The 144,179-nt window shown below is 38.9% G+C and overlaps 1 protein-coding gene and 1 long non-coding RNA gene across 5 annotated transcripts; both read left to right on the top strand.

Annotated features, from left to right (window-relative positions):
* Nucleotides 1-41,375: 41,375 nt before the first annotated feature.
* On the top strand, nt 41,376-56,592 carry ETAA1 (ETAA1 activator of ATR kinase). Of its 4 annotated transcripts, none has more exons than XM_049857085.1 (6): nt 41,376-41,736; nt 42,920-43,048; nt 43,322-43,398; nt 45,956-46,068; nt 46,314-48,373; nt 53,078-56,592. In XM_049857085.1, exons 1-6 carry the CDS (start codon nt 41,514-41,516, stop codon nt 53,194-53,196), a joined length of 2,721 nt encoding a protein of 906 aa, XP_049713042.1. In that variant the 5' UTR covers nt 41,376-41,513; the 3' UTR covers nt 53,197-56,592. The 4 variants fall into 4 exon arrangements, with proteins under 4 accessions (XP_049713042.1, XP_049713043.1, XP_049713045.1 ...); XM_049857086.1 differs by having other exon boundaries at nt 41,647-41,736; nt 41,971-43,048; XM_049857088.1 differs by lacking the exons at nt 41,376-41,736; nt 42,920-43,048 and adding an exon at nt 43,523-43,596 and having other exon boundaries at nt 43,335-43,398.
* A 29,223-nt stretch (nt 56,593-85,815) lies between these two features.
* LOC126060729 (uncharacterized) lies at nt 85,816-113,199 on the top strand. Its single transcript, XR_007513642.1, has 4 exons — nt 85,816-85,950; nt 105,886-105,953; nt 107,165-107,219; nt 113,175-113,199. It is a non-coding gene; the product is annotated as an uncharacterized LOC126060729 (long non-coding RNA).
* The last annotated feature ends 30,980 nt before the right edge of the window (nt 113,200-144,179 follow it).

The following is a 144,179-nucleotide window of genomic DNA, read 5'->3' as shown; positions in this document are numbered from 1 at the left end:
AAAAAAAATTATATACCTGGCCAAAAAAAGAAAAGAAAAAATCTTTTGTCATTATACTCATAGCAGACAAAATACAATTTAGGGCAGAAAAATTATTTTGCAGCAAAGAAGGTCATTATATGTTGAAAGCATCAACTACTTACAAAAAAGATGGAAAAACTTGTATGCACCTAACAACATAGCCTCAATGGAGTAAAACTCAATTGAAATTTCTGGTTAAGATGGTGGCTTAGGTAGATTCACAAGAAAAGACCCTACAACAAATACTTGAGAAACAAAGTGAAACAGATACAAATAACAATCTCACATCCCTAAACATCAATCACGAGTTTAAAGAATTGGACTGAGCACCAATTAGAAGAAAAGATAGAATGAAAAAACAAGAATGTGGAGATTCACAGATCATCTGAGCCTGGTCTGCCAGCCAGTGTGGCATGGCTATTCTGGGACAGCAACAAGCAGTATCCCAAGGTAAGGAGCTCAGGAAAGCAACTTCACAGAAGATACAGCCAGAGGCAGGGATACTGAGTAGACAAAATGAAGCCACTTGCTCATGCACAGAGCCCCTTGCCCTCTCCTCTTCTGACAGCAATATGCGCCCTGTGCAGAGGGTCTGCCTCTCCCATTTGGGTAGCAACACCTTCCTGTGACCACAAAAAATGATCCATCCTGCTCTCTGGAGGCCACACAAACTGCTTGTGCCAAGCCAGAAGGTCCACACTGTCCCTCAAGAGCTATGAGGTGGTCCTGACCACCCAACACGTGGTGCTTCACATCAGCAAAAGACCTGCTCTTGCACCTCATGGAATCCTCCAAGGAAAGATATACACACCTAATGACAGAGAACCCTGGATAGGTGTATGATCCACCACACCACAAATGAGAGGAAATCACACCCAGTCAGCCAACAGCACAGTCATACATACAGCAATATCACAACAGCAATTAAAATAATACAAAGAAAGGTAAGCAATCGAAAGAGAAAAGGAAGAAGCTAAGTTATTGATTTATCAAGACAAACAAAAATAAGTAAAAATAATAAATACACAATCAGTAAAGAAATACATAACAAAATGAAGTAAAACCTCAATATCTCAAATACAGCAGTCATTACAAATCATACAAAGAGACAGGAAAAGATAGCTCAAATAAATGAACAAAATAAAGAGACAGAAAAGCTCTCTAAGGAATAACAGAACTACCTGACAAAGACTTCAAAAAATTAGTTTTAAGGCTCCTCAAAGAGATCAAGGAAAACATGGAAAGAGTCTAGAAAAATGCAGGAAAACAATACAAAATAAATAAATGCTGACATAATGGCAAACTCAATTTAAAAATTGAACCCTTGGAGTAACAAAATCTAGAAATTCAGAAGTTAAACAATACAATAACAGAAATAAACAACTCAATGAAAGGATACAGGAGTAGAATTGAAACAATGGAAGAAAGAATCAGCGAAACAGAGGAAAAAAAACTTGATTTTAATTTTTATGAGGAAAGAAGAGAGAAAAGATTGAAGAAAAGTAAAAAAAAAAAAAAAAAAAACTATGGGTTACATGGGACACCAATAAAAGGAATAATATATTCATATTAGGAATCTCAGGAGAGAAAAAAAAAAAGAGAGAGAGAGAATTTTTCAAGAAATAACGGCAGAAATCTTCCTGAATATTATGAAAGACGAGAAGATTTATATCCAAGAAGTTTAATGAACCCCATATAGGAGAAATCCCAAGAGAAAGTCACCAAGACACATCATAATCAAATTTCCCAGATCCAAAGACAAAGAAAGAATTTTGAGAATGGCTAGTGAAAAGTGAAACATCACCTACAAAGGGGTTCCAAAAAGATATATGATGATTTCTCAGCAGAAACTATACAGGCAAAAGGATGACATTGATGTACAAAGCCCTGAAAGCAAATAAACAAACAAAAAAAACTCTCAACCAAAAATTATGTATCCTGCAATATCATCTTTCAAAAATTAGGGCAAAAATTAGGACATTCTCCAAAAAGCAGAATTTAAGGGAATTTATCCCCCAGAATAGCCCTGAAAGAAATATTAAAGGGAATCCTTCAGATAGAAAGCCAACAGCATCAGAAAACAACCTGAGATAGACACGTGACAGCACCAACCAGATATCAAGCCAAGTAAAGATAATCACAACAGTAAAATAAAGTTACAAAATTGATAACAGGGTACCTGAGATACAAGGTTGTAATTGATGACAACAGCTAAACAAAAGGGGATATGAACATTGTAGGCGTAGAACTTCCACACGTAAGAAAGTTAAGATGATTTAAAGATTAAAAAAGGTTGTTTTAAATGTAGGATGTTAAACCTAAACCTTACGTAACCACAAAGAAAATGAATAAATCTTCACCAAAATGAAGAAATAAACACTCGGTAAACATAAAAATAACTATAATAAATGAAAGTAAAAGAAAATCCATATAGAAAAAGAATTCAGCACAGAAAGTAAAAAACAAAAAACCCACTAACACACACACAAAAAAGTATAACAAAATGCTGCAATAAATTCTTCCCTATTGATAATAACACTGAATATAAATGGATTAAATGCTCCAGTCAGAGACAGAGAGTTCCACAATGGATAAAAAAAAATATGACACATCAATATATTGTCTATGAGAGATGCACGTCAGGCACAAAGACATAAATAGGTTAAAAATCAAAGGATGGGGGGGAAAACATACCAAGCAAACTGTAACCAAGAGAGAGCAGGAGATGCAATATTAATATCTGACAAAATGGACTTTAAGTTAAAATCTATAATAAGAGACAAAGGACATTATATAATTGTCATGGTTTGAATAATGTCCCCCCAAAAATGTGTGCATCAATTTGGCTAGGCCATGATTCCCAGCATTGTGTGGTTGTCCTCCATTTGTGATTGTAATTTTATGTTAAAGAGGATTAGGGCAGGACTGTAACACCCTTACCAGGTCATATCCCTGATTCAATGTAAAGGGAGTTTCCCTGCGATGTGGCCTGCACCACCTCTTATCTCTCAAGAGATAAAAGGAAAGGGAAGCTAGCAGAGAGTGCGGACCTCATACCACCAAGAAAGCAGCAATGGGAGCTACAGCGCGTCCTTTGGACCTGAGGTTCCTGCACTGAGGTGCTCTCGGACCAAGGGAAGATGGATGACAAGGACCTTCCTCCAGAGCAGACAGAGAGAGAAAGCTTCCCCGGGAGCTGGTGCCCTGAATTCACACTTCTAGCCTACTGGACTATGAGAGAATAAACTTCTCTTTGTTAAAGCCATCCACTTGTGGTATTTCTGTTGTAGCAGCACTAGAAGACTAAGACAATAATAATGAAAGGGACAATTCACCAAGAAGACATAACAATTATAAATATTCATGCACTCAATGCCAGATCTCCAAAATTTATACAGCAAACCCTAACAGAATTAAAGAGAGAAATGGATAGATCTGCAATAACAGTAGGAGATTTCAAAACATCACTTTCAACTAGAGATAGAACAACTAGAAAGAAAATCAATAAAGATATGGAAGACCTGAATAACACTGTTAAATAACTGGACCTAACAGACATGTATAGAACACATCACCCAACAGCAGCACAATACACTTTTTTTTTCCAATTCACATGGGACATTCTCAAGAACAGACCATATTCTAGGTCATAAAGCTAAAATCAATAAATTTAAAAATATTGAAATCATACAAAGAATTTTCTCTGACCGTAATGGTATGAAGCTAGAAATTAATAACAGGAAAAATAAGGAAAAAGATAAATACATTATGGAAACTAAACAGTTAAAATAATTACTGGGTCACAAAAGAAATCAAAAGTGAAATTAAAAAAATACTTAGAATCAGGGAACCAATACGGCTCCATAGACAGATGCATCATGCTGAACCTCTTCCCCAAAGACCCGAAAAACTAAGTAAAACAGATAAAAATGTCAATCCTGGAATCCCAAGCATCAAATGAAGGGATAAAGAATTAGATCAAACAGTAATTGGAAGAAGAAACTGACAGAAAACAGAGGACAAGAAGAGAAATGGAGTGGAGGTCCCCTGACAACACAGCACAGCATTACCATTTTGGAACACAGCCAGCAACAACCCCGGACTGGGAGTGTGGGAAGCAACTTCACAAAGCTCCCAACAGGAGACAGAGCACCTAGTAACCAGAGAAACATACTTTCCCACCCCTCACCCCCCTGCCCTGTACAACACATCTACCCCTTCCCAGTAGGCCATGCTGTGTCACTCAGCTAGAGAGCTAAAGACCTGCCCCTGCCCCAGGTCTACCCTGCCCCCATCGGCACCAGTTTTTTCCTGTTTCTTTTTCCTTCTCACCTAGCCCAATATGCAACCTCCCATCCTTCCCACTGGGCCATACCACACCACCGTGGCTAGAGATCCACCGGCCTATCACTGCCCCAGGTCTGCCTTGCCCCCACCCACTGGTTCCTGCAATGCCATTTTTTTTTAATTTTATATATTTTTTCGTTTTCCTTTTCTTACTTTACTTTCTCCCTCTTGCTTAGCCCCATATGCCACCTCTCCCTCTTCCCAAAGGGCCAATGCCATGCCACTTGGCTAGAGATCCATCAGCCCACAGTCACCCTGGGTCTACCACATCCCCACTTACCAGTTCCCATTATACCTTTTTTTTTCCCCCTTTCTTCTTTACTTTTTCCTTCCAACCTAGTCCCATACGCCACTTACCCTTCACCACCTCCCCCCTTCTTCCTAGGCCATGCCGCACCACCATGGCTAGAAAGCCATGGGCCCGACACCAACCTGGATCTGCCCTGCCTCCACTCTCCAGCTTCTATTGCATTGCCATCTTTTTTCTTTATCTTCTTTCTTTTCTTTCTCCCTCCCACCTAGCCCTGTAAGCCACCTCCCCTCCCTTCCAGCTGGCCCTCGGGTCCACCTACCCCTGATTGCCACCCCCCACAGTGCCACCAATTTTTTAAAATTAATTTATTTTCATGTTTTTAATTTTTTTCTTTTCTTTTTTCTTTTCTTGTTCATCCTTTTCTTTCTTCCTCTTACCTAGCCTCATATGCCATCTCCTTCACTTGCCACTGGACCCCAATACACTGCTGTGGTTACAAAGTCACTGACTCACCGCCACCCCAGGTTCACCACGTCCCCGCCTGCAAAGTCCTGTCATGTCACCATTTTTTTCTACTTTCTTGTATTTTCACCTCCCACCTAGACCCATAAGCCACCTTCCCTCCCTTCCCACCAGCCCTTGGCCCTCCACCTCCACTAACCAGCCCTCACTGGGCAGTCAGTTTTTCTTTATTTGTTTTTATTTTTTAATTTTTCTCCCTCTCTTTCTTTTAGTTTTCCCTTCCACCTACCCCTGTACACGACCTTCTCCCCCTTTCCACTGGACCCTGCCACACCATCACAACTAGAGAGGCACCAGAACAGCAGCCCAATGCTGCCCTAGGTCTGCCTGGCTCCCCACCCATGGACTCCACCATGCTGCCAAATTTTTTCTTTCTTTTTTTTCTCACTCTGACTTAGCCCAGCACATCTCCTCCCCTCCCTTCTCACCAGGCTCCTGCCCCACCCTTCCCCCACTGGCTGACCTCCACCATGCTGCCATTTTTCTCTTTTTCTTTTTCTATTTCTTCTCTTATCTTTCTCCACCCCACATAGCCCTGTACACCTTCCCCCTTCGCACTGGACCCTGCCAGGCCACCAATCTCAACGTCTCAAGCACTCAGGCGCACTGCAGCACTAGGCCCACACTACCCCTCCCCTCCAGCCTATCAACCAGCTGCAGGACAGTGGATTGCAAGTCCATACCACTTCCTGTTTGACACCCCTCCCTATCTGGCAAGGGGCTGTGAATGCTCCCAAACAAGTGGTCCATCAGTAGACAGACAGTGCCAGCCCAGACCACCCTCAGCCAACTCACTGAACCAGTGTACAGCAAAGCAGGCTCATGCTGCCTGCTGCTGCCTTGCCTTTCTGAACAAGGAGGTGAGAGTTATCATGCCACAGATGAATAAGCAGCAAAGCATACCTAGCGTGCCTGCTCTAACAAATCAAAAAAATAAATAAAAAAACAGGATGAAACAAATGAACATACAATCAACAACAACAACAAAAAACCTTAATGTCTCAGAGACAGCTCCAATATCAAAACATATTAAAAAAAAAGTAAGACAAGGTGGCTGCAGAAAGTGACCAAATTAAAGATTCAGATGACCTTCTGGTAGAAGGAAAGGCAGTGGAAGCACCTGATATGGAATTTAAAAGACTAATAATATTTAGGCCTTCCCAAGAGTTTAGGAAAGAGATCAAGGAAAACACTGACAAAGCCAAAGAAAAAAATGATAAAATCAAGGAAAACACAGACAAAGCAGTAGAAGAACTCACAAAAATAATGTAAGAACAAAACATCAAAATAAATTAAAAAAATTAGAAGTCATACAAATACAAACAAACAAACAAAAAAAAAAAACAGCAACTAGAAATCCAAAAAATAAACAGCACAATTTCAGAAATTGACAACTCAATAGCAGGTCTTCTGAGCAAATTTGTGACAATGGAAGACAGAATCAGGGATACTGAAGACGAATCCATAGATGCCACTCTGAGCAAAAATCAGAGAAAAGAATGAAGAAAACTTAAGAGCTATGTGGACACAATCAAGAGCAAATATTTGCTCGTGATTGGAGTTCCACAAAAAACGGAGAAAATGGAAAACACAGAGAAGATTGTTGAGATTTGCCAGCAGAAAACTTCCCAAATATCAAGAAAGACAAAAAACTGATCATCCAAGAAGTTCAATGAACCCAATATAGGATAGACCCCAAAAGAAAGTCACCAAGACATATCATAATCACACTTGCCAAAACCAAAGACAAAGAAGGAATTGTAAGAGCAACTTGAGAAAAACAAAAAGTCACTTTCAAAGAGGAAATAGCAAGACTAAGCTTTGATTTCTTGGCAGAAACTGTGCAGGTAAGAAGGCAATGAATTAACATATGTAAAACCATGAAAGAAAAAAAATCTGCCAACCAAGAATAATATATTCTGAAAAACTCTCAAATATGGTGATAAACTTAGAACATTTCCAGATACAGAGAAATTTAGGGAATTCATAGAAACCAAACCAAATTTACAAGAAATATTAAAGGGAGTCCTTTGATCAGAGAACAAACAACATCAGACAACAATTGGAGTCTGGGATATAGGACAGCATCAGTCAGATAACAACTTAGATAAAAACCAAAAAAACAAACCTGTTACCGTTATGTCAATTCCTACTCATAGTGACCCATAGGACAGAGTAGAACTGCCCCATAGGGTTTCCAAGGAGTGATTGATGGATTCAAAATGCCAACCTTTTGGTTAACAGCCAAGCCCTTAACCACTGCGACACCAGGGCTCCAACCTAGGTAAAGAACTTTCAATAATAAATCATAGATAAGACTTGACACAGGGAAATAGAGACGTCAATCTGTACATGACAAAAACATCAAAACAATAAAAGGGGGAATAAATGGTGTAGATATAGAGTTTTCAAATGGAGAGGGAGTCAATGTGATATCAAGTAATAATAGACTGGTTCAAACTTAGGAAGGTAAGGGTAAACTTCAAGGTAACCAATAAGAAAGTTAACAAACCTACTCGTCAGAATAAAAAAGAAGAAAAACATAAAGAGGCAGTAAACACAAAACCTGTAACAAAAGAAAGGAAAAGAAAATCCACAAGCAAAAGAAACTCGGCATGGGAAAGTAAGAAAAACAAAGAAAACTTCAGCACCACAAAAAAAAAAAAAAAGCACAATAATATGAGAGCAGTAAATCCATTCCTATCTATAATCACACTGAAGGTAAATGATTTAGACACACCTGTAAAGAGACAGAATGGCAGAATGGATTAAAAAAAAAAAGAACACAAACCATCAATATGCTGTGTACAAGAGACTTACTTTGGATGCAAAGACGTAAATATAGTAAAAATTAAAAGATTAAAAAAAAATTTTTAATCAAGCAAATAGTAACCAAAAAAGGGCAGGAGTGGAAATGCTAACCTCAGATAAAACAGACTTTAAGGCAAAATCAACCAGAAAAGAGAGGAAGACATTATATAATGATTAAAGGGACAATCCACCAAGAAGATATAACATTACTAAATATGTACACACCTAGGGACAGGGCTCCAAAATACATAAAACTAACTCTAACAGCAATGAAAAGAGAAATAGACAGCTCCACAATAATAGTAGGAGATTTCAACACACCACTCTCAGTAAAGGACAGAACATCTAGACAGAAACTCAACAAAGATACTGAAGATCTAAAGGCCAAGATCAATCAACTTGACCTCATAGACATATATAGAACATCTCCCTGACAGCATCAGAGTACACATTCTTTTCCAACACACGTGGAACATTTTCCAGAATAGACCACATATTAGGCAAAAAAAACAACCCTCAAAAAAATTCAAAATATCGAAATAATACTAAGCATACTTTCTTATCACAATGCCATAAAAGTAGAAATCAATAACAGGAAGATTGGGAAAAAATCAATTACATGTAAACTGAATATCACTTTGCTTAAAAATAACTGGATAATAGAAGACATCAAAGAGGGAATAAAAAAAAATTTCCTAGAATCAAATGAGAATGAAAATACATCATACCAAAACATTTGGGATGCAGCAAAGGCAGTGATCAGAGATCAATTTGTATCAATGAACACACAAATCAAAAAAGAAGGAGACAAAAATCAAAACTTTAGCCCTACAACTCAAGCAACTAGAAAAAGAACAGAAAAAGGAGCCCATGGGCACCAGAAGAAAGGAAATAATAAAGATTAGAACAGAAATAAATGAAATAGAAAACAGAAAGACAGTAGAAAAAAATCAACAAGGCCAAAAGTTCGTTCTTTGAAATGATCAACAAAATGGACAAACCATTGGCCAAACTGTTTTGCTTTTAAACAGAAGAGGAAGCAAATAACCCCAAAAAGAAATGAGATGAGGGACATTATACATTTTTCATTAGATTTTGCATGTAAAACTGCACCTACTAATTAAAGAATGCAATCTTCTCAAGCCACAAAGGAAATTACAAAAATTCACCATTTACTAGAACACAACACAAATCTCAACAAATATCAAAGAATTGTCTTTATTCAGACCACAATCTCTAAGCAAATGCAATAAAATTAGAAGTCAAAGACAAAAAGATAACTCTATACATTTGGAAATAATGTAACACATATCAAAGAAATTCATGAATTTTAATTCTGACAATGGTAGTTTCAGAATATTTATAATTGTAACAACAGTGAAAATTTTACATGTCCAAACTTGTGGGAGAGAGCTAACAGAATACTCAGAGGAAACTACGTAATTATAAATGCATATGCTTATTTAGAAAAACAGTGAAAACCAACTCAACTGTCCCTTACACATTAGAAAGAGAACAAGAATACAAAGTTTCGTGTCCTAAATGAAAAATAAACATATAAACAGAACTTAATGAAATGTTTTTAAAAAGAAAAAAAAGGGTCAATAAAAGCAAAAGCTGGTTTGAAACCAAATAATAATAATAATAAACTAACTAGACAAACTACTAGCCAAAATGAGGAAGAAAATAAAAGGGAAAGGCAAACAAATACAACTAAAAGCAGGAGGAATGGACATACTTTCAGAAACAGTAGAAAGAAAAAACTTTAATCAAAAGAGAACACTATAGCCAATTTGGAGCCCTGGTGGAAAAAACAAAACCAATCCCAGTGCCCTCCAGTCGATTCCGACTCATAGCGACCCTAACGCAGTGGTTAAAGCCCAGCTGCTAATTAACTAAAAAGGTCGGCAATTTGAATCCACCAGCTGCTCCTGGGAAACCCTAGGAGGAAGTTCTGCTCTGTCCTACAGGGTCACTAGGAGTCAGAACTGACTGGACAGCAATGAGTTTTTATAGCCATTAAATTTAAAATGTAAGATTAAATGGGCAATCTGTTAAAAAATATTTAACTTACCTGATCTGTCTCCAAAAAACTTCCCATAAAAAAAAAAAAAACCCAAGAGATGCTTAACCATTACAGCACAGATATTGAATCTCTAATTAAAATCTATATACCTCACTCTCAAAAAACAGAAGAAAAAAATTCAAATTCCTTTCATAAAAAAAAAAAAACTTTCATAAGGGAATAAAAATATCTGGAATCACAGACTGTTAGAAACGGATGAATCTTAGACAGCACCTGATCCAACCCTCTCCTATGGATGAAGGAATTGAAGCTCTGAGAGATAAAAATTGCAATAATAATAGCCACCACTCACATTAATAGAGCTATCACTGTGCATCAGGTAGTATGCATTATTCTATGCATTATCTTATTTAATACTTTAAAAAAAAGAATACTGTTGCCATTGGGCCGATTCCAATTCATAGTAACTCTGTAGAACAGTCCCATAGCGTCTCCAAGGAGTGACTGATGGATTCGAACTGCTGATCTTTTGACCTCTAAAGCACTGCACCAAAACCCTATAAAAGAAACACTAACATTTTTATTTTCCATATGAGGAAATTAAGGCCGGTAAATTTTCAATAGTTTAACAAGTGTCACTTGGCTAGTGAGGGACAACTGGATTTGACAAAGGTCACTTGGCTAGTGAGGGACAATTGGATTCAAACTCAGGTTCGACTGTCTGCTATGCACACAGCAAAGACACTGTAGATACTCAGTTGTCCCTGGCACTCCCCCTCCCCCACTCTCTACCCTCTCCACACACACACCTCCAGCAAGGGTGCCTTTCACCTACCAAAGGATCCCCTCAAGGACAAATTATTGGGAAATATTTGCTGTTGTTAGTTGCCTTCAAGTTGATTCTGACTCTAATCAGCCCCAAGTGTGCAGAGCGTAACTTATCTACAGGGTTATCAAGGCTGTGACCTTTCATATGCAGATCACCAACCTTATTCCTGACTCACTTCTGGGTGGGTTTGAACTGCCAGCCTTTTGGTTTGTAGTCCAGCGCTTAATCATTTGTGCCAGCCTGGGACCCCTTGGGAAATATTAGGGATTATAATATCAGCACCCCCCAGTTTGTTTTACTATGGGGGCTTGTGTGTTACCATGATGCTGGGAGCTACGCCACCGGTATTCAAATACCAGTAGGGTCACCCATGGCTGGCAGCTGAGCTTCCGGACTAGTTCTGAAAAGAATTAGCCAGTGAGCCAAAGCATGACCTTGAGTATATCCCACCTGAATTTAGATACCATTTCAAGAATAGATTGGATGCATTGAACACTAATGATGAGTTGTGAAATGACGTCAAGAACATCACACATGAAGAAAGCGAGAGGTTATTAAAAAGACAGGAGAGAAAGAAAAGACCTAAATGGATGTCAGAAGAGACTCTGAAACTTACTCTTAAATATCAAGTAGCTAAGGCAAAAGGAAAAAATAAAGTAAAAGAGCTGAACAGATTTCAAAGGGAGGCTCAAGAAGACAAAGTAAACTATTAAGATGACACATGCAGAGACCTGGAGATAAAAAATCAAAAGGAAATAACACCCGCAGCATTTCTCAAGCTGAAAGAACTGAAGAAAAAAATTCAAGCCTCGAGCTGCAATACTGAAGGACTCTACAGGGAAAATATTAAACAATGCAGGAAGCATCAAAAAAAAGATGGAATACACAGAGTCACTAAACCAAAAAGAGTTGGTAGACATTCAACCATTTCAGGAGGTAACATGATCAGGAACTGATGGCACTGAAGGAAGAAGTCCAAGCTGCACTGAAGGCACTGGTGAAAATCAAGACTCCAGGAACTGACGAAATACCAATTGAGATGTTTCAACAAACCGATGCAGCGCTGGAAGTGCTCACTCGTCTACGCCAAGAAATTTGGAAGATAGCTACCTGGCCAACCAAATGAAAGACATCCATATTTATGCCTATTCCCAAGAAAGTTTATCCAACTGAATGCAGAAATTATTGAATGATATCATTAATATCACATGTAAGCAAAATTTTGCTAAAGATCATTCAAAAATGGCTGCAGCAGCGTATTGACAGGGAACTGCCTGAAATTCAAGCCAGATTTAGAAGAGGAAATGGAATGAGGGGTATCATTGCTGATGTCAGATGGATCCTGGCTGAAAGCAGAGAATGCCAGGAAGATATTTATTTGTGCTTTATTGACTATGCAAAGGCACTTGACTGTGTGGATCATACCAAATTACGGATAATATTGTGAAGAATGGGAATTCCAGAACAATTAATTGTGCTCATGAGGAATCTGTAGATAGATCAAAAGGCAGTCGTTCGAGCAGAACAAGGGAATACTGCATGGTTTAAAGTCAGGAAAGGTGTTCATCAAGGTTGTATCCTTTCACCATACCTATTCAATCTGTATGCTGAGCAAATAATCCCAGAAGGTGGGCTATATGAAGAAGAACGGGGCATCAGCATTGGAGGAAGACTCATCAACAGTCTGCGTTAGGCAGATGACACAACTGTGCTTGCTGAAAGTGAAGAGGACTTGAAGCACTTACTAATGATGATCAAAGACCACAGCCTTCAGTATGGATTACACCTCAACATAAAGAAAACAGAAATTCTCACAACTGGACCAATGAGCAACATCATGATAAACAGAGAAATGATTGAAGTTGTCAAGGATTTCATTTTACTTGGATCCACAATCAACACCCATGGAAGCAGCAGTCAAGAAATCAAAAGACTCATTCCTTTGGGTAAATCTGCTGCAAAAGACCTCTTTAAAGTGTTGAAAAGCAAAGATGTCACCTTGAAGACTAAGGTGCAGTGCACCTGACTCAAGCCACGTGTTTTCAATTGCCTCATATACATGCGAACGCCGGACAATGAATAAAGAAGACTGAAGAAGAATTGGTGACTTTAAATTGTGGTGTTGGCAAAGAATATTGAATATACCATGCACTACCAAAAGAACAAACAAATCTGTCTTGGAAGAAGTACAACCAGAATGCTCATTAGAAGCAAGGGTGGCAAGACATGTTATCAGGAGGATTCAGTCCCTGGAGAAGGACATCATGCTTGGTAAAGTAGAAGGTCAGCAAAAAAGAAGACCCTCAGTGAGACGGATTGACACAGTGGCTGCAAAAATGGGTTCAAGCATAGCAACAATTGTGAGGATGGCGCAGGACAGGGCAGTGTTTCTGTCGCTATGAGTCGGACTCAACTGGACGGCACCTAACCGCAATAACAACAACAACATCAGCATACCTTAAAGAAGTTGCTACATATGAATTCTCTATAAAACTATTTTCCTTGCAAAAAGAAATCTCACCTTTGCAAGGCAGCTCTGATGACAGAACAAGTGAGGCTGGTGAAGAATAGGTCAACTTCATCAGATTCTTCCCCATGGACAGCATAGCTATAGTGAAGTAAGTTTATTCAGCTCCTTCTTAACTGGTAGCTTCTCCTTCCTTTTAGACTTTCCTGTTGTAGGCAGAATAATGGTCCCTCAAAGATGTCCACACCCTAATCCCCGGAATGTGTTAGGTTACATGGGAAGGGGGAATCCAAGTTGCCAAGGGAATGAAGTTTGCTAATCAGCTGACCTTAAAATAGGGAGATTATGGTGGATAATCCAGGGGGGCTAATGTTATTACAAGGGCCCTTATAAATGAAAGAAGAAGGCAGAAAAAGAACCAGAAGATGGCAACAAGAGACAAATTTTGTCTAATGCTGCTGGCTTTGAAGATGGGGGAAGGCGCCACAAGCCGAGAAATGCAGGTGGCCTCTAGAAGCTGGAAAAAAAGGAAGGAAACAGATTCTCCTGTGTGCCTCCAGAAAGAACGCAGTCCTGCCCACACTGATTTTAGGCCAGTGAGACCCTTTTGGACTTCGGTGGAGTATACTCCTGAGTCTCATTTCACCACCGATTATTTTTGTTTTTACTCTGCCTATATCATGTCTCCCCAATCTCAGGCTTTCACTGGCCAGGATCCCTGGATTCTGTCTGTGGGAAAAATAATTAAAAAAAGAAAAAAAATGATAATATATGTTGATGATTTACTATGCTAGGAACGCAAAAACCTGGTAAATACTTTTTAACATGGTAAAAATTTCTTAAAGGCAGATTTAAAAAAAAAAGAATGAGCTTTATGCATTTGCAGAAACACTGGTGGCACAGTGGTTAAGAGCTTGGATGCTAACCATAAAGGTCATCAGTTCGAATCTACCAGGCGCTCCTTGGAAATCTCATGGGGCAGTTCTACTCTGTCCTACAGAGTCGCTATAATTCGGAATCGAATCAACAGCAGCGGGTTTGGTTTTTTGGGTTTTATACATTTGCAAGCCTTTCTTCTCTCTGTTGTATTTCACTAACTTGTGAGCATTGATTATAACACGCACAGACACAACACCACACACATCTGAACCAAAGTCCCTCTTTTAAAATGCCAGCATACCCAGAGAAGAGTGTTTTATGTGACGTTAACCACTGACGACTCTCTCTGGGTCCCTTCAATACTGTTATTGTTGTTGTTAACTGCTGTCAAGTGGGCCCCCCACTCATGGAGACCTTATGCACAACTGAAAAATATGTTGCCCGGTCCTGTGCCATCTCCATGGTGAGCTGCAGGTCAGACAGACTATTGTCATCCATAGAGTTTTCATTGGCTGCTTTTCTAAAGTAGATCTTCAGGCCTTTCCTCCTTGTCCATCTTAGTCTGGAAGCTTTGTCGAAAGGTGTTTAGCATCATAGAAACACACAAGCTTCCACTGACAGAGAGGTGCTGGCTTTACATGAGATGCACTGGCCAGAAATCGAATCCATGTCTTCTCACATGGAAAACGAGAATTCTACCACTGAACCATCACTGCCTTCACTCAGTGTCCTTTATTAGGGTTTAAAAACATATAATATAACAAAATGGACTTTGTTCCCCATCAATAAAAGTGCCGTAAGTTTTAGGGCAAGAAATAAAAATGGCCAGAGTAAGAAAATGCTAGTTGGTATACCAAGATTAGTTGTCATAGCCCAACAGGTTTCCAGACCCACCAGCTGTCAGATCCACATCATGCCCAAGTCTTACAAAGTCACATTTTAACACAAATACAGGATATTAAAATTATATATATACATATATATATTTAGTTTGCAGGTAAGATATTCGTGCTTTCCGCTATGAGCTGCAATTTTAATTAAAGCTGGCATATTTCTACTGCTGTGATTTAAAAGATTAACTAAGTTGGACAAGGTCTCAGATCTTTAACTACACCCAGCCTGTTTGCAATTTTTGGCACACTGCTTTTTAGGTGTGTTATGAAGGTGACAATGTGCCAGTCATCCAAGCTGTCAAATGCCTGCTATAATCTGTTCAGAGCCAAACTCATTTGCACTTGGATGAACACCTCCCAAGAAGCAATCACTTAAATACCTACAGTTTCAGGTACCGCTCATGGCTTGTAAAATGAATTTTACAACAAGCCCAGAATGATTTTTTTCTAAGTGCTGAAATAATTCCCTAGAATAAACCAAGATAAAGAATCCTGGGCATTATTCTTACTAACATTACAGTGTTATCAAACATTCACAGAATAAAATATTGGGTTTGGACAGGCACACAATGCTATATTTTAGGACATTCTTCTGAAACAACTCAATCAACATTATTTTGAAACACAATATTAAAAAATTTCTCCTCCATCTAGTAGCAAGGACAGTTTCACACACTTCTAGTGAGAGTCTAAATTTAGTACAAATTTCTGACACATAGCAGGGATATGCAGCAATATATTTTAATTTTTGTATACTTTGATTCACTAATCCCAGAGGGAGGGCCAAACTAGGAAAAGAAAAGGGGTGAGGGTGGTGAAATATCCTTCTAGGCAAAGGCAACCTCATATGAAAAGAGTGAAGTGAGAGAAAGCATGAAGATTTTTTCTAGAACTGTTAGTACAGAACTAGTAAAATCAGCGGATGTCAGGTTGATTCAGGCTCATGGTGACCCCGTTTGTGTCAGAGGAGAACTGTGCTCCATGAGGTTTTTAATTGGTGATTTTTGGAAGTAGATCACCAGGCCTTTCTTCCGAGGTGCCCCCGGGTGCACTCAAACTTCCAGACTTTTAGTTATGAGTGGAGTGCATTAACCCTTTTTACCACCCAGGGACCCCAACAAAGAAGGATGGGGGAAGGTAAAGAAAACAAAATGATAGAAACTGTTCAGAAAAGGCCATTTTTAGAGGGTATGGTTAGCAAATATAACAACTCAGGCCTGCCTACAAAGCACCTGCGGTAATTTTTTCAAAACCCATGGGTTGGGGGGAGCAAACCAAAACAGCAGAATAGAGAAAGAATCTACCATGTATTCACCACACCATAAAAGCTGGTATGATAGAGTGCTTGAGTGTGGCAGTACCATGAGATAACATAACAAAGACAAATCATAATTTATAGGAAGAAATGGTTCCATGAACATTCAAAACCAACATCACAAACCTTTGAATCCCGAGAGTTTTCTCTTTTAAAAAAAAAAAAAAAAAAACTTAACCAGACTGAAAATAGTAACATTAAACACTGAGACAGATGTGTTATTTCTGGGAGGTCTCATAGTAACTTTTGATCTGCTGCTTTAGTTCCACAAGGAGGAAATGGTGTGATGTAACCATTGTCAGAATCAGCAAGCTTCGTTTTGACATCATTTGAAGCAAAATTTGTAGAACAAGAACAAAAGGCAACAGCGACACAGTACTTCCTTTGAAAGCAGATTAAATTGTAGCCACAATAATAATTCTGATGGTATGAGTTATCAATATATACAGTTTCAGGAATGCTGTTTAAAAGTAAATTTCCTGACTTTGCCAGTTACACTGAGGTATCTAACAGTATACAGCCTTGTTTTTAGAAACGCAACTAAAATATTTAGAGTTAAAACGGTACTATGCCCCAAATTCCTCTCAAATGGTTTAGAAAGATTGATACTATTATATATATATTATTGTTGTTGTGTGCCAGCGAGTTGATTCCGACTCACAGTGACCTTAAAAGACAAAGTAGAATTGCCTCATAGGGTTTCCCAGGCTGTAAACTTTATGGGTGCAGGTCGCCAGGTCCTTTCTTCCACAGAGTGGCTGATTAATTTGAACCACTGACCTTTTGGTTAGCAGACAAGCTCTTAACCATTGCACCACTAGGCCTCCTTATTTTATATATGTAGATATACATATGTAAAAGGTCTCTGACTGGCACAGTTCGTCCTCAACTACTAAACGAATGGCTGGTGGTTTGAAACCACCTACAGGTACCTTGGAAGAAAGGCCTGGCAATCTGATTCCCAAAGATCACTGCCACTGAAAACCCCACAGAGTGCAGTTCTGCCCTGAAATACAGGAACCTGAGTCTGAATCAACTCTTCGCCGTGAATCTGAATAGATGCTTCAACAGCTGAGGTTTTGGGGTTTTTTTTTTTTGCTTTGTTTTGTTTTTCTCTTTCTACATTTTCCTTTTTGATAGAAGAAGTTTTTACAAGTAACAATTGTTAAATATTATGACTGATTTAGACTCTAAGGGATGTGTCAACAGCTCCTAAGCCATTACTATACAATAGCTTAAGGGATTCAATTAAATGTACTTGTAATATTGAATACTAAAAGAACTGATGAAAAAAATTAGTTGAGAATAATTGGTGTGTTCTGGAACTCTGAATAAGACTACATAATAAAACACAAATATCCTTTCCCTTATACAGTCATTCTATAATAAATGTTCTTTTTGTTAGGTGCTGTCGGGTCGGTTCTGACTCATAGCGACCCTTTGTACAAAAGAATGAAACACTGCGCAGTCTTGCACCATCCTCACAATCGTTGCTATGTTTGAGCCCATTGTTACAGCCACTGTGTCAATTCATCTCGTTGAGGGCCTTCCTCTTTTTCACTGACCCTCTACTAAGCATGATGTCCTTCTCCAGGAACTGGTCTCTCCTGATAACATGCCCTAAGTATGTGAGACCAAGTCTCACCATCCTCCATTCTAAGGAGCATTCTGGCTGTACTTCTTCCAAGTCAGATTTGTTCATTCCCTGGCAGTCCATAGTTTATTCAATATTCTTCACCAACACCATAATTCAAAGGCAGCAATTCTCCCTTATCCATCCTTATCCGTTGTCCAGCTTTTGCATGCATATGAGGCAAATGAAAATACCACGGCTTCAATCAGGCACACCTTAGTCCTCAGAGTGACGTCTTTGTTTTTTAACACTTTAAAAGTGGTCTTTTGCAGCAGATTTGCCGACCACAATACATTGATTGATTTTGGACTGCTGCTTCCATGGGTGTTGATTGTGAATCCAAGTAAAATGAAAATAAATACCCAATCATAATTAAAACTTTATGTAAAAAGATACAAACTTATCCTTGGCTAAAGACAAAAGAAGATATTTTCCACTTGGGGAAATGTCTCCTATTTTATAACACCAGTAGGGATAAATTGCTCAAGCTCCACACTGAGAATCTTAATCAAGAAGCCTATCACAGACAGAGGGTCCCTTTAGATTTTCCACTGGAAAAATACACACTAATATACATTAAGCTGACGAATGCATGTGTTCTTTAAAATTAAATGAGTGTGACTATTGTTATTTTTTAAGAGAAATGAGATAATCCAATATGGGACCAGGTAAAAATACAATTGAATTCTCAGAGGATGAGCACATATTTTGTCTAGGATGGTTCTGAAAAAAACCCCTGAGTGGACATACAGTTCCAAGTTATATACAGTTTTCTTCTGGCAGTCGCCTAACACTTATGACACCCCTCACCATCTGTACCAACTCCAGCCCATCTCAACAGTTCTGATCCTCAGACTTAACCTTCTTCATCCTCACGTCTTTCCTCGGGAGATGAGTGGCCTGGTCAAAGTTAAGGATGTCCATTCCAAACATCACTTAGGTTTTTTTTTTTTTAAAACTGAAAAAGTAACTGTTTCTTTGTTTATGGAGCATTAAAAATGAACCTCCAGTCAAAATGTCTGTATCACAAAAAGGTAAACATGGCACAATTAATACATGCCTCTAATTTTGCTCCCTTCCACTAAAATGGTAATAAAGTGATTTTTATTTTTAAAGACATAAATCCCCAACTTTGGGTAGAGCAGGAGAGGCTACAACTTCAAGAGGATTTGGGACAATGGAAAGCAGGGGGATGGATGGGTGATAACTAACTTAGACGACCATAGAAAGATGACTCCTAAGCTGACAAAAGGCAAAGTCTGAATCTATCCATAGAATCCCCCAAAGGCTCAGGTGTCTGAAGGACCCAGTGCTTCCAGAAATGTGGAGTCAACATAAAAAAAGGTGGTTAACAGCAATTTAAGAAGGAATTAGAGACCAGATCGCTTTCCCTACTTAGTGAAGCTGGGCAATTTCTCCCCCATCATCAGGCAGAAATTGTTATTTTTAGCCGCTGTCTAGTCGGCCCCTGACTCATGGCAACCCCATGCACAACAGAATAAAACATTGTGCAGTCCTGCACCATCCCCATGATGGGTTGCAAACCTGACATTTTTGATCCATAGGGTTTTCACTAGCTGATTCTTGGCAGTAAAGCACCAGGTCTTTTTTCCCAGTCCTTCTTAGTCTGGAAGCTCCACTGAAACTTCTTCAGCCTCCTAGCAAAATGCAAACCTCCGCTGATAGACAGGTGGCAGCCGTGCCTGACATGTGTTGGCTGGGAATCAAACCCAGGTCTCCCACGTGGGAGGTGAGAATTCTACCACTGAACCAGGCCAAAGACCAGCAGTTTATTCCCTGGACATGTATCTTAGTCTGACACTCTGAAATATAAGTGGGCTACCGTGATTTACCAGGCAGGCAGGAAGGAAACCTCAAAATACAAGTAGAAATACAAACAAATAAACAAAAAAGAGCAGTTTGCAAGAAACAAAAATCATGCAGGGGAAGAAAGCTTGTAAGAAAAAAAAAAAAAACTTCAATAACAAGACAAAAGGACCATTCAGAAAACAAAAGAAAGATCCCGAAAATTCAAATATCTCTAGTGTGGGAGCATAAATTTCAAAAAAAAAAAAGCTCCATAGAAATATTAGAAAATAAAATTTAGGAAATCTCTCAGAAAGAAAAGAAAAATATAAAAGGTACAGAAAACAAAAATAAGAAAGCGTCTGCGTTTGCTTAAGATGATTTCTTACATTCATTAAGAAATAAATGCACATGTTTTAGAAAGTCAAATTATAGTAAAACGCTTATAACAAAAAAAGTACCAGTTCCCCTACCAGCTTTTTCCTACTCCCTGCTTGGGTCCCAGGGGCAAGCACTTTGATTCTCTCAGCCGTTCCTTGTGGCATTTTTCTAGCTTAAAAATACATATATTTCTTAAGTAATATGTGCATTTTGCAGTGCATTTTGCAGTATTTAAACATATCAATTTTGGACTTTATCTAATTACTTCTTATTCAGGTAGTTGAGCATTGAACCCTTGTACCCACATTCTCTCTACTTTCCCTTCTCCATTATCCCAGTGCAATTATGTTGGTTTTGTAGGTTAAATTAACGTTCAGTTATGATGTCAACATAAATATGATGACATTTGCACTATGGTTACGTTTCCTTTTTTATTTATATTTCTCCTGAAGCTAATTACTGTCACCTCTTTTTTATTGAGGTGTAATTTACACACCATAAAATGCACCCATAATAAGTATATCTACCACTTGTCTATTAGTTTGTCATAATGTCATGGCTTGCTTGTTGCTCTGATGTAGAAGTTATGCCACCAATATTTCAAATACCAGCAGGGTCACCCATCGCAGACAGGTTTCAGTGGAGCTTCCAGGCTAAGTCAGACTAGGAAGAAAGGCCTGGTGATCTATGTCTGAAAATTAGCCAATGAAAACCTCACAGATCACTACACAAACATTATCTCACACCCTTGCTTTGGACAAGTCGTCAGGCGGTATCCCTTGCCAGAGGACGACATCATGTCTGGTGAAGTAGAGGGCCAACAAGGGCATGAGAGACCCTCGCTAGATGAGATGGTTTGGCACGGTAGCTGCACATAACAATGGACTTGGGTATACCGGTGATTTGAGGGGATGACACAGGACTGGGCAAGTTTCATTCTGTTGTGCATAAGGTTGCCATGAGTTGGAATTGATTTGATGGCAGCCAACAGCATGAGGGGGTAATTCAATGATTTTCAATAAATGTATAGGGTTGTATAACCATCACCACAGTCTAGTTTTGGAACATTTCATTACTCCCCAAAACTCCCTTGTGCCTGTTTGCAGCCAATCACTGCTCCCTCTCCCAGTGCCAGACAACCACTCTTCTGTTTCTGCTCCATAAATTTTCCTTTTCTGGAAACTTTACATAAGTGGAATTATGCAATATGTAGTCCTTTGTGTCTGGCTTTTTTCACTTAGCATAATATTTTAAGACTTATCTATGTTGTAGCATGTATCTGCACTTTGTTCCTTTTTATCGATAAATAGTATTCTATTTTGTCGCTATACAACACTTTGCTAATCCATTCACCAGCTGACAGATATACAGATTGTTTCCACATTGTGGCTATTATGAACATATGTGCACAAGCCTTTGTACAGACTTATGTTTTCACTTATCTGGGGTAGATAACTAGGCATGGAATTGTTGTACAGTAAATTTCTGTTTAACTTTTTCAAACACTGCCAACTAGTTTTCCGAAGTAGCTGTCTCAGTTTACATTCCTACAAGAATATATGAAGTTTCCAGTTACTTCACCTTCTTGCTTTCACTTGATATTGTCAGTCTTTTAGTTTAAAGCCATTCTAGTGGGTTTATTACAGTGTCTAATTTTAATATATATTTCCCTAAAGACTAATTATGGAGTCACCATGAGTCGGAACCAACTCCGTGGCAACTAACAACATGGACTAATGATTTTAAACATCTTTTCAGGGGCTTATTAGCCATTAGTATAATCTTCTTTCATGAAATATCTGTGCAAATTTGTTGCCCACTGCATTCTTTTTTTTTTTATTATTATTATTGCTGTCATAAAAAGTTTTTATGTTTTATAAAAAGTTACCACAATTTTAGCATATTAAAACAATACGCATTTATGATTTCACAGGTTCTGTAGGTCAGAAGTCTGGGTGGGCTCAGCTGGGTCTCCTGCTTAGAGCCTCATGTGGCTGAACTCAAGGTATCGGAGAGGCCGTGTTCCTTACTGAAGGATCAGGAGGAGAATCTTCTTTCAAGTTCATTCAGGTGTTGTGATTTTAGGAATGAGTTCTTCTGGCTGTCATCAGGGGCCAGTCTTTGCTCCTAGAGGCTACTCGCTTCCTTCTCAGGCTGTTCCATCCAGCAACAGCAGGTCAAGTCCCTTTCAGACATTAAATCTCCCTGAGATCTTTTGTCTCATCTCTCTGACTCTAGCTTTTAAGGGCTAGTGTGATTAGACTGAGACTACCCAGATGATTCAGGATAATCCCATTACTGTCAAGTTAATTCCAACTCTTAACAACCCTATAGGACAGAGCAGAACTGCCCCCATAGGGTTTCCAAGGCTGTAATCTTTAAGGAAGCAGACTGCCACATCTTTCTTCCTCGGAGTGGCTAATGGGTTCGACCACTAACCTTTCAGTTAGCAGACAAGTGCTGAACCACTGTGCCCCTAGGGCTCCTTATAATAAGGATAGTCTCCTTATTTTAAGGTTCATAACCTTAATCATGCCAGCAAAGTTCTTTCTGCTATGTAACATAACATGTTCAGAGTACAGGGGGTTCAAGTATGAGTATCTTTGGGAGGCCATTCTGCCTACCACACTCAATTTTTTAATTGGGTTGTCTTCTTCTTAATGAGTTGTAAAAGTACTTTAGATATTCTGGATACAAGTCCCTTATCAGATATGTCAGAGGTTCTCAAACATTTTCTGGAAAGGAACTGATAGTAAAGGGTTTACAATTGCAGCTACATACAATCTTTACGTTGCATATTCATTTTTTAACAACCCTTTAAAGCCAAAAAATAATTCTAAGCTCATAAGCCTTATCAAAAAAGGTTTCAGGCTAAATTTGGCTCAAGGCCATTGTTTGTTGAACACGGAAATATATGATTTGCGAATATTTTCTCCAAGTCGGTGGTGTGTCTTTTTTACTTTTTTTACTAGTGTCTTTTGAAAAGTGTGACAGACAGACTTCAAGGTGGCCCTCATAATCCCGACATTATAGGACTCATGCTTCTGTGTAATTCTATCCCTTGAGTGTGGTTGGATCTGTGACTTGCTTCCAACTAATAAGATGCAGCAAAGTTGGTTATATATTAAGAGTGTACCTTTCATCTTGCTAGAGTCTCTTTCTCTTCTGCTAGACTCTCTCTCCCCTTTCTGGCTTTGAAGAAGTAAGCTGCTGTGATTTCTACAGCCACAAGAAACCGAACTCTGCCAACAACTATGCAAGTGAGAAAGTGTATCTTGCCCTAATGGAGCCTCTGAGATGACCTCAGCCCTGGCCAACACCTTAAATGCAGCCTTGTAAGACCCTGCACATAGGGCCCAGCTAAGAGGTACCCTGGCTTCAAATTCACTGATATTGTGTATTGTTTGAAGCCAGTAATTTTGTGGTAATTTGTTACATAGCATGAAAAATGAATACAAAGAGCGAAAGTTTTTTATTCATGTCCATTTTATTGATTTCTCTACTCTTAGATATCATAGCTAAGAAATTTTTACCTAAACCAAGGTCACAAATATTTTCTCCTGTGTGTTCTTCTAGAAGTTTTACAGTTTTATTCTTACGTTTAGATCTATTGTCTATTTTCTAGCTGATTTATGATGCGAGGTAAGAGTCTAAGCTAGTTTTTTTACATATGGATATCAAATTGTCCCAGCATCATCCATGGAAAAATTCTCTTTCTCCCATTGAACTTCTTTGGTGCCTTTGCTGAAATCAATTAACCATAAATTAAGGGTTTATTTCTCGACTCTAAATTCTATTTCATGGATCCATATGTCTTTCTTTACACAAACACGCCTCTGTCTTGATTACTATAGCTTTATTGTAAGTTTTATGTTTGGGTATTCCAAGTCATCCAATTTTGTTTTTCTTTTTCAAAATTGTATTGGCTATTCTAGATCTTTTGGGTTTCCATATATGTTTAAGAGCAGTTTGTCAATAGGAACTAACAGGTGATTGATAGGGACTGTATCAAATCTATAGATCTGTTAATGGAGAATTACCATGACCTTGAGTCTTTCACTCTCAGAGCTTAAAAGGTCTCTTCATTATTTAGATCTTCTTTAATTTCTCTCAGCAATGTTTTGTAGTTTTCTATGAATCACAAGAGCCTATTTGGGCATAGGCTTTTCTTTGTGGGAAGATTTTTAACTAGTAATTCAATTCACTTACTAGTAAGTCTATTCAGACTTCCTATTTCTTGAGTTAGTTTCAGTAGTTTGTATCTTTTGAGGGATTTATGTTTCATCTAAGTTTTCTAATTTGTTCACATAAAGTTGTTAATAATATTTCCTTCTAATTCTTTTAATTTCTAAGGGTTGGTAATGATGTCTCCTCTTTCCCTCTTGACTTCCTGATTTTTTTTTTTTTTTTTTTTGTCTCCTCTCTCTTTTTGGTCCATCTAGATCAGGGGTCAGCAGAGTCTCTATAGCTTAGCAGGTACTTCATGTTGTCCAGATGTTTTGCCCAAGCACCTTGAGCCAGTAAGGCTTACACCTTGCTCGTAGATCTGTTTGTGCATTGCAGAACAACTCCAAAGTTCCAGCACTTTGAATCTCTGTCCCTGCTTTTACTTTCTGTCACATAAGTCAGGTCTCCTCTGGGCATGTGTGTGGCCTTTCAGTCAGCCAGTGACAGGTGAAGTCCTTACCAAGTTCTTCTACACCTCTGTAATTTTTAGGACCTTCCTGTTACTTCCTGGCTAGTTTGTGGGTCTTCCACTCATCCTAACCAGGAGTATAACCTCAGGTTTACTTTTTAGGGTACTTGGCTTCAATGTTCGTTTGTTTGTTTGTTGGTTTTTTTCCCCAACTTATGTTGCTACTGTTACTGACAATACTGCTGGGGGTGAGTGTTTTGTTCTCCACTTCAAATTAAGCCAGGCCCCTACAGCCACAAAGCTGCTGATTTCATGGCCAGCCCCTCCCTGGTAGAAACAGAACCGTGCCAACTGAGCTGAAGCACTGGATGGGGGCAATAATGCCTGTCATGGATTGAACCGTGTCCCCCAAAAACATGTGTATCAATTTGGCGAGGTGATAATTCCCAGTATTATGTGTTTGTCCACCATTTTGTCATCTGATATAATTTTCCTATGTGTTGTAAATCCTAACTCTATGATGTTAATGATGTGGGAGAGGCAGTGGTTATGTTAATGAGGTAGGACTCAGTCTACAAGATTGGATTATGTATTGATCCAATCTCTTTTGAGATACAAAAAGAGAGAAGCAAGCAGAGAGATAGGCGGACCTCAAACCACCAAGAAAGCAGTGCTGGGAACAGAGTGTGTCCTAGTCCAGGGGAAGATGGATTAGAAGGACTTTTCTCTAGAGTCAAAGAAAGCTTTCCCCTGGAGCTGACACCCTGAATTTGGACACCTAGGCTACTAGACTGTGAAAAAATTAATTTCTCTTAGTTAAAGCCATCCACTTGTGATATTTCTGTTATAGCAGTACTGGATAACTAAGACAATGCCACAGATTTCCAATGCACTTCAACTTTTTATTTTTTAATTAGTAAATGCATCTAATTTGTCGTTTGCCTTTGTTCAATTTCCAGAGCCGTGAAGTGGTTGTTTTTGAAAAATCTGTCATGTTTTATACTTATTTATATTTCTTTTTGAGAGGATTTGCCCGCCTCTTGACTTTGCCATAATTCAAAACCCCTGCACTGGCTCTCTGGCCCTTAAGGTGCTGTCTGTGTTCATTTTCTTAGTTTCTCTTATATTTATTTTCTGAGCACTTACCTGTAGCCTGTCAGAAAAAAATTTCACCAAGTCAACATAAGCAGGATATCTCTGTTGCAGTGTTTGATTTTTGGAGATTTCTCTACTGGAAACTTCCTCTTTTATCTGAACTAGAAATTACTTGCACAGCTAATATCTTAAGAGGTTATTTTACCTGTGTTTTATTGACTGCACAAAAGTATTGAACTACACAAAGGATCATAAAAAATTATGGATAACATTGAGAAGAATGGGATTTCCAGAACATTTAACAGTAATTGTGCTCATGCAGAACCTGTGTATAGACCAAGAGGCAGTCATTCGAACAGAACAAGCAGATACTGTGTGCATTATAAGCAGGAAAGGTATACATCAGGGTTTTATCCTTTCACCATACTTATTCAATCAGTATGCTGAGCAAATAACATGAGAAGCTGGACCAGATAAAGAAGACCGGGGCATTAGGACTGGTGGAAGACTCACTAAAACCTGCAATATGCAGATGACATAACCTAGCTTGCTGAAAGCGAAGAGCACTTGAAACATTTTTTGATGAAGATCAGAGACTACAGCCTTCAGTATGGATTACACCTTAACATAAAGAAAACTAAAATCCTCACAACTGGACCAATAAGCAATATCATGACAAAGGAGAAAAGGATGAAGTTGTCAAGCCTTGATTTGTAGCATTCACCAATTTCCATGGTGTGAATACTCCCATCATGGCTGATTTTAAGCTACCAAAGTGATAGGATATCATTGAGCGTGGAGCTGGGAAGAGATATGCTAGATTAAGAGTCTAAGCATCCATACAACCACATCTCCGAGAGATCTACACATATGCACGTACATGTGTAAAGGGGAAAAATAGAAGAGAACCTCTTCATGGATTGAATTGTGTCCCTCAAAAATATGTGTCAACTTGGTTAGGTCATGATTCCCAGTATTGTGTGGTTGCCCTCCATTTTGTAATATTCCTATGTGTTAAATCATAATCTCTGCCTGTGGTTAAAAAGGATCAGGGTGGGGTATAACACCCTCTCTCAGGTCGCATCACTGATCCAATGTAACGGGAGTTTCCCTGGACCACCTTTTATCTTAACAAGAATAAAAGGAAAGGGAAACAAGCACAGAGTTGGGGACCTCATACCACCAAGAAAGCAGTGCCAGGAGCAGAGCACGTCCTTTGGATGAGGGATCCTGTGTGGAGAAGTTCCTACTCCAGGGAAAGATTGATGAGAAGGACCTTTCTCCAGAGCCAACAAAGAAAAGAAAGCCTTTCCTTCGAGCTGACGTCCTAAATTTGGACATCTAGCCTACCAGACTGTGAGAAAATAAATTTCTTTTCGTTAAAGCCATCTACTAGTGATATTTCTGTTATAACAGCACTAGATAACTAAGACAAAACTTGTAAACACAGCTCCAGTAACTAAAATATTGGCTTGTGTCCTTTGACCCCTGTACTTACCTTCGCTGAATTTCAGCATTTAATCATCATTTTAAATAACGATTGCCTCAGCCCTAACATCCTGGGAAGGCCTAATTCTGAGAGTCCTGAGTCCATTTCAGATCAACTATCTCCATGCCAAGCCTGAAAAGTGTGTCTTCACTCAGAAGATATCCAGTGGATCCCTACAAAAACGGTGCGGTGACTCCATGTGTGTCAAAGTAGAACTGTACTCTCTACAGTTTTCAATGGCTGGTTTTCAGAACTAGATCTCCAGGCCTTTCCTCTGACAAAAAAAGAGATGGCCCCTCAAAAATTTCAAGATTATCTAGTGCTCCCTGGGATGTGAGGTCAACTACATTCAGTCAACAATGGATTTTGTAAGCCAGTGTATGGTGTTCTGAGATTATTACAAATAGTTCAACCAAACCAAGAACCCACTCATTCCTACTCATAGTGACTCTAAAGGACAGAGTAGAACTGCCCCAGCAGGTTTCCAAGGCTATAATCTGTATGGAAGCAGACCGCCACATCCTTCTGGTGGCTGGTGGGTTCCAGACTGCCAAACTTTGAATTAGCAGCTTAGCACTTAACCACTGTGCCTCCAGTTCTCCTTAAAACAACTCAACAATGTGAAAAAAATCATAGAAATAAAATTTGGAAAACCTTCTGCATTGACATTGAAAAGTACTATAGAGATAACAAAAAAAAAGATGGTATTCTAAATTTATTATTAATGTATTAACACTTAACTATTTTTAGCCAGAATGCTCCTCAGAATTGAGGATGGTGAGACTTTGTCTCATGTACTTTGGCCATGTCATCAGGAGGGACCAGTCCCTGGAGAAGGACATCATGCTTGATAAAGTAGAGGGTCAGCTTAAGAGCGGAAGACCCTCAATGAGATGGATTTTGACACAGTAGCTAGCTATAATGATAGTCTCAAGAACAGCAACAATTGTGAGGATGGCACAGGACCAGGCTGTGTTTCGCTCTGCTGTATATAGGGTCGCTATGAGTTGGAACAGACTCGGCAGCACCTAAGAACAGCAATATTCTTAAAGCATGTGTAAATTAAAGACCTTCTTCTTGCAAATGTATCAATCAAAATCTAAGCTTAAAAAGATATAAACACAAATGAACTATTTTTAAAATCTTAATATTTTATAATCTCTTTCCCTGTAGGTAAACAATGTCTTAAGAAAAACAATTTATCAAATTAATGGCAAGTGTCTCCCCAATTTTAAACTACGCTCTGTGTTGCTGTTGTTTTTGCTGGGTGCCATTGGGTCAGTTTTCAACTCATAGCATCCGCATGTGACAGAGCAGAACTGCCCCACAGGCTTTTCTAGGCTGTGACCTTTCGGAAGCAGATTGCCAGGTCTTTCTCCCTTGAGACTCTGGTGAGTTGAAGCTGCCAACCTTTGGGTTAGCAGCCCAGAGAGCCGTATAGCCTTAATTAAATGCATATCTTCAAATGTATGCCAGGTTTTTTTTGTTTGTTTGTTTGTTTAATACCAAAGCAAAAAACAATCTACAAGATATAAAATAGTAATGTTTTTGGTCTTTCCTAATAGGAAAAGTGCATTTTTTTTTTTTCTGGCCTTAAAATAAGCTAATTAGTGGTTTTCTTAAAAGGGTAAAATGGAAAAAAAAAAAAAGAAATCCACAAAATATCAGCCTAAACAGAAAACCTGTTTCTCTCTGTAACATAGCCTGGAGCAGTAAAACAGCCAGGTGAGCACACTGGTGTGGGAGTGCCAGGTGCACACGTGCGTGTGTGCAAGTGTGGGTGGGTGTGTGTGTAATGTATGTGTCAGATCTTTCTTCTTCCTGGAAGATTCTTCATTCCTGCTGATATTGGTTTAATTCTTATTAATATCATTTTAATTTTTTAAGCATACATGCAGTTAAGGAATTAATTCTGTTGAGTATATACCTTAAGCACAAGGGATGGCTCATAATGATATTAGGTGGCAATCTTTTTTTTTTACCCTTTATTTATTTTTCCTTTTTTTTTTATTGTGCTTTAAGTGAGTTTACAGTTCACATCAGTTTCTCACACAAAAACTTATACTCACGTGGTTCTGTGACCTTAGTTGCTCTCTCTATAATGCGACAGCATACTCCTCTTCTCCACTCTTTATTTCCTGTGTCCATTCAACAGCTTCTGTCCCCCTCTGCCTTCTCATCTTGCCTCCAGACAGCAACTGCCCACGTAGTCTCACGTGTCTACTTGTGCTAAGAAGCACACTCCTCACCAGTATCATTTTATGTCTTATAGTGGGTTTTTTTAGTCCAGTCTATGTCTGAAGAGTTGGCTTCGGGAATGGTTTTAGTTTTGGGCTAACAGAGAATTTGGGGGCAATGTTCTCTGGGGTCCCTCCAGTCTCAGTCAGACCGTTACGTCTGTTTTTCTTACTAGAATTTGAGTTCTGCACCCCACTTTTCTCCCACTCCATCAGGGAGGTTGCAATCTTGTAAGCACTTAGAGACTAAATAATAAAACTATGCTTAAGTCACAAAATAAATATCACCATAAAAATTTTTAAACTCACTACCCTGGCACATTACTTTTAATCTTTTTGCTTTTGATACACTCATATTGGGCTGGAATAAATATCAGTACTGTATTTCTTTAGGAATATGGTCTTCATGAAAAATTAAAGTTGAAGATTTTACTCTAGACCTCTTGCTGAGTAGGAACTCATATTTTAGTTTTATGTCTTGGCATCCATGAGGAAAAAAAAACCTATATATGAGGCTATTTGAAATATTCCAGTTTTAAAAACAATTGGCTAATAAGCATGATTACAAACCTTCTTAACTGTCTGCATCATATACTAAGAACCCAGCATACAACGCTGGTTCTGCCATCTAGGACAGGGGTTGGTAAATTACTGCCCTGAGGCCAAGTGTAGCCCTTGAGCTGATTTTGTATGAGTCTTGAGCAAAGATGGTTTTTAAAAGGCTGTTAAAAAAAAAAAAAAAAGTCAAAGAGAACTATGCAACAGAGATTGTGTGACTCACAAAGCTTAAAATATTTCCCTAGCCTTTTACAGAAGTTTGCCAACCCCCAATGCAGGAAGGAGGTCACAAAATTGTCAGGGAAACGAGATTTGAGAGCCCTGGTGGTACAATGGTTAAGCGCTTGGCTGCTAACCTAAAGGCTGGTGATTGGAACCCACCCAGTGGCTCCGCAGGAGACACACTTGGTGATCTGCTTCTATGAAGATTGCAGCTGAGAAAACCCAATGGGGCAAGTCTACTCTGTCATATAGAATCAATATGAGTCAAAAATCGACTGGCCAGTACCTATGAACAGCAACGAATAATTAGCAGTAGTGAGAAACATGAGGGTATATAATCAAGGACTGAAGGTAAGGCGGGAGCTCTGAGAAAAGGAGCATTAATTATTCAGGCTGAAATTTTTAGGGACAGTCCCTGTAGAGTCATCTTAGAAAGGATCGCCTCTGGAACTCTCAGGTGCTTGTAATTGCCTGGGGATCTTGTCACCAGGCTGATTCTGACTCGGCAGCTCTGGGTCAGGCCCCAAGCTCTTACACATAAAAAAAATAAATAGTACACGTTAAATGGCAAACACTTTGAGGACAGGGAGGGTTTGAAAATGTGAAGAGAAGCAGGTACCAGGGCCTGCCTGTTGATGCATTTAGCAACCATAACGGGCTTAGAAAAATAGCTCAACAGCAGAATAAATGTACCTGTGTTTTCCTTAACCTCTTGCCAATGACATGACAACCCCAAGGCTCAGTTTTCCCCAACACTGTTACCCAGATTATTGATACTAGACCAAAGCCAAAAGAGTCCTCTACACTCGTGTGAAATGCACCAATCATTTTTCCCCAGTAATCTGAAAGACAGGAAAAGCCCTGTTGAAAGGAAAATTTTCTTAGGCTGGGAACTGCACAGTGTTTGTTTTATAATAGAAGTTGCAATTTAACTAACTTTTTTCCTATCTATTCTTTCACAACTTATTCAAATCGATTTAAATGTTATTGAAAATTTTAATATGTTTTAAGTGCTGTGATTTCACTCCTAAACCATCCAAAGCCATTTTCAGCTCTGGCCTGAGAATTCTGTGTGAAATTAACTGTTCACCAAAGGAAGCATTTACATCTGGGGCACTTCAAGCATTCCTAGGCATGCATTTGGCAGTGCTAACCTTAACACTATCAAAAGTTGTAAAAATTTTAAGAACTCTTTATTTTTACTGCAAAATAAAGACATGTGTGGTCATCTCAGGCACAGCTTTGAAGCATTTTAAGTTAGAATTATGGTGACAGAGTGAATAAAATGGATCCTGCTGCTTTAAGAAGTGTCAAGGACAAGCTTTAAGATCAGGCCCTCTTCCTGGTATTCCTAAAAGCAAAAACACATACATGACGACTAAATTCCATTATGGGGAGGCAAAAGAAAGCTATTAGCTCTGAATAAGACATTTTGGGGCTGTTCAAAAAAAAAATTTTTTTTTTCCTTATAAAGCAGTAGAGGAAAATGTCTTTTCAAATGACCTCTATGACACTCATAGTGATTATTCCTGGGTAGATACAGGTCAGATAGGAGTTGGTGTCTGAAATGATTAGTGGGGTTGAATTCAGTTAGCATGATTGCTAAGTGGTGCCTGCAGGAAGCATGGTGCGCAAAAATATGCCCCACTCCAGAATCAGGTAACCTGCTCTGCTTCTCCTACCAACATCCACAGACGGAAGTCCCAAGAGTAACTTAGGATCTCCTTCTAAGGTTGTTGCTGGTTGCTGTCAAGTCAATTTTGACTCATAGTGACCCCACTGACACAGTAGAACTGCTCCACAGGGTTTTCTAGGCTGCAGTCTTTAAGGGATCAGATTGCCAGGTCTTTCTCCACAGAGCCACTGGGTGCGTTTGAATTGCCAGCCTTTTGATCAGCAGTCAAGAGCTTAACCATTATGCAACCAGGGTTCTCTTTCTCAGCAGCCTCCCCATGTCCCAGCCACAGTAAATTTTCCCAGGCTTTCTTTTCCTTGGAAACCCTGCAGCTGCTAACCGAGAGGTCAGCAGCTCAAATCCACCAGGCGCTCCTTGGAAACTCTATGGGGCAGTTCTACTCTGTCCTACAGGGTCGCTATGAGTCGGAATTGACTCGACGGCACTGGGTTTTTTTTTTTTTTTTTCCTTTAATATTTACAGCTTGGCTTCATTTTTAAGCCCATAACCTACGGTATAGGACTCTCCAGGTCCAATTCTAACCTTAACAACTGAACTGAGAGACTTAAAGCTGATGAAAAGGATTTGAAAAATAGGCAAGACAGGCAAATGGTAAAGGAACTGACATTACTTAACCAGAGAAAGGGAGTGGAAACAGAGGTGACAGTTGGTGGTGGGCTGTAGCCTGCTCATACCAGCTCACCAGAGTTGATTTGTAAATGTTTAGGAATTCCATGAGCTGGCTGTTAAACACAGCCATTAGTCAAAAGTAAATTATGAAAACTTACTGTTAAATAAATCATATGACAAACAAAAGTAATACAAAGGGGCACAAGGACAATTTGGGGGGGTGATGGATATGTTCATTGCCTTTGATTATGGGTAAGCTTTTATGGATGTGCACATGTGTCAAAATTTATCAAATTGACCCTATAGGACAGAGTAAAACTGTCCCATAGGGTTTCCAATGAGAGGCTGGTGGGTCAGAAATGTTGATCTTCCGGTGAGCAGTCAAACTCTCAACCACTGCACCACCCTAAATATATGCAGTTTGTTGTATATCAAGTGCATTGTTGTTGTTGCTGTCCAGTCAATTCTGACTCTTGGGACCCCCATGTGTGCAGAGCAGAGCTGTTCTATAGGGCTTTCAAGGCTGTGACCTTTCGGAAGCAGATTGCTGAACCTGTTCTTCTGAGATGCCTCTGGGTGGGTTTGAACTCCCAATCTATCAGCCACCGGTCGAGCACTTAGCCATTTGTGCCACCCACAGAATATACCTTAGTAAATTGATTTTAAAAAGATAATACTCAAACTTATTCTTCCGGTTTTACTGCATCATATTTTTTTAAGCTTTAGAGGATGGATACATATATTGTATCTGGACAGTGGAGATACTGTATGTTATAGATTGAATTGTGCCCCCCAAAACTATGTGCATCAACTTGGGTAGGCCATGATTCCCGGTATTATGTGATTGTCCACCATTTTGTCATCTGATGTGATTTTCCTGTGTGTTGTAAACCCTATCTCTATGATGTTGATAAGTTGGGATTATGGGCAGTTATGTTAATGGGGCAGGACTCAATCTACAGGATTGGATTGTGCCTTGAACAAATCTCTTCTGAGATATAAAAGAGAGAAGACAGCAGAGAGACAGGGGGACCTCATACCACCAAGAAAGCAATGCCAGGAAAAGAGCTCATCCTTTGGACCCAGGGTCCCTGTGCTGAAAAGTTCCTAGACCAGGGGAAGATTGACTATAAGGACCTTCCTCCAGAGCCAACAGAGAAAGCCATCCCCTAGAATTGACACCCTGAATTTGGACTTTTAGCCTGCTAGACCTTGTGAGAATAAAGTTCTGTTTGTTGAAGGCATTCACTTGTGATATTTCTATTATAGCAGCACGACACTGTATAGTGGTATGCTACCCCACATCACTTCCCAATCTCACATTCAGTAATGTCACTTCACCCAACCACTGCCGTCAAGTAGATTTCTACTCATAGCAATCCCATAGGGTTTCTGAAGCTGTAAATCTCTACAGAAGCAGACTGCCACATCTTTCTCCCTCGGGGCCACTGGCGGTTTTGAATCGCTGACCTTTCGGTTAGCAGCCGAGTGCTTTAATCACAGCACCACCTGGACACCCAGTGTCACCATAGTATCTCAAATTAGCCATAGCGGGAGTATTTACACCACGCAAAGTGGCAAAGACTTAAAATCAAGGCTTGATTTATTGTTTCATTGATGGCCTAGACTTGCAGTGATGGAGAAACTACATTTTGTGGCTGGCATTTCTTGGTTCACAATTCATGACTCCCAATAAGAATTGAGAAATAATTTAAATATAACCCTTGATCTCAAGCCTGGTGCCTTTGCTTTGTCTTAGTTCAGTATTTTGGGGTATAAGGAACAGAGACCAACTGTTATTAGTATAAGGAAAGGTAGTTTACTGTGAAATCACATATGGAGAGAGAACAGAAAACTCATGGAAATCCACAGACTGGAATCACAATAGGACCAGGGTTAGGGGCATTGGAGCTGAATGGCTTCAAGGTATCAGGAAACAATAGATGTTCCTTGCAGTGGTCCTCTGTCAGTGTAGCTCTTCCGTCCCACTTTCAACAGACTTCTTCATAGTTTCATGCTTCCCATGGTTTTGCACATGGCTGTCTATCAAATTCTCAATTCAAATCTCCAAGAGGGAATATGGTTATCTGAATGTGGGTTTTTATGATAGTCCAGTGGTGAAGAGCCAGGCTATGAACTGGTTCCTCAAGTCAGGTGTCCATACCTAGTCCAATCTGTTTTACCTGATTGCGGCCACCTGGTCACCTAGGTGGGAGGGGAATGGCTGTGGCAAGATGGTTTTAAATATAATTGCCAGTAAGTCAGGACTGAGGAAAAATGGGGCCAGCATTTCCCCAGGTGCATATTGGGGTATACTTAAGAAAGACAGAAACAAGGCTGCAAAAAATCTCTACTCATTTTGTTACCTTTCAATTCTTTCAGATGGGGCCCTTTATACATAATGTAACAATAGCACATTATGATTTTGTTGCTTTTTCTTGAAACAAAGATTTCTCACAATTTGCCATTGATCCAGTAGATATCATCATAACATAAATGACTTAATCACACTACAGTAGCTCCTTAGCAACACAGACTCTCAGTGTCAGTTTTTTGCTTAACAATCCCTGTCAAGCTTATGGATAATTTTTGCAAGTTAAACAAGGAAGAGTCTAACTCCAGTTCATTAAAAAGTTTTCAGTCATATTAAGTGTTACTTCTGTGTATGTATTATTCAAATAGCTAGAAAAGCTAGGTCTTGGAGTTTTGGAGTTTTGAATCATATTGCATTCAACTGTCTACAGGATGTTATCTTTTGTTTCCTATGAAAACCATTTTATCAAGAAGTTAATTTGCTGTAATTATTTCAGTAGTTATAGTCAGGAAGTACATTGAATTTGAACTACTTTTAGAACTGTAACAGATTGTATAAAGGAAACTTTCAAGCTAAAACTTATGAGAGTTTCCTACCACATAGTGATCACAGATTACAGGCATCCTGGGTGTACTAACGTAGCAACACACGTCTGTTCTTTGTGCTTTTGTTGTAACCTTTAACAATGGTTACTTGGGCACTATGGAATTTGGACAGTTATGGGAAATCATTCACTGCTATTTTATTTGCAGCATTAATATGTTTTAAAGGATTACTACATGCTATTACTCCTATGCACAGTGCCTTCAGGTCAATACTCCTATGGACAGTGCCTTCAAGTCGATTCCTACAGGCACTATTAAATTCTTCAAACTCCTTGAGCTATTTTCTAAATGTGAATTGAGCATTTCTTAGGGTAAATTAAGTCTTTTGGACAGCTTTGATGTCATCTATTTAACAGAGTGTTGTCGTGGACATTTGGCATTTTTTTCCCTGCTTCTGGGATTGTTGGTCGGTTCAGAAGTGGCAAACAGTCTTCCTGTTAATTTAGACAAGTGGGTGGTCAAAAAATTAGAGTTTTAAGAGATGTAGCCTTACTTGTATCCCAAGCAGCCATCCTCTGTTATAAATACATAAAAGTAAATGATGGTTTTATATGTATAAGGAGCCCTGTTGGTATAATGGTTAAGAGCTCAGCTGCTTACCAAAAGGTCAGCAGTTCAAATCCACCAGCTGTTCTTTGGAAACTCTATAGGGCCATTCTCCTCTGTCCTTTAGGGTAGGTATGAATTGGAACAGACTAGACAGCACCTAACCTAACAATGTATATATATATATATATAATGTACACACATATATATGCATACATATACACATATATACATATAACCCAGAATCACCAATATATAGGTTAAAAAAAATCTCAGCAAGAGAAAGTATTAGTAGAAAGTCAAGGACTGAGAAAAAAGACTGGAATTATTTGGTTATAATAGACTACATAATTGCTAGAGCAGAACCTCAAATTTCGTTCTAGGATTCCTGTCAACCAAAATGAAGAAGGAAAGCAGAATAAGTTACAAATATAGAAGAGCTCCTTGTGAAAATAAAGATTTTTGCTTTACATTAAAATTGTAAAATGTTTTTATTGATAACTATAACAAGTGCACAGAAAAGTACACAGAAAGAAATGTACAGTTCAATGAATTATCACGAATTGAATGTTCTTGTAATCAACAACTAGTACAAGAAAATGAACAAAGCCAACACCTTAGATGCTCCCCTGCTTACCTCTACCCCTTTCTAATCACTCGCTATTCTTACCTCTCAAAGTAAACATTATCCTGATTTTTAAGGTAACAACTTCCTTGATTTTTTAAAATTTTACCACTTAAGCTTACAACCCTATATATTATAGTATAATTTTGCCTGTTGGAGTTTATGTTTTATGTCGTATTACGGACATGGGGCAGGGGCGTCTGGCCTTATTTGCTCAACTTTATGTTTGTGAGATTTATCCATGTTGTTGCATGGAGCTGTAGTCTATCACTTGCATTGCTATACAGATATGTGTCACTTAACCTCGTTTGGGCAAGTCAGACTGCATATCTGTCTTTGTTCCCATGAGGTTATCCCAATCAGTAGGGAGATCTGATCCATCTCCCACTAGCTCTCTGGTTAACACTTCTGTCCCAGCCCTAGGGCGCCAGCGGGAAGAGGGTCGCAGTGCCCATTCATGTTTGCCTGTCCCACCTGCTCACCTCAGGCAGACAGCGTGGCCAAGAGGCATAGCCCATCAGGTGCTGCCCACTCAACCCAGGCTTTCTGCATATAATGCCCGGGCCTGAGGTTCTGTTCCTTCCATGGTGGTGGCCACTGAGTAGTCTAGGCTGAGGTGGGCTGGGCTGGAGGAGTTTAAAGCCCATTAGAGGAGATGGGGAAGGCACACAGGAAGGAAAGAAAGGAAGGCAGCCAGTAGCCCACAGGGCAGGTAGGTGGCTAGCTAGATTGCAAGTGTACTTGTGAGTGGGCAGATGGGGGTCAGGAGCTGCTCTTGGAGACCACTGGTGGTGACCACATAGGGCCAGTGGTAGTAGAGCCAAAGTTTTCTTAAGATCTTTGGCAAACCAGCTGAGGCTCGGGTCCTGGCCTCCTGGTGACTGTCCTGCACACCTCTCTCCTGTATATAAATGGTGTTCACTCAATGTCCAACTCACATAACATCCTACTTCACAGAACATATGGTGGACATTAAGGGATGCATCAAAGCCCGTTGCCATGAGTTGATTCCTACTCATGGCAACCTTATTTCACTGTGTGAATAAACCTCAATATATTTACCCGTTTTACTGTCGAAGGGTATTTGGTTTGCTACTGTTCTCAGGTAATATTGAGTTTTACTGTTAACAGCATTTTTAAAAAATGTTTCTTGATGTGCAAGTTCATGTATTTCCATTGTTTATATTCCTGGAGGTGAGGTTGCTAGATCAAAAGGTCAATAATGCACACTCTGTTTTCCAAATTGGTTATATCGAGTTATACTCTCACCAGCAGTATGAGGGCTCCCATTGGTTTATTTCCTTGATATCCGTATTGTCAGTCTTTCTAATTTCAGCCATCTAGTGAGTGTGCAGCAGTATCTTACTGTGGTTTTAATTTGCATTTTCCTGATAACAAATGAGGTTGAGCATTTACCAGGTACTGTTGAGTTGATTCCAACTCGTGGTGACCCCATGTGTTTCAGAGTAGAAATGCTCTATAGGTTTTTCATGGCTGTGACCTTTTGGAAGCAGAACATGAGGCCATTCTTTTCAGGAGTCTGTGGGTGGATTCGAGCTGTCACGAGAGGAGTTAGTAGCCCAGGTCTTAACCATTTGCATGATAGTCTTTTCAAGTATCTTGGCCATTTTTCTTGTAAGTGGTCAGTCTTTTATATATTCTATATATAAACAAAAAATCAATCTCATTGCTGTCAAGTTGATTTTGACTTATAGTGACCCTATAGGACAGAGTAGAACTGTCCCATAGGGTTTCTAAGGAGCAACTGGTAAATTCAAACTGCTGACCTGGTTAGTTCTTAGCCACTGTATCACCAGGGCTCTCTCTCTCTATATGTGTATATATTGTTGTTGTTAGGTGCTGTCCAGTCAGTTCCAACTCATAGTGACCCTATGTACAGCAGAAGGAAACATTGCTCAGTTCTGTGCCATCCTCACAATCTTTGTTATGCTTGAACCCATTGTTGCTGCCACTGTATCAATCCATCTTGTTGAGGGTCTTCCTCTCTTTTGTTGACCCTCTACTTTGTCAAGCATGATATCCTTCTCTAGGGACTGGTCCCTCCTGATAACATGTATAAATATAGAGAGAGAGAAAGAAAGAGAGAGAGAGGAGGTTTTTATCAAGGAAATGGCTCATGTGGTTGTAGTGGCTGGTAAGTACCAACCCCCTGAGTCAGGTTGCAGGCTTCTCCTGACTGAGGTAGCTGCAGGGGCTGACAAACCCAAGATCTGCAGGTCAGACTGCAGGCCGCTGGCTTACAGGCTGCAAAGACCAACAAATCCCAAGATCGGCAGGTAAGCTGCTAGCTCAGGTCTCAAGAACCAGAGGTCAGATAAGGATCCAGAGGGAGTAAAAGCCAGTGGGTTTTCCCAGAAAGTCCTCATATACTGGATGCAGGCCGCGTTCCCAAGGAAACTCCCTTTGAACTGATTGGCTGCTCATAGCAGATCTCATCATGGAGGTGATTGCATTATATCAGATCTCATTGTGGAGGTGATTTCATCATTACATAGCTGCCAAACTACATCATAGCTGCCAAACCACTGAGAATCATGGCCCAGCCAAGTTGGCACACAACCTTAACCATCACAGTAGGGATCAAGTTTCTTTTCTTTTTTCTATTGGAATATCACATTGACAAAGTACTACTTATTTTCAAAAAGTTCTTTTCCCACTGCTCAGGAGGGTCACCTTTGTCATAAACCAAATGTCCACTTTGGCAGAGATCTGTTTCCTGGGTATTCATTCTGTTCCTTTCCTTTGTCCACCCTTTCACCATTACTACACTGTCTTAACTACCATATGTCTTAGTCATCTAGTGCTGCCATAATAGTAATACTTGAACAAAAATAAATTTATTTTCTCACAGTCTACTAAGTTACAAGTCCAAATTCAGGGTGTCAGCTCCAGGGGAAGGCTTTCCCTCTCTGTCGGCTCTGGAAGAAGGTCCTTGTCCTCAATCTTCCCCTGCTTGAGGAGCTTCTCAGGTGCAGGGACTCCGTGTCCAAAAGACACACTCTCGTTCCTGGTGCTGCTGTCTTGGTGGTATGAGGCCCCCCACTCTCTGCTTGCTTCCCTTTCCTTTTATCTCTTGAGAGATAAAAGGTGGTACAGGCCCCTCCCCAGGGAAACTCCTTTTACTTTGGATCAGGAAGGTGACCTGAGTAAGAGTGGTGTTACAATCCCACTCTAGTCCTCTTTAGCATAAAATTACAATCACAAAATGGTGGACAACTACACAATACTGGGAATCATGGCCTAACCAAGTTTACACATATTTTGGGGGGACACAATTCAATCCATTACACCATACTTTTATAATGTCTTGATATTTGGTAGATATCCCACTTAATTATTCTTCAAGACTATCTTGGATATTTTTGGCCCTTTGCATTTTCATATCAGTTTTAAAATAAGCTTGTCATGTCCCTAGAAATAAACAAGCCATCTAATGAAAAAGTACTGCGATTTTTAATGGATTTTCTTTGAATCTATAGATCAATTTGGAGAGATCTGACATTGTAACAATACTGAGTCTCCCAACTCACTAAAACTGATTAACCCTCCATTTAATTAGATCTTTCACTTTTTTCAAAAACAGCTTTTTCCCCCAAAAAACTATAGTTCTCTCCATAAAGGTGTTACAATCTTTGGTTAAATTTATTCCTAGTTATTTGACATTTTATATGCTATTATATTTCCTTTAAAATTCACTTTTATGTTTATTAATGATATATTCCAACATGGGGAAACCCTGGTGGTGTAGTGGTTAAGTGCTACGGCTGCTAACCAAAGTGTTGGCAGTTCGAATCCGCCAGGTGCTCCTTGGAAACTCTGTGGGGCAGTTCTACTCTGTCCTATGGGGTCGCTATGAGTCGGAATTGATTCCACAACACTGGGTTTGTTTTTCTGGTTTTTATGTTCCAACTTATAGGACAGAGTAGAACTGCCTCACTGGGTTTCCAAGGAACAGCTGGTGGATTCGAACTGCCAAACTTTTGGTTAGCAAATGAACACTTAACCACTGAGCCACCAAGGCACCTCCTACTAGTAGGAATTGATTGGACAGCAACCAGTTTAACGATATATTGAAACAGTTGAGCTTTGTATACTTACTTTTTATCTAGCAACCTTGTTATTTTATTAATAATTTATTCCTACTTTTAAAAAAGTTCACGTACATAACATACCATCTATGAAAAAATAGTTTTATTTCCTTTCCAATCTTTTCTCTTTTATTGTCTCTTCTTGACAAATACAAAAGCCCACAATAATGTGTATCTGAACAATTCGTACTTCTATTTGTAAGCTGAATTAAAAAATGCTGGTGAAGTCAACCATGCTCCCGCCATCACTACACTGGCCAGACTAAAGCCAAAAGCCAAAACCAAAACCACTACAGACTAAAAAATAAAATGTCCCCTAAATTCCCTGCCAATCAGGAGCAGTCCGAGCATCTGAGCCTAGGACTCCCCCAAGCACCATCAGGTCCGGCAGCGGAAGCGCGTACCGCCGGAACCCGGACCGCTCCGCCTCCTGCCTCGGCGCAGCCAATCAGCGGCCCCCTCTTACGCGGGGGCCCACCGGCCAAAATGGCGGCGGCCGTTGGCGTGGAGTCCCGTTCCTAGTGATGTTGCTCTTCTGGCGTTGTAAAATATGAAAGGAGAAGCGACTCGTGGAGGGGGGCCATAGGCGATGAGTCGGCGAAGAAAACATGGGGACGGCCCTGGCCCGAAGGACTCGCCGCGCCAAACGGCGGCGGCGGAGGACTTCAGCTCGATGGTCGAGCCAGGGAGGAGGCGGCTGAGGTCGACCTGCGGTTCCGGGCTCCGCGGGGCCGGAGAAGGGCTTCCCCCGCCAATGCGGCAGCAAGAGCAGCCTCCAGCAGCTGCTTCCTGCAGTAAAAGTAACCCTGAGGGTGAGACGTCGGCTGCGCGGCCTTCCCGGGCTTCTGCGTTGCAGCCCCACAGCCCAACTTGCAATCGGGATACGTGGGGTGCGGGTAGAGCCTGAACTGTGTTTTCCTTCTCTGGTCTTCGCCCCTCATGAGGCCAGGAATAACCCAGTGCCACTTCTCCCACGGTTTTAGTTCCAGAGTTTGAGAACTGCAGCCTTAGGACTGACTGCCCACCCCCTTGTCGTCTCTGCACAGGCTTGGGTCATGAGGTTTACCTGTTTGGGGAGGTCTGCTTTCTAGTCGTCAGCATTGGCGGAGCGAGGAGAAATATCTGAGCGGCCCTTTGCCCTCAACTTTTTTCCAGGGGAGTTAATTTCTTTTTTAATTCCTTTCCCTGAGTCGCCTTAGAAAAGAAGCTACGTGAAAAGTTTATTGCTCTTTCCTCTGCGTCTTAGTAACGCCACTCCTCTTCAGGAATGAACCGGAAATTCCTACGAATGCTAACCCTCAAAGTAGTAAACTAAGGCCCTGTAAATTTCGTTCTGATCGATTTTTGGTTTTCCATTTTAAAAAGCTTGTAGTAAACCCTGGCAGGAATTGAAGCCCATACAAAGACTTTTTTCTAGAGTGTCTTTAAATACGACTTTTGTCCAGTAATGCAGTTCTTAAAATCAACAAAAACAATTTTATGTAGAAATGCGAAAGTGATAGAAAAAGCTTCTCAAGAAGTAGATCACTAAATGCTTTTTGAAGTAATCAGTGTAGGTTGAATAGAGTTGGTGAAAAAGGGGCTACACAGCCTTTTTGCTGAAGTTTCCATGGGGATACATTTGACTTTTGAAACACTAGTAAATTACGAGTGGCTCCCCAAAGATTCCAGGACCCAGTGGTAATGAATAAATCACAGGTGGCTCTCGAAAGACTCCAAGACCCAGTGATAGTATCATTCATAGAGCTACTAGGTTATCTAAAAGCGTTTGATAATATTCTTAAGTTAAAACGCCGCATTTGTGAAATGCACAGATTTTTATGTGAAACAACCATTTCAGTTGTGCTTAAACTAATGTAATCATCTCTGGGAGAAAATTTTATATTGGACATTAAAAAGTAGCCTAAGCTGTTACCTTTTGACGTTTGGGTTTTATGAAGTAAAATGTTTTAAAATGCAATAATTGTTATTTGAATCATACATTGTTTTACATAGAAAGGTATGAAACACCAAAGAGAGTGCCGAAATTGGATTCACTGTCATCTGTCTTCAGTTCTCCTAACGATCCAGATGGACTAAATGATATCTTCTGGGATCAAAATTCTCCAATGACAAAGCAGTTAGGTAATTCATTATTAATGTTTTTATGTGTGTAAATATTTGATTAATGCTTAGGATTTAACTGAAATTTCAGTTGGCTAACACCATCTGGAACTTCGATATAGCAGATGTTTTTTGAGAATTTCATGTTATTTTATCACTATAATATTTATGTGATGTCGGAGTGTGTAGTGGTCTAACCATGCTAATTAAAATCATTTTCTAAGAAGTGACAGCTGTTTTTTAAAAAATTAAGTTTTTTGTTTACAATGTATAGAAATGTCTTTGTTTCTTTAGGTAAAGGAAGAAAAAAACAGATTTACACCACAGATAGTGATGAGATTTCACATATTGTTAATCGTATTGCTCCTCAGGTAAATATCACTAGTTTTATAGTTTACCTTAAAACAGTGAAAAACGTGTCACAAGTCTGTGTGCAGCTCATAAATGAAAAAATAATAACATTTTATCTTTTACAATTCTCTTTTCCAAAAATAGGGCAGTAAAGATCACTTTTACCTTTTCTACTTCCGAAATGCACGGTTTGACAAAAGGAACATACTATGAAATTGGTAACATATGTTTTCTTAAAAGTATATGTTGGTTTAATATTTTGAGTGATTTTGACTAAGCTTTGCCCTTACTTTGTGTTTAATGTTATTTGTTTAATATATGGCAGTATTTTTCAAGTTACTGAAATAATAGAATAAGGCAATTCATTAAACGTCTTGAGATTTTTTTGTGATTGAAATTTGCTTATTACCTGTATTTTACCTTTTCCTCATTTAAGCAGTTCTTCCTAATACTTACTGTCTTATAACATCATCAAGAAACACTTGTGGAAGTGGAAGGAACACTGGATTTGGAGTTAGTTCTGAATCTGCTCCTTTGTTGGATGCCCTTTGTCAAGTCACTTAAGCATTCAGTACCTCAATTTACTTAGCCATATGCTGGAATTATTTCTTGTCTTACTCTCCTCAAGGTATTATGAGGATTAAAATGGGTAACATATGTTAAAGTCAAACAGCTAGCCCAGTCAAATCTGTTGCTACTAGCTCTACATTCCATGTTTGGCATGTCACAGTAATTCATTTTACATAGGGTTCATTAGTTAAATAGTATTTATGCTGTGATACTACTTGTGTTACAGGTTAACAATAGATCTTTATTAATTATGGGTTTCACATGAATGGAACAAATAAAATGTGTTTGATCTGGCCAGCCTAAATAGTGATAGAAAGATAGTTGAGTAAATTTATGGAATCCTTTACCTAAATGGGCTGGAAATAATAGCTCATATAAAGAAATGGAAACAGTATGCAAGTGGTAGCTCGTGTAAAACAAAAAAGAAAAGTGAAATTAGTTTGGTTTTCAATGTTACCCCCGTCAACCGATCACTTTTAAAAAGTATATAAATCTTTGGGAGTATCAAGATCTGTTTAAAAGCTTGTGATGTTTTCAGAATTTGTTCTCAACATGGAACAGGTATTCATGTTGTTTATTTTTAGGTTAGTTCTTCTCTTCAAATTATTTAATTTCCCCTTAATGTTTTCAGAGGTGGCATATCTTCTTTTAATGTACACTTGCATTTTAATTGACAGCCATTTCACTTTCTTCAGCATACTTTTCATACAGTGTTGTTTGATTATGGTAGATATCTTTGTATCAGATTGATACAACTTTATACAGTGTACTCTTTAAGATTAAACAAAGAAATGTGTTTAAGTACCATGTACAGCACCTGGAATATAGTGAGAATCATTGTTATACAATTTTTAATAATGAAATATAAGAAATATATTTAGAAATAAGTAGTCATACATACAATGTATGTATATATAAAGTTGGACATTATAAAGATGTCATAATTCTCTAAAAATTGAAGGAACTTAAAATTACTCGCTAAATGGGCAAAAGTTCATAATTAAATTGCTAAGAATGTCATTTTCCATAAATTCAAAATTGTGTTGGAACAAAAAGGGGAGAATATTACATAGACGTGAACTGACATTTTGCTTAAGTCCAGCATTGTGGTAGGTGCTGAGATATTTTAAGAGTCTTTGCCTTCAAAAAAAAAAAAAAGTAACCTATAATCTAGGGATTTGATTTTTCCTCTTTTGTGTGGTAGTCATTTTGTTCATTCTAGGTAATAAAAAAATAGAGTAGAAAATGTGTCTTCTGTTTGATTTGTTGGTTTGGTTTCTTATCTAATACATAAAGCTCATTCTCTAATTTTTACATGGTCAGGTGACTGAAGGGCATAGCAAAAATATCCAGGACTAAAATGGCCTTTTCCTTGCTTTTATCTGGGTTCAACTTCTTTTTTTGCTTCCTCTACTTATTTTAGTTCTTATTCCTGTCTCATTGTCAACATCATTTCTCACCTTGGTCCTACTCCTCAGTTCTGACCCCAATTCCATCCAAGTGTTCTCAATTCAGGTCAACATGGATTATTCACTTTTAGGTAGAGATTACAATGGGGGAGGGGAAAATTTGGAGAATCAGATGATAAAGTATTCCATATGTATCTTCTTTTATTCTCAATTTTGATGACTTATGCCATACAGTTTATTTCTGATACTAATGTTTATTTTTACGAATATTTTAAGAAAACTGAAATAAGTTATTCAGTTTTTGGATAAAACATGAGCTTTTACTATTAAATATGCATTTCATAAATAATTTAATATTTAAAACTTTTTTTTTTAATTAGGAATCCCTAATTCTGAATTTTTCTTTTCCTGAAACATAAATGGATCACTTCTAACTTATTATTGCCATCTCATTGTTTTTGAGTTTGTTTGGTAACTAACTCTTAACAGAATTTATTGCTTTTGGAAAAAGTTCAAAGTAGTTAAAGTTTGTTTTCTTCCTTTCTACCTTTTGTGTGTGTGTGCGTGTGTGTGCATATTTTTTCCCCTTCTGCTAAAGGATGAAAAACCAACAACAAACTCCATGTTGGGCGTGTGGATTGGTGAAACTGCTATTCCTTGTACTCCCAGTGTAGCAAAAGGGAAATCAAGAGCAAAAATCAGCTGCACTAAGTGAGTTCAAACTTTTCTGGGATTCAGTGAAGCAAGTATTTTTAATAGTATTCTATTTTGGTTTTTGTTCATGAGTTAAAATGACTAGTACATTCTTTCCTTAGTTCTGACATGTAAAATTTTGAAGTTAAAATAATTGTGTTAAAGTTTCTATGTTTTAATATATGAAAACATGTTAAAAAAATTGAATATTTATAATGGCTCTTAGAACATTTCTCAGTTATAATTTTTTTAATATTTGATAGGTTAAAAACACAAAATCAAGAAGAAGAGCTTATGAAGTTGGCAAAGCAATTTGATAAAAATATGGAAGAACTGGATGTGATTCAAGAGCAGGACGATAGGAATTACGATTTTATCCAGGTGATTTCAGAAACAGAGACCTTAAATGATTATAAAGATAATGTAGAAATGCAGTCATTATGTCATATAGTTCCCGAAATGGATACTTTTATAATAAAGGAGCCAATGAGGGGAAACACCAAGATATCTGTGGGAGATGATCAAAATAGCAGCCACAAGTCATTTGACGAAAGTGTTGAAGCAGCCTTTAATGCCATTTTTGATGCCTCCACTCAGAAAAGTTGTGGGCAATTAAGCCAAGATCTGCCTGATTCTTTTTTGAACACCAGTAACACTACCTTTGGACAGAAAAGTACTTTGAAAGAGAAGAGCATTACTAATGAAACTCTGATCAGTGTAAACATGCAAAATAAAACCCCGGAATCACTTTCTTCTCGAGTAGATACTCCCATAATAACAAAATCATGTGTGACTTCCTCTACTAAGGAGCCAGAAACTTCTAATAAGCACAATCATCCATTTGCTGCCAGTGATTTTGAGGAGGATTGGGAAAAATTACTCAGAAATGAACCTTTTGTGATGCAAAACGTAGAAATGCCTGAACTCCTTCCTGTGCCTAAAACAACTCATGGTGCTGCTCACAAGGGTATTTATACTTTTAACAGGAAGAATGATAGAAGTCAATCAGGAATGAATACAAATCTAGATGCCAGGCTAAGTGACTCAAAAATTTTACCAGATCGTCCTTCAAGGACATATAACAGAGAATTAATAGATGCTGAAAAACATACATTTTTGCCAGACTCAAATGATAAACCAAACCGATTATCATCCTCTAGAAATAAAATGAAATTTGAGAAATCTTTCAATAAAGTTATTATTCAAAACAAAATTCAGGATTGTGCACTTGCATATAGTATGGGAAAAATAAAGGAAGATACCCCTACTAAGTTTACTCCTACTATAAATGCTTCTGAAAAGAAGTCTGTTTTGAACACAGAATGTTTTAATGAACGAAAATGTAAGCCCATTTTTAGTCAGCCTTTTAAGACACCTGCTAATACAGATCTTTTTGGCTCTGCACCTTCAGCCAGTAAAACCAAATCAGATGGTCAGCCAAATCAGGATAATGCAGCAGATTTAGGCCCTTTCCTGGATGACTGGAATGATCCATCCTTTGCCAGTGAAGTTATTAAAGCATGTCATCAATTAGAGAACACCTGGGAAACAGATGATGTAGACGATGACTTGTTATACAAAGCATGTGATGATATCGAAAGACTAACTCAGCAACCTGACATTAGAAAGGAGAGCAAGACATCAGAAACTACAGTTGAGACCAATAATAGTTGGAAACATGGAGCTACAAACATGTGTACTACATCTAAGCAGGGAAGTCGGTTGGTGCAATCAAAGCATTTGAATCTGGGCAGCATCACAGTGCAAACATCTTCCTTGACAAATAGCTCACAAATAGATAAATCAATGAAGATGGAGAAAGGGGAAGCCTGTAGAAATTTGCCAAGTATTTCAGGTGCCACAACCAATTTGACTTTGTACTCTAAGACCTCAAATGATGAGATCAAAAATGTGCATGTCTCTTGGAATAACACTGATGTTCCGAAAAAAGTGAGTAGCTCCAAATTGATTCTTGCCCGAAGTTCAAGTTTGGATGTGAGTTCAGGTCACATGAGTTCAGTAATTCCTACCACTAATAAGAAATTGAGTACCCAGCCTCTGTCTCACAGCACAGGGACAGATGAAACGCAGACTCATCTTCACAAAACAGTTAAATTTTCAAAGTACACGTTCACCAAGATGAAAAATTCTCAGACTCGTTCTCAGTTTAATCAAAATTGTGCAATAGGAAGTATGTCTGATACCAAACTTACACAGAATTTAGAGGAAAATAAAACTCCACCTGTCAACGCATTACATGAGGAGGCTTTTCAACAGCAGCCTTTGACAGAACTCTCTGAAACTTTGAAACAACCTTCAAAAGGTATGTATGAAATAATTTTCTTTTAAAAGTATCATTTTAGAAAGTAATTTGTGTTTCGAGTTTGTGTAAAGTATAAGAGAAAAACCATTCTATGGTGTTTAACTGTGTTTCTTAAAGGGATTCTTAAAAATAATTGAGCCCTGGTGCTGCAGTGGTTTAAGAGCTGTGGCTGCTAATCAAAAGGTTGACAGTTCAAATCCACCAGCCACTCCTTGGAAACCCTATGGGGCAGTTCTACTCTATCCTGTAGGGTTGTTGTGAGTTGGAATCTAGGGCAATGGGTGTGGTTTGGTTTGGTTTTATACAGAGTGGCATATTTTTCAAAAGGCTACATGAATTCTTTCCTTCCACTTAATACAGTAAGTGGCAGATAGTAGGCATTCAGTAAACTTTATTGAGTGGTTTATGAATTATTTCCTGGAAAATCACACTTTTAGGAATATGTATTCTTGTAGTTTTAAGATTGTGTTTACTAAATATCTCGCTGTATCAAAACTTGAGTATTCTAGGTCTACTTTTAGCAAAGCATTGAGGCGAACAGTATCTGAAAATTTAGAGCATTCTGAACACCTTTGCTGATATAATATCTGATATAAAACTCAGTTGGGGCAGAATTGTGATTTATTTACCTGATCTAATCTGTCACCTTTAATTTTTCTCATTCCTCTCCCCCTCCCGAATTCTCTATTCTGTCAATGTGTTCCATGTCTCTACCTCAAAAAATGATTCTTGAAACTATACATTATTCTCATTCGTTACTGCTGCCACCCTTGCCCAAGCCAAGACTAGTTGACTACTGCAGTTTCTAGACTAGACTACTGCAGTTCTTTCACCTGTCCTTTTCAATTCTAGTCTCCACACAGCAGGGTAATCTTTTAAAAACATAGGCAAACCTGGCATTCCTATGCTTAAAACAACCGTAAGTGCCGGCCTATCATATTTAAATAAAATACTGACTTTACCCTGACCTACAAGGTCGTGCGTTACCTCTCCTTGACCTGCCTGTCCATCCTATTCTATTCCACTTTTTCCTCTGCCTACTAAACCGCAGCTATATCTGCTGTCTTTCACTTCTTCAAAAAGGATAGTTTCTTTCCTGATTCAGAAACTTTGACCATGCAATCCTCTTTGACTAAAAAGTACTCCTTCCTGACACTTGCCTCTTATCCTACCCTCTTTGATTGATGCCTTCTTATCTTTTGGTCTCAATTTAAGTATTTCCCTCTCACAGAGGCCCTCCTTGACCAGTCTGTAAGTCACCTTTCTCCTTGTTATTTTCTATCTGTCTTAACTTCATTTTTTTAAAATCACAGTTTGCAATTAAATATTTATTTATAATGGCCTGTCTTATAGGTGAATACCATAGCATATGGCACTTAGAAGAAACCCTGGTGGTGTAGTGGTTAAGTGCTGCGGCTGCTAACCAAAGGATCAGCAGTTCGAATCCGCCAGGCGCTCCTTGGTAACTCTATGGAGCAGTTCTACTCTGTGCTCTAGGGTCGCTATGAGTCGGAATCGACTCGACAGCACTGGGTTTGGTTGTTTGGTTATGGCACTTAGAAGGTGCTGAATAAATATTTGAATGAACATCGTGCAATATGATGTGAAGAGTCTGTTACTCACTCATACCGTTACACTTTTTAAAAGGACATAGAATATCTGGCATAACTCAGTGCTTGCTTATAGCCTCATGTCTTCTCAGATGCTGTTTCCTTCACCAGAAACATAGTTCCCTCACGTCCACACACCACTTGTCTTCTAAGATCCAGTGTGTTTCTAACCACTGAGGGTGATTTGGATTCATTTTCTTTGGGTTTCTCCAGTATCCTGTGCTAATTTTTGTGGTAGCATTTACTGTGCTGGTTTGTAATGATAGATTTTCTTAATTAATCTCTAACAGTTTAACAGTATGTGATCATTTTTTGTTGTTTAGATTTGAGATGATGCTTCCGTTGGCATTACTGCTACCGCTTTCCTATTTCAGTGACCCCTTTTTAAAAACTTTTTATGACGATTGTGTGCTAGTTTTTTTTTTGTTAAAGCAGTACAGAATAATTTGAAGTAAGAAAGCTAAGTCCCCTGTTTTTCCTTTCCTAGAGAGAGAGAAATAGTCCTCTCTTTCTCCTCTCCCCCTTCAGAGGAAGCCATTGTTAACAGTTTGGCACACATCATTTAGTATTTTCTATGCATGTAAGAGTGTGTGTGTGTGTGTACACATACATTATTTGTGTGTGTGTGTTTGTGTAGATTTATTATATACTGTGTAACTACTATTTGACAGCTTGCTTTTGCTTTCACTTAGTACAGATTGCATCTGTCATTTTATTGACTGTTAGTAGTATGTCATTATGTGGATGTACCATAAATAATTTAACTATTTCCTTAATGATGTTTGTTTAGATTATTTGTGGTTTTTAGTAATCACAATACTATAGTGAATATCCTTCTGCATAGATACCTTATACAGTTGTATTTTCTAATTTGTAGAAAATTAATGTCAGAGAATGTTTTGAATTTTGAAGGATATAACCAAATTGCCTTCCAAAAAAGCTACAGTAATACAAAAAAGTTAATTCTTACCAACACTGAAAATGAATATTTATTTACATTATAGCCCACATTCGATATTTTGAAACTTTTTAAATGATTGTCTATCTGTAAGAATTTCAAATATTTAAATTTATATTAAAGTGAGTATATTGTAAGTAATTGGACCATACCCGTATTTCATTAAAGACTAAATCTCTTTGGAGTATGTGAATTTCCCCAAAATACCTATTTATTATCGGATCTGGGTTTTTTATGGATAAATAATCTGCTTTCAGTTTGCTTATCAGTTTTTTCTTTAAATTATTGATAACACGTCATCTCTTAATTACCACTAACCTTGTTGATATTTTCTATTGTTTCTCCTTCCTTTTATTTTAAAATGCAAAACCCACTGAACTATATCATTGCTTTAAGGCTGGTGTTGACAGACTAGCCAGTCCAGATCCAGCCTGCAACCTGTTTTTTGTACAGCCAGGAAGTTAAAAATGGTTTTTACATTTTTAAGTGGTTGAAAATAGACCAAAAGAAGGATATATTTCATGACGTTTGATAATTATATGAAATTGAAATTTCTTTGTTCACAAATGAAGTCCTATTTGAACACAGGCACTGTATTTGCTTATGTATTATATATGGCTGTTTCGATGCTATAATGGCAGAGTTGAACAGTTGCAGCAAGAAACCGTATGGCCCCCAGAGGCTGACATTTTTACATTCTGATCCTTTATAGAACAAATTTGTTGACCCATGCTTTAGGATAAAAATTAAGAAGAGCCATTTTTGCTTTGTACCTTGCAGTAGTTTGAGACTTTTATTTTTAGATTGAGTTAAAGCAATCCCATTTCTGATTATACCAAGATAAGGAAGGGGAGACAGATGATGTATTTTGGGAACATTATTCTCTTAGTTAACAAGAGAAATGTTTTATTAACAGGTAAATTCTGAGTCTTTATCTAGGTGTCAATATAAATAATATTTCTCTGCTGACGGTGTTATGGTTCTTACTTACTTTTCTGAAAAACAATTTTACAACATAAACAATATTACCAATGAAAGGTGGTTTGAGTATGTGTCAGGGTGATGGTCTTAAATTTTTTTTAATATTTAAATCAGACAGTAGGTTTGTTAATTTTAAAGTTTGATTATCAACATTACATAGATAATCTCATATTCTAGTTAAAAGTGACTTAACTGTGGAATTAAATTCACTCTTTTAGAACTCTGTTTTAGCAGAAAAGAAATTGGATGTGTTATTAAAGTGGAACTTACATTCCTTTACTTAATTTAAAACTTATTATTTATTTTCTAGTATATTTATCTAAAATATACACTAGGGTAAGTGGAACTTACATTCCTTTACGTAATTTAAAACTTATTATTTATTTTCTAGTATATTTATCTAAAATATACACTAGGGTATGCTACATAAGAATATATCAAAATACCTTCACATTTTTATATATTAAAAAGGCATTAAAATTATAGATTTTATTCTGGTATTCTGCTTTTTCAAATAATTTTCTAATGTTTATATAAAATGTGTATTCCAAGTAAATATATAATCTTTAACAGTGAGTAACAGGTGGCCACATTTAAATTTGTCGACATGAGAGATTTCACTTTGAAAGATTTCCTTAGTGCCTAAAATGAAAGCCTTGTAGCTCTATAGAGAAAAAGATATCAATATTAAGATAGCTTATCTTGTAGTAAAAGTGCACTATTGAGGTATTGATACCAGTATACTTTGATATCCATTATATTTTGACTACTTTTATATTAAAATTTATATAATATTTAAAATCCCAGATTGTTTATTTTTAAAACACATTCATTTGTAGATTATATGAATTGGATACTAGTTCCACAAGAGTTATTTGGTGGGTAATCAGAATAAACATAGATTTTAATCAAATGAATTTTATCACTGTGTAAAAGAGAACATCAGACGGGGCAGGTCAATCAGCGCGTTATTTTCCTTTGACCTGGATGGAGCACTCCATCTGTGTGTATGTTCTTGGGATCTTATATCTGGTAGCTCAGTGTGATTTAATAGCCAAACCAGTGTGGCAGATCTAGGTATTCAAAAAGTAACCATACTCAGATTGACTTCACAGTATATCAAACTGATGTTTGTATGTTTTGTTTAATGTTTAGAGGAAGAAGAGAAAAATAGAAAATGTTCTCCTGAAGAGATTCAGAGAAAGAGACAAGAGGCACTGGTTCGAAGGATGGCCAGAGCACGAGCATCCTCCCTAAGTGCAGCTCCCACTTAACGTCTCTAATGGCATGTTGGTTGGAAGACTTACAGAGACTCTTGATGACTATCCATGATAGGAAAAAATTTTTTTCTTGATTTCTCTGTGAGAAATTTAATACTGAATTATAAAGCATGGACTTCTTTATTATTTAATAAATCAGTGTTTGCAATGGTAAATGAAACCTTTCCCTGCAGATGTACGCAAAAGTAATCACATGTAAGTTTTGAGAATTCGAGAAAGTTAATTATGTACTAGAATTTTACAGAGGGCAGCGATTATATTTTTAAATACTGTGATTGCAGAGGGCCCTCAGAGAGTAGGCGGTCTGCTTCATTTTTGTTGTGGTAAGTTTTTTCCTAATACCACGCTTCAGCTTGCTAAGATCATAGGGACTATTTTATGTAGTTTTACTTTCAATAACTGCTGCTTAAGTTTTTTTTACACATTTCTGAATTTTAATACTTCCATGTTTCTAGGAACATGGTAGGAAATAAAGGACAAATTTATTTATTTGTAAAGAAATTACTAATTTTTTAATATTTTAATATTCCTAAACATACGTTTTGAAAACTTTCCAATATTTTTAGGGAATAATACTCATTTAAGTTACCTAGTTTAGAAAAATAGAAATAGTAGGTTGCCTGTATAAGCAGTGTGGCATCCTTAACGTTCTGACCTGGCTGAAATCCCAGAGGTGTTCTGGTCGAGCTTTATTATTGTTTAGGTGAAAAAATGAGTGCTGGGAATCTCAAAGTCACAAGGCAGGTTGAAACCGTGCAGGGAGTAGGGTGATGTCTTTGAATGCCTAGACAGTTATACCATTTACTTCAGAGTATTGGTACATAATTTGAGGGAACATTAATTATTTTATAGTATAAAACTAAAAAAAAAGTAATTAGAAGCACATTAAGGACTGTTTAATAATAATGCTTATTTCTACTTATTTTATATTAAAGAATTACTCTTTAGGATATAAAATTGAAGATCTTTTTTCTTTTGTTTTCCATAACTATGTAATTTTTCTCCTTGATTAATATACTGACTTTACTAATTTCTTCTCTACTACTCCACCCCCCCCTTTTTTTTTTTACCTGTTTGGAACTTGCTGAGCAAAAAATAGAAATCTAACCAGGGGGCATAAGCAGGAAAGGCATTTTATTACTCCTACATGACTTCTGAAGAAACTTATAGATGGGAAGCACCTATCATAGTATTTACCACTATTCAGATACCTTAGATCTGTGGTAATACAGACATAATTATAGCCATTTTAAGTTATTGCTGTGTAAGCATATGTCATTTTCTAAATTGTACTTTCACACACACAGTGGAGTAACACACACTGAAACCCATAAACCCGTTGCCATTGAGTCAATTCCGACTCACAGCAACCCTAAAGGACGGAGTCGAGCTGCCCCATAGGGTTTCCAAGGAGCGCCTGGTGGATTCCAACTGCCGACCTTTTGGTTAGCTGCTGTAGCTCTTAACCACTACACCACCAGAGCTTCCAAACACATACTAGGTTACCTTTATTACTTGTTTAAGGATACGTAGTAACCTCAGTAAATATAGGTCATTTTCTATGTAAGAAAATGAAGAACTGAGACTGAGAACCTTTATCTTTCCCTAAAGCGTCTATACTGTGTTCTGCCCCTGCTTTGGATATCTATCTCTTTGCTTAAGCTCTTTCCTGCTTACCATTTGCTTCCTCTGAAGTGCCTTTAGCTTGTTTTTTGTCTGTTCATTAATACTCAGCCTGGTGAGTCTCAGTTTCTCTGAAACTTAGCTGAGCCGCCTCCCTGAAATTGATTTCTTCTCTCTGATCATGATGGTATTATTCCTTGTATTATTCATAGGGCAGTTCTATAACGCTTTATGTGTTCTGTTTTGTATGTCTTATAGTAGTGTTTCTAAAACTTATCATTTGGTGTCTCTTTCGTTTTTTTGCCCTCTTCTCATACAGCCTATACTGTTAATTACGTGATAGTTTTCTTAAAAGTCATCTCCGTTCTCTTTAAAAGGAAACTTTATAGCAATTCTGGATGGTGGGTGGTTTAGTGGCCCAGGACATCTGAACCTGACCATGTTTGGGTTTTTAGGATTACTCCTGCTGTTCATAACACTCTGTTTTTCAATCCTCTGATCCGTCTTCTTTATCCATTGTTGGAAACACCACAGGTTGAATGGCCCATGAATGAGCAAGCAGAAGGCTGCCTAAATAGTTTGGCTTAGCTCTTTTCCAGTCTCAGGGAATCTGTCTCCACAGTGAGACGGGACAACTGGTAGGCCTGGGAGCTCTGCTCCAGCCCAAGCACCATTGCTGTTTCTGTGTCTCAGGTTCACCTTAGAAAGACTGATGCCAATAATGCCATTATTGCAGGGACGAGCTTATTGCAGAATAAATCCTACTCTTATTACTCTTTTCCTGCTGCAGATGGGCAGCCCTGATCCCAGAAAGACTTGGATTGCTTATTACAGTCTTAGTCAGTGGCATGCAGATACATACCACATCTTGGGAACCACTGCTTTATCTCATTATACATTACCCTATTGTCACTAGCTTTTTGAGTTAGTTTTTTAAACTTTTTAAGTTCGTTGGTAAGAGACACCATACTCATCTCTGTCCATCCAATACTGATAGTAGTTACTTACGAAACGTTGAATGGATTTGGGCAGCTTTGCCCCACTTGAAGCAACTTGACTTTGCTTCTCTGAGTTTAAGAGTTGAAAATCTTTCTAGGAACAGTTCAAATTTTTTTATTAAACATTTAAATAGGACTGTACTGTCATGGTCAACTATACTGTCATCTATAGAAACTTCACAAGAACTAGTGGCCTATAGAAATTACCCAAATCTACAGGAAGTGTAGCGTTTCAGGCACGGTGCCAAAACTGTCATGAGAATTCTGTAGTTCCCTTAATTTTATAGCTCAGGAGAATTGTCTCTTAATTCCAACTTCTGTTACAAATTATTCCTGTCTTTTATATGACAGTGGGTGGGTGTATGTGTGTTGATTATATAAATCCACATAGTCACTTTTTTATATTATTAAACAGAGAAATACATAAGATGTATAGCTAATCTAAAATGTCTTCATTGCGCTTTATTATTTTAGTAAAGCCTGGGTGTTCTGGTTTTAAATTATTGGGGAAAACTTTATTGCCTGCCAGTGGCATACCTCAAGCTGCTAGTAAAACTTGGGTCCTGGTAATAAAATTAAAGTTTCTGGTTAGATGCACACTATATAGAGCAGTGGTATTCAAACTTCTTAGTCTTGGGCCCTTTTTACAGTCTTACAAGTGGAGGACCCCAAAAAGCTTTTGCTTATATGTGTTACATCTACTGATATTTACCATATTAGAAATTGAATATTTGTTGGTTTATTTAAAAATAAAATCATTAAATGTTAACATGTTTCTGTGAAATTAATTCTCTAAAACAAAAAATTTAATGAGAAAAGTAGCATTGTTTACATTTTTGGCAAATCTCATATCTGATTATAGAAGACAGCTAGAGCCATATGTTTCTACATTTAACTTGTTGCAATATGTCGTTATGGTTGAAGTATATGAAAAAAGCCCAGTCTCACATAGATACATAGTTGGGAAAAGGGTAAGTATTTTAATAGTCTTCAGATAATTTGGATGTCGCCAAAACCTGAGAAGTGGCAATTTCTTAAAAGTTAGTTGTGACTTTTGTTACTAGCTGAGATGGAATAGCAAAGAGTGGATTTACCCTTCCTACTGAAACAGCCAAATTCAAAACAAAAACAAAAAACCTGATAACCTACATTAAAAATGGATTTCAAGATCACTTCAACAAATGAATTGAGCCCTAAAATTTCTCCAGCTTTCTGGGCTGTGATGCAAGGAAGGGGAACTGAGACAGAACCTAGCAGACTCTCTAAGTTGAGGAAATGGAACTGAGAGTCAGGAGAGACCAAGACAGAGCTCACAGGACAGAGGACCAGTGAGGAGAGAGTACACAGAATTCCAGAGGTCTATAGAGAAACCCTCGAGCATTTAGCTCAACTAATCAATGCATGTATGTGAAGAAAGGCATATGAAAGGATTAGAAGGATCAGTGTGTGGTGCTTACATGGGCCTAATAACAGCGCCTGTTCCCACAAGCCGCAGGGGACTGGGTAGTTCTTGCTTCAGTAAACCAAGACAAAACCAAACCCTTTGCCATTGAGTCGATTCCAACTCATAGTGACCTTATGTGTTACAGAGTAGAACTGCTCCATAAGGTTTTCCTGGCTGTAATCTTTATGGAAGCGCATCACCAGCCTTGGAGCATCCATGGAGCTGCTTAGTGGATCCTAACCAACAACAGTTGACCAGAAACTGTGTGTGCCACCAGAACTGCCTCATAAAAAAGGAAAGTAACTAGCCTTATATTAAGCACTGCTATGGCCCCTACCCAGCAAATCATAAAAACAAAATCCAAAAGAATCAAATGCATAACTGCATCCTAGAAGAAAGGTCAAAAATATTCATAGGAAAATAAAAAAATATCCAGCACCTAATGAGATAAATTTTACACTATCTGGCGTCCTATTAAAGATCAGCACGCAAAGAAAAAAACCATCAATGTTAATACTAAATTAAAGCTGACTTAGAGCTGACACAGATGTTAGAAATAACAGATAAAGACATTAGAAGTTATTAATACTGTATTCTATGTTTTCAAGAAGTTAAGTAGAAACGAGGATATAAAAAGGACCGAAATAGAACTTCTGGAGATAAAAAATAACAATGAGGTAAAAAATACGCTAGGTAGGATTAATGGCTGATTAGACTTCACAGAAGAAAAGGTTACTGAGCTTGAAGACAGCAAGGGAAATTAACCAAAATGAAGCAAAGGAAATTTTTGAAAAGAGCATCAGTGTACTGTTAAATTCAAGCAGCCTATTTTATGGTTAATGGGAGCCACTGAAGGCGTTAGGTGTGGACAGTAATAATTGCTAAAAGCTTCCAAACTTGATGAAAAATATAAACCCACAGATCTAAAAAGCTGGACAAACCCCAAGGACAAGAAAACGTGAATATGATACCAAGCCACATCATATCCAGTAATAAAGGGAAAATCTCAAAAGGAGACAAAAAGGCATGCTACAGACAGAGGAAAAAAGATGAGTACCAGATTTCTCACCAGAAACAATGCAAGTGAAAAGAGTGGAAGAGACATCTTTATCGAAAGAAAAAAATGTCAATCTAGAATTCTGTACCCATTAAAGGTACCTTTCAAAAAACAAACGTAAAATAAAAGTTTTTATTCAGACATGCAAAAGCTACAAGAATCCATCACGTGCACACAAGAAATATCTAAAGGAAATCTTTCACACAGAAAAAATACTAGATGGAAATACGGATCTAAGCAAAGGAATGATGAGCACCAAAAATGGTTAACACGTGGGTAAATACAGTAAAACCTGCGAAAGCTAGAACTCGGGTAAGGTGGAAACCTGTCAGAGAAGGAAAACTCATCCCATATTGTAAGTTAAATGGCAAGAAGGGAAGGCAATCATTGTTCTAATTATTCTTTATACAAAAAATTGAAATACTTTAATTCTTGGTGCTTCTGATACTTTAAATTCTAGTGTACTAAATTAAATATTAGCTTTTTTATTTCACAGTACAGAGTTTAAAATTTTTTGGAAAAAATTTTGAAGGTCACAGAACACTTGTAAATTTTCCCATTGATTATTAAGGTGGATTTGCATGACTTCAGCTTGTATGGTCATTCCACTGCCATGGAAGGCATCAACTGCCTGTATACTATGGTAAATTATGTACACTGTACCTAATATTATATCAAGTATTACATCACCTGAAAGTACACTGTGATAAAGATGTGTACTATAAACCCTAAAGCAACTTTACTACAATAACAAAGGGTTATAGGTAGTAAGTCAACACGATATAAAACAGAATAATAAAAAATAATTGATTAATTCTAAAGAAGGAATGAAAAGGGAAAATAATGAACAACCAAAATATGAAAGAAGTAGAAGACCGATGGCAAGATGGTAGACTTAAAGTTAACCATATCAATAATCACATGAAATGTAAGTGGTCTTAATATCCCAGTTAAAAGACAGAATTTATAAGACCGTATAAAAAAGATGGGCCCGACTATATACTGCCTGTAAGAAACACACTTTCTGTTTGAAGACACGAATAGGTTAAAAGTAAAAGAATGGAAAACGATTTATCATGGTAACAATGGCCAAAAGAAATCTCGAATGTCTGTATTAATATCACAAAGTGATTTTCATAGCATAGAATATTACCAGACATGAAGGTCATCTTATAATCATAAAGTGAATAATCAAGAAGACAACTATTTTAAATGTTTATCCATATAATAATGGAGCTTCCACACACCCCCCCCCAAGGCATCTGTCAATTTGTTGTACTGTGCGGTCTTGCATATTGCTGTGATCCTGGAAGCTATGCCACCAGTATTCAAATATCAGCAGGGTCACCCATGGGGGACAGGTTTCAGCTGAGCTTCCAGACTAAGACAAGCTAGGAAGAAAGACCTGGCAGTCTACTTCAGAAAAGCATTAGCCAGTGAAAACCATATGAATAGCAGAGGAACATCATCTGATATAGTGTTGGAAGATGAGCCCCACAGCTTGGAAGGCACTCGAAAGATGACAGGGGAATAGCTGCCTCCTCAAAGTTGAGTCCACTTTAATCACGTGAATGGAGTCAAGCTTTTGGGACCTGCATTTGCTGTTGTGACACTATTCAAAATGAGAAGAAACAGCTGCAAACACCCATTAATAATTGGAACATGGAATATATGAAGTATGAATTTAGGAAAATTGGAAATTGTCAAAAATGAAATGGAACACATAAAGATCGATTTCCTAGGCATTAGTGAGCTGAAAGGGACTGGTATTGGCCATTCTGAATTGGACAAATCATATGGTCTACTATGCCGGCAATGACAACTTGAAGAGGAATGGTGTTGCATTCATGTCAAAAAGAACATTTCAAGATCTATCCTGAAGTACAACACTGCCAGTGATAGAATAATATCCATACACCTACAAGGAAGATGAGTTAATACGACTATTATTCAAATTTACTCACCAACCACTAAGGCCAAAGATGAAAAAATTGAAGATTTTTTATCAACTTCAGTCTGAAATTGATCAAATATTTAATCAGGATGCACTGATAATTACTGGTGACTGGAAGGCAAAAGTGGGAAAGAAAGAAGGATAGGTAGTTGGAAAATAAGGTCTTGGTGATAGAACAATGCTGGAGATCACACGATAGAGTTTTGCAAGACCAACAACTTCATTGCAAATACCTTTTTCAACAACAAATGCCGACTACACATGTGGACCTCGCTAGATGGAATACATAAAAATCAAATCGACTATATTTGTGGAAAGAGACAATGGAAAAGCTCAATATCATCAGTCAGAAAAAGGCCAGGGGCCGACTTGAACTAGAAGAAGCCCAAGCTGCACGGGAGGCATTGGTGAAAGACAATGGTCCGGGAATTGACGGAATATCAATTGAGATGTTTCAGCAAACGGATGCAGCGCTGGAAGTGCTCACTCATCTATGCCAACAAATTTGGAAGACAGCTACCTGACCAACTGACTGGAAGAGATGTATATTTATGCCTATTTCCAAGAAAGGCAATCCAACCGAATGTGGATATCATTGAACAATATCATTAATATCACATGCAAGTAAAATTTTCCTGAAGGTCATTCAAAAGCAGCTGCAGCAGTGTATTGACAGGGAACTGACAGAAATTCAAGCCATATTTAGAAGAGGATGTGGAACCGGGTATATCATTCCTGTGTCAGATGGATCCTGGCTGAAAGCAGAGAATACCGGAAGGATGTTTACCTGTGTTTTATTGACTATGCTAAGGCATTCAACTGTGTGGATCATAACAAGTTATGGATAACATTGTGGAGAATGGGAATTCCTGAACACTTAATTGGGCTCATGAGGAATCTGTACATGGATCAAGAGGCAGTCATTGGAACAGAACAAGGGGATATTGGGTGGTTTAAAATCAGGAAAGGTATGCTTCAGGGTTGTATCCTTTCACCGTACCTATTCAATCTGTTTGCACAGCAAATAATCTGAGAAGCTGGACTATATGAAGAAGAACATGGCGTAAGGATTGAAGGAAGATTCATTAACAACCTGTATTATGTAGATGACACAACCTTGCTTGCTGAAAGTGTGGAAGACTTGAAGCACTTATAGATGAAGATCAAAGATCACAGCCTTCAGTAGGGATTACACCTCAACATAAAGAAAACACAAATCCTCACAACTGGACCAATAAGCAACATCACGATAAACAGAGAGGAGATTGAGGTTGTCAAGGATTTAATTTTACTTGGATCCACAATCAACACCCATGGAAGTAGGAGCCAAGAAATCAAAAGATGCGTTCCATTGGGCAAATTGGCTGCAAGAGATCTCTTTAAAGTGTTAAAAAGCAAAGGTGTCACCTTGTGGACTGAGGTTAACCTGACCCAAGCCATGGGTTTTCAGTCACCTCATATGCAAGTGAAAGCTGGATAATGAATAAGGGAGACAGAAGAATTGACACCTTTGAATTGTGATGTTGGTGAAGAATACTGAATATACCATGGACCGCCAAAATAACGAACAAATCTGGCTTGGGAAAAGTACAGCCAGAATGCTCCTTAGAAGGAAGGATGGCAAGACTTTGCTCACATACTTGGGATATATTATCAAAGGGACCAGTCGCTGGAGAATGACTTCATGCTTCATAAAGTAGAGGGTTAGCGAAAAAGAGGAAGAACCTCAATGAGGAGGATTGAGACAGTGGCTGCAACAATGGGCTCAAAGGTAGCCATGATTGTTGGGATGGCACAGGACCAGGCAGTGTTTTGTTCTGTTGTACATAGCACTGCTATGAGTCAGAACCAACTCAATGGCACCTAACAATAACAAAAACAACCCTCAGCAAGATGGACTGACACAGTGGCTGCAGCAATGGGCTCAAGCATAACAATGATTGTGAGGATGCTGCAGGAGAGTGCAGTGTTTCACTTTGTTGTGCATGGGATCACTATGAGTCAGAACTCACTGGATGGCATCTAAAACTCTTGTTTTGGAGGTATCAGTAATGGGATCTAATGGTTTATAGATTCTTTCTGTTTTTTGGTTTGTTTATTTGTTGTTGATTTCAAATGTGAGACCTTTATATTCAGTTCAGTCTTTTTTTGTAGAGCCCAGATGCTATTACTTTATAGCACTCACCTAAACTTCCTTTCTGGGAAGAGCTACATCTCACGCCAGCTTATTCTGAACTGTCATTCTCTGACACACAATGCGAGTCTGAGTGGGACAACCCCGAAGCTTTACTTTATACCATAGTTCAGAGTAGGACCAATTGGTGGAAAAGGGTTAGCTCTTTTGCTCATTACTATCTTCATTGTGTAAAATTAAAAGAAAGGGAGCATGCTGAGATCCTGAAGCTTTCCAACGGCTAACAAGAAGCTTTCTGAACATTTCCTTTATGAATGTCTGGTGATTGAATAAATCCATGCTTCTAATCCTTTCTTTAGAAGCTCTAACGCCATAATTTTTTACCCATAGATTTTCCATTTTCTAATATTTTTATATCTATTTTACTTTTCTGAACCCTCTTGTAATGTTAAGTCCTTCCAGATAAAGTATCCCTGGTGGAACAAATGACAGTCATAGATATTAGAGTACCAAATACAAAAGGCGTGGGGAACAATTTGAATGGCTATTATTTGTCAGATACTTTGCTGTATGCTTTGCAAGTGTAATGTTATTTAATTTTCACAACTGACCAGTGATATTCCCAGGCCAGAGATGAGGAAACTGAAGCTCAGTTTTACTAGCCTGAGATATCCTCCATCTTAAGCCCAATTCAGGCTGACTCCAAAGCTCATGGTCTTTCCAATGCAATTAGTTTCTACTTCATATAATCCATATTCGTTGTTATTATTTTGTGAAAAATCTGAACTGTTTTGGGAAAAACCTGAATTATTTTCAAATTTATCCATACCTATGCTATAATTTGCTTATGGTGTTCAGGGTTTTTTATGGTGCACAACTGGACTGTTATATCAATAACCGGATAAGATCATTTATCTGGAAGTCCCTGGGTGGTGTTCCTGGTTATCACTCTCAGCTGCTAATGGAAAGGTTAGAAAACATTTCTCTTCTTTGCCACCGAGTCAATTCCGACTAATAGCAGCCCTATAGGACAGAGTAGAACTCCCCCGCAGGGTTTCCAAGGAGCATCTGGTGGATTCGAGCTGCTGACCTTTTGGTTAGCAGCTGTAGCTCATAACCACTATGCCACCAGGGCTCCATAACCAGGGTGGTATCCCTGGTTAACACTCTAGGCTGCTAACTGAAAGGTTAGAAAACATTTTCCTTTTTTGGTATCAAGAATGTACTAAATAATTACTTCTAAATACAAATATAGGCAACATTGTTTAAGCGTTAGAAATATTAGAAATAATCACGTCATTTATGCCATGATTTGGGGTAGCAATAACCTATAAGCTTTATTGCGTAGAATTTTTCACTGTTAGCAGTAAGGTAACTTTCACTGAATAAAATAACTGTCTAATTTTAATTAGTTAGTGCATATGTAAAAAAGGAACTTAAAATACCAAAATCTAACATTTCCAGTCTTTCACCCAGCTAAAAACAGGTTATACAGACATTACCATTTAAAATACATTCTAAATTAAATTATTACTTGTCATGCTTCATTATTGCTCAATTTATTAATATTTGCTTAAGCCCTCATTTTCAATTCTATGCTGATGCAATTCTTGATGTGAACAGGGCAATCACTGACTTACTTCAGTGTAAATGTAATGCCCTCTTTCCACACATTCAGTCCTTTTCAATATATAGATTTTAATTTATCTCGCAATGGAGGCTTTTGTTTTTATTCTTATGCCTCTCAACTATGCCAGTCTGTCTTCAAATCCAGCTTGGTTTTAAAAAAATAAGTGTGCAAAAAACCTTTGGGTGTCAATAGTGTCATAGCAAGGTATGGTAGCCGCTAAAGTGATTTTTGTTTGTCTATTTTTTAATTTATTTGCTATATCTAATCTTGTTTGGGTTATAGTCATTCTCTTACCATTACCTACAATTAGTTCTTTATTTTGTCTCATAAAATATCTAGGAAACATATGCAAAAGTTGGGCTAAAAACTGATCAGTCAAAATAAAGAGAAGTTTTATTTCCAAATTAAAAAAAAATTTATTTAAACCCATTAACATTAGCACATTTATTATTCTGTTTTTCACCCAATTTTGTAAAATGTGGACAAAATATACTAAAATATTTGGATAATTGCACAAACACCATGTCTAAGGACGATACTCCGGACAAAACAGAATTGCAGGCTCTCGCGAGGTACAACATCTAATTGAGTGTGGCGTACAAAAAGAGGCAAAGGGCTACTGATGCATGACGTCTGAAAGTTCAGGCTTACGGCCACATCTTACAAATAGGTTTGTCCTCCAAATGGTTAAAAATAGTTTAATGGAGTGAAGCATTTTACCCTATTAATTGACTTATGATCCACAGTTTAAGTATGGCTTTATGCACGTGCTCAAACAATGTCCTAGGGTCAGTCAATCTGTCCATTTCTCTGTATCTCCATCTCTCACCTCTGTTTTCTTCTAGATTGACTTCACTCTCAGTCAGGAGGTTGCCACAAAGTGAAAAAGATGGCTCCTGACACTCCCACATATATGTGATTTTCAAGTTCAACCCCTCACAAGAAGGTAGACTGTCCCTCTCTTCCAGTTCCCAGCTTAGTCACTGAACAGAAACTCCAATTATCCCTGCTTGGTCACATACAATTTCTGGGCCAAGTAAGTGGCACCTTGCTTGACAACTGTAACAGAATTGTGTGCAATATAAGAGGGGGAGTTTCCAAAAGGAAGAAATATGGGGCAGACAAAAAAGTGACATATTTTTACTTTCTTGAATTGGCCTTTGTCCAAAAAAAGGTGTTCATCATTATTCTATACATTTGGTTTTTTGTTTCTTTAGATAGCAAGAAGTACTAAAGTTCTTTTCAACTCCAGGCAACTATACAATGTCACAAACACATTTACCTCTTCTTAAAATGTTGGATGTAGGGAGGCGGGGCCAAGATGGCTGACTAGGTAGACGCTACCTCGGATCCCTCTTGCAACAAAGACTCAGAAAAACAAGTGAATCGATCACATACATGACAATCTACAAACCCTGACCATCAAACACAGATCTAAAGAGTTGACCTGAGTGACAGAGACTGAGAATGAACAACCACGGGGAAGCAGCGACTGTTTTCGGAGCCTGGAGGCAGCGTCCCAGTCAGGAAACCTTGGCGCCGGGCTTTGGACTGGGCGCAGGGGAGCTGAGCACAGCATCCTGAGATGGCGCAAACATGGGACACAGCCCTAGCCCCCAGAAGTGACCTCGGGGGAAGCCCAGCTAGTGCACACAGGCAGTGCAGCGACGCGGTGGACAGGACGAGAAGTCACCGGGAGACAGCGACTGGTTTTGGAGCCGTGAGTGTGGCGCCCCAGCCAGGGAACATTGGCGCTGGCTTTGGACTGGGAGCGGAGGAACTAACCGCAGCTTCTGAGACAGCGCAAGCACGGGACTTGGGCCTGACCCTCGGCGGCAATCTCTACCCAGCCAGCGCACACAGTGGACGCGCCCCTCAGGAATCTCAGATAAAACAGTCATCCCAAGCAAGATAAGTAACTTTGTCTATATTCCGGGGTGCTACTCTCTCCTATTTATCTGAACCCTCCCCTCCCCTTCCCAGGCAGCTTCATTAACATTGGAATTTCCTGAGCCAGAGAATGAACTGCTCTGCAGTTTTTCTTTCTTTCATATATTTATTTATTTTTTTGGTCTTTTCCTAACCCATTCTCCTGGCCTGAGAGAAGCAGCTACAAAAAAACCAGGGACCAAAAATCCTTCCCTAATTGAACTAAAAGCACAGAACCAGCTCCAGCCAAGCATATGTGATCCACAGTCTTGGGCTTTCATCCCTACAGGGAACAAGGTGGCTATTATAATGCAAAGACATTTCTGATAGGGATCTGACTGTAATTGTTTTAGCGGATTACTGGAAAGACAAGTTTCCCAGGTCTGATATCTCTACATATTCAACAGAGCCCTCACTAACCCACGACAGGGAACTGAGGGCTGAAGCTCCCTCCAGACCACCTAGCCTCCTGCCTTAGGGGTCTAAGGAGGGTGACACCTACCAATCTGTACAGGTACTTGCATTGGGGGCCAAAGGTACAGCTGCAGAGCCCACCCACCAAGGTGCTTTAGGAATAGAGACACACCTACCTCACTGACACTTGGGGGAAGCCTGTCAGCATCCTGCCCCCCGTGGAGTGTGAACCCCTGCTGCTACTAGAATCTGGTGCACACAACTATCACCACTACTTCTCTAGGTGGATAGGTGACAGTCTGCACCACATAATTGATGGCCCAAAATCAGATTCTACTCAAGAATAGTGAATGGACTCAGGCTTATATATCTGGTAACAGCCCAAACCAGCTGGTAATAGGCCATAAGTGAGACAAGGGCTACAACAATCAAGACAGCGCAATCTAGTAGCCCATCTACATATAATGAAAGAAAACAAAATAAGATAAGACTCAGTGAGCAAATATAGAATAAATCACTACAATATCTTAGTGATGGCTCGGAGACAGCAGTCAATATCAAACCACATAAAGAAGCAGACCATGATTGCTTCTACAACTCCCCAAACTAAAGAATCAAAATCTTTCCCAAATGAAGATACAATCCGGGAATTGCCAGATGCAGAATATAAAAAACTAATTTACAGAATGCTTCAAGACATCAGGGATGACCTCAGAAATGAAATAAGGCAATCTACGGAAAAAGCCAAGGAACACACTGATAAAGCAATTGAAGAACTCAAAAAGATTATTCAAGAACATAGTGGAAAAATTAATAAGTTGCAAGAATCCATAGAGAGACAGCATTCAGAAATCCAAAAGATTAACAATAAAATTACACAATTAGACAATGCAATAGGAAGTCAGAGGAGCAGACTCGAGCAATTAGAATGCACAGTGGGAGATCTGGAGGACCAGGGAATTGACACCAATATAGCTGAAAAAAATCAGATAAAAGAATTAAAAAAAATGAAGAAACCCTAAGAATCATGTGGGACTCTATCAAGAATAACTTGCGTGTGACTGGAGTCCCAGAACAGGGAGGGATAACAGAAAACACAGAGAGAATAATTGAAGATCTGTTGGCAGAAAACTTCCCTGACATCATGAAAGACGAAAGGATATCTATCCAAGATGCTCATCGAACCCCATTTAAGATTGATCCAAAAAGAAAAACACCAAGACATATTATCATCAAACTTGCCAAAACCAAAGATAAAGAGAAAATTTTAAGAGCAGCCAGGGAGAAAAGAAAGGTCTCCTACAAAGGAGAATCAATAAGAATAAGTTCAGACTACTCAGCAGAAACCATGCAGGCAAGAAGGCAATGGGATGACATATATAGAGCACTGACGGAGAAAAACTGCCAGCCAAGGATCATATATCCAGCAAAACTCTCTCCGAAATATGAAGGTGAAATTAAGACATTTACAGATAAACACAAGCTTAGAGAATTTGCAAAAACCAAACCAAAGCTACAAGAAATACTAAAGAAAATTGTTTGGTCAGAAAACCGATAATATCAGATACCAGCACAACACAAGGTCACAGAAAGAACATCCTGATATCAACTCAAATAGGGAAATCACAAAAACAAATTAAGATTAATTAAAAAAAAAATGCTCAAAACAGGGAATCATTGAAGTCAATATGTAAAAGATCGCAATAATCAAAAAGAGGGACTAAATACAGGAGGCATAGAACTGCCATATGGAAAGGGAAACAAGGCGATATACGACATTACAAGTTAGGTTTTTACTTAGAAAAATAGGGGTAAATATTAAGGTAACCACAAAGAGGTACAACAAATCCATAACTCAAAATGAAAACCAAGAAAAACATAATGACTCAGCAAACATAAAGTCAAATACTATGAAAATGAGGAACACACAATTTACAAAGAACCACGTCTCAGCACAAAAAAGTAAGTGGAAAAATGAAATTGTCAACAACACACACAAAAAGGCATCAAAATGACAGCACTAAACACATACTTATCTATAATTATGCTGAATGTAAATGGACTAAACGCACCAATAAAGAGACAGAGAGTGGCAGAATGGATAAAGAAACATGATCCATCTATACGCTGCCTACAAGAGACACATCTTAGACTTAGAGACACAAACTAAAACTCAAAGGAGTTTGGGAAAAAAATATATCAAGCAAACAATAAGCAAAAAAGAAGAGGAGTAGCAATATTAATTTCTGACAAAATAGACTTTAAAGTTAAATCCACCACAAAGGATAAAGAAGGACACTACATAATGATAAAAGGGACAATTGACCAGGAAGATATAACCATATTAAATATTTATGCACCCAATGACAGGGCTGCAAGATACATAAAACAAACTTTAACAGAACTGAAAAGTGAGATAGACACCTCCACAATTATAGTAGGAGACTTCAACACACCACTTTCAGAGAAGGACAGAACATCCAGTAAGAAGCTCAATAGAGACACGAAAGACCTAATTGCTACAATCAACCAACTTGACCTCATTGACTTATACAGAACACTCCAACCAACTGCTGCAAAGTATACTTCTTTTTCTAGTGCACATGGAACATTCTCTAGAATAGACCACATATTAGGTCATAAAACAAACCTTTGCAGAATCCAAAACATTGAAATATTACAAAGCACCATCTCAGACCACAAGGCCATAAAAGTAGAATTCAATAACAGAAAAATTAGTGAAAAGAAATCAAATACTTGGAAACTGAACAATACCTTGCTCAAAAAAGACTGGATTGTAGAAGACATTAAGGATGGAAGAAAGAAATTCATAGAATCCAATGAGAATGAAAACACTTCCTATCAGAACCTTTGAGACACAGCAAAAGCGGTGCTCAGAGGCCAATTTATACCAATAAATGCACACATCCAAAAAGAAGAAAGAGCCAAAATCAAAGAACTATCCCTACAACTTGAACAAATAGAAAGAGAGCAACAAAAGAAACCCACAGGCACCAGAAGAAAACAAATAATAAAAATTAGAGCTGAACTAAATGAAATAGAAAACAGAAAAACAATTGAAAGAATTAACAAAGCCAAAAGCTGATTCTTTGAAAAAATTAACAAAATTGATAAACCATTGGCCAGACTGACTAAAGAAATACAGGAAAGAAAACAAATAACCCGAATAAGAAACGAGATGGGCCACATCACAACAGACCCAACTGAAATTAAAAGAATCATATCAGATTATTACAAAAAATTGTACTCTAACAAATTTGCAAACCTAGAAGAAATGGATGAATTCCTAGAAAAACACTACCTACCTAAACTAACACAATCAGAGGTAGAACAACTAAATAGACCCATAACAAAAAAGGAGATTGAAACGGTAATCCAAAAACTCCCAACAAAAAAAAGCCCTGGCCCGGACGGCTTTACTGCAGAGTTCTACCAAACTTTCAGAGAAGAGTTAACACCACTACTACTAAAGGTATTTCAAAGCATAGAAAATGACAGAATACTGCCTAACTCATTCTATGAAACCACCATATCCCTGATACCAAAACCAGATAAAGATATCACAAAAAAAGAAAATTACAGACCTATATCCCTCATGAACATAGATGCAAAAATCCTCAACAAAATTCTAACCAATAGAATTCAACAACATATCAAAAAAATAATCCACCACGACCAAGTGGGATTTATACCAGGTATGCTTTTTTTTTTTTATGCAAGGCTGGTTTAATATTAGGAAAACCATTAATGTAATCCACCATATAAATAAAACAAAAGACTAAAACCACATGATCTTATCAATTGATGCAGAAAAGGCATTTGACAAAGTCCAACACCCATTTATGATAAAAACTCTCAGCAAAAATAGGAATTGAAGGAAAAATCCTCAACATAATAAAGGGCATCTATACAAAGCCAACAGCCAACATCACTCTAAATGGAGAGAGCCCGAAAGCATTTCCCTTGAGAACAGGAACCAGACAAGGATGCCCTTTGTCACCGCTCTTATTCAACATTGTGCTAGAGGTCCTAGCCAGAGCAATTAGTCTAAACAAAGAAATAAAGGGCATCCGGATTGACAAGAAGGAAGTAAAATTATCTCTATTTGCAGATGACATGATCTTATACACAGAAAAGCCTACGGAATCCTCCAGAAAACTACTAAAACTAATAGAAGAGTTTGGCAGAGTCTCAGATTATAAGATAAACATACAAAAATCACTTGGGTTCCTCTACATCAACAAAAAGAATATCGAAGAGGAAATAACCAAATCAATACCATTCACAGTAGCCCCCAAGAAGATAAAATACTTAGGAATAAATCTTACCAAAGATGTAAAAGACCTATACAAAGAAAACTACAAAGTACTACTACAAGAAACTAAAAAGGACCTACTTAAGTGGAAAAACATACCTTGCTCATGGATAGGAAGGCTTAACATAGTAAAAATGTCTATTCTACCAAAAGCCATCTATACATACAATGCACTTCTGATCCAAATTCCAATGACATTTTTTAATGTGATGGAGAAACAAATCACGAACTTCATATGGAAGGGAAAGAAGCCTCGGATAAGTAAAGCATTACTGAAAAAGAAGAAGGAAGTGGGAGGTCTCACTCTACCTGATTTCAGAACCTATTATACAGCCACAGTAGTCAAAACAGCCTGGTACTGGTGCAACAACAGGCACATAGACCAATGGAACAGAATTGAGAACCCAGATATAAATCCATCCACATATGAGCAGCTGATATTTGACAAAGGCCCAGTGTCAGTTAATTGGGAAAAGATAGTCTTTTTAACAAATGGTGCTGGCATAACTGGATATCCATTTGCAAAAAAAATGAAACAGGACCCATACCTCATACCATGCACAAAAACTAACTCCAAGTGGATCAAAGACCTAAACATAGAGACTAAAACGATAAAGATCATGGAAGAAAAAATAGGGACGTTAGGAGCCCTAATACAAGGCATAAACAGAATACAAAACATTACCAAAAATGATGAAGAGAAACCAGATAACTGGGAGCTCCTAAAAATCAAACACCTATGCTCATCTAAAGACTTCACCAAAAGAGTAAAAAGACCACCTACAGATTGGGAAAGAATTTTCAGCTATGACATCTCCGACCAGCACCTGATCTCTAAAATCTATATGAGTCTGTCAAAACTCAACCACAAAAAGACAAACAACCCAATCAAGAAGTGGGCAAAGGATATGAACACGCACTTCACTAAAGAAGATATTCAGGCAGCTAACAGATACATGAGAAAATGCTCTCGATCATTAGCCATTAGAGAAATGCAAATTAAAACTACGATAAGACTCCATCTCACTCCAACAAGGCTGGCATTAATCCAAAAAACACAAAATAATAAATATTGGAGAGGCTGCGGAGAGATTGGAACTGTTATACACTGCTGGTGGGAATGTAAAATGGTATAACCACTTTGGAAATCTATCTGGCGTTTTCTTAAAAAGTTAGAAATAGAACTACCATACAACCCAGAAATTCCACTCCTCGGAATATACCCTAGAGGAATAAGAGCCTTCACACGAACAGATATATGCACACCCATGTTTATTGCAGCTCTGTTTATAATAGCAAAAAGCTGGAAGCAACCAAGGTGTCCATCAACGGATGAATGGGTAAATAAATTGTGGTATATTCACACAATGGAATACTACGCATCGATAAAGAACAGTGACAAATCTGTGAAACATTTCATAACATGGAGGAACCTGGAAGGCATTATGCTGAACGAAATGAGTCAGAGGCAAAAGGACAAATATTGTATAAGACCACTATTATAAGATCTTGAGAAATAGTATAAACTGAGAAGAACACATTCTTTTGTGGTTACGAGGGGGGAGGGAGGGAGGGAGGGAGAGGGTTTTTCACTGATTAATTAGTAGATAATAACTGCTTTAGGTGAAGGGAAGGACAATACTCAATACACGGAAGGTCAGCTCAACTGGACTGGACCAAAAGCAAAGAAGTTTCCGGGATAAACTGAATGCTTCAAAGGTCAGCGGAGCAAGGGCGGGGGTTTGGGGACCATGGCTTAAGGGGACTTCTAAGTCAATTGGCAAAATAATTCTATTATGAAAACATTCTGCATCCCACTTTGAAATGTGGCGTCTGGGGTCTTAAACGCTAACAAGCGGCCATCTAAGATGCATCAATTAGTCTCAACCCACCTGGATCAAACGAGAGTGAAGAACACCAAGGTCACATGATAACTATGAGCCCAAGAGACAGAAACGGCCACATGAACCAGAGACTTACACCATCCTGAGACCAGAAGAACTAGATGGTGCCCGGCCACAACCAATGACTGCCCTGACAAGGAGCACAACAGAGAACCCCTGAAGGAGCAGGAGATCAGTGGGATGCAGACCCCAAATTCTCATAAAAAGACCAAACTTAATTGTCTGATTGAGACTAGAGGAATCCCGGCGGTCATGGTCCCCAAACCTTCTGTTGGCCCAGGACAGGAACCATTCCCGAAGACAACTCATCAGACATGGAAGGGACTGGACAATGGGTAGGAGAGAGATGCTGATGAAGAGTGAGCTACTTGTACCAGGTGGACACTTGAGACTGTGTTGGCATCTCCTGTCTGGAGGGGAGATAGGAGGGTAGAGAGGGTTAGAAACTGGCAAAATTGTCACGAAAGGAGAGATTGGAAGGGCTGACTCATTAGGGGGAGAGTAAGTGGGAGTATAGAGTAAGGTGTATATAAGCTTATATGTGACAGACTGACTTGATTTGTAAACATTCACTTAAAGCTCAATAAAAATTATTAAAAAAGAAAAAAAAATGTTGGATGTAGACTTTATATTTGAGAGAAGTCAGAATACAGCTGATGAAAGGAGAGGATTACCTTAGGAAAGTATTATTGAAATCTCACATAATACTCATATTTTGGGTTCCAAGTTGGGCATATTCCACATCAAAGAGAGCCAAATACTTTAAGAAAGTTGTGGGATAAAATATAGGAACAGTTATATGTGTCTGGGAAAAACTTTAAAAATGATGAATTAAGCTAAAAAAAAAAAAAGCAATAATCAATTGAAATGGCGCCATGAGACAGCCAGAATATATTTAAATATGCCCAGAAACTTCCTAGTGTGAAGTTCCACCTACAGAACACATCCATTTCCCCTGTCATGTCAACCTTGGTTATTCATTGATACCGTTTTCCTTTCTCTGATGCTGGGCTCTTGATCAAGCTTCTACTTCTGCCAGCTGTCTGAACGTCCCATGGAGGAGTCACAATACTGATTTATAAACAAAGTTAAGAAAATCAGTTTAGAAACTTAACCATAGAAATCTTGGGTGTGCATCAGGGTTGTATCCTTTTGCCATACTTATTCAGTCTGTATGCTGAACAAATCTGAGAAGCTGAACTATATGAAGAAGAATGCAGCATCAGGATTGGAGGAAGACTCGTTAATTATTAACAGCCTGTGATATCCAGATGACACAATCTTGCTTGCTAAAAGTGAAGAGGACTTTAAGCACTTACTGATGAAGATCAAAGACTATAGACTTCAGTATGGATTATACCTCAACATAAAGGAAACAAAAATCCTCACAACTGGACCAATAAGCAACATCCTGATAAATGGAGAAATGATTGACGTTGTAACAATCAACGCAGCAGTCAAGAAATCAAAAGACACATTGCATTGGGCAAATCCGCTGCAAAAGACCTCTTTAAAGTGTTGAAACCAAAGATGTCACCTTGAGGACTAAGGTGTGCCTGACCCAAGCCATGATGTTTTCAATCACCTCATATGCATGTGAAAGCTGGAGGATGAATAAGGAAGACGAAAGAATTGACCCCTTGAATTGTGGTGTTGGTGAAGAATATTGAATATACCACGGAACTGGCAAAAGAATGAACAAATCTGTTTTGAAAGAAGTACAACCAGAATGCTCCTTAGAAGCAAGAATGACGAGACTATGTCTCATATATACTTTGGGCATGTTATCAGGAGGGATCACTACCTGGAGAAGGACATCACGCTTGGTAAAGCAGAGGGTCGGGGAAAAAGAGGAAGACCTTCAACGACATGGATTGACACAGTGGTGCAACAACGAACTCAAGCGTAACAGCAATTTTGAATATGGCGCAGGACCAGACAGTGTTTTGTTCTGTTGTACATAGGGTCGCTGTGAGTTGTAACCAACCCCACAGCAACAACAGTTTTCTTAACCTATCAAGTGTTTAGACCTAAAATATATAATGAATAAATTTAAGTAATATGGTTAAAACAAATCAAAACAAGCAAACCCTTTGCCTTCAAGTCCGTTCCAATTCATAGTGATCCTACAGGACAGCGTAGAACTACCCCAGAGGGTTTCCAAGGAGTGGATGGTGGATTTGAACCATGAACCTTTTGGATAGATAGCATCCAGGCTCTTAACCACTGTGTTGAATTGCAAGATACTATATTTCAACTACTTGGGTAAAAACTCTCTGCAAGATGCAGATGTAGAATGTGCATTTCCATATGTTAAATTAATATTCCAAGAACTCTAATGTCACACTCAGATTTTCAATCATCAGTTGAATGGACAATTGCCGACACTTGTTTTTGGACCTGCCTGCAGGCCAATAGTTTTATTTTTGACTGTATTACTATCTTATGCAGCAAAGCTTGGACGATTACGTATTGCATTTGTTTTATTTTATAAAATTCAGCGAGAATCAGAAGAATGAAATGCTAAACTATCGATTATAGAGGAATTATATAATAGAAAGCCCCTTTAAAAAATTAAGCTTTCTGTAACTCTCAGTCCAAAGCCTCTGTCCTAACATGAGAAGAAATAAGAGTTTGGCATGAAGGTAGGAGTAAGGTTAGGATACAAAACATATGTCATCAAGTTCTGATTATTTTCAGCCATACGGCAGAAACTTGATTTTTAAGCTTTATAGCATGGGGAGGTCTTTTAGACTCCTTGTTTATGTGGTAGGTGGAGAAAATGCTCTGGGTCTGTTTTGTTTTCAGTCTACTGTTAAGTACTATCATAAGCCCTCTATAATTCTGTGTTATTTATCTATTAATCAGGAACACCAATGAGAACTTAGAATTACCATTTTGTCTTTTAAGTACTTCAATTTTATTTTCCTCCAGTTGATGTGTAACAGTCGTGTAATTTTTTTTTATTGCTGTTAGTCTGATCTATTTATGCCGGATATGGAGAAACATCACAGAAATATCACAGAGTGCCAAGACGTTGAGAAAAGCTTAGTTCTATCTGAATCTCCTTCAGTGCCCATAGGTACAATTTTTATGTTTTAAGGTACTGATTAAGCCTGGTGTAGGCCCCAGATAGGTACTTTATAAAAAATGTAAGGGGAGTGCATTACATTTGAGAATCATTGTCCTAAACTTTAGCCTCTGCTATTACCAGAGGCTCCTTTGAAGCTCTGTGGGACAGTTCTACTCTGTCCTATAGGGTCACTATGAGTCAGAATCGACTTGATGGCAATGGGTTTTGGGGTTTTTGAATTAGTTAACATTTTATAAACAGCCTCCTCTACCCAGGAGCACCTAATTCCTAAGAGGTAAGTAAGCTCATGGTCTATTTGTTCAAATTAGGGTATGGGAATTACAGTGGCAAAAGGACTAAGGCTTTCCAACACCACTAAATAAGGAATTGAAAACAGCTGATTTTCTTACCGGGCATTGAAGACTCTCAATTCCTTGCAGTGTCTCAAGCCGCAGAAGCCGTTTTTGAAAAATTCTTTTGTATCAAAAGGGGCCTATTTAGTCCATCCTTTCCAGATTGTGGATGTAGTTGTTGTTGTTAGGTGCCATCCAGTCGGTTCCAACTTATAGAGACCCTATGTACAACAGAAAGAAGCACTGTCCTGTTCTGCGCCATCCTCACAATTGTTGCTATGTTTGAGCCCACTGTTGCAGCCACTGTGTCAATACATCTCATTGAGATTCTTCCTCTTTTTCACTGACCCTCTACTTTACCAAGCATGATGAGCTTCTCCCGGGATTGATCCCTTCTGATAACATGTCCAAAGTATGTGAGACGAAGCCTCGCCATCCTTGCTTCTAAGGATCATCCTGGCTGTACTTCTCCCAAGACAGATTTATCTGCTCTTCTGGCAGTCGGTGGAATACTCAGTATTCTTCACCTATGTCATAATTCAAATGCATTAATTCTTCTTTGGTCTTCCTTATTCATTGTCCAGCTTTTGCATGCATATCAGGCGATTGAAAACACTATGGCTTGGGTCAGGTGCACCTTAGTCCTCAAGGTGACATTTTTGCTTTTTAATACTTCAGTTTTTTTTTTTTTCCCCAGCAGATTTGCCCAATGCAATGCACTGTTTAATTTCTTGACTGCTGTTTTCCATGGGTGTTGATCGTGGATCCAAGTAAAATGAAATCCTTGACAACTTCAATATTTTTTCCGCTTAGCATGATGTTGCTTATTGGTTCAGTTGTGAGGATTTTTGCTTCCTTTATGTTGAAGTGTAATTCATACTGAAGACTATAGTTTTTGATCTTCCTCAGTAAGTGCTTCAAGTCCTCTTCACTTTCAGCAAGCAAGGTTGTGTCATCTGGATATCACAGGGTGCTAATGATTAATGAGTCTTCCTTCAATCCTGATGCTATGTTCTTCTTCATCTAGTTCCACTTCTTGGATTATTTGTTCAGCATACAGATTGAATAAGTATGACAAAAGGATACAACCCTAATGTACACCTTTCCTGATTTTAAACCATGCAGTATCCCTTTGCTCTGGTGAGACAACTGCCTCTTGATCTAGGTACAGGTTCTTCTTGAGCACAATTAAGTGTTGTAGAATTTCCATTCTTCGCAATGTTATCCATAAGTTGTTATGATCCACACAGTCGAATGCCTTAGCATAGTCAATATAACACAGGTAAACATCTTTCGGGTATTCTTTGCTTTCAGCTGGATTCTCTGAATCCAGTCTGAATTTCTGGCAGTTCCCTGTTGATATACTGCTGCAGCCACTTTTGAAAAATCTTCCTCCAAATTTTACTTGCATGTAATATTAATGATACTGTTTGATAATTTCTTCATTCCATTGGATCACCTTTCTTTGGAATAGGCATGCATATGGATCTCTTCCAGTCAATTGGCTAGGTAGTGTTCTTCCAAATATCTTGGCATAGACAAGTGAGCGCTTCCAGTGTTGTATCCGTTTGCTGAAACATCTCAATTCGTATTCCATCAATTCCTGAAGCATTGTTTTTTGCCATTGCTTCAATGCAGCTTGGACTTCCTCCTTCAGTACCATCTGTTCTTGATCATCTACTACCTCCTGAAATGGGTGAAGGTTGACCAATTCTTTTTGATACAGTGACTGTGTATTCTTTCCATCTTCTTTTGATGCTTCCTGTGTAGTTCCAATTTTTGCCCATAGAACCCTTCAATACTACAACTTGAGGTCTGAATTTTTTCTTCAGTTCTCTCAGCTTGCGAAATGCTGAGTATGTTCTTCTTTGGTTTTCTAACTCCAGGTCTTTGCACATTTCATTGTTATACTTTGTCTTCTCAAGCCACCCTTTGGGATCTTCCGTTCAGCTCTTTTTCTTCATCATTTCTTCCTTTCACTTTAGCTACTCTACATTCAACAGCAAGTTTCAGAGTCTCTTCTGACACCATTTTGGTCTTTTTTTTGTTGTTAATCTTGTCTGTCTTTTTAACAACCTTTTGCTTTCTTTGTCTGGTCATCAGTCATTAGTGTTAAATGCACCAAATCTTTTCTTGAGATGGTCTCTAAATTCAGGTGGGATATACTTAAGGTCATACTTTGGCTCTTGAAGACTTATTTTCATTTTCTTCAGCTTCAGCTTGAACTTGCATAGAAGCAATGGATGGTCCATTCCACAGTCAGCCCCTGGCCTTTTTCTGACTGATGATATTGAGCTTCTCCATTGTCTCTTTCCATAGATGTAGTCAATTTTATTCCTGTGTATTCCATTTGGCAAGGCCCACCAAGGCCATATTTTCCAACTACTGATCTTTCTTCTTTGTTTCCAATGTTCACATTCCAATTGCCAGTAATTAGCAATGCATTTTAATTGCATGTTTGATCGATTTCAGACTGTGGAAATTGGTAAAAATCTTTTCAATTTCTTCATTTTTGGCATTAGTGGTTGGTGTGTAAATTTGAATAATAATTGTGTTACCTGGTCTTTCTTGTAGGTATATGGATATTATCCTATCAATGACAATGTTGTATTTCAGGATAAATCTTGAAATGTTCTATTTGATGATGAATGAAATGCAACTCCTCTTCAATTTGTCATTCCTGGCATAGAAGACTATGTGGTTATCCAATTCAAAATGGCCAATACCAGTCCATTTCAGCTCACTAATGCCTAGGATATCGATCTTTATGTGTTTCATTTCATTTTTGATGATTTCCAATTTTCCTAGATTCATATTTCACACATTACACCTTCTGATTATTAATGGATATTTGCAGCTGTTTCTTCTCATTTTGAATAGTGTCACATCATCAGCAAATGAAGGTCCCAAAAGCTTGACTCCACCCATGTCATTAAGGGCAACTCTATTTTGAGGAGGCAGCTCTTCCCCAGTGGTCTTTTGAGTATCTTCTAACCTGAGGGGCTCGTTTTCTGGCACTATGTCAGACAATGTTCCATTGCTATCCATAAAGTTTTCACTAGCCATTTTTTTCATGTGTAGATTGCCATGTCCTTCTTCCTAGTCTGTGTTAGTCTGGAAGCTCTGCTGAAACCTGGCCACCGTGGGCAAGCCTGCTGGTATTTAAAATACCGCTGGAACACCTTCTAGCATCACAGCAACACGCATCACCACAGTACAACAAATTGACAGATGAATGGGGGTGGATTTATTAAGTAGGGGAGAAATTTAAGAACTTCAGGTGAAATCTGCACTTCCTCTCCTGACATTGTAAATGGCTGGATTGAAAATACCTTCAAATTATAAATTTTTATTTTTCCTATTAGAAATGACTTTATGACCTTCAGTTCTGGTCACTTTAGTTGGCTGTGATACTTCTTGATCTATTATTTATTAGTTATATATAGTGGTTTAATTTTTATATTAAGTGACTTAATAATTATACATTTTAGAAAAGCAATTTTACATATTGCTATTTTGACACAGTACAAAGAAAAAAACATATATATATGAATAAAGCTAGTTTCACTAGTGGGAGTATGGATACTTGATCAGTGTCCTAATTCTAAGAGAATTATATAAAAAATAACAAATGTATAGTCTGGTGAACCATTAGGATAATGAGCAATAAACAGTAGTTCAAAATAGATTCTTCTTAATCATACGATCAAGGTAGGAAGTATTGTAGGCCACTGGCTGCCCCCTGGAATCACCTGGAAAGCATTTAAATAAATACCAATGTCTACCTGGGAATATGACCTGAATACCTTAAAAGGTATTCAGTGTCTTGAACCACTGAACTAGGCTATACTCAGACTCATCTCAAAAATTCATTAAACCCAATATGGCTAAAAATTAAATGAGAATTATAAAATAAATTGTCTTAGTGATTGCACTTAATGATCTTACATTGTACTGAGAAGGGGTAATTAAAATGAAACAAATCTAAAGAAAAAAAAACTTCATTATTAAAAGCTAAGTGTAGTAGAAAATGTGCTGTAAAGGTGTTCTGAGAAGAAAGAAATCAGGGAGGAGTAGTGGTCAAAGACAGCTTCCAGAAGATGGGACTCAATCTGGGCTTCTAACTGTGGTAGTTCTGGTAGCCAGCCTCCAAGATGGTTCCCATGAGGCCCACCTCCTGGTACTAACATCCTTGTGGCTTTCATCTTGGCCATACACAATAGCTCTCAGGGAAGCCAGTTGTTATGTTGTAAGGACACTCAGGCAGCTTATAGAGAGGCCCATGTGGTAAGGAATGGAGGTCTCAGCCAACAAGGGATTGACCTCTGTCAATAACCATGTAAGTGATTTTAGATGTGGTTACCTTCACCCTCATCAAGTTTGGAGATGACCGTAGCCTCAGCTGACAGCCTGCAAACTCATGAGAGGCCTTGAGCCAGAACAATCCAAGCCAAGAATAGAAGACAAGGCATTAGGAGGATGATAATGAAAAAAGGAATGAAATGGGACTGGAATGGTGTATGGTGGTATTCTGGCTGGAGATGTGGGTGTGTTGGCTAAGTGTGTGTGGGGGGGGGTATAGATTATTGAGGATATTGATTTACTAAATAACTAGTGTGAGAGGCAATGAGGAGCCATTGGGCACTTGTTTTATTTTTCCTCTCAAAATTTTGGAAACCTATTTTATTCGAAACACAGTAATTCAAATGCAGAAGAAGAAAATACTGTGTTAACTAACAAATTAGGTAGAGAAAAATTAGGCCACTGTTTTGTATAAAGAAAGCTGAGCTCAGACGGCTTTCGTAAAAATGTTTAAGTGGGTTGACCTCCTTGGAGCAAAGAGTTTGAACAGTATGAGAGTTGATATATGAGGTAAAAGCCATCAATCACTAGTAAGCACTGGAACTAAGGACATATTAATACATCATCTACCAGTAGCCTAGTCGTTAATCTAAAGACGTCCAAATATGTTAGAGAGACAACAAAATCCTTTTCTTTACTAAGACTTGACTTCCGATATTGATTCAAGTTGACTTCAGATATATTTAACTAAAACTTACCACACTGACGAACATTAATTGGGTGTCTTATACATTTTTCACACAGCCACTTATCTCTTATAAGCCACATAAATACTAAATTGAAAGTCAGAGGACAGTATTTTTAATTTTTTTATGATGCTATAATAGTAGCAGGGAAGAATTTTGTGAATGAAAACTCACCTAGTCTAAGTACAAACTCCCAACCTTCTTTTAGCTATTGGAATGTTTTCCTAAGGAATTTTGCCTTAGGCAAGTCTCCACTTTTAGAATAAATCAAATCCAGCTCAATGTTATCAGTGTTTTACTTTGGGCTCCCTGTTTATTTTGCATGTGAAGTTTAAAATCAACACTTGTGGCTAGGGTGAACATCAAGGTAATTGTGCCCGCTCTGCAGGGTCTGTGTGAACCACCTCTGGCAAGTAATTTGTTTGCTATTTTCTACATTACTTCAAAAGAGCAGACAGAGCATTTTGTTTCCTAAATTAAACATATTTTTTTCCATTTTAAAAACAATGCTTAATTACATTGTAGAAAATGTACAAAAATGGAAGAAATTATTTTTAACTGAAAGGAATACACAGAGTCATCATGCCAGAAAAGAATTAGTCGACATTCAACCATTTCAAGAGGTAGCATATGATCAGGAACTGATGGTACTGAAGAAAGAAGTCCAAGCTGCACTAAAAAAGGCATTGGCAAAAACAAGGCATTGGTGAAGAATATTGACTATACCATGGACTGCCAAAAGAATGAACAAATCTGTTTTGGAAGAAGTACAACCAGAGTGCTCCTTAGAAGCAAAGATGGTGAGACTGTGTCTTACATACTTTGGACATGTTGTCAGGAGGGTTCAGTACCTGGAGAAGGTCATCCTGCTTGGTAAAGTACAGGGTCAGCGGAAAAGAGGAAGACCCTCAACAAGATGGACACAGTGGCTGCAACAATGGGCCTCAAGCATAACAACAATTGTAAGGCTGGTGCAGGACCAGGCAGTTTCAGTGTTTCACTCTGTGGTACACAGAGTCGCTATAAGTCGGAACCAACTTGACGGCACCTAACAACTACAACGTTGTAATACCACCAAATAGAGCATACCACTGTTACATTTTTCTTTCTTTACTTCTGGCATTTTTTCCTCTGCATATATATTTGGATGGTATTATATGAGTATTTTGTATCCACAATTTTATATCCTGTGCTCCACCAATTTAGGATTCATTAATTCATTCCTTAATGAATTCATAATTAATTCATTCATAGGGAGCCCTGGTGGCTCAGTGGTTAAAATGCTCAGCTGCTAACCGAAAAGTTGGAGGTTCGAACCCACTGGCTGCTCTGCTGGAGAAAGAAGCAGCAGTCTGCTTCCATAAAGATTACAGCTGTGAAACTCTATGTGGCAGTACTCTGTCCTGTAGGGTGACAGCGAGTCTGAACCACCTGCCATTCGGTCGACTTCAGCTCATGGCGATCCCGCGTGTGTCAGACTAGGGCTGTGCTCTGCAGGGTTTGCGATGGTTGAGTCTTCGGAAGTAGATCACCAGGCCTTTCTTTCTACACACCTCTGAGTGGATCCAAACCTCCAGCCTTCCAATTAGCAGACAAGTGCATTAACTCCTTACACCACTGAAGGACTTCTCTATCAGCATATACCTCAGTTTTTAAAATTTTTTGCTATTTCTCTAGCTTATTGCATTGGGTGGTATTGCTTGAATAAAGTTAAATTATTCTGACTTAAATAGGACTGTATCTGGTTCCCCAACATTAAGCAAGATCCTAGCATATGGCTTCATGTAGAAAATCATGTTAAGGAAGTATTAATCTATTATTATGTTAATAAGAGTTTTCAAAATCAATACTGGATGTATTTTTAGTATTTATGGAGATGATCACTTTTTTTCTTCCTTTGATCTATTAATTGGTGGAATTATATTAAAAATTTTCTTAAATCAAGTCATGGGTGTACTCTTAGAATGATTTAGCTAATACAGAATTCCAATAATACTGTGTACACAATTTATATCCTTTTTTCACCTTAAATAGCATAGCAAAATCTTTTTCTACCCTATTTTAAATTCTTTGTAAATGTTATCTTATTGACTGCATAATTTTCCATCTAACAGTTGTATAATCATTTTTTCTTAATCATTAGTCTATTGTTAGGTATTTAATTTATTTCACCTTAAAAGTAGTGTAAACAATGAGGAACAGATAAAACGATGTTTTTATATATCCAGTATAACTCAAATGTGAGCCAGTCTTCTAGCCATGAGGGTTTTTAGAATTTAAATTTGAATAATTGGAATCTCCATCTCACTATGGTGGGAAATCCAGTAAGTTCCCCCAGTATCTGTAAGGATCCTGTGGGACTTCTTGTCACATCTAGCTCAGATTTTTGGCTTCTGCTGACTTTTGATCTCATTTGCCTCTGACCTCTTGTGGCAGCTTGCTTCTGTTTCCTATGCTGAGATCAGAACCTCCTCTTAAATTCTCCAAAACACAATTTAAACAAGGCAACTATTAAAGGTGGGTAGGTATACGTGATAGACTTTTACTGTTGATTCGACGAGTGATTACAATGGGTTATAGCACAAGGCCAACTTCAAAGGAAAGTTGAAAAGTGAGAAATTCCCAATAACATCAATAGCCAAGGGACTTTAAGTACAGGAATGTCTAATATTTAATACTATCTGTTGTTGTAGCACCGATAATATTTATTAAATATTAGACATTCCTGTGCTTAAAATGTCCTTGGCTATTGGTGCTTTTGGGGATTTCTCACTTTGCAACTTTCCTTTGAAAGTGATCTCCCTCCTCGTCCTTTCATCTCTGGACTCCCTCAGTCCCTCTCTCTATGCCTGTCCCTGGAAAGTAGAAGTTCTTCCCTTTATTATGGAGAACAATGCAGTACTTTCTCTATTTCAATTTATCTCACAGCTGGCCATGTCGTGACCTTTTTATATCTGAAATGAAGCTTCCAAGTTTTTGTTTTGTTTTCCTAATAAAAAGACACCCCTCTCCTAAGAAGAATTTTTCTGCAGGGTTTGAGCCCACTCACCCACCCGTGCCCCAACCCTCCCCAGGAGTGCTGAGTAGTTAGAACACCATCCTGAGTCTTTAAACAGGATGAGTCAGTTAATGCAGAACTAGTACTTGTATGGCATTCCCTCCCGTAGTTTTTAAGCCTTCTGATAATGTGGTAATTACCTGCCTTTTCTGTTGATGGAAGAATCAGATAGTTGGGACTCTAATGAGATAGTTGGGATTCTAACATGATGTATTTGTCAGCAGCATTGATTCATCATCACAGAATGCCAAGGTTTTCTCTGATTTGAAAAACGGGAGGATTAACTGATCGGTGTCTTTCATCCCCTTCCTCCTCCTCCTTCGTTTTTAATTCTCTCGGCATTCTTGCCCTATGTTCCTGCTGCCTGATTTATACTCTAACAGGAACGTCATGGCATACAGGGTGGGAGTCAGCAGGGTTCAGTGTGGGGTAAAAAATGCATTCACTCTTTCCTTTAGGCACTAATCTACCCTCCACTTCGTTTAGAGTTCTTCGGAACTGTATGTAATGAGTTAGGACTTCTTTCCCCCATTTGTCTTATAAACCCTCTGGGCAAGCATCCCTCTTGGCTGCCTCTGGCCTTTCCAGGACTATCTCTGGTTAGATATGTTTTATCCACTTTATATAAAGGGATGTGACTTGCAATTTGAGAGTTAAACGTAGAGATTTTTAGTCTCTGTGTACTATGTAGAGTCCCTGAGTAGTGCAAATGGTTAATGCACTCAAATGCTAATTGAAAGTTTGAGTCCACTCGAGAGTGCTTTAGAAGAAAGGCCTGGCGATCTACTTTTGAAAAATTAGCCATTGAAAAGCCTATTGAGCACAGTTCTACTCTGGCACACGTAGGGTTGCCATGAGTTGGAACTGACTTGACAGCAACTGACTTTTTACATACTGTGTGCACAGTTACAAATATTAAATTGAGCATAGAACAATAACCTCTATCTATAAGACAGTGACAGCTGTACTCAGCATCTGGATTTGTCTCCAAGCTCATAGGGCTCTTATGAACAGTGCAGACTTTACTTTCCTTAAGCATCTTAAGTAGGACTCTGGATCTGACTTGCCCTCACTCCTGGATAGTCATCATCATCATCTTCATCTCTGACCATTCAGTTCTTCTGCCTCCCCAAGGCACAGTCTTTCCATTCTCTGCCCTCTGCCTACTGCCAAGAAAGAAATGCGATGCAGAATGCTGAGTGAGGACAAGGGCAAGAAGGGCATCAGGGCTGACCAGGTGGTGAGAATTGAAGCCACAGAAGCAGGTGATTTCAGGCAGTAAGTGTGGAGAAAGGAGGGTCATTAGTCAAAGAGATGTGCATTGCCAATGGAATGAGGGAGAACCCCTGCAAGTATCAGAAAATGAACAAACCAATAGGCAGGAGTAAAGTCATATTTAATAACACACTCTGATTCATACCCACAGTGTGCTTGCAGCCCTAATTAGTCTGGGGGAAAAAAAAAAAAAACCACCAAAACACTTATCTCTGAACTGTTTATTTCAGTATAGATACAATTTATATGTGATTAAATCTCTTATTTATATTAATTGGAGACAGAGATAGAAAATCCAAACATAATCCTCAAACTTCATTTCCACTTGTAATTCTAATCCTCTTTCACTATCTTTTTTCCAGCACAAATAGAAAAATGAATTACCAGTACTCTCTCATCTTCCAAGTCTTTGGTGAGGACACAAATTGCCGTGAAATGATCACCATCTGGGTCAACTGGAAGACAAAAGAGGAGCGAGGAGCTAGTGCTAAGGATCTTGGTAATTCAAATGCTGAATGGTAGGCTCCTGAAGTATGAGTATTGTATGTCGCACAAAAGTGGCTCTGGATTCAGAATAACTAAGAAAAAAAAAGTGACCTTTGAGTTGACTATGACCCTAACTAATGGTGACCTCAACTCATGGTGAACCCATGTGTGTCAGAGTAGAACTGTGCTCCATATGACTGATTTTTTGGAAGTAGGTTGCCAGGCCTTTCTTCCAAAGTGCCTCTGGGTGGACTTGAACCTCCAATATTTCAGTTAGCAGCCGAGTGTGTTAACTATTTGCACCACGCAGGGATTCAGGGTATTGACATTTAAATTCTGGCTCTACCACTTATTCATAAGTCATGTAACTTGGGGAAGTTACTTACACTTGATGAGCCTTTATTCTCTTCATCTGTAAGGCAGAGATAATAATATCTTGTTGCTGAGTGCCATCAAGTGGATCCTGACACACAATAACCTCATGTGACAGAGTAGAACAGTCCCATAGGGTTTTCTAGGCTGTAGTCTTTACATAAGTAGATCACCAGGTCTTTTCTCCCAAGGAGCCCCTAAGTACCACAATTTTCTCCCATGTACAAGAAAAAAACCTGGGTGGCATTTTTAACTCATATACCCATTCTCTCCACCACTGATTTGTCAGTTTGTCATACTGTGGTGGTTTGTGTGTTGCTGTGATGCTGGAAGCTATGCCACCAGTATTTCAAATACCAGCAGGGTCACCCATGGCGGACAGGTTCCAGCAGGGCTTCCAGACTAAGATAGACTGGGAAGAATGACCTGGTGACCTACATCAGAAGAAAACTGGCCGGTGAAAAACTTATGGATAGCAGCGGAACATTGTCTGATAAAGTGCCAGAAGATGAGCTCCTCAGGTTGGAAGGCAATCGAAATACAACTGGGGAAGAGCTGCCTTCTCAAAAGAGAGTTGACCTTAATGATGTGGATGGAGTAAAGCTTTCGGGACCTTCATTTACTGATGTGACACAACTGAAAATGGGAAAAGCAGCTGCAAACATCCATTAATAATCAGAACGTGGAATGTATGAAGTATGAATCTAAGAAAATTGGAAGTTGTCAAAAATGAAATGGAACTCATAAGATTGATATCCTAGGCATTAGTGAGCTGAAATGGACTGGCATTGGCCATTTTAAATTGGACAATCATACAGTCTACTATTCCAGGAATGACAAATTGAAGAGGAATGGCATTGAATTCAGCATCAGAAACAACATTTCAAACAAGATCTATCCTGAAGTACAACATTGTCAGTGATAGGATAGTATCTATATGCCTACAAGGAAGACCAGTAAATATGACTGTTATTCAAATTTATATACCAATCACTAGAGCCAATCATGAGGAAATTGATGATTTTTATCAACTTCTGTAGTCTGAAATTGACCAAACATGCAATCAAGATGCATTGACAATTACTGGTGATTGTAATGTGAAAGCTGTAAAAAAAAGAAAGATCAGTAGTTGGAAAATATGGCCTTGGTGATAGAAATAACACTGGGGATCTCGTGATAGAATTTTGTAAGACCAATGACTTATTCATTGGAAATTCTGTTTTCCAATAACATAAACAGCAACTGTACATGTGGACCTCACTGGATGGACTACATCAAATCGACTACATCTGTGGAAGGACACAATGGAGAAGCTCAATATCATCAATCAGGACAAGGCCAGGGGCCAAGTGCAGTATAGGCCATTAATTGCTCATATGAAAGTTCAAGTTGAAGCTGAAGAAAATTAAAACAAGTCCACGAAAGCTGAAATATGACCTTGACTATATCCTACCTGAATTTAGACTCCATCTCAAGAATAAATTTGATGCATTGAACACTAAAGACTGAAAACCAGACAAGTTGTGGGATGACAACAAGGACATCATACATGAAGAAAGCAAAAGGTCATTAAAAAGACAGGAAAGAAATAAAAGATCAAAATGAATGTCAGAAGAGACTCTAAAACTTACTTTTGAAAGTAGTGTAGCTAAAGCAAATAGAAGAAATGATGAAGTAAAAGAGCAGAGCAGAAGATTTTAAAAGGCCGCTCCAAAAAATAAAGTATTGTAATGAAATGTGCAAAGACTTGGAGTTAAAAAAACAAAAGGGAGGAACACACTCGGCGTTTCTAAAGCTGAAAGAACTGAACTGAAGAAAAAATTCAAGACTTGAATTGCAATATTGAAGGGTTCTGTGGGCCAAAAATTGAACGCAGGAAGCATCAAAAAAAAAGATGGAACAAATACACAGAGTTACCGTACCAAAAAAGAATTGGTCTATGTACAACCATTTCAGGAGGTGGCATATGATCAAGGACCTATGGTACTGAAGAAAGAAATCTAACCTGCACTGAAGGCACTGGCAGAAAACAAGCCTCCAGGAATTGATGGAATACCAGTTGAGATGTTTCAACAATCGGATGCAGCAATAGAAGTGCTCACTTGTCTATGCCAAGAAATTTGGAAGACAGTTACTGGTAACCGACTGGAATGGATTTATATATGTACGCATTCCATGGAAAGGTGATCCAACAGAATGCAGATATTATCAAGTAAAATCTTGCTGAAGATAATTCAAAAATGGTTGCAGCAGTACATCGAAACGGAACTGCCAGAAATTCAAGCCGGGTTCAGAAGAGGATGTAGAATAAAGGATATCATTGCTGATGTCAGATGGATCTTGGTTGAAAGCAGAAAATTCCAGGAAGATTTTTACCTATGTTTTATTGACTATGCAAAGGCATTCCACTGTGTGGATCATAACAAATTCTGGATAACATTTCGAAGAATGAGAATTTTAGAACACTTAATTGTGCTCATGAGGAAACTGTACACAGACCAAAAGGCAATTGTTTTAACAGAATGAGTGGATACTGGGTGGTTTAAAATCAGGAAGGGTGTACATCAGGTTTGTATCCTTTCACCATACTTATCCAAACTGTATGTTGAGCAAATAATCTGAGAAGCTGGGCTATATGAAGTAGAACCCAGCATCAGGATTGGAGGAAGACTCATTAACAGTCTGCAATAAGCAGATGACACAATCTTGCTTTCAGAAAATAAAGACTTGAAGCACTTACTGATGAAGATCAGAGACTATAGTCTTCAGTATGGATTACACCTCAATATAAGGAAAACAAAAACCCTCACAAGTGGACCAATAAGCAACATCATGATAAATGGAGAAAATATTGACGTTGTCAAAGATTTCATTTTACTTAGACCCACAATCAACTCCCATGGAAACAGTGGTCAAGAAATCAAATGATACATTGCTTTGGGCAAATTTGCTGCCAAAGATCTCTTCAAAGTGTTAAAAACAAAGATGTCACCTTAAGACTAAGGTTCCTGATCAAGCCTGATAAAGCCATTGTATTTTCAATCACCTCATATGCATAGGAAAGCTGGAAAATGAATAAGGAAGATTGAAGAATTGATGGCTTTGAATTATGCTGTTGGTGAAGAATATTGAATATACCATGGACTGCCAGAAGAAAGAACAAATCTTTCTTGGAAGAAGTACAGCCAGAATGTTCCTTAGAAGTGAGGATGGTGAGACTTCACCTTACATACTTCAGACATTTTATCAGGGAGAACCATTCCCTGAAGAAGTACATCATGCTTAGTAAAGTGGAGGGCCAGTGAAAAGAGGAAGACCTTCAATGAGATAGCTTGAAACAATTGCTGCAACAATGGGCTCAAATATAGTAATGACTGTGAGGATGATGCATGACCCGGCGGTATTTTGTCCTGTTGTACATAGGGTCTCTATGAGCCGGCACTGACTGGATGGCGTGTAACAACAGCCCTTTCTCTCACCACCACGTTACATCTGTAAGAAAACCTCATCCTTCTGACTTTTGAAAGAAGCCCTGTGTCCTTGCCCTTCTCACTACCCCCACTGCCATTGAGAACCCAGCCCCATTGTCTCTCTCCTGCAAGACTGTGTCAGCCTCCTGACCAGCCCCCTGCTCCCCTGTTCATCTCGTCCATTCCCACACTGTAGCCAGAGTGGGTTTGTGAAACTACAAAGCCTATCAGCAGGGACACTTATAAATGTCTGTCTGTTTTTTATGTTTGTTCTTAGAATACATTTAAGCTTGGTTCCATGGTCTACCGAGCTTGCCTTAATTTGACTCCCATTGCTCTTCCTGGCTTCATCTTCTTTGTCTTTCCTTCTTGCTCATAAACTTTAGCCATAATGACCATACGTCCGTTCTTTGACTCCATCAAGCCCTTTCTCCAGGCACTTGCTCTTCTCTGACCCTGTGGTGTTCTTTCTTCCTTTCTCTGAATGGTTAGTTCATTTTTGTTTAGGCCTCAGTAAAAACATTGCCTTCCAGAGAAGTCTTCTCTAATTCTCCTATCCCATGTGGCCTCCCCAGTAAACGGTTATCTCATCACCATATGGCTGATTTCCTTCATAGCATGCATCACAATCTGGAATTACAACCTTTATTTATTTGTTGTCTTATTTATTCCTTGGATCTCCCAATAGAGTGTCAGCATCCTGATGGCAGAGATGACTCCTGTTTATTGCTGTATCTCTAGTGCTTGGCACTTGTAGGTTGCCCATAAGCATATGTTAAAATATTAAATAAGTAAATGAGTTGTGTTCCTAGGGGTGAAGTGCACGTTCATACAGATGCACTGGAATACGTGTGTGTGTGTGAGAGAGAGTGTACGTGTGTGTGTGAGAGTGTGCCTGAGTGTGTGGGTGTGAGGGTTTATTATTGTGTATGAACGTATGCCTGAGAGTGTATGAGTATGAGTACGCAGATGTGTGTGAGTGTGTGCATGTGAGTATGTGTGTGAGAGAGGCCGGGGTGTGCTCCTGCCTGTGAATGTGTGTGAGAGTAGATGAATGTGAGTGTGTGAATTTGCGTATTTGAAGAACACTAGAGAAACTTTATTACTCTGATTTAGAATTTAATCGAATGCTTTAATTATATATTTAATAACAGTTTTTAATCAAATACTTTAATTAAATAATAGTCCCACAATGACAAATTGTAACGTTATAACAAAGGAATATTTTACAGTCCTCTGTTTTAAGACATTGACCTCAGGAAGCTAATCACTGGGATGGGAGGTACTGAGCAAGAACTTGTGGAATTTTTGTTAAATCCAGCGGGAACTCTATCCTGCCTCTATTTCTTTTCTAAGTAGACAACATTGGGAACTGCAGGGGTCTGCTGGGTAAGTGCATACGCTTCCGGCCTAACGTCCATAGAGTTCCTGCTCCCTGGCATGTTCCTGCCCCGGCTCTTTCCCTGACAGAGGTCAACATGTCTCTCAGGTCTCAACTCAAATATCAATTCCTCAGGCACTCATCCCCCAAACCACTCCCTTAGCCCCCAAATTTGTTTTTTGAAGGATATTCTCTTTTATTTACAAGTATTTTAATTGATAAAGCCTTTTTGGTTTTTTTAAAAATAGTACGGTCCCAGATTAGTTTTGATCCCCTCATTATTTGTTCCCACTGCAGCCTTTATTCTCCTTGGGAGCACTCACACAATGAAGCACACTTGTGATACTTAGGGGTTTCTTGTCCTCCTTTTTCCCTAAGCTAGGGAGTTCCAAGACTTCACCATTCCTGTTCATTGCCATATCCCCAGCATCTACCATAACAACTAGCATAATGTACTTGCTCAGTAGATGCTTGTGGAGTAAATAAAAAGGAAAGTGATTAAAATATTCACCACATATGTACATCTAAGAAGTAACGACATTCCAAATAACGGCTTCCCAAGGGCCGGTCCTGTTTGTAGTTTTACATAAATGCTCAATTCACAGATGTCAGTTAATTGAACTTTGAACTCACACTACCCTAGGTCTAGAAAAACGGCATCAAACACAGAGCTTTGTACGGTGCATTCATCATTTTTGGAAGCTACCTTCATTTAACTTATACAACAAAGACATTCATTTCATAGGTGTTTTATGCGGGATGTTGGAGAAATTTTAGTAAGATAATGTTGATATTCTTCCCACAAAGGAGCGAAAGTTTACAGGGAACACTGTAGATGTAGAAGTAGAAACCAGACAATACAAAATGTTGCAGTGGAACCGTACAAAAGTGTTATCTTGGTCTGAGGGAGGTAGGGGTCTCTGGTAAGGAAGAGCTTTCAGCCAAACTGATATTTGATGTGGGTTTGACTGAAGAATGAGAAAGAATTCTCCCAAGGAGGGAGGAAAGGCCATTCTCGAGCACTTCCCTCGTCATGAAACATTCAAAGGCACACTTCGATTTGGCAGAGTATGCCAAGCACAGAAATCATGAGCGGTCTGAAGGGGCTACAACATGTGTGGCTGTTGAGAAGCAGAGGGGTGAGGACAGCACATTCAGTATGATGGCTCAAGGACTAGGTTCTAAAGTCAGATCACCTCATTGAAATCCAAGTTTTGCCACTTATTAGCTGTTTGACCTTGGGAAATTTACATGGCCTCTCTGATGCTCAGTTTCCTACTCTGTAAAATGGGGTTTCTAGGTGGGGCCAAGATGGTGGAGTAGTCAGATGCTTCCGTTAGTCCCTCTTACAACAAAGACCTGAAAAAAAAAAAGAATTGATCATATATATGACAAGCCAGGGGCCCTGAACATCAAAGGCAAAGTTATGAAATCAGACTGAGCAGAAGGGGAAGGAAGAGATGGTTCAGAAGCAGCGAGGAGTTGCCAGACCTGACTCAGCGGGAACTGGCACCTTGTAGGCCCAATCCCCTGGCGCAACCGTGACAGGGCTGGCAGTAGCATTCAGGATGCTTTTCCACAGCTAGAGAGAGTGAGCATTACAGAATCTACTCTTGCCTTCGGAATCAGCAAAGATAAGTACTGAAGTCTAATTTATCTTACGGACCAAAAAGTACCCCTTATGAAAGAACTCTCTCCCATTTATCTGACCCCTTCTCCCTCTGCTCCTCTCTGTCACTGTCTCTTTATTGGTGCATTTAGTCCATTTACATTCAGCTTAGTTATTGATAGGTATGAGTTTAGTGCTGTCATTTTGATGTCCTTTTTGTGTGTGTGTGTGTTGTTGACAGTTTTTGTTCCAGTTAATTTTCTGTGGTGTGTCGTTTTTCTGTATTTTCTTTCATCTTTTTCATTGCTGTTGATTTTGTATTTGCTGAGTCTTTATGTTTTTCTTATTTTTCATTTTGATGTGTAGGATTGTTAGATTCCATTGTGGTTGCCTTAATATTTACCCCTATTTTTGTAAGTTTAAACCAATCTTTTATTTCTTTATATCACCTTGACTTCCTCTCCATATGAAAGATCTATGACTACGTTTTTCAGTCCCTCTTTTTTGTGTTAATGTTGTCATCTTTTACATATTGACATCTCTGTTTCCCTATTTTCAGTGTTTTAGCTTTGATTTGTTTTTGTGAATTCCCTGTCTGGGTTCATATCTGGTTGCTCTGCCCTGTGTTCTAATCTTGAGTTGTTATCTGTCGTTATTGATTTTCTAACCAGAAGTCTACCTTTAATATTTCTCATAATTTTGGTTTGGTTTTCGCCATCATATTTGAGAGACAGTTTTGCTGGATATATAATTCTTGGCTGGCAATTTTTTTTCCTTCAAGGCTTTATATATGTCATCCCATTGCCTTCTTACCTGCGTAGTTTCTGCTGAGTAGTCCAAGTTTAGTCTTACTGACTCTCCTTTGTAGGTGACTTTTCATTTATCCCTAGACACTCTTAACATTCTCTATCTTTGGTTTTGGCAAGTTTGATCATAATATGTCTTGATGACTTTCTTTTGGGATCTACCTTGTGTAGGGTTCGATGATTTTCTTGTATAGATATCTCCTCATCTTTCACGATATCAGAGAAGTTTTCACCAACAAATTTTCAACAATTCTCTCTGTATTTTCTGTTTTTCTCTGTTCTAGTACTCCAATCACTCATAGGTTATTCCTCTTGATAGAGTTCCGCATAATTCTTAGGGTTTCTTCATTTTTCAAAAAATTCTTTTATCCAATTTTCCCTCAAATACATTGATGCCAAGTGCTTTTTCTTCAATCTCACTGACTTCCATTGCCTTGATTCTTCTCCTATGACTTTCTATTGAGTTGTCTAGTTCTGAAATTTTATTGTTAATCTTCTGGATTTCTGTCTACTGTCTTTCTATAGATTCTTGCAGCCTGTCAAATTTGTCATTGTGCTCTTCTATAATCTTCTTAAGTTCCTCTATTGCTTTGTCTGCAAGTTCCTTGGCTTGTTCTGCATTTTGTCTGATCTCCTTCCTGATCTCTTGAAGAGTTCTCTATATTAACCTTTTGTATTCTACCTCCAGTAATTTCAAGAAATTGTCTTTCTCTGGAATATTTCTTGATTTTTTGTTTTGGGAGCTTGCTGAAGCCATAATGGTCTGCCTCTCTATGTGATTTGATATTGACTGTTGTTTCCAAGCAATCAATAAATTATTATATTTATTTTATGTTTGCTTCCTGTGTCCTAGCTTCTTGTTTTGTTTTGTTTTGATATGCCCAAATAGACTGCTTATATGAGTTAGTTTGATTATTGGTGCCTTTGAAGCTCTAATGTCCTGTCACCAGGTGGTTAGATTTGTTACTAGATACGTGAGCCCAGGAGTCGGTTTGCTTTCCTTGTATGGATTCAGCTCAGGTATCCAGGTAGTGGTCACCAAGCATGTGTGCAAGCTCTCCCCTAGAGTCCTAGATGGGCAGAGGTGGTTGGAGTAAGCACAGGTATCTGGCTGCAATAGGGGTCACGTGCTGAGCAAGATGGGGCTGATGGCTGCCCCTGAGTTTCTGGGAGGAAAGTGTGTCCCTGTTCCCTAGAGTGCATAGGTGGGTGGGATTTGCATCCAGACTATGGGCACCCAATGCTGTTGGCTGTAAGGACTGGGGGGTATCACTTATTTTTGGACCCCTGTCACAAGTGGCTAGGTGGCATGGGTGGAGCCACCAGTCCTCAGGCCTCTGATATGGGTAGGTGAGGACCCTGCTTAATGGGCAGAGAGGTGTCAAATATCATGAATCTGCCACTCCACTATATAGCTGATACAGTGAAGTTAGGCTTCAGGTATAAACCCTGTTGTACTGTGCTAATGAGGGCCTATGCTGTTGAAATGGGCCCACACAGGTCTATGCAGAGGTGAAAGACATTCAAAGTCTGTGGACTCCTTATGCCTGTGCCAAAGGAGCTGTTCCTGCCCTGAGTTCCCTGCTTAGGGGAGCTGACAGATTATTTTTTCCTGTTTGTTTATTTGTTCCCTCTCCAAGACCAGGAGAATGGCTCAGGGCTCATGAGGGGTCTACTTCTGGCCCAGGAGGAGTGGCTATCACTGAGGCAGGCCTGGACCTGCTGCAGGGTGGGGAGGGAGCAGGTAAATGGGAGAGAAGCTCTTCCCAAATGGGGTGTTTTTTGATCTGCACAGCAGGCTAGACACAGGTACTTACCGTTTGCTGACTGAGCACTGCTTTTTACCAGTTCTGGAGGCCCAGGTAGACTCTCCACCACTCAGTCTCTCCTGATGTGGAAAATGCATCCTGAGTACCACTGCTTGCCTCACCACTGTGCCTGCTGATTTGGCCTGCAGGGTGCCAGTTCCCTCTGGGTCAGGTCCGGCAAATCCTAACTGCATCTGAACCATCTCTTCCTCCCCCTGCCACTCAGTCCCATTCCTCAACTTTGCCTTTGATGTTCAGGGCTCCTAGATTGTCATATATAATTGATTCACTTGTTTTTTCCAGCCTTTGTTGTAAGAGGGACCACTGGAAGTGTCTAACTACTCCACCATCTTGACCCCACCTCTAATATGACCATTTTTCAAACTTACACACCAACCACTAAGCCCAGAGATGAAGAAATTGAAGATTTTTACCAACTTCTGCAGTCTGAAATAGATCAAATATGCAATTAAGATGTATTAATAATTATTGGTGATTGGAATTCGAAAGTTGGAAACAAAGAAGAAGGACTGGTAGTTGGAAGATATGGCCTTGGTGATAGAAATGATGCTGGAGATTGCGTGAGAGAATGTTGCAAGACCAATGATTTATTCATTGCAAATACTTTTTTTCAACAACATAAATGGTGACTGTACACATGGACCTCATCAGATGGAATACACAGGAATAAAACAGACTACCTCTGTGGAATAAGACAGTGGAGAAACTCAATATCATCAGTCAGAACAAGGCCGGGGCAGACTGTGGAATAGACCATCAATTGCTCTTATGTAAGTTCAGTAAGTTCAAGTTAAAGCTGAAGAAAATTAGAGCAAGTTCACCAGAACCAAAATACAACCTTGAATATATTCCACCTGAACATAGAAACCATCTCAAGAATAGATTTGATGCATTGAACAGTAATGATCAAAGACCAGACAAGTCGTGGAATGATATCAAGGACATCATATATGAAGAAAGCAAGAGGTCGTTAAAAAGGCAAGAAAGAAAGAAAAGACCAAAATGGATGTCAGAAGAGACACTGAAACTTTCTCTTGAACATAGAAGTAGCTAAAGAGAAAGGAAGAAATGATGAAATAAAAGAGCTGAACAGATTTCAAAGGGCAGCTTGAGAAGACAAAGTATTATAATGAAATGTGAAAAGATCTGGCGATAGTAAACCAAAAGGGAAGAACACACTCAGCATCTCTCAAGCTGAAAGACCCGAAGAAAAAATTCAAGCCTCCAATTGCAATATTGAAGGATCCTATAGGGAAAATATTGAATGACACAGGAAACGTCACAAGAAGTGGAAGGAATACACAGAATCATTGTACCAAAAAGAATTGGTTGACATTCAATCGTTCCAGGTGGTAGCATATGATCAAGAACCAATGTTAATGAAGGAAGAAGTCCAAGCTGCACCGAAGGCATTGGTTAAAAACAAGGCTCCAGGAACTGACAGAATTGACAAAACAATTGAGAGGTTTCAACAAATGGATGCAGTGCTAGGGGTGCTCATTCATCTATGCCAAGCTACTTGGCCAACTGGCTGGAAGAAATACACTTTTGTGTCCATTCCAAAGAAAGGTGATCCACATAAATTATCGAACAATATTATTAATATCACAAGTAAGTAAAATCTTGCTGAAGACAATTCAAAAATGGTTGCAGTACTCCATTGACAGGGAACAAAAAATTCAAGCCAGATTCAGAAAAGGATGTGGAATGGGGGTATCATTGCTGATGTCAGATGGATCCTGGATGAAAGCATAGAATACCGTAAAGATATTTACCTGTGTTTCATTGGCTATGCAAAGGCATTTGACTGTGTGGGTCATAACATATTCTGGATAACACTGGGAAGAATGGAGATTCCAGAAAACTGAACTTGTGCCCATAAGGAACCTGTTCATAGACCAAGAGGCAGTTGTTTGAATAGAATAACTGGATACTTATGGTTTAAAGTCAGGAACTGTGTGTGTCAGATTTGTACCCTTTCACATATTTATTCAATCCATATGCTGAGCAAATAATCTAAGATGTTGGACCATATGAGGAAGAACAAAACATCAGCATTGGAGGAAGATTCATTAACAACCTGAGATATGCAGATGACACAACTCTACTTGCTAAAAATGAAGAGGATTTGATGCACTTACTGATGAAGACCAAAGGCTACAGCCTTCAGTATGGATTGCACCTCAACGTAAAAAAAAAAAGCAAAAATCGTCAGACTGAGTCGATAAGCAATACCATGATAAAAAAACAGAGAAAATATTGAAGTTGTCAAGGATTTCATTTTACTTGGATCCACAGGCAACTCCCATGGAAGCAGCATTCAAGAAATCAAACAAGGTATTGCATTGGGCAAATCTGCTGCAAAAGATCTCTTTAAAGTGTTAAAAAGCAAAGATGTTACTTTGAGGACTAAGGTGGGCCTGAGCCAAGCCATGGTATTTTCAGTCACCTCATATGCATGCAAAAACTGGGCAATGAATAAGGAAGACAGAAGAAGAATTGATGCCTTTGATTTATGGTGTTGGGGAAGAATATTGATTATACCATGGACTTCCAAAAGAATGAACAAATGTGTTTTGGACGAAGGACAGCCAGAATGTTCCTTAGAAGCAAGGATGGTGAGACTTTGTCTTATACACTTTGGACATGTTATCAGAAGGGACATCCCAGGAGAAGGACATTATGCTTGGTAGAGGGTCAGTGAAAACGAGGAAGACCCTCAAGAGATGGATTGATACAGTGTTTGCAACAATGGGCTCACGCATAACAATTGTGAGGATGGCTCAGGACCAGGCAGTGTTTTTGTTCTCTTGTCCTTAGGGTTACTATGAGTCAGAACTGACTCCATGGCATTTAACAACAACAGCCTAGCTTGATGAATTGCTTTTGTATTCTGATGAAAATGAAGGTTAGGGATGGAAGTTTAGGAAGCTTCTTTCATGAAAAATCTTATGAGTTGCCAGGCCCAGGCAGTTGCTGTGTCAGGGCCCTGTTGACACAAGTTGGGCAGAAAGCCATCACCATCCACAGTTCCACCATGGAACACTATGTACGTACCATACTTGTAGGGATCATGACAGTCACCAGCAAATAGCACTGATGTCTGATGGATCAGCTTTCTCATCAGGGCACCCAATAGAAACCATGAGTAGGTATCCTTCCAGTGGCCAGAACACAGTGGATTTCTACATGGAGTCTGGAATGAAAAATCTTAACCAGAGTGCACACACAGTAACTGAGAAAACTCTGAGGAGAGAGTTATGGGGGAGCGGGGAGAGGTAAGAGCTGTTTTTAGTTGGGCATTTGTTTTTTAAATCTAAATACAAAATCTTTTATATCTTGTTTTCTCTGGTTATGAAAGCAACACATGTCCACAGTAAAAATACAACAAATAAGAAACAACAACAACAAAAATAGCCATAACAACAGAAAGAAATATTTGTAAAATTTACCTGTGATTTTAATGCCTAAGAAACAGGTGGAAACCGTGGTGGCGTAGTGGTTAAGTGCTACAGCTGCTAACCAAAAGGGTGGACAGTTTGAATCCACCAGGCGCTCCTTGGAAACTCTATGGGGCATTTTTACTCTGTCCTGTAGAGTCACTATGAGTCGGAATCGACTCGACAGTAACTGGTTTTAAGAAACAAGTACTTTGAGCTGGTTGCTTTTCTATGAGAGATTTTTTTTTTTTAACCAAAAAGATCATACTATATATTTTTCTATGACTTGCTTTTTTTTTTTTTCTTAACAATCTGTCATGGCTATCTTTTTATGACATAATATATAGATCTAGTTCATTTTTGTTCTTAAAAATGCTTTTATATGTGTATTTTAAATAGGTGATGTGTGGGAATTACACAGAAATTTAGTAAGTATGAAAGGAAACTTTTAAGTTTCTCTCCTACTCTTCTCCCCAAGCTGCCTAGTGTCCTTTTCCTTATAGCTACCACTCTTATCTAATTACTGTGTAATCATCACAGCACAATCATATACATTTAAAAGTGTATGCGTGCAACTCTTTCTATATATAAATATTCTATTCAATTCATATTATATACATTATGAAATGCTTATTTATTATTTCTTACACTAGTGTTAGGATACTGTACACACTGCTTGGTAAATCTCTTACATTCCATAATATATCTTTAAAATAGATCTGTATAGTGACAGTGTCTAGTTGTTTTTAATATTTTAATGGCTACATAGTTGCAGAGATTTTTGGTTGCCTTCAGTAACACTTCCCTGATTTTTAAATTGGTATGTGGCTGCCCAGTATAAAAACTACATTCCCTGACCTCGCCTGCAATTAGATGTGGCCAAGTGACTCAGTTCTGCTCAAGGAGATGTAAACTGAAGTGTGAGGTGGTAGCTTCCAAAAGCCTTGCTTAAAATATCTGGCACACATCCTTTGCCCCTTCTTCTTTGTTCCTCCTTCATCTTGCTGCCTGAAATACAAATGCAATGACTAGAGCTGTGGGGGCCTTTTTGGACCTTGTCAATAGAGCTCCAACCTAGAGATGGTATTGAGCTGGAAGGGACTTGCAACCCTGAGAACTTTTTGGAATACAGCTGTCCTGTGAGAAAGGAATAAACTCTCTTGTTTAAATCATGGTTATTTTGGGATTTCTTTTTACTCATAGCTGAACCTATTCTTAGTTGATATGCTATTCAATGGACGCAGGATTTTTTTTTTTTTTAACTCGTCTCTTGTTGATGGGCATTCAGGTTATCCACAGTCTTTAGCTATTACCAGCAGTAAGCAATGCACAGACATTACTTTGCAAAGCAGAAAGTATAGCTATAGAAAAAAATCATAAAAGAGGAATTGTTGGGTCAAAAACTATGCATTTTTTAAATTGTGATGGATGTTGTCAAATTACTTGCTACTGAATTTAGACCCTGTTACATTCCAACCAGTAATGTATGGGTGTGCCCATTTCCTCATTCTTGCCTCACAATATTTTAACAAATTCTGAGGTCTTTGTGAGTACAGCAGGTAAAAATGATATATTGTTGTAGTTTTAATTTGTATTCATATTATTTTAAGTGAGAGAATGCCTTTTTGGATGTCTTTAAGAGCCGCTTCTGTGAAATGTATTTACACCTTTGTGAATATTTCCACCAAATCGTCCTTTCCTTATTTTTTTTCTATTAAAGAAATTAGCTATTTGTCTGTGACATGAATTGCAAACTTTTTCCCAAGTTTTTATTTGTATTTAGATTTGTTCACAGTGGCCTTTGTTCTGTAGAACATTTTATTTCTTTTGTAGTTAAACATCTCAGTCTCTTAGTTTTTAACTTTTTGAGTTATAACTTATTTAAACTCTCCTTCCCTGAAATTATAATTTCCCTAAATTTTACCATAGAAAATTTGTTCTATGTCCTTTATTTAATTTTTGATCAACCTAAGATTATTTTAAAGAAATATTTGACACAGTGATATAAATGTATTGTTTACCAAATAGATATCATTATCAATCACAACACTATTTATTGAGTAAGTGATCTTTTCAACACTGATTGGAAATATGACTTTCATCAAATATTAAATTTTCATGGTATTTGGGTCTATTTCTGGATTTCTATTGTGTTCTCTTGATATACCTAACTATACACATTCTGTATTGCATATTTTTAATTATTAGATTTATATCATGACATAATAGTATTAGTTCTATAACATGATTTAATTCTGGCTCTCTTCACACCTCAGTACTCTTTTGTTCAGCATTTTTATGACAATTCTTGCTAGTTCGTTTTTTTTTCTATACCAATTCTTGGGTGGGTATACCAATTCTAGAAATAGGTTTCTAGCTCCAAAATATCCAAGTAAGTATTTTAGTTGGCATCACATTAAATTTATAGATTAACTTAGGAAGAATTAACTTTATAAAAGAATCCTTATAAATGTTGAGGCTTCTCATCAGCATATGGTGTAGTTGTCTAGTTTTTTCAAGTTATCTTTTGTGTCCCTCAGAAGCTTTAGTATTATAGATTTTTAGTTAAGTTTGTTCTGTGTATTTTATCAATTCTTGTTTTTGGTTTATTTAGCGGGGACTTTGCTATGAGTTGGAATCAACTCATGGCAATGGATTTTGGTTTGGTTTACTTCCATTGTATCTTCTAACATATTTGTATAAATGAAGCTATTGAGTTCCATATATTAATTGTTTATACAGCCACCTTTCTGAATTCCTTTATTATTTGTAATAGTTTTCATTTGAATTTTGGGAAGTTTTTCAAATCAGTAATTATAATATATGTAAGTGACAATAATTTTTATTCCATTTGGGGCAGGTAGCCTTCTAAAACGGCCTTGAATGATCCCCTTTGCCCTTGTATTCATGTTTTTGTGTAACCTCTTCCCCCTGAGCGTGGGCTACAGCTAGTGACTTGCTTATAATGAATAGAAATAGGCAAAGATGATGGGATGGTACTTTCAAGATTAGGTTACAAAACACTGAGACTTTGGTCTTGCTGGCACTCACTTGCTCTCTCTCTCACTTTTTCACTTTAATGAAGCCACACGCCATTTTGTGAGCTGCCTTATGGAGAAGCCTGTGTGGCAAAAATTGAGGCAACCTCTGGAAAACAGCCTATAAAGACCTGAATCCTGACAATACCACTCAATTTGTTGGAAACAAATCCTGTTTAGTTGAATTTCAAGATTCCTGTAGTCTCATCTGACACCTTGACTGTAGCCTTGCATAAGACCTTGAGCCCTGCCTAGACTCCTGACTCACAGAAACTGTGAGAACATCAATACTCTTTCTTTAAGCCATTAAATTTTGAAGTAATTTGTTAAACAGTAATAGATAACTAATACATTCTTCTTTCCAATTTTTATATCTGTTTGGTATTTGTTTATTCATTCTAATGGCCATGCCTATTGCTTCTCAAACAATGGAAACAATAGTGATAAGAATATATTGTATTTCTGCATTTTTTCATACTTTTATTAGCTATGTTTTTTTTTAATTTTTATAAAGTATTACTAGATACAAACATGTTTTCATATATCAAATGTAAGTTCAACAGCTAGACAGAAAAAAATATATATATAAATATATATCTCACTCCACTATCTCTGTTTCCATAGTCACATTGACTAGTTCTTTTTGAGGAGACGTTATTCAGTCTACCATAAGCATTTATAGATACGATTATATGATCTTTCACATGTTAATCTAGAAAATTATGATACCCAATTTCCTAGTGTTGAACCACCCTTGCATTCCTGGAAATAACTCTACATATTCATCACATTATTCTTTTGAAGGCTTTATACTATTCCGTTTTATAGCTCTACCATACTTTGTTTAACCAAACTTCATTGATAAACATTAAGATAATTTCCGATCTTTGTGTATTACTTCATTATTATAAAATTCCTATACACACTATCTGTGTGTACGTCTCCAATTCTTTCATTAAATGATATTCTTAGGTGTGGAATTTTTGAGGCAAAATGTATACATTTAAAATATTTATGTATCTTGTCAAATTGCAGGATCTGTTGTTCTAGAACTGTTGTTCCAATTTAAAATCTCACCTCTCATATATGAGAGTTCTCCATCCCTCCACAACCTGCTTATTTCGGAGGATTAACAATTTATTTTTATGGTAGCCAAAACATACTATCTTATTGTTTCCTTTTCACTTGATTTCATTATTAGAAGCTGAGCGTACATTTTATCACATCCATTTTCTACTGTAATTATCAATCTTTTCTGAGTTTGTAAGAACTATATATTAAGGTAGTGACCGTTTATATTAAGATAGTAGCATTTTTTATGTAGGTTTAAACATTATTTTAGTATTTCATCATTTCTCTCTCACCTCAGCTCTTTTAAAATTGCCTTTGCTTGTACAGAAGTTTTAAAATTTTTGAAAATAGATCCTGCATGCCTCTCATTAAGGTTTCTGGATTTAATATTGTTCTAAGATGATCCTTCTTAACTCCAAGAATATTGACTGTTACTATTAATGTGATCTCATTTGGAATCATAGAATGATGAGGCTTAAGAGCATTTAGGTTTCACTTAATTATATTTTTGACATAAATTCTGGGCTCCTCTGAGAGAGCTCTTCAATCAGATCTGAACCTGCCTCATGAATGACTAGGTTTGAGCCAGGCATTTCAGCAGGTGTGTGCAGACGTATCCTGAAGAGATGTGCTGATTGACCTCTGACATTAAATGCACATAGACATTTGCTATTGTTCAACTGTATTCTGGATCTATAAATATGAGCACTGTTTTCCTTTTTTTATTGTACTTTACAGAACAAACTAGTTTCTCATTAAACAGCACACATACTGTTTTATGACATTGGTTAGCAAACCCACAACATATCAACAGTTTCCCTTCTCAACCTTGGGTTCCCTATTACCAGCTTTCCTGTCCCCTCCTGCCTTCTAGTTCTTGGCCCTGAGCTGGTGAGCCCCTTTAGTCTCATTTTGTTTTATGGGCCTGTCCAGTCTTTGGCTGAAGGCTGAATCTCAGGAATGACTTCATTACTGAGCTGAAAGGGTGTCCAGGGACCATACTCTCAGAGTTTCTCCAGACTCTCTCAGGCCAGCAAGTCTAGTCTTTCTTTTTGAGTTAGAATTTTGTTCTACGTTTTTCGATATGAGTACTTTTATTCCCTCTCTTTTCCTTCTCTAGAAGGAGAAGCCACTATGATCCAGACACAAGCAAACTGAATGAGAGAGGGAGCAGACACTTGAGGGATCTCACATGGCTTTAATCTCCAAGGTAGTTTTGATACTGATGATTCTAAGAGCCATAAACTGTGACGTGTAACAGCTGAAACATAGTATCTGAACAACAGTTATAGAGAACTATTTAAGTTTTGTCATTTCAAGTAATATTTTAATTCCAAGACTAAAGAAAGAAAAAAAAAAATGAAAACTTGCCCAATACTAAAACTTAGTGATAAAGCCAACTTAGAGCTTGAATTCACATACCAGTTCCAGACAGTGTGGGAGCATATTTTCTTCTCCTCAAGTAAAGTCAGCAGAAGTCCAGATAAAGTAAACTTTTGAAAGATGTGCCTTCATAATAGTTTATTTTTCTCTTTCTGAATTCTTAATCAGGTCCATATTTGGCCTGTTTGCCTTCATCTTAATCACTTCTCAGAACCATTTCTTTCCAACATTAACTAATATCGGGAAATGGATGCGAGGTATCAATTAAATTGTGCTCCTGCATGTCTCATGGGGACTTTTATGCTTCCCTTTTTATTTGTTATGAATGCAGATCCCTTCAGGGTTTCTACTGTGCAACATCTGTCATCTTTGCTTACCTCAGTGAGGTCATCCCAGGCACACCTAGTTTTCTCTGTAAGTAATTTCCTTGAGTCACTGCATAACTTTATCTACCTTCTGCCATAAACTTATTTTCTTGAATATCCTTATTTGCAGTAAGTCAACCAGAATTGAGTACGGCATGGCTTTTCCCTTCAATGGTGCTGAAATAATTTCTTCTGACTCATTCTCTGTGCACTGAGTGGTGAGAGAGGCTGCTGGGATTGTCTGCTTGTTTAAGCACTTGTACGTTAGATTATTTAACTACATGGCTAATTGTACCTCAGTGAGAGTTCTGCTCTCTGTTAAACCTTGTTATCACGGAGTGCTATTCACCAAATACATCTTTCTCTTAATCTAAGTGTTTCAAGTCAAATATTTACCTTATTTCCTTGATTTTAAGATGCACTGCCCCTTCCCCCCCCCACACAGACACATTTTCACATTTGTCAAATCAGAATGTCTTAGAGTCATCGTGCACATTTAATGGAGTGTCCCTCCCCTACATACAAAATAAGACAGTTACTGAATTTCGCCTTTAGCTTACAGTGAATGGCTTCTTAGAATCCTAGTGATGTAGTGAGTCAATGGTACGTTCAACTTTGTTATGTGTTTGAGATACTAGTGAATTACTGTAAATCTTCTCTTTTGACTTAACTCCTCGTATGTCAAGGTTATTTTGGAAAAGAAGTACTTTTGGCTGTCATGGGTATAGGCCTGAGCTTTCGTAATCTGTACTGTTGGCTTTGTTTTGTCTGTGTCGTTTCCTGCTACTGAATAATTATTAGAAATGAACTAATCCTGCAGCCCTCTGCTTCACATATACTGTCAGCTCCTTTCCACTCACACACACACACACACACACATGCTGTCTCTTTCACTTCCGGCCGTTTGTTTTATTTTTCTTAAATTCTTTGCCGAGTCTCTGAGTGAGCCTTGTAGGTTGCACTGTATCAAAAGCTTTGTTAAGGTCAAGGGTGGGTTATATAGAAACATTATTTTCCCTGTCTTGCTCTTCCTCATAAATCTTCATGGAATTTTAACTGCTGAATCCCATTAACTCTGAAAAGAGAAAGTGGGTAAAATGCCAGGTTGGAACACTAAGGCTTCACGTTTGTTCAGCTTTCAAAAACCTACAGGAGGCTTTATTCACTATGATCTTTTAATTTCTTTTTTTTTTTTTATCAAAGTGTGCTGGATGCAAACTTATTTTCCGAAACCAAATGGAAGTTTCGTGGATACACGGATGGGAAAGTCTGTGAGTGATTTTGCTTAAGATCTAAATAATTACTAGCAAATTCATTTCCATACATATACATCATTAGATATGTAAGTATGGATTACATAAGGTTCATCTCTATGCTATATACATGTATATAAACACATGTAAACTTAGGTATGTTTATAAACATACATAATCCATTCAGTGGGTGTAATAGAAAGTGGATTCAATGCTAGCTCCACCACTTTCTTACAGTATGAAATTAAGCCATTGCAATATTCTGACCCTCCATTTTCATATTTATAAAAGGAAATAAAACAATAATGCCTGTCTCACATATCACAGAAGGCTATGCAGAGAATTATTTAAAAAAGGCTTTTAAACTACAAAATGTTTTATAAATATTGACAGTGTTTGACAGGATTTATACAAACACCCCTTTTCCTACTCAAGAAAAAAATACGGTTTTATTCAAAGAGTATATTTTGCCCACAATTAGGCATCTATTTTCTGTTTTACATCCAATATATAACGCAAAAGAGTTGAAACTTTCTGTTTCAAAAATCAGCAAATTATTTTTAGATATATTTTATATAAATACAAAATACATATGCATAATCTATTGTTTTTATTTATTGTATTGCATATACTTGCATATGATAAGTATACAATATACATTTATAACAGATGCAAGTTTATTTTCGATGCTCTAGTCTGCAATATCAGAAGAAAAGGCAAAATCTAGTTTTAAAAGTTTCGTTTATTTGCCAGCTACTTAGGTTTAACATGCTCCAAATGGAATCTGTTCAAATAGTGGCATGCGTTATAAGCAAATAAAGCAAACGAAATAAGAGAAATCCCATGCAAATATCTGTAGAAAGCTAAATTGAATAATAGATAACTGCGAAGACCTATTACAGGATCGCAAAAGTAATCTAAAGTCAAATGTGGTCTCTGAAGCTTCGTTACTCTATAGTTTCTGGGCACCAAGGTCACCCTAGCAATGTTCCGGGAGAAGGCCCTGGGTATCACTGAATCAGATATTTAGAACCAACCCCGATAATCCTACACTTGCTGAGACTTGAATTTATATTCTTTTTGTTATGGTCTCTAAATGTGAAGAAGGTTTCATAGCAGCCAGTCTTCAGTGACTGATCCTCAAAATAACGAGGTAGAGTCAATTGGGAAGAACACTTCATCCAGGAGGCTCCAGTCTCATGTTAAAAATACATTGTTTTCTCTTGTAGGTAAAAAGCCTCCCACTCTGTATCAGCTGCTCTTAAGTGGAATCAATCTATAGGGGTAAGCAACACCCAATAAAGCCTGATGAGGTTGACTTTTCCCAAGGAAGTATTAGGAAGTTAACTACTGAATCACCTTTTTTCCCACCCCACGCTCATAGACATGCGTGTTCCCACCTCCTAAAGTTAACGCTTTCCCCTTAGGTTATTGTTGTTAGCTGCCATCAAGTTGGCTTCTGACTCATGGCTACCTCTTGCACAATGGAATGAAATGCTGTTTGGTCCTGCGCCTTCCCCATGATCAGTTGTAGATCAGACCATTGTGATCCATAGGGTTTTCGCTGGCTGATTTTCAGATTTCCAGGCTTCTCTTCCTAGTCAGTCTTAGTCTGAAAGCTCCAGTGACAACTGTACAGAATCATGGCAACACACAAGCCTGCACTTACACACGGCTGGAGGCTGCGCATGAAGTGCAGTGGCTGGAAGTCAAACCCTGGCCTCCCTCATGGAATTCAATCACCAAACTGCCAAAGCCTCTCCTCCCTAATAAATTGTTATTGTCATTAATAGGTGCCATAATGTCAGTTTTGACTCATAGTGACCCTATGTACAACAGGACAAAACACTGCTCAGTCTTGCACCATCCTCACAATCGTTGCAGCCACTGTATCAATCCATCTCATTGAGGGTCTTCCTCTTTGATGTCCTTTGATGTCTTTGATGTCCTTCTCCAGAGACTAGTCCCTCCCGATAACGTGTCCAAAGTAAGTGGGACAAAAGTCTTGCCATCTTTGCTTCTAAGGAGCGTTATGGCTGTATCCTTTCAAGACAGATTTGTTTGTTCTTCTGGTAGTCTGTGGTATATTCAATATTCTTTGCCAACACCATAATTCAAATTTCTTTTCAAACCAACTGCTTCACTTCTTAATTGATAAAACAATGACCAAAAAAAACCCAAGAACAACAAAGAGATCTCTCACAAATATCTCAATTTAGCATAGTTTAGGGTGTGAGGAAAAGAATGCCTTTCCATTTCATCTTGGATGATTTGGCTGAGTTATCTGGAGCAAGGTCTCTGATGCCTATGTAAAGGCTGCTTACTTCCTGTCTTTAAAATATTGACTGTACAGGATACAGTGGTAGTCCCTCTTCTCTTTCTGCACTCATGCTTTGGGTGAGCTCTCCTTTTATGTAGCTTTAAATGCTATCTATATGCTGACAATGCTCAAGTTGACACATTCAGTCAAGACTTCTGAGTTTTAGAATCAAATATGCAACTAAACCAGTGACATCTCCATTTGTACATCTCAAACTTGTCAAGTTCCATACAGGACTCTTTATTATACTACCATTCCAAAACTTAACCGCATCCTCCCAGTATTTCCACCTCGGGAAGCATCATAATGGTCTACTCAGTCACTCAAGACAGGAATCTAGTATCAACTTTTATTCTTCCCTTTAACTTATCTCCCCAGTTCCACTCATTAACCTTTTAGACTTTATCTCCAAAACATTTCTCAAAACCATCCACGTCTTTCTATCTCCATCTCTCTAATTCTAGGACAAGGCACAAGCATTCAGCCCATATGTATGGTCAGTCACAGTTACACAGTATAAGACGGTAGAATTGAATCTAGAATTACATCATCACACACACTTATTTAACTGAATTCAAGTTAAGACAAAGCAAACATCAAACACATATATATAAACATAGATATATTTAAAACTTCCTATGATATATATACATATATACGTGTGTGTGTCTATGTGTGCATGTATGTGTGAGATGGCAAGTTTGAATGGGTGGCACAAACAGTTTGCACTGGGCTATTAACTGAAAGCTTGGTGGTTCCTATCCACCCAGTAGTTCTGTGGAAAAAAGGCCTGGCGATGTGCTTCCATAAAGATTACAGCCAAGAAAATCTCAATGGAGCAGTTTTACTCTGTAACACATGGGGTAGCCACTAGTTGGAATCAACACTATGGTAACGGGCTAGTTCTGTATTTAGCTTAAACCCAAACCCAAACCAAACCCATTGCCGTTGAGTCCATTCCTATTCATAGCAATCCTGTAGGACAGACCAGACCTGCCTCATAGGGTTTCCAAGGAGTGGCCAGTGGATTTGAACTGCTGACTTTTTGGTAACAGCTGAACTCTTAACCACTACGCCACCAGGTCTCCCAATATTTAGCTTACAGAACACTAGTTTATCTATGAGAGTTGAGAAATCCCCACATATGGTGAGCTGCAAAACAAAAATAAGCAAATTTTAGGTTGTGAAAAATCCAGAAGAGTCCAGTCATCTTTGGACATGCTATCAGGAGGGACTAGTCTCTGGAGGAGGGCATCGAAGACATCAAAGGACATCAAAGAGGAAGACCTTCTATTTCTGTGATGTTGTGATTTCTATGTGTTCTAAGACGAAGTCGTTGACTCTGGCCCATTCTTACTTAGGACTAGTTTATGAAATGACTGTATTCCGTTTTTTACAGTATAAATAGAGACTTTTTATGAACATGAATACCTATTATTTTAATAATAAATCGTGGTGCTAAAAATTGGCATTTCCATTTATAAATAAGATCATGGCTGCTGACTGCCTTCAGAGAAGAACAAAAGGAGTTAGCAGCTCATTCCAAGAGTCCACTGAAATCAGTTAGGAAGTTAAATCCGTGCATAAAATAGTGTTTAATAAAAACAATGCTTTAAAGGGAAGATTGTCTCAATCTAAATTGAATGAATACAGAAGGTGACTTGAGGATCTTGGATTACTGCTGTGAGGCTCTAAGCCACCAGACTCAGGCATTGCTCATAGTTCAACAGTAACTGGAATATTAATAGGATGTGCCATTCTGATTGTATAGAATATGCGTCAGAGTTTTCTACCTAACCCTTAAAGAGAGCAGAGAATAATCTGATTGTTACATTTCTCAGCTGAAGAGCCCTATTTCAGAATGTTTACTTGCAGACTCTATTTGAGGACATATTCAAAATAAAATCAATGCATTTATAACCTAATTAGCTGGTCTGTATTGATTCAAGTCCCAGATATTAAGTTTGTGTAGCATTACTGTTTTCACTAACTACCTGTAAGTATATCCTGGGTGGCATATTGCATTAACGCACTGGTCTTTCCCCCCAAGGGAATTGAAGGAGCAACTGCTGTTAAGTCATAACTGAAGTACTGACATTTCCCAGTTTTCTCCTAGTCAATACACGTTAATAAAACTTCATGTTTTTATTTATCACTTAATCTCAGCCAATTCTTGGGCTCTCTACATAGCACTGGGTTAGAAATGGCCCTTGTGCGCTGGGTTGAGTATCTAAAAGTAAAGGGAGCCTTGGCCTTCCAATAGTTGGCTGCCTCTGTTCTAGAATATTCAAAAGCAGTCAGGAGTTCACCTGTTCTCATGCCCGGATGGAGAAAAAGCACGTGGCCTTTCAACACTGGCTGCCACAAATTTACCCACAACTGGTCAAATAAAAAAAAGAAATCAGGCCACATGTTAGTTCAGCATTCCCCTGACTTAAGAAATACTTGAGTCTGTGTTCTGTGTTCAGGACTGGTCATTCTTCTCTAGTTAGGTCAAGTGAATTGGTGAACTTTGCTCTCAAAACATGCAAATATTCCTTAAACTGTGGGGGAAATGGTAAAGCTCAACTCTAGGGGCACTGACATCAACAGTGGCTTAAAAGATGTCAGTGCTTTCAGACTTGTAGCTCTGGCTCGCTGGGCTTGCTTAGGGTGTCATTGATTCCCTCATTCCATAGAGGTAGAGAGAGAGGGCAGGGGAGATAGTTTTAATTAATCTTAAAAATCTCTGCAATTTAAGAATTGTAGGCCTGGAACAGTTCCTGTACTAACACGATTAGCAAATATTGACTTTTGAATACAATAATAATGTGTCATCTGAAACCCTTGATAAGTAACTTAAGTTCTTCCTTAGCTTGCCTTTTATTAAATTAGATGAGGTATGGTTGAGGCACATTACACACAGTCATTGACATGAAAAATCAGACCTAACGGTTTTACCATTGATTTTAAGAGAGCTAAAAGTCACAAAGAAAACATTGTATACCTCAGTTCTGCAACCTTTGGCTGTAAGCTGTCTCTTTTCTCTAGATGATTTTTTTTTTTTTAAAAGGGTGTCATAATTTTCCTGGTACAATTGTGGTAAACATTCACAATTTGTGACTTTTTGACAGCTGTAATCAATCATCAGATTATATATGATGACCATATAATTTTAGTTTTATGGAAGGTTAACTTATACAGATTATGAGCTTTTGATGTTAAAATATGGAATAAAGAGCCATGTCACACTGATGTGCCTGTGAATGCAGCAAGGATAATCTACCCAGCTCCCGTCATAAGGTTTAACTTAAAACTGTGTACAACGTGTCAGCTAAGAAAAGAGTTAAAAGATGTGATACCAGTCAGCTGCGACCTGACAAATCTTACTGTATTGATTAGTTTTCAAAGGCTGTACGGCATGTGGACTCTACTTACAACAGAATTGGGATGAAGAGAGAAAGCCTCCAAAAGCCATCAAAGCAAATGGTCTGTGAATGTTGCTTCAGAGCTCGTCATTAGTTGCTGGGGTATTTGACCACCAAGCTTGTAGAGAGGTTTTTCTGGAAGGGAAGGTGTGACAAAATGCACTTCTTGGCAAGAAGACCTGTCCTAAAAGAGCAGGGCATATTAATACTTGCTTGATACATAAAATTAATTAGAGAATTAACATCCTTTATGAAATTTTGCCTGACTTTTTATCCTTTCCTTAAAAAAAAAAAAAATAGGAAGAGACCCCAGGCTTTTTCTGTTCTGTAATGAAATTGCAAATTGACTTGTGTTCAAATGGTGCTTAAGGAAAATGAACAATTAAAAATGTATTGCTAATGATGAGCTGTATCAGTCGATCTCTTTAAGGATTAATTAGTTTCAGAAATGATCTTTCTTGTACAACACACCAAGGGGACTAGAGCCATTGTGGGTGGACAAAAAGTTGTTAAAAGAATAGGTTTTTAACTTGTGAACATACAGGTACGTATGCTGATATCTGAATACATACATGTACTGCAAGAATACAGATAAACATTCAAGCAAGCATCTTTACTATTTGAACCATAAAAATTTCCTTGGAGATATTTATTCCATCTCAGCTAGGATGACTCGACTCTTGCTGATTAGTGATCCATTAGTTAGCTTGAAGGCACCAACAGATTTTACTGAGCATAACTTATCATTAAAGCAGAGAAACGCTTTAGGTATTTAAATAATGTATGCAGGTAAATTCACTCTTATTTTTTTAATTACCCACCTGTACCAACCTTATAAGAATCTTTGTCCCCTATCAAAAGTTTCTCTCTGAGGGAATTTTCAAAGTTAACTAAAGAAGAAAAACTCTCCTCCCTGGTTGCTGCTATCATTTCTGCATTTCAACCCATCCCTTCATGAAATATCTGATGTGTTTGAGGTTAGGTTTTCAGTGCTTCGAAACCCTGAAATTATCTCCACATTTGCCATTATGGGTTGAGGGTTTATCTTGCAAATACGACCCCTCTGTCATTTTCTTTAGCAAAGATTTGAGATACAAAATCAAAAACCAAACTCGTTGCCAACCAGTCGATTTCTACTCATGGCAACCCCATGTGTGCTGAGTAGAACTGCTTCATAGGGTTTTCCAGGCTGTGACCTTTCAGAAGCAGATTGCCAGGCCTTTCTTCTGAGGTACCTCTAGGTGGATTTGAACCTCCCACCTTTTGGTGAGTGATCAAGAACCCAGCCACTTATACTAGGGATAAATTGGAGTCCCTAGGGCCCACTGCAACCCTGCAGAAAAAAAAAAAAGGTCATTGTTTTCTTCTTCTAGACTTACTGTTCTTGTTGAAATAATGTTTTAGGAAACGTCGTATCTTCTGACTGCCAGCACCTTGCTGAGTCAGCCTAAAAGGGCATTTAGCACTGAGGCATTTGGTAACTACTGATTTAGTGTTCTCTCCTCCCTGCAGGGCATTCTGGAAGGCAAATAATAAGTGTGAACAGGAAGAACAAGTTTCCAGTCTTGTCAAATTAATTAGGCCAGTGTAGAATGAAGTGAGATTTGCCACTAGGTAAGTTGAAAACATGTAAAGACAATCACCTAAGCAATCGGAAAGGATTTTTTTAAGAGAGCTGAAAGTCCCCACGTATTTATGGGTATTGGTGGGAAAGCTATTATATATGCAGATATTTGTGTTGTGCGTAAATGTCTATCACATCTGAATGGATGATAATCTGTGTGTTTATGAAAATACAACACACATAACATATGGAGAAATGTACATGGCAGGCCAGTTGAAAAAAAGAGAGCCACAATTAAAATGGTTTCTATTAAAATAAAAAAATTAGCATGAATAGTTATAACCCTTTCACTTACAGAAGCAAACCTCCGTTTTGTACTAAGATCCGCGTCAGGTGAGCTTATAAGGAGATTCGTGAGAGATGACGGAGCAACGCAATTTGGTTGTTGCTTTACCCGGGTTCCAACTGGTTGCTTTGAGCCCTAGATGTGTGCAGGCAAAGAGAAAGGAGACAGTCACACGTGTAGCAAGGTGCTTTCCGAATCCTGGGTCATTTGGGCTAATTTTAAATGACCTTTTGAGATATATTTCCATATATTTCACTCTCTTCGGGAAAATTGATTTTGGTAATTGAAGTAATCAATTTCTGTATCTGTAGAGTATTGACTGCTTTGTGCTACCTCCACAACCAGGCTGGCCAAGCTCCCAGGTTTGATGTTTTCATATTGAGCTCAAAAATGGGCACCGCCACTGTCCTAATCCTCCTCGTCAAGAGAGATCATTCTTTCCCACCCCAAGCATGGGACTGATGCCCATTGCATTAGTTAAAACCTTTCTAAACCGAAGTATTTCCTGAATCACATAAGGGTTGGTAAATGGTTTTCTTTTTGTGAAGGACATGTGGTCCTGAAACTGTTTCCATATGTCCAGTATTAGTTGCCGTTGAGTCAACTGCCACTCATGGCAACCCCATGAGCGTCAGAGTAGAACTGTGTCCGTAGAGTTTTCAATGACTGATATTCTGGAAGCAGATTGCCAGGCCTTTCTTCCAAGGTGTGTTTGGGTAGACATGAACCTCCAGCCATTCTGTTAGCAGCCAAGCACAGTAACTACATCAATCATTTGCACCACCAGGGACTCCCTCACATCTGCAGCCTCAGCTCCCAGCCCTGTCCCCTTCTTCACCTTTCTAGTCTCCATGCACCTGACCAGCTTTAACTCCACCTTTTGTAAACTATTTGTCATTAATTCCCCTACCCTTCCATCTGGCATTAATCAACATGGATGGACCACGTTCTAGGCCAAGGAAAAGAGAATCTGTAATGATCACTGATCTTTCTTCTCTGCTGCTTCGTGTTCTGTCTTGCTGCGTCTTGAGTAGAAATCTACAGTTAATGCCAAGCAGGAAACTCTTCTCTATCATCAAGTTATTTTCCCAATTGACTCCCCATTTCTCCTTCTTCTTTTTCTTGACAGTATAGAGAAAGGCAGAGCTGCCTCAAATCGTAGGCAGGATTCTGGGTTTGATTTCTCATGCCACTGATGAAAACGTCTCCTGCAAAATGACGACTGTAAAAGATGTCAGAATGCTCGCTTTGCCAGATTACACCAGGAGAACATGAAATTATCTCCACCTTTTAGGTGACAAAGGTCTGTTCAACCACCTACTTGTCTTTTGCAGGGAGACTCAACTGTCCTTCACCCATAGAAGCAGGGCATGTCATCTCCCAAATGAAAGCAATTGATGCTCACTGTGAGTAACATTCCAATTAAAATTCATCAGGAATAGCAGGTTTATATCTTCTTTGGGCACGATGAATCATTTTTGGTGCTGGGAAACGCGCTCCATAAACCTCCATTGCCGTAGAATGTCTGCTTCCATGAGAACTTGTTTTATATTAGTAAATAAAACATCATCTGACATTTTTGTCACTTCTCATGTCTGGATGCTGACAAAAATAATGGGAATGCTCAGAGGTTATGGGACATTGTTTATCAAGGAATGTATGTGACGCCACAAAGTATAAGTAACACCGTACGGCTGGCTGATTGATCCCTGCTGCATATTTTAAAGCTCCTTTCATTGCTTATCGAAACCTTTTAGGTAATGCCCTCCTCTCAGATATCATTTTTATGTTTGAAAAGCTTTATAATTCATAATGAAAGGTTGCTTAGTTACCCCAAGTGAATCCATAGCTTCAATTATTCTCTGTGCAAATGGTTGGACTCCATTTTGACCAATGTTGATGGTGTTTGGCAATTTTTCAGTAGCTACTTTGCTCCAATATGATTAATTTCTGGCATAGTAATCAGCTTTGCATATGTGGAGCTGAAACAATCTTAGTAGGCAGAAGGGAAATGAAAGACCTTGTGTGTTTCAGTTGGGGAAACATTTGAAACATAACATCACAAGGTGAAGAGTGCCAAGAACAATACCAATGAGCCTCGATAAAGACCACCACGAGAGACACGAATGTGCTGATGAGACCCAGCGCTGGGATGGCCAGACCTCACCTTGTTCTGGGGCCAGTTTTGTGAGAGAGGAAGAACCCCCAGCATTTACCAGATTGGACTCAGCTACAGGGAGAATACTGGCACTCTCTCATAGAGCTTTTTCTAAGGCTCCTGTGGGCCTCTTCCTTTAACAAAATTACATAAAACACACCCTCTTACTTCTGAGGTAGCTCCGTACCAGGCTGCTGTCCTGAAGCAGAAAGAAGAGGGATATACATACCAGTTGAATACATGAAATAATTCATTAAGGAGCAGTTTGTGTGCTACCTAACAGTCCTTCTGATCTTGGGAAAATGTTTCTCTTCTCCTATCACTAGATGATTTACTGGGCCCCTTGCACTGTAGAATTCTTGCGTTCTCTGATGCTGTCTCTCTGTATTTTTTCCCAGCCCCTTGGTTTCTCTCTGTTGACCAATGGCATGTATTTGTGAAATGACTGCCTAGGACAGGAAGCCTGAGGAGATAGAAGGAAAGAGCATGGGTCTTGGAGTCACACCAACCCAGGCTAAAATCTCAACTTGCCAAATTGTTGGCTGGTAGCCTTGGGAAAACGACTTAATCTCATGAGGCCTCAGTATCCCCACCAGAGAAGCAGGAATAATGATGTATGTGCCACAGAATCTCCTTATTAGAATTAAATGAGATAGTCTGTGTACAGTGCATAGGAACACTCATTTATTTTATTTAATGCTCATACAACACTTACTAGATGCCAGACACTGCCCTCAGCATCCCTCGTACCTAGGAGATAGCTGCTATTATTATTCCCATTTTACAGAGGAAGCACCTGAGACGCAAAAGGGCTAAGAAACTTGACCAGGGTAACACAGCTAGTAAGTGGCAGAGCCAGGATTAAACCCCAGTCAGGCTGGCTATAGAATTTGGTCTCTCAACTACAGTATAAGGCTGCCTTCCATAAGGCTGTCGTGTGCTGGTGAGTTGTTTTAGCCCATAACCCATTGGTGTCGAATCTATTCCAACTCCTGGCAACTGTATAGGACAGAGTAGAACTACCCCATAGGGTTTCCAGGGAGCAGCTGGTGGATTCGAACTGCTGGCCTTTTTGTTAGCAGCCGAGTTCTTAACCACTGCACCACCAGGGCTCCTTTCAACTCACAGCAACCCCATGTGACAGAGTAGAACTCCCCCATAGGGTTTTCTAGGCTGTAGTCTTTACAGAAGCAGATTGCCAGGTCTTTCTCCTGCAGACTGCTGGGTGGGTTCCAACTGCCAACCTTTTGGTTAATAGCCAAGCACTCAACAGTTTTTATCACCAAGCCTCCTTTATTATTCATTGTTGTTGCTGCTGTTATCATTATCACCACCATCATCGCTATTATTATCATTATTAATACTAGGATCCAGTGGAGATAGGTGACCCATATGGTGCTAGTAGAAGACAGCATTACCAAAGCAAGGCCAGTCCTTCCTGTTCATTCTTTTATCTCAAAGCCCATGGACAGACATCATCTCAGTGTTCAACCCGAAGCTAATGTCACAGCACAGTATCCTCAGCTCTGTTAAATGATGTGCTCCCATCACTCAGGGACTCAACCCTGCTCTAAGTATCATGACGTTGTCTTTTGTTCACTTCAAAAACACGTTTGTTCTTAACGCAGTGTCAAAATTTTCGCTCTTGTGAACTCTTTACCAGAGTCCCTGGGTGGTGCAAACAGTTAATGTGCTTGGCTGCTAACCAAAAGGTTGGAAGTTCGAGTCTACCTAGAGATGCCTTGGAAGAAAGGCCTGGTGATCTAATTCTAAAATATCAGCCATTGAAATCCCTATGGAGCACAAGTCTACCCTGACACCCATCGGGTTGCCATGAGTCAGAGTCAACTTGGTGACAACTGGTTACTGCTTAAGCTCTTCACCATTCAAAATACTGATAAGGTTGCTTTAATGATAAAATTAATTTACAGAGGAAAAACATTTTGATTAAAAGCTCTCTTAGTATCCTATCATTAGATAGATGGTAGCAACAAATTCTCTCCCCTTTTTAAAATGGAAACCCCTGAACCTCTCTCTGAGAGGATGGCAACTTTTCCCTTTTGTCAGAGTCAAGAGCATAATGTGGAATTATCACCTCGAAAAGAAAAAAAAAAGTGTCACCTGCTAGAGTCATCAGCTAAGTTTATTTGAAAGAGATCCTGGCATTGTCGTCTTTGCTTTCCCCAACAGATGCCCCTGAAATCAATGGGAATCTAGGATTTCAAAGAACATAGAAATAGCTGTGTTTACCACAGCCAGATGGACAGAGATGGAAAAGAAGGGGGACAGCAGTCTAGTACCAAAGTCTGTTGCTCAACATAGAACATAAAGAATTATACTTATGGTCAAGTATGATCTTGACCCAATTCTTTGTGAAACAACAAAAAAATCATATAAAACAAGTATTCATTTTCTAAAGACTAATCAGAAAGAATAATTTAGTGAAAATTTCCATGATCATCACCACAATTTCTATCAAGAGCAACCCATCCCTAGAAAAATCAGAAAAGTAATTAAAAATGGTGAGGTATTCCTGAAATGTATGTGCAGACATTCCTTGTGTTTTTCATGCCTATTTACAGGTGAACAGAAACTCTGGTGGCAGAGTGGTTAAGTGCTATGGCTGCTAACCAAAATGTCAGCAGTTCCAATCCACCAGGCGCTCCTTGGAAACCCTACATGGCAGATCTGCTCTGTCCTCTGAGGTCACTATGAGTCAGAATTGACTCAACAGCAATGGTTTTTTTTGTTGTTGTTTTTTAACAGATAAACATACCCACAGTATCTGCAATTCCCCAAGAGTTGTTAGATGCTTTAATCCTCCACTCTGGAATTATATGTATGTAAAACATCCTGTAAACAACGTACAGGAATACACCCTTCCATATATTTACATTGCAGATGAAATAGAAGGTCTCTGGCATGTTTCATGAAATTCTTAAAATACAAGGCACACTTATGAACCAGAAACATTTTGAATCCTGCTATAGTTATACACTTTGATGAGCTGAACAAACTGCAGTTACCTGATCAAAATTATAACATCTAGTTTTAATAGTACTGAGAAGAGTAGTACCATTTGGGAATCAAAAAGTAGGAAAGGTCTAGAGAAGAAAGGCGGGAGAAAGATTTTTCAAAGTCATAGTCCTAAAAACGGGATTCTAATTAGGTATCCTGAAGACTTCCTACATCGGAAACACCGACCCCTTTCCCAGTTACAAGGAAGAATGCTTCGTGCATGTCTTAATACTAATTCCATTCAACAGAGTTCTTCTCTTTCTCCTTCCTCTATGTCTATAATAAGTTATTTTTTAAAGCCTAATGATGCAACCATGGTAAAAGGAAAAGACACATGCATTGATAATCTGAGCTGGATAATTTTATTTATTTTTTTTAAAGAATGGGTATGTTAAGAGCTTATGGTGTACCTCATGGCCAATAAGAAAATGTCAGGGGTGTAGTTGTTATGTTGTCAGGTGCCACCCAGTCGAATCTGACTCATAGCAAGGCTATAGACAACAGAACAAAACACTGCCTGGTCCTGTGCCATCCCAACAATCATGGCTATGTTTGAGCCCATTGTTGGAGCCACTGTGTCAATCCTTCTCATTGAGGATCTTTCTCTTTTTCACTAACCCTCTACTTTATGAAGCATGAAGTCCTTCCCCAGGGACTAGTCCCTCTGACAACATATCCCAAGTATGTGAGACAAAGTCTTGCCATCCTTGCTTATAAGGAGTATTCTGGCTGTACTTCTTCCAAGACAGATTTGTTCATTCTTCTGGCAGTCCACGGTATATTCAGTATTCTTCAGCAATACCATAATTCAAAGGCATCAATTCTTCTTCAGTCTCCTTCATTCATATTCCAACTTTCCCATGCATAGGAGGTGACTGAAATACCATGACTTGAGTCAGATGTACCTGAGTCCTCCTCAAGGTGACAACTTTGCTTTTTAACACTTAAAGTACTTTTTTTGCAGCAGATTTGCCAAATGCAATATGTTATTTGATTTCTTGATTGCAGCTTCCATGGGAGTTGATTGTGGATCCAAGTAAAATGAAATCCTTCCAACTTCAGTCTTTCTACGTTTATCATGATGTTGCTTATTGGTCCAGTAGTGAGGGTTTTTGTTTTCTTTTTTTTTTTGAGATGTAATCCATAGTGAAGGCTATAGTCTTTGATCTTCATCAGTAAGTGCTTCAAGTCCTCTTCACTTTCAGCAAGCAAGGTTGTGTCATCTGCATATCTCGGGTTGTTAGTGAGTCTTCCTCCAATCCTGATGCTGTGTTGTTCTTCATATAGTCCAGCTTCTCAGATTATTTGCTCAGCATAAGATTGGCTAAGTGTGGTAAAAGGACATAGCTCTGATGCACACCTTTCTTGATTTTAAATCATGCAGCATACCCTTTTTCTGTTCAAATGACTGCCTCTTGGTCCCTGTACAGGTTCCACACGAGCACAATTTTTGTAAATGTTCTAGAATTCCCATTCTTCATAATGGAATTCTTCATATTTAATAATAATAAATTATTATTATACACACAGTCAAGTGCCTTTGCATAGTCAGTAGAACACAGATAAACATCTTTTTGGTATTCATTGCTTTCAGCCAAGATGCATCTGACATCAGCAATGATATCCATCATTCCATGCCCTCTTCTGAATCCAGTTTGCATTTCTGACAGTTCCCTGTAGATGTACTACTGCAACCATTTTGTAAATTATCGTTAACATAATTTTTACTAGCTTGTGATATTAATGATATTGTTCAATAATTTCTGCATTCCACTGAATCACTTTTCTTTGGAATAGGCACACATATGGATCTCTTCCAGTCTCTCTGCCAGGTAGCTAGCTGTCTTCAATATTTCTTGGCGCTTCCAGCATTACATCAGTTTGTTGAAACATCTCAGTTGGTATTCTGTCAATTCCTGGAGCCTTGTTTTTCGCCAATGCCTTCAGCGCAGCTTGAACTTCTTCCTCCAGTACCATCAGTTATTGATTATATGCTGCCTCCTGAAACGTTTGAACATAGACCAATTCTTCTTGGTACAGTGACTCTGTATATTCTGTCCATCTTTTTCTGATGCTTCCTACATCCTCCAATTTTTTGTCCATAGAATCCTTCAGTATTGCAACTCAAGACTTGAATTTTTCTTCAGTTCTTTTAGCTTGAGAAATGTCAAGCATGTTTTTCCCTCCTGGGTTTCTCATTCTAGGTCTTTGTACATTTCATTTTAATAACTTCATCTTCTCAAGCCACCTTTTGAAATTTTCTGTTCAGCTCTTCTATTTTATCAATTCTTCCTATTGTTTTAGCTACTCTATGTTCAAGAGCTAATTTCAGAGTCTATCCTATATCCAATTTAGTCTTTCCTTTTTCCTTTTCTGTCTTTTTAATGATCTTTTGCTTTCTTCACGTATGATGTTCTTGATGTCATTCCACAACTCTTCTGGTCTTTGGTTATTCATGTTCAATGCGTCAAATCTACTCTTTAGATGGTCTCTAAATTCAGGTGGGATATACACAAGGTCATACTTTGGCTCTTGCAGACTTGTTTTAATTTTTTTCAGCTTCGACTTAAACTTGCATATGAGCAATTGATGGTCTGTTCTGCAGTTGGCCCCTGGCCTTGTTCTGACTGATGATATTGAGCTTCTCCATTATCTCTTTCCACAGATGTAGTCGATTTGATTCCTGTCTATTCTATCTGGTGAGACCCACATGGATATTGTTGAAAAAAGGTATTTGCAATGCAGAAGTCATTGATCTTGCAAAATTCTATCACGTGATCTCCGGCATCATTTCTATCACCAAGGCCATATTTTCCAACTACCAATCCTTCTTCTTTGTTTCCAACTTTCACATTCCAATCACCAGTAATTATCAATGAATCTTGATTGCATGTTTGGTCAATTTTAGACTCAGAAGTTGATAAAAATCTTCAATGTCTTCATCTTTGGCATTAGTGGTTGGTGCACAAATTTGAATAATAGTCATATTAACTGGTCTTCCTTGTAGGCATATGAATATTATCCTATCACTCACAGTGTTGTATTTCCAGATGTTGTTGTGTTGTTGTTAGGTGCTGTCAAGTCGTTTCCGACTCATAGTGGCCCTATGCACAACAGAATGAAACACTGCCCAGTCCTGCACCATCCTTACAATCATTGTTATGCTTGAGCTCATTGTTGTAGCCACTGTGTCAATCCACCTTGTTGAAGGTCTTCCTCTTTTCCACTGACCCTGTACTCTGCCAAGCATGATGTCCTTCTCCAGGGACTGATCCCTCCTGACAACATGTCCAAAGTATGTAAGACTGTAAGACAGTCTCACCATCCTTGCCTCTAAGGAGCATCCTGGCCACACTTCTTCCAAGACAGATTTGTTCGTTCTTTTGGCAGTCCATGGTATATTCCATATTCTTCACCAACACCACAATTCAAAGGCGTCAACTCTTCTTTGGTCTTCCTTATTCATTGTCCAGCTTTCACATGCATATGATGTGATCGAAAATACCATGGCTTGGGTCAGGTGCACCTTAGTCTTCAGGGTGACATCTTTGCTCTTCAACACTTTGAAGAGGTCCTTTGCAGCAGATTTGCCCAATGCAATGCATCTTTTGATTTCTTGACTGCTGCTTCCATGGCTGTTGATTGTAGATCCAAGTAAAATGAAATCCTTGACAGCTTCAATCTTTTCTCCGTTTATCACGATGTTGCTTATTGGTCCAGTTGTGAGGATTTTTGTTTTCTTTATGTTGAGGTGTAATCCATACTGAAGGCTGTGGTCTTTGATCTTCATTAGTAAGTGCTTCAAGTCCTCTTCACTTTCAGTAAGGAAAGTTGTGTCATCTGCATAACGCAGGTTGTTAATGAGTCTTCCTCCAATCCTGATGCCTCGTTCTTCTTCATATAGTCCAGCTTCTTGTATTATTTGTTCAGCATACAGATTAAATAGGTATGGTGAAAGAATACAACCCTGACGCACACCTTTCCTGACTTTAAACCAATCAGTATCCTCTTGTTCTGTCCAAATAACTGCCTCTTGATCTATGTAAAGGTTCCTCATGAGCACAATTAAGTGTTCTGGAATTCCCATTCTTCACAGTGTTATCCATAGTTTGTTATGATCCACAGAGTCGAATGCCTTTGCATAATCAATAAAACACAGGTAAACATCCTTCTGGTATTCTCTGCTTTCAGCCAGGATCCATCTGACATCAGCAATATCCCTGGTTCCACATCCTCTTCTGAAACCAGCCTGAATTTCTGACAGTTCCCTGTTAATATACTGCTGCAGCTGTTTTTGAATGATCTTCAGCAAAATTTTGCTTGCGTGTGATATTAATGATATTGTTCTATAATTTCCACATTCGGTTGGATCACCTTTCCTGGGAATAGGCATAAATATGGATCTCTTCCAGTCAGTTGGCCAGGAAGCTGTCTTACATATTTCTTGGCATACACGAGTGAGCACCTCCAGCGCTGCATCTGTTTGTTGCTCCTGAGCGTGGAGCAGCTAAAGCAAAAGGAAGAATTGATGAAGTGAAAGAACTGAACAGAAGATTTCAAAAGGCCTCTTGAGAAGGCAAAGTAAAGTATTATAATGACATGTGCAAAGAACTGGAGGTGGAAAACCAAAAGGGAAGAACACGCTTGGCATTTCTCAAGCTGAAAGAACTGAAGAAAAAATTCAAGCCTCGAGTTGCAATAGTGAAGGATTCCATGGGGAAAATATTAAATGATGGAGGAAGTATCAAAAGAAGATGGAAGGAATACACAGAGTCATTATACCAAAAAGAATTAGTCGATATTCAACCATTTCAAGAGGTGGCATATGTTCAGGAACTGATGGTACTGAAGGAAGAAGTCCAAGCTGCTCTGAAGGCATTGATTGATTTCTGGATAGATCTTAAAATGTTCTTTTTGACAATGAATGTTAAGCTGTTTGTCTTCAATTTGTCATTCCTGGTGTAGTAGACCTTATGATTGTTTGACTGAAAATGCCCAATACCAGTCCATTTCAGCTCACTAATCCTTAGGATATTGATCTTCTTCTATATCATTGTTGACAATTTCCAATTTTCCTTGATTCGTACTTCATCCATTCCACATTCTTATTATTAATGGATGTTTGCAGCTTTTTTTTTTTTTTCATTTTGAGTCATGCCACTTCAGCAAATGAAGGTCCTGAAATCTTGACTCCAGCTATGTCACTAAGGTCGACTCTACTTTGAGGGGACAGCTCTTTCCCAGCTGTATTTTGAGTGCCTTCCAACCTGAGGGACTCATCTATCAGACAATGTTCTGCTGCTATCCAGCAGGTTTTCACTGGCCAATTATTTCACATGTAGGTCGCCAGGTCATTTTTCCCAGTCTATCTTAGTCTGGAAGCTCTGCTGAAACCTGTCCACCATGGGTGACTCTACTTGTATTTGAAATACTGGTGGCATAGCTTCCAGCATCACAGCAACATGGAAGCCACCGCAGTACAACAAACTGACAGACGAGTGGTGGAAGGATTTAATTGGCAGCTGTGAATAGCAGCACCTGCAAACAGCTCAGGGCTTGTTCCTGTGGTCTGGCAACATTCTTACTTCATGCTTTAAATAAAGGCTCGCTCACTGGGACAGAAATAACAGACAGTGCATGATTGATGATTGCCTATCACAAAACGGCTGACATCTACCATTCACTAGGCTCGTTTAGGAGCTCACGTCCAGATTTCACGAACGGGGGCATGCCATGAGGGAGTGGGCCTGCTTCAGATGGTAATAGTAACCTAGTTCAGTGCACCAAGACAGGACAGAGTTTGTGTTAATGCCGTCCCTAGGAAGATTATTTAAAAAAAAAAAAAATTTTTTTTTCTTTTTCTACTTGTTATGCTGCTTCTGTCTTGTGAGATTTTCCTTGGTTTCATGCTAAATGTCAGGTTACTTTTTACTTCTCTGATTCACGTTCCAAACTGACTTTGTACTGGAAGATGGGATGTTAGGAAGAGGAATATTAAAGGAGTTATATTTTTTTTAATTATACATTTACAACACTCTGATATCTAGGGGACTATTTAGCCATGCTTCAAGTACAGTAATATTTACTATTTCATTTCAGAGGGCCAAAAATGTGTAAAGAAATAAATCCACAGTGGAAATAAATGGCTAACATGCATCTCCACACCTGAGGATGTGTCAGCCCACAGTGGGCCTTGCGGTACAGCCAAAAACACATTTAAAAAATGTGGTACTTTGGAAAGAGCACCGGTATAGCAAAACTTTCAAAAGAAACACTGCTAAATTAAAGGATTTTTTCACTGTTCAATAAAACCAAGAGTATCTCCAGGCTGGTATGTTCTATACCAGCTAAAGCGTAACTAAAAAAAAATATATATATATTTTCTCCCTATTTCTTCCTCCAACGTCCCTTTTGCCCAGCTATAATGCTTTGCAGTATACATCTGCCTTGACTATTATTATTTTTTTCTCCTATTAAAGTATGGTCACCTTTGATGAACTTGCAAAGCTTTTTCTATTTTCATGATTGGAACGTGGGTTTTTCTGTGGTTTACCTTTTGAACAGTGACAGCTCTTATATCCAAGCTTGGGAAAGTCATGAGTCATTGTACTAATAATGTGTGCTTTCTCTGGAATTTTGCTCCGGGGGCCCATTATTTCTTCTGCAACCCTCGCAAACTTACTTCTACAAGTAGCTGTATTATAGGCATTTCATTACCCAATCTTGAATAAAATAACCATTTGGGTTTTTCCCTTTCTGAGGGTCACCATATTCTCCCGAGGGAAATAGGGCAAGTGTCAGGCCCTCATTCCATGGCTAGGGAACTGGACCAAGAGAAGCTCAGGAACTCACTTCACATCACACAACTTTGGCTGGCAGAGAAGCCTCTACTAGCATCCAAGACTCACACTTGCCACCCCAGAGATCTTTCTACAAGGCTGGTAAGGATTGGAGACTATATAGTATTGATTACGTGCTTACTGTGGTTCTCAACACATGTTAAAGCACAGCCAGACAATGGCTGCCCCTAATCTCCTAATTCACTCAACCCAAGCATTCTATGAGCAGCAGTGAACAAGTGTAGAGTGCTCAGCATGTACAAAAGCCTAGGCTATTTACCACTTGGAACATTGTTGCAAAATAAGAAAGGTCTGCCTTGCCTCTGAAATTGCTACCTTAGAATAAGCATCCATCTAGTCAGCTTTCCAACCCCCCCCCCTTTATTTTTTGGCTATGAAATCTGCGGTCTCTCTTTTTGTTTAATTGCATTCAGTTTTACAGTCTCTCCCAGGAAGAGCAGCTAATTATATTTCAGCATAGAGAGAGGCAGGTGTTAGCTAAGAATTAAGAGTCCTCGCTTCAGCCTTGGCAATTCGTGCAGTTTAGCTGGGTCTCAATATAAAGTCACCAGACTGGACAAGTGTAATCCCATCATTTTAGGCTTTCTGAGTTTCAGGGGATCACATGACCATGGATTTGAACTCAGAGGTTGTAAAATGACAATACTAATTGCAATAATGATTGAAATGGTTGAGTTGGGGTCTTGTGACCAAGAAAGCTTCTCTCATCTGGAAATCCAAATGAGTCAGACATGGAAAGTGGTTCAGATTATTCGGGTAAGCAGCTGGATTCCTTGGGTTTGAAACCTATTTATACCTTTACTAGCTACTTGACCTTGGGCAAGTCATTTAATTTCTCTATGCTATGAAAATTGGGGTAATATCAGTAGCTACCCATAGGTTGTTGTGAATAAGTATAACAAAAAAACCCAGTGCCGTCGAGTCGATTCCGACTCCTAGCGGCCCTATAGGACAGAGCAGAACTGCCCCATATTCTTATTTTCAGAGAATAATTGGGCTGCAAAAGGCTAGGGTTTTGGGAATAACAGCAGCAGCAGCAGCAGGGGCAGAAATTAGAGACATGTTGCTGCTGTTAGTGCTGTCAAGTCGGCTCTGACTCACGATGACCATGTACAGTAGAGCAAAATGTTGCCCTGTCTTGCACCATCTTTAAAATCATTGGAGCAAATTCTTCTAAAAAATGTAGGGGTTTCAGAACATCATCTGAAACAAATGCCTGCTCTTAAGAAGATGCATCAAAAACACAAACCCATTGCCGTTGAGTCGATTCCAACCCAAAGGACCCTGTAAGACAGAGTAGAACCACCCCATAGGGTTTCTGAGGTTGTAAATCTTTATGGAAGTAGACTGCCACATCTTTCTGCCCTAGAGCGGCTGGTGGGTTTGAACTACTGACCTTTCCATTAGCAGCCAAGCCCTTTAACCACTGCATTACCAGGGCTCCTTAAGAAGATACATAGATTCATCAATATTGAGATCATCTTAGTTTTCATGGACATGGCATTTTAGTCAAAATACCCAATCATATCTGTGAAAATTCTCCTCAGATTGTTCTGATGTGTTTGTGTGTGTCTCTGTGTGTTTGTGTGTATGTGTGAATTTCTTGTAGGTTAGGGACAGTGGACAGTGGTATCGTATACACGAAACAACTTACTGAATTTTCTTCTTTCTAACTGGCCCAACTCTCTTGGCTCTAATTTCTGAGCTGCCCACGTGGGGTTGCAGGGGAGTTGCCAATTTTTCTGGAAATCTACCACGTGCAGTGGGACATGATGGACCATCCACTTGCCTATGTAAATATCTCTGGAATAAAGTAGAATGTACAGGCAGAGACCAAGTACTAGATGATGAGTAATTGAAATCATTTCAAAACTACCTCTACCCTCTGTATTTGTGTACCACCTTTCCTTAAATGCTGCTTTGAGGTCTTTGGCTAAGGGTCGAGGTCATTGTTGATTCGTTTTCTCTCTGACCCCTAAACTCAATCTACCATCAAGTCACCCTTGTAATAGTTCTCATATCTATTTTCTCCTCTCTATCCTAACTCCTTTCCTTAAGCCCTATGTCTAGACTATATAATGGACTCTCAAATAGTCTTCATGATCCTACTTTCTCTGCCCTCAAATCCAAAATGCATTCTCCAAAATGTCATTGGAGTAATCTTTCTTAAAGCCTAAACCTCTTTTGGGAGTCCCTGGGTGGCTCAAATGGTTAAGTGCTGGACTACTAACTGAGAGGACGGTGGTTCTAACCCAGAGGCACTTCAGAAGAAAGGCCTGGCAATCCACTTCCAAAAGGTCACGGCCTTGAAAATTCTATGGAGCAGTTCTACTCTGCACATATAGGGCTCACTATGAGTAGGAATCAACTCAGTGGCAACAACAACAACTACAAAGCCTCTTTTATGAGTTCGCCATTGCCCACAGAATAAACACCAAGTTTCTTAGTATTACATAAAAGGCTTTTTATGAGTTAGCTCCTGACGGCATGGCCAGTCTCATCTCCCACTCCTTCTTTGCCTGTGTTCTGGAAACACTGAACAGCTAGAAGTTTTACGTCTCTCTCTGGTTTTACAATTCCATTCTCTTCTAAATATTATCCCCTGTGTATAAATCATCTTCCTCTCATAACCCTGGAACACTACTATTCATATCTTAAGGTCCTGCTTAGATTTATTTCTTCTTGACTTCTCCAGAAAAAAAGAAAAATAGCCACTCCCTCCACTGGGCTATTTTTGTACAGATACAAATGTGATTTGTGTATGTATTACACAGTATGGTATCTCTCCTTTGTATATCTTTTCCCTTGATTAGATCATAAATCTTTGAAAGCAGGGCTGTTTCATTCATCTTTGTATTTCCAATCACTAGCATGGCCTTTAGGTATAAGGTAGGTATCCAATGTGTTGTGAGCAGTTATTCAAGGATTCATCTAAACAACTATATGTGATAAATAAAATTGCATGGGGATTAAAATTTTAGCTTGGGCAAATGAAGCAATTATTGAGAACCATGCCTTAACTGAAACAACTCTTCATCTGATGCCTTTGACAAAACTGTCCAAGCAATATTTAACTCTTATCATTCGCATAAATTCTATAAGTCATCAAACTTTAACAACTAGAGTCTTGGCCATTTAATTTGTGCTCACACTTGAACACTTTAAAAATAATGTTGATGATGACTAAGAATTATAAGGTTTGACATTTTCAGTCTTGAGTGGCTCAGTCCCTAACATTAGCTGATTGTTATGGAACTACCCTTTGGCAACATTGTGATTTTTGTGTGACACTGACTTTTCCTTTTCTTTTAGGGAGGAAGAGAACATCCAACATAATTAAGGAGCAAACTTTTAGGGCTGGAGAACAAGTAACTGTTACCATCTCTCAGGATGGGAATCTCTTGAAGACCTGTGTTGTTCTTACCACTCTAGAGGGGCCCCATGCCCTCCACACCCACCACCCTGGAGGCTGTGGGAACAGAAAATTCCTCACAATTTTCATTAAGATCCATTATATCACGGGGACCATCATTCAGCTATAACAGATTGCTCTGGGGTGTAATGTTTTTTCAACTTGCAAGCAAATGTTTCTTCGATCATTTTTTTTTAAGGGAGAAAGGAGTGATTCTGAAGGCATGTAAAATACAAATGGAGTGACTGGGGATGTCTGGGGAGCTCACACATACCAAGTCTCCAACAGCTTTGATTGCAAAAATTGAAAATTGGTAAATGATCAATCAACACTGGCCTCTAATTGCTTTTAGTGTCTTGACAAAATTAAAATGCCATTTGAATGGCAGAGACATTTCCCTTTGACAAGTGGCCATGGAGTATGTACAATAACTACAGGATGTTCTCCTCTGCACCACTAACCCACACACTCAGCTTCCTATACACCCTCAGTGCCGCATGCCTGTGATTGACATAAGTCATCTTAATTTCAAAAATGTTTTCCAAAGCGCCTGAACATATGTTTATGCATTGTAGCTATTGCGTGGTGCTGGGTGGAAAACGCATCAACTTAAACAACAACAAAAAAGACTCTGCGTGTCTACACGATGGAATATAATGGCAACCAGAGAAAGAGAGGATTTGTGTCGTTTTTTAGGAAAAGGCAAAAAAAAAAAAAATCCTTTGACAATTCAGTCACGTTAAAATTAGGAGACAATACTGACATAAGAAAACACCGTCGACATCAAGGCAGCAGAGTTCCTCTTAATCACAGCAGGTCTAGACAGCTCCCACAGCTGTGTCTGCTCTCTCGCGGAGTGATGTGTGGCCCTATCTAGAGGGCGGCATGAGCTCAGAAGGGAATGTCAGTGCAAGGTCTTAATTAATTTCCTTCTGTCGGGATGTCTGTGTCACAGTGTGGTTTTGCATTTGCTGCAAGGCAGCTTAGTGGGAGAGCCTTAGGTGCACAGCACCTCGACTCACCAAACCGCTGGGCGAGCCCTCTCCCTGCCGAGAGCACGTGCCGTCTCTCCCTAGCGGGGTGAGGCCAGCTCCCCTTTGGGCAAGCTTTTAGCCTCAACACCCACCCTTTCTAGCCCAGAAGTAGCTTCCCTGGCTCACTTGATGGGATGTGCTTGGCCAAGACTGCTTCTCGTGGTGTGCCCTGATGTACCCCAAGACTGGGGTCTGAAGGCTGAGAGGCTGCAGACCATGTTCTCTTGCCTGATGACTTGGTGTTGTTGTTAGCTGTCATTGAGTCCACCCCAAGCCTGGTCCTGAGTCATGCTCATCATTGGTTGCAGCCCAGACTCTTGTGATCCGTGGGATTTTCATTTGCTGATTTTGGAAGTAGATCACCAGGCCATTCTTCCTAGTTTGTCTTAATCTAGATGCTCTGCTAAAACCTATTCAGCATTACGGCAGCATGCAAGCCTCCACAGACAGACAGGTGGTGGCTGTATATGAGGTGGATTGGCCAGGATTCGAACCTGGGGTCCCACATGGAAGGCCAGAATTCTACCATTAAAGCACGACTGCCTTGCCTGATGACTCTAGGTGTTCTTTAACTGTCAACAACAAATACATTGGCACTCCTCCCAGTGTCCTGTGGGACTGGAGTTGACAGACATCTGATGAGTCTGAATATAAACATCAAAATGCACAAAAAAAAAACATTGCTGATAAAATGCATAGAACATAATTTAAGTGGGGCACAGTTTTTGACTAGTTCTCCAACCATGGAGCTCTTGGCCCGGTTAGTTATGATAAACAATGAAGCTAGATCTGATCTAATCTCTCCCCAAAAGGCAATAAAGTCCCTTTCTTCTGAACTCCTGTGACATGCATGATCCGTCTCTATCAGTGGAACCTGGCACTGTGGTGGCATGGGGGAGGGGAGGGTGACAGACAGGTTCCAGTGTCGAAATCTTGTTCTCCATCAAATGGGGGTTTCCTTTGCTGAAGGCTTGGATTCTCCATGGTGGTGGCAGCCTCTAAGAATCATCTGCGGGTCAGGGGAGATAAACCTAAAAAATGAGCCTTGGATAATGAATTCCTCATTTAGGATAGTATACTCAGTTTACTATGAGTAAGAATCGACTCAATGGCACACAACAACTCAGTTTACTAAATATACCTTCACTGAGGGCAGGAACATTAGGTCAGGGACAACATTTTACTACTCTCTCAATAAGTATCCAAGCAAAGCTGCCCTCCCATTGGTTAACAAAAATAAAATTTTTCAAATTTTCCTTTAAATACAGCCTTCCAGCCTGGGGGTCTAGAAAGCTGGGCTTTTGTTCCAACTTTGGAGGCTAAAGAGCTTCCAAACCTTGGTGTTTCCTCCCAAAGCTGCTGCAGTATCATTTGCCCATTGTACTGGAGGACTCATGGAGACCTGCAGAAAAGCAACTTTTTTAAAATCATAAAGGGCATCTTTTCAGGCTCCAGTTCCTTCATCTATGAAATGATGAATTATGACCAATGTGACGAGATGTTTTCTAAGGCTCCTTCTGTTCTAACATGGACCACTCTATGAGTCTGATTATCGTTGTCTGTAAGACTTTCTCTTTCTCTTCTGGGATACTTGCAAGACTGTATTTTGTACAGTTAATTGCTAAACCTTTTAAATTCTCTTCAGACAAATGTTTCTTTACTGTGGCACACCAATTGCAAATGCCATTTGGGGCCAAATTTTCATTGTTTACTCTGGGATAGATCATAGGGGTTGACCCCAATATCCCACTGTGATGGTTAAAGTTATGTGTCAGTTTGGGTGGGCCATGATTCTCAGAGGTTTGGCCGTTATGTAATGATGTAATCATCCTCCATTTTGTGATCTGATGTGGTCATTCCCCATTTTGTGATCTGATGCAGGCAGCCAATCAGTTGAAAAGGGAGTTTCCTTGGGGGTGTGGCCTGCATCCAAAATATATGAATGTTCTGGCAAAGCTTATGTTCTCTGGATCCTGCATCTGACTTGTCATTCTCTGGCCTCTGGTTCTTGGGATGTGAGCCAGCAGTCTGCTGCTTGATCTGCAGATTTGGGGATCTACCAGCTCCTACAATGCTGTGAGCCAGCAGCCTTCTGCCTGACCTGCCTATTTTGGGTTCGTCAGCCCCTACAACCATGTGAGTCAAGACAAGCCTTCAGCCTGGCGCCTGACCCACTGTTTTGGGATTTGCCAGCCTCCATAACTGCACGAGCCATGTCCTTGAGATAAACCTCTCTCTCTCCCTGTCTCTCTCTCTTTCTGTCTATATATTTATACACACTTCACTGGCTTTGCCCCTCTGGAAAATGCAGCCTAAGACACCCCCTCATACACACAAGTAACTCAGGATTTGGGAAGTTTGTAACTTCCTTAAATGCATCTTTATCATCTTTTTCTCTTTTTCATCATCTTCTTTTTTCTCCCTCAAGATTTAATCTAGTAGATCACGCTGACCTGGGTTAAGAATTTTTCAAATATAAATGGTCTAAATGTTACTTTACTTGGCAAAACAAAGGCATCGTAAGTGAATTTTCCAAATCTCTCTTCAGGCATGCCTTATAAGGAAGGTTTTCTTTCTACGAGGATTTGGACTCTCATTAATCTATTTCTCCTTTCAACAATAAAATGAAAACTGGAATGAGATTATCAAAATGGATAGTCTGGTGCGGACCAGATAACATGCTTTTGAAAAGTGGTTTACATTTGACATCAGTTAAGCTCCCTGGGCCAGTATGTCTCAGGTCTGCTATGTGGGGCCTGGACTTCACTCCCAGCTTGGACGCAAATATGCTTTATTGGTTTCAAACGCCTCTCAAGCCAGTTGGAAGGATGGGTGAATTCCTAGTGCAGTATTAAGTCATCTGCAGAACTATAAATATCTCCTTACCCTCTCACATTGAGCCCTCATACAGAGACCTTTTGGTGCAGTAAACTTTTTCCTTAACCTGGATATATATTTATTTTAAATTTTATTCTTTTTATAATTTTTTTACACTTGGTACAAAAGTTATGTGGTCTAAAATGACCAACTTTGATATTTAAAATTGGATGCACTTTCCTTCCTTTTTGGACTCATGTTATTATAAACCAAACACCAAACCTGCTGCTGTTGAGTTCGTTCCCACCCATGGCAGTTCCATGTGCTACAGAGCAGAACTGAGCTCCACAGAGTTTTCTCAACCATAATCTTCATGGAAGCAAATAGCCAGAACTTTCTTCCTTGGCACTTCTGAATTCAAACTTCCAACCTCTCGGTTAGTAGCTGAGAACAAACCGTTTTCACCATCCAGGGACCTACACGTAATTATAGAATCCAGGTGTTTCTTACCCAAAGATTTTTAATAATCTAAAGGAGTGGAAAGGCCTTTGTTTCTAGTAATCACAAGGACATACTAGTTAAAACAGATAACTTACTACTTAAACATAATCCTTTCAAAGCAATTATTCAGAACTTACAGAGTAGCTTAAAGAAAAACAATAAGCCAACAATGACCTACCTTGTAATATTGCTTCACCGACTTCTGCGACTGAATCCTCAGGATGGGAGATACAGCCGAGGATGGAGGCTGTCCCTGCATCGCACTCAACTGCTTAAACATTTTCTGATCGCCCCTAACACTCTTCATCCCACTCTCTCAAAAGCAGGCTCCTGGAGTAAATCATGAAATATGTTGCCCTCTCCTAATTTCCTTTAATGAGTGGAACTTGGTATTCTTTAGTTCAAAGCCATTGAAAGAGGATCAATATTAAGCTAAGAGCTTATCCCTTGTTATGACTAAGGGCTGGTGATGACCTAGTGATGTTGCTCACACAATAATGTGCCAAGAAAAAAAAAAAAAGTAGCCAGGGAGCCAGCTACCATGCAGATTCCTAGGCTCTGTGGCCAAAGATTCTGATTCAGTAGGTCCTGGTTAACACCCAGAGAGCTATACCTTTAAAAATAGGCCCCCAGGTAATTCCGATGATCATACCAGTGGCCTGACCTTTGAGAAGAAATGGAGAAGATCCTGCTGTCAGTCATTAGCTGAAAGGGTTTGTCCTAGACCCAGATCACTGTGAGTATGGTCCAGGAGCATAATTCTCACACCTCCCACATTCTGAGACACACAAAGATATCTCAGCCCATTGTCCTCACTGCTCTGAAGAAATTCTAAAGTCTGGAGAGAAATGACTTGTTTGATATCATGAAGCATCAAACATCTCCCTTTGGTGGGAGGCCTTTTTGCACTAAATTCTCCAGTTGAAGGCCCACGCTAAATTAATCAATGAGGCAAAAAGTGATAGTGGGTGTCAGCTCTTCAGTCCTTTTGGCTGCTGTCTTCTCATTTTTGTTTTGTTCTTCTGCCCAGAACCCGTGGTTTCCAGAAAAAACCTCTCCTGCCCACCAGCTCCTCACTATTTGGTGTCTCTTTCTTCAGCAGAGCTGCCGTGAGAGCTGAGACATTCTGTTTATCTTTAAAGCCAAACTGTGGTGTTAAGAGTCCCTAATGTGGCAACACTGGTGTCAACAAAGGGGGAAAAACAAAGTACCTGAAGGTATTCACAGCACAGCTGCCACTTCAGGTGGGACCTCTCACTAGTTTGTTTCTCAGCTCTGCTTGTGCAACTTCTGCCTTTCATGTTACGTAAACACCACCAAACTGGCTCCCCCCACCCTGGCACCCACAGACACCCCACAGTCAAACAACTGCCCACGGGCAGGCAAAGTAGAATCACTGACTGGGTTCTTTTTTTTTTTTTTTTTTAATCCATTTGGGAGCCTTTGAGGAAGGATCCTGGGATTTTTTTCTGTAAACGGCAGACATCTTGCTGTCTTTCTGCCTAAGCCCTAGTTTGCTGACCCAGAATGTTAATAAAATGAAGGCGACTCAGAAGCAGTGTTCCAGGGCGTGGCTGAGAAAAAGGGTTTCAAAAATGTTTTCATCTAACCTAAAAGGCAATTCCAGTACTTTTATTAAACTCGGACGAGAAGATGAAGCTATGATACTTTCTCTTCCTGCATCCTTTCACCGCCAAGTGCTAGAAGCTCTTTACAAATTCTCACAGGACTCCCCGGAGTGAGGAAGAGACTCTTCGGTTCCCCTCCTCTGGGCTGTACTGGTTAAGTAAGACTACACTGAAGCCTTTGCAATTATTCGATTAATTAGAAAATTGGGTAACAATTATTCATTCCATTTGATCAATATATTCATTATTCAATAACCAAGGGATTGCCAAATCTCCACTTCAGTTTTTGCTTGACGTCGTTTTACAAAAGAATTTAAAAAGAACTCTGTGTGTGTGTGTGTGTGTGTGTGTGTTGTATGTATAGGCAAGGCCAAGGCCCACCACTGAAGAGATTTGCCCAAGGTCAAATCTATTTCCTTTATTGTCTGCCCTCAAATCCTCTTTTTTTGTAGAAAGCAAAGGAAATGACGCTGCCTTCCAAATTTCATTATAAAAGCTTCCATTTAAAACAAAACGTATTGCATATTATAATTGCAACCAGAGCTAGCTCAGGCAGTGGTTTCCAGCCTTGTAAGAACTGCTGGTGGCTCTTGAGTCCAGCTGACTTCTGACTTCAGTGAGCCCTGCTCCTCCATCCAGGCTGCGGATCAGAAGGCATTTTCAAAAACTAGTTCCACCACACAAAAGGCAAACACATTTAACGTCGCTATTTTGGTTAACACAATGTCCGTAATTCTCTCAACTAAGGAAAATCGGGTAAGAGTTCTGTGTTGTAATAGTAAAGCATTTTGTTTTCCCTCAAGTCCAAGTCTGAGTGTGTATACACAAAGCTGTTTAGAAAAACGAAAATGCGACTGTTAATTAAAACCTGTTTTTTTCCTCCAAATAAGAAGTTGTTGGATTCAACTGCTATTTTTTTGTCATTGTTGTTGTTGTTTCAAACTTGCTTGGGGGTGTAAACATAGCTTCTGTCCCTTTTTGATAGGCGTAAAGGAATCAAGTAAACGCCTGGCTGGCACAAACAGCTAAGCACTCACCTGCTTGCTGAAAGATTGGCAGTTCAGACTCACCCAGAGACATCTCAGGAAACAGATCTGATTATCTTCTTCTGAAAGGTCACAGCCTTGAAAATCCTATGGAGCATTTCCGTTCTTCACACAAAGGGTCATCATGAATCAGAATCGACTTGAGGGTAACTAACAACAACAAACGCAATATGGCAGCAACAAGGATGACAGGGATATTGACCGAAGGCTGACTGTGTTGCCAGGCCCTGTGGGGAGAGCTTTGCAACCATAATTCTAAGTAATTCTGCCTGGAGAGGCAGAAATGATGATCTCCTTTATTAAGTGAGAAAAATTAGGCACAGAAAGGTCAAGAACTTGCCCGAAGTCTCTGGTGCTGAGAGTTGGGGGAAGCACTGTGTCCAGGGCCCACAAGGTCCTCCTTTACCCTACACCACCTGTGTGCGCAAGGTGTTTACCACTGATTGCATTGAGGTGAGCCTCCTGAGAACCACCCCCCCGTTGCTAATGTAACAAAGGATGTTTGGAAAATGCTACTAAAAATACGGACTTCTCCATTAAAAGGCTGAAATTAAAAATCTATTTTACCCACACCAACGAAACTGGCAGAAAATACCCAGTTACAGAGGAGTCTTTACCCAGCTCTTTGAACTTTAATTATTCACAGGACTCTGATCTGCACGGATAAAGGAGATATAAGCGATGAGAGCAAAGTAGAGGTTACACAAAGGAAAGAGACCTAGCGGTTGTCTCGTCTCTTTCCTTTTTCCCTTTCTGTAGACTTTGCATTACCAAATTGGGCAGAGAGCGGCTCCCTAGGTAAAGAACAGAAAGCAAGGGGGTTGAGGTGAATGTGCTTCTGAAAATCTTATTTCAATGCTGGAGTTGAAACTTAAGCCTCCATGTCAATTCTTTTCTTACCAGTGCATCTATCTAAGACCAGTGCTGTAAGAAGCAGCATTCTGAGTGGCTTTAATAAGTGTTATAGATTATTTTCCTTGGCAATGATATGATACTGTCATTGGGAGAGGCCATTCAGCCTTTAGGTCTTCTATTAATCCATTCAGGAGCCAGACTTTGGAACCCTGGAATGGACCAGCTCCTTTATCTCCATGAACCATATGCATCTATGTGTTGTGTCCCATGAGTCTCTGAAGTCAGGTAGGAGCCAGACAGATCCTGAGTCTCCTTCAGGCATTGCAAATAAGGAAGTTCTTCCTGTTAGATTCATTATGGTTCCAATGGCCCACCTGGGACATGGATTGTTTTCCTAAAATAAGTTTCTTTTATGTCTGTAGAGTTGGAACTTTTTTTTTTTTTTTAACAAATTCCCCATAGCCTGTTCCAAGATTTTTCACAGACTCGCCATACCTGAGAGACGCTTTCTCCATACAGCTTCAAAGATGGGGCTAAATAAATTGTGTTTTACAATCTCACGTTTATGCACAGTGCCAAGGGATGAAATCAGTTCCACCTAAAAGAATAAGCACATCTATCAAGATCTCTCAATTACTTTTACTGAACAAAGATGAAAGGTGTTTTTCAAAATGCTGGAAGTATGTGCAAAATTTCTCATTGGAGATTTGTTATGTCCCTGATCATAAAAAAATAAATGAATAAACCTGATGCAGTGGAGTCGAATCCGACTCATAGTGACCCAATAGGACAAAGTAGAACTGCCCCATAGAATTTCCAAGGAGTGACTGGTGGATTCCAACTCCCAACCTTTTGGTTAGCAGCTGTAGCTCTTAACCAGTGAGCCACCAGGGCCCCATCATAGAAGGACTCCTCAAAATTAATACTTATTTTCTAATTCCATCTTTGGATATCCAACTGCGTATCCACTAAAAAGAAAAAATACCATGATGGATTTTTTTATTTAATGAATACAACTGCACTTTTTAGAGTTTTTCTGGTATGCACACTAAAAAACAAACCAAACCAAACCAAACCCACTGCCGTTTTGAGTCCATTCCAACTCACAGCGACCCTGTATGCACACCAGGCTACCAAAAAAAGAATATATATATATATATGTGGGTACATCTTCAGCTCAAGTAGCAACAGTGACCTCTAGCGTGTCTTTTTAATTTTCTTACACTGCAACTTCAACTCGTCGTTTCTTTACCCTCTAGGGCATTATTTAAGCAAAATTTTGCAGTTCGTGTTTGGTCTAATTTCTGTATTGACTCTACGTGCTGACAACTGATGGTTGAGAAGTCTACTTTGATCCTGGTAATGTATGATAAAGTAATCGTGCCTCCATTAATGACTGTAATTATAGTACATAAAGCTGTCATTTCAATGAATAATCACCCCCCACACCAAAAAAAAAAAAAAAAAAAGGCCGCTTTATTTGCAAAATGAATTTAATTTTGGTTGAAAAACTTGGCTCTCTAAGCCGTGAGATTCCTACGCGGCCGCGCATTGTTTGCAATAGTGTTGGTTTCTCTTTGATGAGACCTCCTCGTTCTTTGTATTAAAATTAATTGAAAAGAAAACCAAAGAACATTTTTCTTTTTTTCTTCATGTTTTAGGGTTTGTTTTTTGCTTTTTGCCCTAGACGCATCCTGATGTCAGGACAAAATCCACAAGAATTAAGTGGCGTGGCTCTGGCAGCTTGGATCAGCACTTCTAGTCCAAGTTCCTCTTTTCAGGAGTTTATAACATCGCAATAAAATTTATTATGGGCTGAGACTTGGCATACGGGAGCCTGGGCTAACACTGTAAAAGTACTCTGGAGTTGTTTTCCTCCCCCCCTCCCCTCCCCAGGCGAGTGTTTGAATCTGTTGGGTCCTGTCTCCCTTTAGAAGGAGTTCAAAATAAAAGTCTGCTCACATGTGTTCAGGGGCTCTGGCTTGGCGAAGGCGAATGGAAAAGAGCCCCTCTGGACGGTGTTAAACTCATTGGAAAGAAAGAAAGAGAAGTAATAAAGGAGCAAATGCTTCCTACAAATGAAGGAGATCCTTAGAATTGCAACTGTTGGAAAAGATCCTCCAGGGTAGGAAAGGAGATGTGAAAAGGTATTTGAGACAGCTTTCTATAATTGGGTGATCTTCTCTGCCCCCCAACAGCTGGGTTTGTTGGCAAACAAGAAGCTGCATGTGGAAAACATGCTCCAATCCGTGTACACTGAGCAAGGCATAAAAATAAGCATCGGTCCAGGTTAAAAAACAAAACAGAACGCAGACCCCTGGAGAGTCAGACAGGAGGATGGGAGTATGTGCTAAGAACCTATGCAAGTCAGCCAGTTTTATAATGTAGCGTATGTAAAATATATGAGATATACTATGTATTTATTTTTAATGCAAGTCTATTGTCTTTTTTTTATTGCCCATTTATTTTTAGTGCAAGCCTCTCTATTGTCTTTTTTTATTGCCCTATGAGTCTGTGTCTCAGTTGCAAACTCTGAGATGATACCTATCCAAAGAAACGGCAAACAACTGAATAAAAAAATTGGCGAATCCCATGGGAGGAAATTAATTAGAGTTGCATATAGCTCAATAAGGAATTTCAGAGTTAGAAGAAACTGTATGAGTCAGAATCGACTGGACAGCAATGGTTTTGGTTGTTTTTTTTTGTTTTGTTTTGCTTTGGTTGCTTGACCAACCTCCCTCATTTGCAAGTGAATAAGGTCCAAAATTTCAACATATTCATAGTCAGAGCTAAAAATATTCACCTAGAACACACAGTACATGTTTACAGATTGTTTACGGTCTACCTGTACTCTGATTGGGAAGCACCTAGGCTCTGCCGTGGAGTCCCTGTGGTTAAGCACTCACTACTAACCAAAAGGTTGACAGTTTGAACCCACTCAGAGACGCCTTGGGAGAAAGGTGTGCCAATGTACTACTGCAAGATCACAGCCATTGAAAACCCTATGGAGCGCAGTTCTACTCTGACACATGAGGGGATTGCCACGAGTAGGAATCAACTCCAAGGCATCTGGTTTGGTTTTGGTTTTTTGGTGGTCACACAGTGAGTTTGTGGCAATCAACTAAGTCCTATTTTTCTCTCAGTTGTCAGAAATTGTTCAGACTCCAGAATTCACGGCATGACAAATCTACAACAGAAACTTTCTTAACCAGCCCCCATTTAACTGCTTTGCCAGATTAGACCCTCCAGACTCTTTCTGCTCTACAAAACCCAGGATTAAAGACCCATTGTGGGATGAGCGCTAGTGGGTTGCTCACTAGTCAAATTGAGTGATCACCAAGAACCAATGCCATTTATGGTTTTTTTTTTTTTCCCCAAACCTGCTTATGTCATTGTGTGTTTTAATATAATTATATTATTTAATAAAATATTGTACAATCAGATAAGATATAAATGTAGAAAGAATTATTTCTATGAAAAACTAAGCAAAGTGCTTTGGAAAGACTTGCTACAGGTGATTTTTTTTTTTTTAAGTAGGCTGTTGACATAGGGGTGAGTATGACAACTCTAAAAGATTAGACGAAGCTGTAAAAAATGCTGACAGCTTTTTGGCAGTCATATTCCTCTGCAAGTATCACGAAGTTTTCTCAGAGAAACCCCAAACTGAAAATTGTAGAAGTGCATTATGGGTACGGTTTACGAAAGAAAAATGCTGTGGAGCTCCAAAGACGATCCAGACTGAAGGAAGCGACCTCAACCTCACACAAACAGATGGGAAGTAAATGCGCATTAAAAGAAATGTTTAAGTATAACATCATTTCAAATCACTCCCCCACTTGAGCTAATTTGGAATTAACTAATGAAAAAGTGGTCTTATCATGTTGAGTAAGAGGTCTCTTCCACTAGTACTCCTTTAAATCTGCTGGCTTGATAGGTTCCCTGGAAGGACATTGGGTTTTCCATTTTGGGTAGGGATGGGGGGATTTTATAGGGTCAAAGAAGAAAAATGAAAGATGGTGAGGATTTTGAAGAAGAGGAAAGTAAGGTAAACTGAGGTAAGCTCTTTACAAATGACGTAGGTTTAGAAGGCAGCCAGTCAACCAAAGAAGAAAAATGAAAGATGGTGAAGATTTTGGAGAAGAGGAAAGTAAGATAAACTTAGGTAAGCTCTTTACAAATGACGTAGGTTTAGAAGGCAGCCAGTCAACCAAAGAAGAAAAATGAAAGATGGTGAAGATTTTGGAGAAGAGGAAAGTAAGGTAAACTGAGGTAAGCTCTTTACAAATGACGTAGGTTTAGAAGGCAGCCGGCCAAGATTGGTCAACGGGCAAAAGCATTGGTGAAGAGTAAATTCAAATGTAAAGGGCCTGGAGAATAAATGGGTTGTGTTGTTCTCAGCCATAATTCGTATAAGCATATTCACAGATTCCTTACAGTCAATCTCTTCCCCTCCTACCTCTCCCCTACTTCCAGGGTATTTGCGGGCCAGAAACTGCAGACAGGTCTGGGCGAGTTGTTTGCAAGGTTGCCTTATGTCTCCCTCTTATCTGTCTTTGCTGAAGGAGGATTGTTCAGTGTCCGATTTGCCAGAATCTTACTCCCCCAAGTCATGAATTCAGCAAGGTATCTCCCATTATCCTCCGTGAGTGTGTTCATAAAAATGTTTTCAGGTCCTACAATGGAAGGCTGTAATGCCAGATATGGTTTTAACTGTCCTATTGAGTCACTGCTATATCTTTTAAAGACATAATTTGATTGATTGGACCACAGTCCTTCTGTTAAAACCATTTTTGCTTTAAAATGCTTGAGTTAGGGATAGAGGAATAGTGCTCATTTTGAATCCTCTGGCTTTTGTCAATTTGTGTCAGACCTTAATGTAATCTTTCCCTTTCCGTATAAATAACGTGGCAGTTCTCCCTTTAAAAACAACTAAAGAAATGGATTTTTTTTTTAACGCAGGAAATGGATATCAGGAAGAAAAGAGCCTCTTTCTTTTAGCATTTCTTCTGAATTCACCATTTCAGCTCTTCCTTTGCTCGTAGGGAATACTTCTGAGATAAAACCACAAAAAATTTTTGAGATATTATTCTTTAAATGGTTGTCGTTTCAAGGAAAAGTATTCGTGTGGTAAAAACAGGAAAAATTTTGATGCTCTCAGTAATCGCTTTAAGTATCTCATATCATTGGTAGATTTTAACTAGCAACATCACTGTATCCATGGGAGATAGATACTATTTTACTTTACTGCCAAAATATATAGATAGAGATGTTCACTATGATATTGTTTAAAATAGTATAAATTAGAAACATTATGAATGTTCGTTAATAGGAAATTGGTTGACTCAAAATGATCAAATACCAATTCAGCAATTAAAAGGATGATGTTACCAGTATCATTGCCATTAAAAAATCTCCATGGTTGTTTTGGGTGGAAAAAAAAAAGCAGATTAGAAAACAACATGTAAGGTTTGACTCTGTGTATACATGTAAGGTTTGACTCTGTGTATACATGTAAGGTGTGACTCTGTATATAGTGTTGCTGGTGTTGTGTGCCGTCGAGTCGATTGTGACTCATAGAAATCCTATAGGACAGAGCAGAGCTTTCCCATTGGGTTTCTTAGACTATAATCTTTATGGGAACAGATTGCCAGGTCTTTTCTCCTGTGAAGCAGCTGGTGAGTTCAAACGGCCAACCTTTCTTTCAGTTAGTGGCCAAGCCCTTAACTCTTGTGCCCTCAGGACTCTTTTGCCCTGTGTATATAAAATTATGTGTGTGTGTGTGTGTGTGGTGTGTGTATATATACACACATACGTACATATACACATACAGCCATAGACATATGTATATGTATGTCTGAGTATGGGAAGAGAGAGAGAAACAGGGAGAATCTGAAAAGGTAGAAACCAAAACAGTAATAGTTTCTACCTTTGGGTGGTGAGATAGTCTATTATTATCATTTAGCTCCAAAGAAATAAAAGCTTCTTGGGGGGGGGGGGCGGAATTCAAACAATACCACCATCTCTTAATTTCCTAGTGCTGCCCTGACAAAAGGAAATCCTGGTGGCATAGTGTTTAAGAGCTACAGCTGTTAACCAAAAGATCGGCAGTTCAAATCCACGAGGAGCTCCTTGGAAACCCTATGGGGGCAAGTCTACTCTGTTCTGTAGGGTTGCTATGAGCCAGAATTGACTCGACAGCAATGGGCCCTAACAAAATATCACAGAGTGGGTGGCTTTAAAGAACAGAATTTATTGTCTCACAGTTCTGGAGACTGGAAGTCCAAATAGGTATGCGCTGTGTCGATCCCTTCCGAGGGCTATTCCATGCCCCTCTCCTAGCTTCTAGTGGCTGCTGTCACTCCTTGGCATCCCCTTGCTGCTTGCAGATGTATCTTCACATGGTGTCTTCCCCCTGTGTGCATAATTCTGTGTCTGCTCTCCCCTTTCATGAGATGCCACTCAGAAGGGATTAGAACGAGGACCCACCCTACTCCAGTATGACTTAATTGATAATATCTTCAAAGAGAGACCCTATTTCCCCAAATAAGTTTACATTTACAGGTACAGCAGTTAGAACTTCAGCAAATCTTTTGGGGAGACACAGTTCAACTCATAACACACTGACTAGCACATTGGGGTAGATATTGCTGATTGGCTGACCCAACATTTATTCCCAGCCCCCTTCTCCCTCAGTAGCTTCCACTATTGAGAATGGAAAAAAAAACAAAAAACAAAAACCACTTTCCCACTTTTCCTTGCAACCAGGGGTGGCCATGTGTCATAACCCTAGTGACAAGGCCAAAGTAAAAATGAATTGGGATCCAGGAGGATCTGAGAAAACGTTTTACTTTGATGTCTAGTGATGTAATGGCTATCAAGTAACAGGCCTAATGGAAAAACAAGAGCATTGCAGGGATGCTAGTCCTGACAGCATCAAGCATTGAAACCAATGCAAGGCAGCAGTCTACCTTCAGCCTTCTTGTCATGTGAGAAAAAGTAACCTCTTTGTTTTTATTTTGTCAGGTATTTCAGTACTTGAAGCCAAAATCATTCCCGATTGGCTATGAAACCACCTTTTAATCCTTCTACCCGTTCAATTACCCAATTCACTACCTAGGACAGAGTGCATACCTATAGTTTTATAACTTGCTTTTTTAAAATGGGCATATATATTTAAGTTGCTGCACAACTTGTTTTATTTAAAAATTGCGTGATCATCTTTCTTTGCTGGCACATGTAAATCTATCATTTTTTTAAACAGCTCTATTCAAATAAATT

This window comes from Elephas maximus, chromosome 17 (assembly GCF_024166365.1).
Source record: "Elephas maximus indicus isolate mEleMax1 chromosome 17, mEleMax1 primary haplotype, whole genome shotgun sequence".
Classification (NCBI taxonomy): Eukaryota; Metazoa; Chordata; class Mammalia; order Proboscidea; family Elephantidae; genus Elephas; species Elephas maximus.
The sequence above is the reverse complement of the archived record's forward strand: the minus strand, read 5'-3'. Positions and strand labels throughout refer to the sequence as shown.

Bases quoted from the DNA above. Each gene is read 5' to 3' on its own strand.
- ETAA1 (XM_049857085.1), top strand. From the start codon at position 41,514: ATGAGTCGGCGAAGAAAACATGGGGACGGCCCTGGCCCGAAGGACTCG. The intron at 41,737-42,919 runs GTGAGACGTCGG...TGTTTTACATAG, and splicing joins CAGTAAAAGTAACCCTGAGG to AAAGGTATGAAACACCAAAG. The intron at 43,399-45,955 runs GTAAATATCACT...CTTCTGCTAAAG, and splicing joins TTAATCGTATTGCTCCTCAG to GATGAAAAACCAACAACAAA.